Source organism: Pongo pygmaeus, chromosome 2, assembly GCF_028885625.2.
Source record: "Pongo pygmaeus isolate AG05252 chromosome 2, NHGRI_mPonPyg2-v2.0_pri, whole genome shotgun sequence".
Classification (NCBI taxonomy): Eukaryota; Metazoa; Chordata; class Mammalia; order Primates; family Hominidae; genus Pongo; species Pongo pygmaeus.
In genome coordinates this window covers 64,425,232-64,568,312 of record NC_085930.1, presented here as the reverse complement: position 1 = coordinate 64,568,312, position 143,081 = coordinate 64,425,232, and the positions used below count along the sequence as shown (strand labels likewise).

General features: G+C 51.1%; 1 protein-coding gene across 1 annotated transcript; it reads right to left on the bottom strand.

Annotated features, from left to right (window-relative positions):
• Positions 1 to 22,827: 22,827 nt before the first annotated feature.
• On the bottom strand, positions 22,828 to 129,076 carry NUP210 (nucleoporin 210). Its single transcript, XM_054480320.2, has 40 exons — positions 128,826 to 129,076; positions 107,164 to 107,300; positions 104,775 to 104,906; positions 98,643 to 98,739; positions 95,739 to 95,889; positions 93,704 to 93,836; positions 86,894 to 87,052; positions 86,243 to 86,311; positions 84,998 to 85,104; positions 83,835 to 83,975; positions 83,060 to 83,197; positions 81,203 to 81,358; positions 79,321 to 79,519; positions 72,507 to 72,652; positions 66,817 to 67,038; positions 64,773 to 64,946; positions 60,470 to 60,662; positions 60,109 to 60,215; positions 58,639 to 58,743; positions 58,438 to 58,539; positions 49,774 to 49,902; positions 48,596 to 48,723; positions 48,348 to 48,483; positions 46,836 to 46,898; positions 46,454 to 46,633; positions 44,445 to 44,525; positions 43,396 to 43,527; positions 42,063 to 42,221; positions 38,911 to 39,002; positions 37,082 to 37,256; positions 35,395 to 35,570; positions 33,840 to 34,060; positions 32,423 to 32,559; positions 29,949 to 30,072; positions 28,833 to 28,979; positions 28,225 to 28,475; positions 26,363 to 26,579; positions 25,826 to 25,921; positions 25,668 to 25,751; positions 22,828 to 24,377 (listed from the first exon to the last, which is right to left on the bottom strand). The coding sequence occupies exons 1-40, from the start codon at positions 128,987 to 128,989 to the stop codon at positions 24,277 to 24,279; spliced, it is 5,661 nt and encodes a 1,886-aa protein (XP_054336295.1). The 5' UTR covers positions 128,990 to 129,076; the 3' UTR covers positions 22,828 to 24,276.
• Positions 129,077 to 143,081: the final 14,005 nt, after the last annotated feature.

The following is a 143,081-nucleotide window of genomic DNA, read 5'->3' as shown; positions in this document are numbered from 1 at the left end:
GCCAGGCTCTGGGCCCCTGCTCTTTAGGAGTTCTCACATGGAGACAGAGAATGAGCAAGGGGGTTGAGCAGGCACAGGCCAGGGCCATCCCACAGGGCCCCACACACAAACCCTGTGGCCTCGTCCTCCAGCCTCCCTGCTCTGACCCCTGCATGCAGTGAGTTAATCGGCTTCCCACCTGCCTCTGGACTGGACTCCGGGCTCTTGGGCACCGAGGGGTCTCTCCCAGTCTCACCACATGGCCCCGGACATAGGAACACTGATGAGCAGAGGGCAGATGAGACACAGAGGGACAGGGTGGACTGCTTTCACTCGGCTGGCATCACCGAGACGTCAGAGCAATTAAAGGCCGTCCAGTTCAGCTGCAGTCTCTCATCTAAATTCCCACGATATGCAATAAAAGAATCAGAGCCTCTAGAGTCCTTGAAGCACCATGTCATGGATGCTGTGATTGCTGCCCAGATTCCCCCTTCAAGGTGAGGCCCTCGCTTTGCACCAGCTCACAGCAAAGACCGTCTCAGGAAATTGCCCTGTGCTGACGGAATCTTTACATTCCCCTTCCCAGGGCAGCCCCCAACTAGTGACTGGTCCATGCAGAAGGACAACAGCCTGGCCCCCTTGCCTCAATTTGGGCAACTCTGCAGGGTCATCCTAGCTCCAGAGCTCCCGTGGGATTAGCCAAGCCTCTGTAGGATTCACACTGTGGCCTAGCCTCTCTCTCTGCCAATCCTGTCTCTTCTCTCCCTCGCTGGTGCTGGCCCCTGAGCTCTCCCCAGGAAACCTCCTGTGCGCAAACCTCCCTCTCAGAATGTTTCCCTGGGAAGTGACCCAGGACATTCTCCTTCCCCTCCTCTCCCATCTTCATGCCAGTCCTTTGACCTCGTTAAGATTTATAGGATGTGCATGCTAGTCTGTAACTCTAGTTAAGGTCTCCCGGCTTTGTATACAGATACGTTCTGCCACCTGAAAAAAGCTGATAACCGGCATTTCCAATGTGATAAATTCGAGGCCAAGTAATTTAAATTCAGCTGCAGAAAGGAAGATGTAAGTGTGCACTTCAAAAAAATAAAGGTTACAAAAATATGGAGAAGGAAACAGAGAAAGAGGAAGTATACTTTGTAAAATCATTTGTTAATTTTCCTATTATTATTCACATCCAGCTTCTCGGTAAGATCATCAATCTTTTTAATATTGTCCTTTTTATAAGAAATTCATTTTTTTCCTTAAAAACCTTCCCCAGAGCACTCTCTGACTCACTACTATAATTTGGGCTGGCTACTTCCTGGGCCTGCTACACAGCTATTATCAGGGATTTCTTGGCATTACACTTCTGGATTGAGTCCACTCTTTCTTGGATCCTGTGTGTTGTCTTTCTTGGGTTCATTTTCTACTTTGCAGAGTATATCCTCAGGCAATTCTGCCAGACACAGCCTATGGGTAGGTCTCTGAGTCCTTGTGTGTCTGAAAGTATTTTACTTTGCCCTCAGACTTGATTGGTAGTTTGGCTGGGTATAGAATTCCGGGTTACAAATCAGTTTCCTCAGACCATGGAAGGGTTTGCTCCATTTTCCTCCATTACCTTGTGCTGCTGATGTTATTCTGATTCTTGTTCCTTTAGAGAAGAGATTCTCTTAAGAGGGTATTGTCCCTGATCAGAACATTTGAAAATCTGGTGGGGGATGTTTTTGGTCATGAGAATGACTGGCAATGCTCTGATATTCAATGGGCAGGGCCCTGAGATACAGCACACAGGGAGTGTCATCCAATACAAACTATCCCACTCACATCACCAAAAAGCAAAGCAAAGCGGAAGGACTTTCACTACTAGATTTCAACACTTATTATAAAGCAAGAGTAATCAAAACAATGGGTACCAGTGTCAAGAGAGACACATAAATTGACAAACTAGAAGAGAGTCTCAAAGTAGACCCACACACATGTGGTCAATCAATTTTTGACAAAGATGCCAAAGCAACTCAATGGGTGGAAGGATAGTCTTTCAACAAGTGTTGCCTGGGACAACTGCTGGGATAATATGCAAAAGAATGAACCTCTGCCTCCATTTCAGAGTATCTACAAAATTAACTGGGACTAGATCACAGAACCCATGTAAGAGCTAAATAGGTATAACTTCTAGAAAAGCTCTTAATGGCCTTGAATTTGGCAAATATTTCTTAAATGTGACCCCAAAAGCATGAACTCTAAGCGAAGAAAAAATCAGCAAATTGGACTTCACTGCAATAAAAAAAAAAAAAAACTTGGTCTTCAAAAGAAACTGTTAAGAAAATGAAAAGGTAAGTCATGGTCTGGGAGGAAATATCTGCAAACTCAATATCCAGCAGAGGACTTGTGTGTAGAATATATAAAGAACTTTTACAACTCAATAAAAACAAGAAAAAACACCCAATTAAAAATGGGCATACATTTTAAACAGATATTTCACCAAAGATATATAAATGCCAAATAAGCAAATTAAAAGAAGCTCAATATCATCAGTCATTAGAGAAATGCAAATTAAAACCCCAGGGATTTAGAGATGATACCAACAGCAAAGCAACAAAGGAAAAGGAGATAAACTGGGAAACAGCAATGTTGAAAGCTTCTACGCTTTGAAGGACTTCAGTAAAGAAAGTGACAGAAGAGAAAAAACCCACAGAAGAGAAAATGTCGGCTGTTCACATGTCTGATTAAAGACATGTATCTAGCATACATAAATAAATTTTACAACTCAATAATAAAAAAGGCAAATAACTCAATTTAAAAATGGGAAAGGATCTGAATAGACATTACTACAAAGAGGATATCATAAGCACAAGGAAAGATACTCAACATTATTAGCCATCAGAAAAAAATGCAAATCAAAAGTCTGACACACCACTTAACCCCTTATACCCACCAGGTGCAACCCACTAGGTTGGCTGGACTAAAAACTACTAGCACAAGGCCGGGCGCGGTGGCTCACGCCTATAATCCCAGCACTTTGGGAGGCTGAGGCAGGTGGATCACGAGGTCAGGGGTTCAAGACCAGCCTGACCAACATGGTGAAACCCCGTCTCTACTAAAAATACAAAAAAAATTAGCTGGGCATGGTGGCGGGCGCCTGTAATCTCAGCTACTCAGGAGGCTGAGGCAGGAGAATTGCTTGAACCCGGGAGGCGGAGGTTGCAGCGAGCCAAAATCGCACCACTGCACTCCAGCCTGGGCGACAGAGCAAGATTCTGTCTCAAAAAAAAAAAAAACTACTAGCACTAACAGGTGTTGGTGTTGGTGAGGAAGGAGAAAGATTGGAGTCCTCATACACCGCTTTTGGGAATGTAAAATGGTGCAGCTGCTTTGGAAAATTGCCTGGCAGTTCCTCAAACATGTAAACATTTAAACCACACAACCCAGCAATTCCATTCCTAGGTATATGCCCAAGAGAATAGAAAACATTATGACTCTTGGAAACATCATGCTGAGTACAAGAAGCCAGTCACAAAGGACCACACATTGTATGATCCCTTTCCAGTGAAATGTCCAGAACAGGCCAATATATAGAGGCAGAAAGTAGATTAGTGGTTGCCCACAACTTAGGGGCAAGAGTGGAGGGTGAAGATTTCCTTATGGGGTAATGAAAATGGTCTGAAATTGACTGAGGTCATGGTTGCACACATCTATGAATACTCTAAAGGTCATAGAGTTTCACACTTTAAAATGGTGAGTTATTTGGCATATTTACTATATGTCAGTAGAACTGTTAGGAAAAAACCACACTGAGATACGACTGCATACCAACTAGAGTGGCTTAAAGTAAGAATACTGGTCATTCTTTTAGTGTTCCCGTGAGGGCTCAACCTGGAGTAGGGCGATGGGGTGCAGTGAGGGTAGGTAATTGGCTTCCCCACCCTCAGCATGAAGCCCCCCACCACAGGAGCCCTGTACTGGGTCAGAGCCCTAGACGCGCCTGTCCAGGGAAGCCTCGCCGGCCTCTCACCTAGGCTGCAACCTCCAGCCGAGGGCCTAGCCCAGAGAAGCCACAGATCACTGGGTCCTTGTTGAAGGAATAAATGTGTGAATCAGTGCCACAGGCACGGTAGAGACATGGCTCTCAGTCCCGTAACTGAACTTGACCCCAAGGACAAAGCTTGCAAATGGTGCAGCCGGCATCCCAGCCCAAGACAGGCAGCGTTTAACATAATGAGTATCTGCTGCCACCATTTTAAGGGCAGGAGATTTCATACAAACAATCAAGCCTTGAGGTTCTCTGGGACAGGCCTCGCCTGGCTGCAGTTGTCTCCAGGTGAATGGTGGCCACCTTCCCTGAGGCCTTCCCTTCACCAGTCTCACAGGAGCATCGGTTTTCCCACCCCTAGTTCCCACAGGCCTGCCAGCCCTGATGCTGGGGGCTCGGGAACCGTCCTAGGACTCATGCAGTTCACCCTTCCTTGCCGTTGCGAGAGTGGGGGCTGGAGGCTTTCTGAGGCACAGACCCAGCTCAATGACTCTTCTGCCCTGTTCTGCTGGCCACAGCAAGTCGAGAGTCCAGCCAGGCACACGACAGGGGCTCCGTAAGTGACACTGTCACCTCCTGCAGCTGTCCCCCACCCCCTAGCCTGGCTTGAAGCCAGGAAGATGGAGGGAGGGAGGAAGGGGTGCACCCTCAGGATACCCAGCCTGCCTAGCTCCTTGGAGGCAGCAGCAGGAACCCACCTCCCTGCTGTGGCTGTCCCACCTGGCCACCATCAGATGCCCTCTGCTATTAATCATGTTGGGTGCTTACGTGGTCATGTTTACCAACCCCTGGAGGGCACTGGGCCATGGAACATTTACCCTATGTTGACTGAAGAAAAGATGAAGCTTTTAGCAAATTAAAGTCAATTTTTTTTTTTTTTGAGACGAGGTCTCACTCTTGTTGCCCAGGCTGTAGTGCAATGTCATGATCTCGGCTCACTGCAACCTCTGCCTCCCAGGTTCAAGCGATTCTCTTGCCTCAGCCTCCTGAGTAGCTGGGATTACAGGCATGTGCCACCACACCCAGCTAATTTTGTATTTTTAGTAGAGACGAGGTTTCTCCATGTTGGTCAGGTTGGTCTGGAACTACCGACCTCCGGTGATCCGCCTGCCTAGGCCTCCCAAAGTGCTAGGATTACAGGCATGAGCCACCGCACCTGGCCGAAAGTCAGTTTTATGTAGAAGCTTGACTGAGGACTATAGACTGAGGCCTGTAGCCAGGAGCAGCCCTTTAGAGAGGCTCTATCAGGCCGTTCCTGCACAGCATTTCAGTCCATGGCTTATATACAGGTGGTGGAGGATTAATGTGTGCAAATCCACATTAAACTTGTTCAGAAGTTACATTACAGCAGAGTCACACCTAGGTTTGGGTGTGGGAATGCATGTGTTTAGCATAAACACTAAACCCAGCAGACATTATCTTAATGTGTGGGAAAAGGCAAGGACTGGGGTTATTCTACTTCTAAAAAATAGTGACTCGGATCAGAGATGTGGGAGCCTTGTGATCTAGCCTGCTTTGCCTTCAAAATGTCTTTCTGGAGAGCTACACTTTATGCTGATAAGCCAAAATGAGCAAACATGGCTTCTTAGGTTTGTTACTTTGTCTCACAAGTTCCCTCTTTTGCTCATAAATCAACTATTAGTTGCATTTACAAGACAAACACTGATTGTCTTATGTAGCCAGGAAGACTCTTGCCTAGGAAGGCAGGGAAGCTTCAGTGGTAGTTGTATCCCGCTCAGCATACATACTTGGCTATTTTGCAAAAAACACACTTCAGATTGCATCTACTTTTAACTAGCATGATCTGGGTTTTTTTTGTTGTTGTTCTTTGTGACATTGCCTTTTCCTGTACCTAACACAATACCTCAACAGGACTATTACAAGGATATTACAGATTATAGATCGCAATACGTATTTAATAGCATTAAAGTGAATTACAGATTGTAAAACCCACGATAACCATTTAACAAAACTGGAACATACATTTGTATAGTTTTTTTTTAGTCGATTGTAATATTTTTCCCCTTTTGGTACCCATATTTATTATAGTCTTTTTATGAAAAACTGTTTTGGACTAGAGCTGATTGCAAGTGTTTTTGTTTTTGTTTTTGAAACAGGATCTCACTCTGCCACCCAGGCTGGAGTACAGTGGCATCATCATCACAGCTCACTGCAGGCTCAACCTCCTGGGCTCAAGCGATCCTCCCACCTGAGCCCCCTGAGTAGCTGAGACTACAGGCTCACATCATCACACCTGGATAATTTTTTAATTTTTTTTAGACACCAGGTCTCACTATGTTGCCCAGGCTGGTCTCGAATTCCTAGGCTCAAGCAATCCTCTCACCTCAGCCTCCCAAAGTGTTGGGATTATAGGCGTGAGACACTCACTCAGCCTGCAAATGTTTTTACAGAATAATTTATAACAATAACTGTGGATAATGAAACTTAGAATAGCCTCTGTTAAAATCTGATGAAAGTTTTTAATTGATAAGGAAATTTAGTTATTTCTATTTCACACAGCATTTTAAGATAACAATCAGAATTATGACTGATAGTGTCACATCAGGACAATTAGATGTTTATAAATTTTATATAATCTTTGGAATATTTATATTAACAACATATCCACACAAATATAACTTACAAACAATTTAATATAACAAAATTATTACTGATAACATTAGATTTTTATGAATGTATATTATTTTTGGAACATTTATATCAATAACATACCCATAAATGTAACCGAAAAAAGATCTAGTATCATTTATCATTTGACAATGCCTCCCATCCAATTTACCAAACAATTTAAATCATTTCATATCTGCACAGGATGAGAGATATATTTTGGGGGAGTTTCCAGGGACACACTGGAAAATCCCATTTTTGGCCATTTTAATGTTAAATCTCCTTTAGTAAAGTCCTCCTATCCAAGGAGACACTTGCCAGTGTAAGCTCCATGTTTGTTATATACAAAGCCTGCTGGACTGCTGACTGGAGATTGATTGTTCAGTGACCCTGTTGTTTCAGTTTTGGATGATTTATTTTCCATTGTGAGAGCTCAGCAAAGCAGGACTGCTACTGAGAAATGTAGTGGGGAGATGAGCTGCTTTGGCTGGGCACAGTGGCTTACCCCTGTAATCCCAGCACTTTGGGAGGCTGAGGCAGGAAGATCACTTGAGCCCAGGAGTTCAGGACCAGCCTGGGTAATATAGTGAGACCCCGTCTCTACAAAAAAAATAAAAACAAATAATAGCTGAGCATGATGGTGTGCACCTGTAGTCCCAGCTACTCAGGAGGCTGAGGAGAGAGGATTGCTTGAGCCCAGGAGGTGGAGGCTACAGTAAGCTGAGACTGTGCCTCTGCACTCCAGCCTTGGAGATAGAGTGAGACCCCTCTCAAAAGAAAATGTGCTTTCTTGGCTGAGCGTGGTGGCTCATGCCTGTAATCCCAGCACTTTGAGAGGCTGAGGCGGGCAGATCGCTTGAAGTTAGGAGTTCAAGACCAGCCTGGCCAACATGGTGAAACCCCATCTCTACCAAAAATACAAAAAAAAAAAAAAAAAATTAGCGTGGCGTGGTGGTGGGCACCTGTAATCCCAGCTACTCAGGAGGCTGAGGCAAGAGAATTACATGAACCACTGCACACCAGCATGGGCAACAGGGCAAGACTCTGTCTCAAAAAAAAAAAAAAAAGAAAAGAAAAAGAAAAAGAAAAGAAAATGTGCTGTTCTGAGTACGGCCAATGGCTGTCTTACGTGTCTCAGTTTCTCCCTTGGGTTGCCTAAAGCAATCGTGGAAGCTCAGAGTACTGGGTGACTAACCCTCCTGTGCACACCTCCAGATGAGCCACTTGTTAATTACTTGTGACAAGGAATTTCCTGTGGGACTGCTGCACATCATAAGGATTGTACCTCCAACACTTCCACAGATCTCTGGTCACCTGGAGATGCCAAGTCAGAATCTGGCTGAAGGAGCGAGTGTCCCTTGTCTTCAGAGCTGACGCAGGTCAAACCCTCAGAGATTTATAATAGTGTCTGTGATGCTGAAACCTTGTTTACAGAGGCAAACTGAAAGGGAAGCCCTGGCACAACCCAGCCAGTGAGACAGCCTCACCTATCTGTTCCTTCCTAATATCTTTTAACTAGGAGAATTCCCTTTCTGGAGAAATGAAAAGTCTCGAGGAGGAGCTTACCCCACATCAATAATCAAGGACAACAAGTTGGAAAAAAACCTCGGGACAGTCAGCTAAATGGAAGGTCTGAGACTCAGAAGAGACTCATCCAGTTGTCTGCAACCATGGCAGAAGCAGAGACGCTCACAGGGCCTGTGCTGGTACCAGGGTGCTGCATGCCCACAATGTTCCAGATGACCATGGGCAGTTTAGTCTGAGTCCCTTTGTGGTCGCCATAATTATCAACTAAAGAAAGAAAAGATCAGGCTTTCAAAGAATTAAAGTCAGTTTTATGTGGAAGCCTTACTGAGGACTGTAGACTGAGGCCTGTAGCCAGGAACAGCCCTTTAGAGAGGCTGCACCGTCAGGCTGTTTCTGCACGGCATTTTAGCCCATGGCTCATATACAGAAGGTGGAGGGTTAATGTGCGCAAATCCACATTAAACTTGTTCAGAAGTACAGCAGAATCACACCTAGGTTTGGATGTGGAAGTGCATTTAGGGATCACAGAGGCATAAGCACCAACCCCCCATCAGACGTTATCTTATGTGTGGAAAAAGCAAGGACTGGGGTTATTTCACTTCTAAGGAATACAGGGCTCAGGCGAGAGATGTGGGGAGCTGCATGCTCTGTCCTACTTTGTCTTCAAAGCATCTTTCTGGAGAGCTGCACACAGTCACAGGGTGAGAGATTCATGCAGAAATGAGCAAATGTGGTCTCTTAGGTTTGCTACTTTGCCTGACACCCACCAGTGGCAAGTAGGAGGCTGCCTGGCTGAGACAGATGCTGTGTGCTTGGTCAATCGAGTCTCGCTGTAGAACACAGAGCCATGATACTGTGAGGGGCAGGGGCTGAAGGGAAAAGTCCCAAAGGTAAGAGCCAGGGACCCCTCATCCTGGAACAATGATTGCCTGCCAAGTCCCTGGTAGGCGCCAGCCATCTCCCCCAGTCCAGCACAGGGGCCTCTCCCAACAACAGGGGTGCAGGATGGTAGGGCGCACTCTGCAAATGAGGAAGTGGAGCCTGTGAGGGGAGTCATTTGCCCAAGATCACTCAGTGCATTAGGGGCAGGATGGGGTTGTGACCTTGAGTTCTAGGCCCTGAGTGCATGGCTTCCCCAGCACTGCACCCCTTCCAATGGCTTATGGATTATCCCACTGTAATGGGCTGGCTGCTGTCATGCCCATCGTAGAGGACAGCCACAAGAAAGGGGCACGGCCCAGCCAGCAGTGCCCTTCATCACGGGGCATCCACGTTCTGTCCTCTACGCTTCCTGGATTTTTTTGCCTTGGTCACATCGTGTGCTCCCACACCTTTGCATTTTTATACATGCTGTTCCCTCTTTCAGATACCCCTTTCCCACACTCCCCAGATTGGCAAACTCCTAATCATCCTACAAGACCCAGTTCAACTGGCACCTCCCTCCAGCAGCCCTGAGTCCTCCAGCCACTGGGGTTGGGGGATTCCTTTTAGCTCTCAAAGCTCTTCACCCTGCTGGGTTTTGTTTGTTTGTTTGTTCTTGTTTTTGAGACGGAGTTTCGCTCTTGTTGCCCAGGCTGGAGTGCAATGGTGCAATCTTGGCTCACTGCAAACTCTGCCTCCTAGGTTCAAGCAGTTCTCCTGCCTCAGCCTCCCGAGTCGCTGGGATTATGGGCATGTGCCACCACACCTGGCTAATTTTGTATTTTTAGTAGAGACAGGGTTTCTCCATGTTGGTCAGGCTGGTCTCGAACATCCATCCTCAGGTGATCCGCCCATCTTCCAAAGTGCTAGGATTGCAGATGTGAGCCACCGCACCTGGCCCACCCTGCTGTATTTAAAAGATGGTCTTCACCAGTTTGATGGGGATATGGGAAAATAAAAACTAACTCTCAGACACTGCTGGGTGACAAATGGCACAACCTCCTCACAGAGCAACTGGAGAATCTTGAGGTGGATTTCAAATGCACATGCCCTTTGACCCAACAGCTCCAATTTTAAGAACGTATTCCACAATTATGCTCACTCCCATGCTCAATGGAATCCAGGAAAGCCCCTTCTGCAGAGCCTCCGCAGCCTCACATGAGGTTGGGGAGGCTGTCTGTGGACTGATGAAGGCGACCCTCAGGATAAAGTGACAAAAGCCCAGCACAGGACAGTGGCTGTGGGATGTCCCCAGGAGTGCAGAAGTCTGAAGCAATGCGCAGCATCATGAGCCTGAATATGTACAAGGATTTCCAAGACACACCCCAGGTAATGTTAAATGGGTGCCTCTGGGCTTTTTATACCTCCTCATATATATTTCACCTTTTCACAAAATAATGGTAGCCTGAGGTAGGAAGGAGACTGAGTCTATAACCTTTCATAAAGTTCAGGTACTGTTTTCCATGCACAGGTATCACCTTTTCTTTTTCTTTCTTTCTTTTTTTTCTTTTTTTTGAGATGGAGTCTCGCTCTGTCATCCTGGCTGGAGTGCAGTGGCATGATCTCAGCTCACTGAAACCTCTGCCTCCTGGGTTCAAGCGATTCTCCTGCCTCAGCCTCCCAAGTAGCTGGGACTACAGGCACGTGCCACCATGCCCAGCTAATTTTTCTATTTTTAGTAGAGATGGGGTTTCATCGTGTTTGCCAGGATTGTCTCGATCTCTTGATCTCGTGATCCGCCTGCCTCGGCCTCCCAAAGTGCTGGGATTACAGGCGTGAGCCACCGCTCCCATAATGTAACCATAATGATAAACTGAAAGGGAACGATGATCATGGGGTGTGATACTCTGTGTGCTTATCTCCCTCTCATTTCAACCTGGATTCTGAGAGCAGGGACCCTGTCTGATTAATCCCTGCACCCTCAGCTCCCATACCGTGCCACCAAGTAGAGCCCAGGAAACATCTGACAAATGAATGAATGGGGAATGCATGATTGAGAAGCCTGTAATATTACCAGGCTGGGGTGGTCCCTGCCTTCCTCATTCAGAACTGAATCAGTAAAGGTGTTCTTCCCATGAGCCTGAGGCAGGAAGGAAGCCCATGCAGGGCTCCCCAAGGCTCCCAAGCACCCAGAACACACACTGGCAGGAAACAGAGGCCAGATGGCAATGGAGGACTCTCCCCTTCCCCCGCACGCTCTCATCTCCAACTTCCTTTCTTGTCTCCACTCTTTCTGCTTATCTGCCTCTTCATTGAGGAAGTGTTGGGCACAGGAGAGATGGGCTGCTGGAAAGAGCCAGGACTAGGAAAACTGCATGGCCACCACTGTGCTGATAAGCCCTGGGCAGCTCTCCTCAACCATTCGAGCTTCCCAGTCCTCATCTGTGGACAGGCATTTTAACCCCCCCTTGCCAGGTGGCTCTGAGGATGAAATAAGATCACCTGTGGAAACACATGGAAAGTGCCTGGTACATGGCAGGTGCATGTATTGTCACTCCTGCCTGATCCCTGGCTCTGAGATTTATCAGAATCCACAAAGATCAAGTTGGAATGTAGACATGTTAAACAATAAACATGATTAGAAAACTGTACATCTGCATGTTAAAAATGTAAAAGTAACCACTAGAAAAATATAGATAGAAGGTATAATTTCCAAACCATTAGAGGAAAAACAAAATAGAACCAAGACAGTTTGATCAATTTAAGAGTGAAAGAAAACAAAATCATAATTAACTGAAAATATAAAGGAAGATGGCTGAATAAGTCTCAACAGATCAACAACTACAATAAATGTCAATGTTTTCAACTCACCTATTAAGAGGCAGAGTCTCAGATAGGCTTTTGATGAAGCCCAGCTTCTATGTGTTGGTAAGTAAGGTAAAGCATCACAAGAGCTCCCTGGGGTTGAAGTTCCTGCCTGCCACCTTCTCTGCACTCCTCCTTACCTCTCCCATGATGCTTCTAGCCTTAAATCCTCAGAGCTAAAGAGCTGGGCCCATTTCTCTCTGGGTAGCTGAGGAGCACCCTGTGGTCACTCCAGATAGAGTGGACTGGTTGTCGCAGTCACTTGTCCTTCACCTCCTTTCTGCAAATCAGGAAGGATGCCCATTCCTGAATTGAATCACATTGCAGGATGAGGTAACTGGCTACAAGTTGCTGGAGATCCTAGGGCAGCTGCACACAGCCCTCTTGGAGGATTACAGATCCTTCAATGTCTTTTGTCCCCGGGGCCAAGCCCCTGGAGCACATGTACACAGAGCACAGTATCAGGACTCAGCCCTATGTAAGTATCTTTAGCCTACTCTCAGCTGGGCCTTTATGGGAGACTCTGAACCCCCCTTAAAAGAAAGGGAAGAGGCCGGGCGTGGTGGCTCACGCCTGTAATCCCAGCACTTTGGGAGGCCAAGGCAGGTGGATCACAAGGTCAGGAGATCGTGACCATCCTGACTAACACAGTGAAACCCCGTCTCTACTAAAAATACAAAAAAATTAGCTGGGCATGGTGGCGGGCGCCTGTAGTCCCAGCTACTCGGAAGGCTGAGGGGGGAGAATGGTGTGAACCCAGGAGGCGGAGCTTGCAGTGAGCCGAGATTGCGCCACTGCACTCTAGCCTGGGCGACAGAGCGAGACTCTGTCTCAAAAAAAGAAAAAGAAAGGGAAGAGGACCAGAAAAAGGAGTCATCAGAGTTAGATCATTAGCTGAAGCTATCTGGGCTATCCTTTATTACAAATGAGGAAACTGAGGTCCAAAGAGAAAGAATGGTTTGTCTAAAGACACGCAGCCTGTTAATGGTAGACCTCTCCAATACAATCCCAAATTTGGTTATTCAAATACTGATGTCATGAATTCTGCCACAGACAGGGTACAATCTAAACACACGTTTGATTTTTTTCTTTATTTTCTTTTTCTTACAACTTTTTTTTTTTTTTTTTTTTTTTTTAGAGATAGGGTCTTGCTCTGTTAGCCAGGCTGGCAGGATGTGAACTCAAGGGCTCAAATCTATCCTCTCCTCTCAGCCTCCTGAGTAGCTAGGACTGCAGGCACAAAGCACTGTGCCCAGCTGACAACAATATTTTTCATTTTAAAAGTTTCCTTACCAAAATACACTTAGTCTATAAAGCAACTTTATGTCACTTGCCATAAATTGAAGGTAACTCATAAAATGAACGGGGTGAAGACATGTCTTTGGTTAGAAACTGTTGTCATTTCAAACTGTGAGTTCAAAGACTACTCTTTTTCTGTTAAAAAGGGAGATTTGGCCCAGGTGCAGTGGCTTACGCCTGTAATCCCAGCACTTTGGGAGGCCGAGGTGGGCAGGTCACTGGAGGTCAGGAGTTTGAGATCATCCTGGTCAACATGGTGAAACCCCATTTCTACTAAAAATACAAAAATTAGCCAGGCGTGGTGGCACACGCCTGTAATCCCAGCTACTCAGGAGGCTGAGGCAGGAGAATCACTTGAACTAGGGAGGCAGAGGTTGCAGTGAGCCAAGATTGTGCCACTCAACTCCAGCCTGGGCGACAGAGTGAGACTCCATCCCCCCACCCCTCAAAAAAGGGAGATTTGCGAGCACTAGAGAGGTGTTAAACACTTATCAGCACCTACCTGAGACCTTCTACTTTTTTTTTTTAGATGGAGTCTCGCTCTACTTTGTATAATAAGAAGGATTACAAGAGAAATGAAAAAGGATGGACCTTTCTCTCTGTCACACCGTGTTACTTCATGTGTTTCTGTGCACATCTCCTAATCTCAAGGACTTTGTCTCAGGAGTCCTGGGGCCCCAAAGGCTGGCCCTAACCTCCCCACCCCATGTCCCTGCCTATCCATCTGTAAAATGGGGATCATAATCCCTACTGCTGAGGGATGTTGGAGGCTGAGAAACGGAGTAGGGTAACATGGAAATCCCCAGAGCGTGTCCTCCCATGTGGCGTTAGAGGTATTATCACCATCAAACTTTGAAGGAAGGGGCACCTCTGCAGCTTCCCCAGCTCCCACTGGGAGGGTTGCTCCCTCAGCAGCCATCAGGCTCTGGAGTGAAGTCCTCTATGAAATCACTCACATCCCACCATGTGGGCAGGCTGGCAGATGGACTTCCCTGGGTGGGACATCCCCTCCTCTGCCTGGCTCCCAGTTGAGGCCTCTGTCTCTGCAGGAAACCTGGGTGTCTTAGTCCATTCCTGCTGCTATTACAAAGCACCTCAGACTGGGTAATTTACAAAGAACAGAAATTCATTACTCACAGTCCTGGAGGCTGGGAGGTCTTAAGATGAAGGTGCTGGCAGGTTTGGGTGTCTGGTGAGGGCTGCTCCCTGCTTCCAAGATGATGTGTTGTTGCTCTGTCCTCACACAGAAGAAGAGATGAAAGGGCCAGGCAGCTCTCTGTTTTTTGTTGTTAGGGTTTTTTTTGTTGTTTTTTGTTTGTTTGTTTGAGACAGGGTCTCTGTTGCTCAGGCTGGAATGCAGTGGCGTACACACAACTCACTGCAACCTCCACCTCCTGTGCTCCAGTCATCCTCCTACCTCAGCTTCCCAAGTAGCTGGGACTACAGGCACATGTCACCATGTCCAGCTAAGTTTTCTATTTTTTTGAAGAGATGGAGTTTCACCACTTAGCCCAGGCTGGTCTCGAACGCCTGGGTTCAAGTGATCAGCCCGCATCCAAAAGTGCTGGGATTACAGGCCTGAGCCACCGCGCCTGGCCCAGGCAGCTCTCTGAAGCCTCTTTTATATAAGGACATTAATCCCATTCATGAAGCCAGAGCCTGCATGTCCCAATCACCTCCCAAAGACCCAGCCTCTTAATACCATCGCCTCAGGCTTTCAGGTCCAACATGTAAATTTTGGAGGGATACATACATTCAAACTACAGCACTGGGCTTGTCATGATCCCCACCTACCCACCCACTCCCCAGCAGGGTCTGCACTCCCTGGAGCAGCCACTGAAGGTGCCATTTATAAAGCCAGAGCTGGAAGAGCCCTGCAGGGTCACCTCGTGCAACCTGACCCTTTTACAGATGGGAAGACTGAGGACAAAGGCAAGGCCTTCTCCCTTAGACCCTTGGGCACAGTATCTCAGCCAAGAGCTGATCAGAGGTCTGTGAATATATTTGGGTTTGGGAGTGGGGAAGGGAGGGAAAAAAATCACACTGACATGTCAAAATGAATAAATGTTTAATTAAATGCCCACAGAACATAACATTAGTCAACTAGTCAATTGCATCTCAACTCCACTCTCATGTAGTTATACATAAATTTTATTTAATGAGGCATGTGGGTGCCTTGTAATATGTTGATGTGACGGGGTATGGAAATGCCAAACTAGAACCTAGCAGAGGTCTTAAAATAGCTCTGCCCACAAAAGAGAAGGGGTTTGCCAAAGAGCCCTCATTCATTCAACAAGCACTGATGAGACTGTGAAGCCAGCAGAGCCCACATGAAGGGCCTCTGACCCTGCTCAGGGCAGCTCAGTCCTCCTTGCCTCTGGCTGTCGTCTCTGGGTATCCTGTCCTAGACATCTCTCTATCCATCTTCCCTAGAGCAGGGTCCCTGTTTGCACATATGGGGAAACTGAGGCCCAGAGAAGACAGGGCAGACCTGAAGTCACATCAAGATTCATTCAGTGGCAGAGCTGGGATCAGCATCCAGACTCCCCTGCCACGCCCCTCCTGGAAGCAGGCAGGCCAACATCCCCAGGGACCCTTCCCCATCCCTCATGAATATTCCCACGGCTGACCCAGCCCTCCTGCTTCCAGAAGTCTGCAAGGAAACCCATTACAGATTCATGAGGCATCTACTGCATTTCTAATTAAGAGAACACAGTTATTCTAATTTTAACATCCCTCTCTACTACCTCCATCCCCTCCCCTTCCCCTTCATTTATATAAGGGATGTTTCTGCCTCCTGAGAGTGTGATGCAGCCCGGATCTCTCGCCTGTTGCTTGGGATGAATCATCTTTTGGAGGGCTCTTTGTAATGCGGGTGACGCTTGTTCTGAGGTCCCTGACAGACACTTCCCCATTAAGCAAAGAACACCAAGCCGGGGCACTGGACCAGGCTGGAGGCTGGAGGGCTCAGCTCCTGTTGACCAAGACCCTTAAAATAAAATCCAGCCACCACCCCAGGCCTTCAGGGCCCTGCTTGGCCTTGCCCTATAACTGACTCATCTCCCCTAGTCTAGGGTTGCCAGATAAAATACAGGGCGCTTAGTTACACTGGAATTTCAGATAAACAACAAATCATTTTTTTTAGTACAAGTATGTTCCATGCAACTTCAGGACACTTGCACTTAAAAAAAAAAATCAGTCATTGCTTATCTGAAACTTCAGTTTAACTGGCCATTTGGCAACCTACTCCGGCCACACTGGCCCTTTGCTGTCCCATAATCCCGATAACTTTCCCACCACAGGGCCTTTTCATGTGCTGTTCCTTCAGCCTGGAACCCCTACCCCCACCCTAACTCCCTGACACTGAGGTCTCACTTCAGATGTCACTGCTGCAGAGCAGTCTTCCCTGAGCACCAGACAGAAGTGGGGGCCGCCACCATCCTCCCTCCTATGGCCTTGTCTTATCTTTCTCGTGGCACTTGGCACTGCCTTGGAAACAATCTTATTTACTGACTTTTCTGTCTTCCCCACTAGAACATCAGGTCTGTGAGAGAAGCTGAGTCCATCCAGCAGAGGGCAGGGTGCGGTCAGTGCCCAACGCATGTGTGTCCAATGATGTTTAGTATTTCTTTTTGGCCGGGTGTGGTGGCTCACGCCTGTAATCCCGGCATGTTGGGAGGCCAAGGTGGGTGGATCATGAGGTCAGGAGATGGAGACCATCCTGGCTAACATGGTGAAACCCTGTCTCTACTAAAAATACGAAAAAATTAGCCAGGTGTGGTGGCGGGCGCCTATAGTCCCAGCACTTTGGGAGGCTGAGGCAGGCGGATCACAAGGTCAGGAGATCGAGACCATCCTGGCTAACATGGTGAAACCCCGTCTCTACTAAAAAAATACAAAAAAATTAGCCAGGTGTGGTGGTGGGCACCTGTAGTCCCAGCTACTCGGGAGGCTGAGGCAGGATAATGGTGTGAACCCGGGAGGTGGAGCTTGCAGTGAGCTGAGATCACGCCACTGCACTCCAGCCTGGGTGACTGAGCGAGACTCCGTCTCAAATAATAATAATAATAATTATTATATATATATATATATATATATATATTTCTTTTTTTCTTTTTTTGAGATGGAGTCTCACTCTTGTCGCCCAGGCTGGAGTGCAGAGCACGATCTCAGCTCACTGCAACCTCCGCCTCCCGGGTTCAAGTGATTCTCCTGCCTCAGCCTCCCTAGTAGCTGGGACTACAGGCATGCGCCACCGTGCCTGGCTAATTTTTGTATTTTTAGTACAGACCAGGTTTCTCCATGTTGGTCAGCCTGGTCTCGAACTCCCGACCTCAGGTAATCTGCCCACCTCGGCCTCCCAGAGTGTTGGGATTACAAGCATGAGCCACCGTGCCCAGTCTTTCTTTCTTTTTTTTTTTTTTTGAGATGGACTCTCACTCTGTTGCCCAGGCTGGAGTGCAGTGGCATGATCTCAGCTCACTGCAACCTTTGCCTCCAGGGTTCAAGTGATTCTCTTGCCTCAGCCTTCTGAGTAGCTGGGACTGCAGGCATGCGCCGCCATGCCCGGTTAATTTTTGTATTTTTAGTAGAGATGGGGTTTCACCATGTTGGCCAGGCTGGTCTCGATCTCTTGACCTCGTCATCTGCCTGCCTCGGCCTCCCAAGGTGCTGGGATTACAGGTGTGAGCCACCGCCTGGCCACTTTCTTTAATTAACTCATTTGATCCTCAAATCAACCCAAATGATGGAGGCGCCGTTAGTGCCTCCATTTCCCAGGTGTGGAAGCAGAGGCACAGAGAGAGCAGGCAGCTTGCTCATAGTCACGCAGCTGATAAGAAGTGGAGCCAGGATTGGAATGCAGGCCTTCTGGCTCCAGGCCCTGCAGATAAAGCCGTGGCCTCGTCCAGCCCCTCACTATACTAACTTCAGTGTTTACTCAGCTGACCTGCAGAAGGCCCGCCCTGGCCACACAGCCTTAGCCCTCTCTTGACCTCAGCCTTGCCCTTGACGCCACCACCACCACTGCCCAGCACAAAGCACGGCTCCTGACCCTGCTTGTCTTTGCAGTTAAACAATGGGTGATTTTTTTAGTACAAGTACATCCCACGCAGCTCCTTCCCTCTTTTGGGAACCCTTCCCTGTTTTCCTCTTACCACTCCTTCAAGATGCCTGAGGAAGCCTCAGGATGCCACTTCCAGGGAGCCCATCCTGATCATCCCTATCCTCTCCACCGGAGTAAGGCCTTCTCTGAGTTTCCTCAGCACTGGCCCCACCCTGGCCCTTGTCTGAGCCTGCGCTTCACCACACTATGAGCTCAGAAGCATAGGGGTGGGCTGAAGGCCTCCCAGAGTCCCAGCACCATAGAGACGAATGCAGGATTGCAAGGTCCATCCTCCCATCAGCAGGAAACCTCAGCTTCTGTCATCTTTTCTGTCCTCAGAATAACTTTGGTCCGTGTCCCAGCCTGTCCCTGACCAACCACAGTTGACTCCTCTGGTGTGGACTGGAGCAGAGACAGAGAATTGGGGTGGCTGGTTCCCGGAGGGGCTTGCAGGAACAAAATCCATGTAGGAATTTTGGCTCAACACCTCTCAAAACCCACCCAGAAGAAAGCGCATGCCACGTCTAGGAAGTTGTCCAAGGGAAATAACCAGGCAAGGGCAGAGCTGTCTGCACCAGGACGTTCATTTCAGCATTGTTGATGACACTGACACATTGGAAGCAGGCTGGGTGCCCCTTAACTGGGGATGGGTGAGGCCACCAATGCCACATCTATGCCTCTGCTGCAGCCTCCCTCGCTCTCTGCTGATCAGTCATGATAGCCACACGCCCTCAGCCTGGAACCTTTGAATGGTTGTGCCTGTACCTGGAACACTCTCTCCGACCTGCCTGTCCTCACTTGGCTACCACTTACTCCTCAAATGCCAGCCCAGTCATCACTTCCCTGTGAGATCCCTCCCTGACCAGGTCATCTCCCCCAATAACATGTGTCTTCTTCCAGGAACTTGTCACATCGGCCATGGTCTGTGTAGAGTGAAGCTTGGTGTATCTTTTCCCCCTAGTTGGACTGTAAACTCTGTTAAGGTAGAAATGGATCTGCTTTATTTCCCAGTGTAAACTCAGAACCTAGGAAAGTGCCTGGAACACAATAGGCGCTTAATATTTGTTGAATGAATGTCTGATAAATGACTAATGGATAGAGGCCCGTACTTATTGGCAGGGCACACACAGGAAGAGTCCTGGAGGAAAGAGCAGCACACTGAAGTGGACTCACAATCAGCAAAGGGGCTGCAGGTGATGCCTCTGTTCTTCTTGCTTATCTGTATTTTCTACTTCAATTAACTCCCATTACTCTGTGATTAGAAAAGTGCACACCCGGGGGCTTATTGAAATGCAGGTTCTGATTCAGCAGGTCTGGGGCCGGAGAGTCAGCCTTTCTAGTGAGCTCCCCGGGTACCGCTGCTGTGATCTGAGGACCCAGTGTGAGCAGCGAGGTTGAAGAGTGTCACATGGAGAAAGAAGAGAAGGTGGTGAGAGAGCTGGAGAAAAGGGGAAGAGAGGGAAGGGGAAGGGGCAGAAGAGCAGTTGCACAGGTGGCGAGGCCTCTGCTCATCTGTCAGCCCCCAGTGCAGGTGCCAGGCAAGGGAGAGGAGACCGCCCGGACACTGCCCTGAAGCTTCCCAGGGCACATTGGATGAGTGGATGGGAGGAGGTCCTGTGTCGTGGAGGGTGGATGGAGAGATGGTCAGCTCGGGGCAGCACTGCTGGGTGGGGTGGCAGGTGTAGTTCGGGGATTAGGAGCCCCACATTTGACTTTTTCTCGGGCATCTCCTAGTGACTTGCTCTCCACAGGTCTGGCTCCATGCCCCTCTCTCACATGTCCCCAGTCAGGCAGGGAGAAGTGATAAGTTCATAGTATCTTTCAGACCCCAGTGGCAGTATTTGTTGGTTACACTGGGCTGGACTTTGAGGAGGGGATGACCCCTGTCCCACTGGTGCAGCAGTGGCTCTGAGGCCCCACCTCCCTCCTGCAGAGGGGAGAGCAGCCCCTGGAGTTCAGCACATCTGCTCCCTGAGAGCTCTCGGCTGATGGGGAAGGCTGGGGCCTGGGCGTTGGGTCCTCTCCTTGCCGGGACTCTCAGTAGGCAAGGGATGGGAACCAAGCGGACAGAGCCTGGCAGGACAGTCAGAACTAGAGGCAGAAGCCTGGGCCTGTTCCTACTGCTCCTTGGGGTGGCAGGGGGAGCCGGGTTACACGACAAACAGGCAGCGGCAAGGCAAGGATGCACATTTTCCCCAAATACAGGCCTGTCCACGGCCCCGGGCTGCAGTCATCCCCTCAGCTGCCACAGAGGGGAATGCATCCCCCCCACAACACTTACCCCTCAAATAAACTTCCTAGCCCAACTCCAAACACGCCACACCCCTGCTCAGGCACCATCCATGCCTCCCCACTGCCTACAGGAGAGGGCTGACTTCTTTTTCGTTCTCTTAAAGAATTTTAGCAAAACTATACCCCCCAACATTTAAAGTCGACATCTATAACTTCATCCTGTTTAATGTTATACTTTCATTAATAGGAACTAGAAAATATTAAACATTGTGGCTGGGCATGATGGCTCACGCCTGTAATCCCAGCACTTTGGGAGGCTGAGGTGGGCGGATCGCCCGAGGTCAGGAGTTTGCAGCCTGGCTAACATGGTGAAATCCTGTCTCTACTAAAAATACAAAAATTAGCCGGCGTGGTGGCGGGCACCTGCAATCCCAGCTACTCAGGAGGCTGAGGCAGAGAATTGCTTGAAGCTGGGAGGCGGAGGTTGCAGTGAGCCGAGATCTTGCCATTGCACGCTAGCCAGGGTGAAAACAGTGAGACTCCGTCTCAAAAAAAAAAAAAAAAAAAAAAAAAAATACAATAAGGGCTAACTGTAATTGGAAAATGTTATGATACAACTTGATGAAATAGCTCTCAATTATCAAATTAACTCACTCAGAATCTGAAGTTATGTGAACCTTTATTGAGTGAGTTGTATCCATTTTGTATTTCCAAATATGGGAACCCTAACAGAGGCCAGTCACAGAGTTGATATCGCTGGCTTCTGCTCCCCAGCTGTTGTGAATTCAGAGCATCTCAGCCCAGCTGAGCTGCCCCCAGGTGATGCTCCAAGATGAGGAATGACTCAGGTATCCCACAGCAGGACCTCTGGCCTCTCTGGGGGCCCAGGAGCTTTGAATGCCCAGGGCAACAGGGCAATATGCCATAACTCCATTGTAAACGGGTGAGAAGGTGAACCCAGGCTGCTGCCCGGAAATCCTCACCGCTTAAGACTGTCCCTGCAGGAGCCTAGAAGTTTCTGACCTTGCCTCCAATTGCCCCTCCCCCACACCATGAGATGCCCCTTGTTCCAGCCCCATTCCAACTTCACCCCCTCCCAGAGCCTCCTCTACCCCATCAACTGGGCGCAGTCTCTTCTCCAAGGCTCCAGCACCTTCCATTCTGTGAAGGTCCTTTGAGCCTGGGCTGTCTCCCTCGCTGCCCCACACAGAGGAGCCCCACCTGACTCAGAGCTCTGCCCCTTCCCAGCCCACCCCCAGGACGCTGCCAGCACATAACGTGAGCTAATGAATGGCAGTGGAATAAATACATGGGCAGGCAGGCATCAGGAGCAGATGCCAACGTCCCTAGGAGGTGATAATGGCAACTCAACTCTCTGGGCTTGGAGACAAATTTATCCACCAGGCAGCCAACAGTAATCGGCCTCCAGCTCAGATGCCTAAGAAACAGCTCTTAATAATTTTCCTTTAGTTTAGAATTTGAGCCTTAATTCCCCTCCCACATTCTGGCTAGAACTGCCATTTCAGTCGTTCCTTAAAACTTAACAAAGGGATGGCTGGGCGTGGTGGCTCAGGCCCGTAATCCCACCACATTGGGAGGCCGAGGCAGGCAGATCATGAGCTCAGATCGAGACCATCCTGACTAACACGGTGAAACCCTGTCTCTTCTAAAAATACAAAAAATTAGCCGGGCGTGGTGGTGGGCAACTGTAGTCCCAGCTACTCGGGAGGCTGAGGCAGGAGAATGGTGTGAACCCGGGAGGCAGAGCTTGCAGTGAGCTGAGATCACGCCACTGCACTCCAGCCTGGGCGACAGAGGAGACTCCGTCTCAAAAACAAACAAATGAAAAACAAAAACAAAACAAAAAACATTTCCAGGATGCAGGAATGCACATGTGAGCATGCACAAAGACACACAGAGAAACAGAGAACAAGAGTTCACTTTTGGCCAGACTTAAGAATTCTAGAGAAAAAGCAATCTATATGATATACTATATTTTAGTGCTAAATGGTGTTAAAAACCTTTTCTGGCAACCATTAGAGATAGAGAGGCGCTTGGTTAGCTTGGGAGCAGAAAGCTGAACTGTGTGGCATCACCTGGTTTTGTCAACACGCCTTCTTGGGCACAGTCACTTGCCGGCAAGATCTGGCTGCGTCCAGATGCACTTGCATTTGCCAACCTGAATGTGCTTGAAAATGATGCTCACCCTTTGGGGAGAATAAAGCTCAGACCTCCAGCTCTGCCAGGCCCCAGAGTATCATAGATGGGTAAAGGGAAGAAATCATCACCATCAGAGAGAAATCTCAGCAATGATCACACCTTCTTAAAAAATCACATAGAGCTTTATTAAATAAACCAAGTAGAAAGGCTCCTATTTACATCCAGGTTGTCAGTTTGAGCTCAAGTAATATGCAAGGCACAATTCTTCCTTTCTCCAGCTTTAGAAAAATCAACCACATGGCCCAGCCCTGAAGGACTGAAGGGAGCTTGTGCGGGATCCCGTCATCCTGGACTCTCCACACAGGGTCCACGCATGGATGGCCATGGGCATGAGTCTCTGGATCTCCCTGAGGGTGGCCCAGCCTCGGACTGGAGCACAGGGGCCTGTGATCTGAGAATCTCAGATCCAGAATCAGGAGCTGGGAAGAGAGGACTTTTCCAAGGGTCTCCTCCCCCAGCCCCTGGGGAGTCCCTTCTGGATGGGCAGGCCCTGGGCTGGTGGCCGCCCTCCATCATTGGCCCAGGCTGGGCTCTAGGGCTTGCTGGGAAGCTGCCTGGGGCCCTGCGCCTGATGAGCTGCCATGAAAGTGGCCGCCTCTCACACTGGCAGGCGGTGGCTCAGATCTGCTGAGGTTCTGGAGTGGCACAGGAACAGGAGGAGCAAATGACACTGGGTCTTTGTGCTGAGGCAGGACACAGCGGCTTTCCGAAACACACACAGAAAATACGACTCCTGCTGCCATCTCAAGGACATTTTCCTAAGGACAGTCCTGGTGTCCTGATGGAGTGAGAGGGATCACACTTGGGATGTCCCAGCAGGGCCTAAGCCAAGTCCACCAGATGTCTCAACAGCTTATGAAACAAAAACAGAGGACTGAAGTCTGTTCACAGTGGCCCGTGGTCGGGCAGCAGCCCTGGGTGAGCTCCCGTGTTCTCCAGCCTCTCGCTCACCCACGGCTTGACTATCCTGGCCTCCAGGTGCTGGTTCCTGAGGCTTCCCTTGCGGCAGTGGGGCAGATACAGGAACACTCACATCCCATTGCTCCCCAAAAGTCCTAGCAGCAGCCAGACTAGGGGAAAAGTAAGTTTTCACAGGGGGAAAAACCCCACCAAAAAATCCCCTAAAGTAACTGGACAATCCTTTCCCTGAGACCACTACAGTAACATCACCTACAGACAAGTTCTAAAGAGCACTTCTAACTGTTCAAAGTCTTGAGAAGGGAGAGATTTTAGCAACGCTAGGAAAATAAAAATGCAACAGCACATTGTCCAGAAACCCTAGACAACCATGCAAAAAGGAATGAGCCAAAAAGTCTTAGCTTTGTAAGACTTGAAAAAAACACACATTTAAAACTCCTACATAAAAGAATGAGCTAATGGGCAGAGCCGAAACTACAGCTCTGTATGAACAGAGATGGCAGTGAAGCTGGCCTGGGGCCAGGGCACTCGTCTGGAGGGGCTTGTTCCAGTGTGAATGCAGCAGGGATGTTCCATCTTGGGGGGGCACAAAGCTTGGCTGAGACCCATCCTCCGGGAACCTTCACGTGGCCTAGTGGGAGGCATAGGCTGGGCTCCACAGCCCTGAGGGAGGGCTGGCTTTGCGAGCAGGAGGCAGTGCATTGGGAGATGTGGGTGATGAGGCAGCGAAATCTAGGGTGGGAAGAGAGACAATGTGAGCAGCAGAGCCAGGGAGAGCGGCGTGCTCCTCAGTTACACCCAGCATTCAGCAGGCGTCTGCCTCGCCCAGGACACTCTCATAGTGATGCCCCGAGGCCTCCCCGGCCAGCAGAGGGAAGTCCACGGGCACCTGCTGAGCTGGCCTCATTCACACAGAGAGGCCTGGGATGCCACCCTAACACCCAGGAGCGCAGAGCCTTCCGGGGAGAACATGTCTCAAGTTTCAGGACCGCAGCAGCATCTGTCCAGGGGGCATGAGGCAGGGAGGCCCCGTGCATCTGATTGCAACGCAGCCTCGGGCAAGAGGGCCAGAGGAACAAAGACCCCGAGGGGAGCAGCGATTCTGCAGTGGTCCGGAGACCTTGCAGAGATCCAGGTGCGGCTCCCAAAACCCAGGGAGGAGCACGCTGAGAGAGGCAGCTAGAAAGGGCAGGCACCTGCTGCCAGAGCAGCTGCAGAAGGCAGCAGAGCCGCAAGGAGGCCGAGCACCCGTGGCCTCCCCTGGGTACCACTTCGCAGGTGGAGAAGTCGTCAGGCAGAAGGCAAGGGTGTGTGGGCTCTCCTTACCCCGGAAAGTACTTCTACTCACACAACTGGGTCTTCTTTCAAAAAAATTCAGGGACCCCCCTGAAGCCGGTCCATGGGCCCCCATGTCAGCAGACACGAGCTCAAGGACTCTTTGTGTAGGGGAGAGAACCCTCAAATGGGAATCAGGAGACATGAAAGGGCCTTCGCGTACAGCAGTACAGGCTGGGCACTGCATTGTTTGAGAGAGAAACTGCATTCACACAGTGAGGTGCTCCCTGGAGCTATGCAGGGTCACCAGGGCTTCGGGGTGACAAGAGAGACAGTTGGACCATTGAAATAAACGACTCTGCCCATTCTTCTAGGAAATTTCTCATAAGAAGTACCCAGAATCTCCATCTGTGAATCAGCTCGTCCAACCCCAGCTTAGAGCCTTCTGAGGCAGCCTCAGCAAGTGGGCATCTGGTCCTAGCATGCACTCCTGCCTAGACAGAGCTCCTTGCTGCCCATATCTCCACCCAGCATGGCTCTACCTGGGGAAAGCTCTTGCTGAACCAGGACTGGCAGCCCCTCTGCCCTGACCCTCCTGGCTCCCACATCTGTCCTCTGGGCCTCAGGCTCCTTTGGCCCAGGCAAGGGCCTGTTGAGACTTAGGGTTCAGGAGCCTTGACCCCTCCCCCAGGGCTCTTCTCTTTCTCAGCAGCTCTGCCTGGTTGTGCCTGCAGGGGGGCTACTCACAGTGGGGGCTGTGCCCAGGGCTGGCTTGAGGCGTGAGGACTGCAGGCACAGCAAGATCCCGGGGCGTGCAGACAGTGTGGTAGGCTGCAAGAGCACATGGTTGGTTAGAGCAGGTCGGGGCAGGGGAACAGACCCAGAGATACATGCAGCCTCCTCACCTATGATCATGACCGCCGTCCCAGCCAACAGGGCAAAGAGCGTGAAGAACATGACCTGGTAGGAATCCAGAAAGTGCTGAAAGAGGCTGGCTCCATCTGCGATCAATGGGAAGATGAGTTACTAAAACCACCAGGCCCACTGTGGTGTCCCATCATGTTCCTGCATTACTGTACGTCTACAGGGCAGTCCACAGGTCCCTCTTAGATGTAAGGATGGTGGTCTCAGAGGGCCAGGCCAGCTGCTGGAGGCCCGGGCCCACAGCTGTTCTTGGTACCCTGGCACTTCTTCTCCTGGCGCAGGCTGCTGAGCAGACGAGGGGCACAGCCCCTGTGGCTGCCATGTTGAGAACAGATGGGAAAGCTGGGGAACTAAAGCCTGCATCATGGCCCCCAATGAGCAGTGATCACTGTGAGGGACATTCTGCATTTCTGACTCCTCCATTTCTTACACCTCAGGTTTCTACTGATAGCCAGGACCACTCCTGCCTGTCCCTCCCCATCCTGGTCTGTCCCACATGATGTCGTTCCGCGACTCACAAGGACCAGGCCCACGGCGATCCATCACAAAAGCCACTGTCACTGGGATGGCAATGGCTTGGTTGGTCACAGGGCTGGAGAAGGTCAGGGTAGTGGACAGAGGCCCTTGGCTGCCGGCTGCAGGGTCCGAGACGCCAACCGTGTATGTGATGAAGCTGGGCCACCCAAGAGACTTCTCCTTTGTGAATGCCAGCACGGCCGGGGACCCGGATTTCACCTGGAAGAGACATCAGAGCTGGGGGTGCACATTCTGCAGAGTGGAGGGACCACTGAGTGGGGCCTCAGGACCCCGAGGCGGGAGGGCTGCTCTGCATGGCCCATCTCTGGAAGCACCCCCGCTTCAGCCTGACATGCTGGGCTTCCCTCCTGGGTCCCAAGGGTACAGGTGGGGACCCCTGCCCAGGTAACACCTCATGGGCCGGTAATTACACCTGGGCACTGCTCACGGACGGCATGTAGTCTGCAGAGTCCGGAAGCCCTGTCCATACTCAGGGTGTTTTTTGAGAGAAGGACAAATCAATATGAATGTCAGAATCAAATTCAAGCTCATTTAATTCTAATCAACTGCTGCTTACAAAAAGGCTAAACTAGGCCGGGCGCAGTGGCTCACGCCTGTAATCTCAACACTTTGGGAGGCTGAGGCGGACGGATCATGAGGTCAGGAGATTGAGACCTTCCTGGCTAACACGGTGAGATCCTGTCTGTATTAAAAATACAAAAAATTAGCCGGATGTGGTGGCAGGTGCTTGTAGTCCCAGCTACTCAGGACGCTGAGGTGGGAGAACGTCATGAACCTGGGAGGTGGAGACTGCAGTGAGCCAAGATAGTGCCACTGCACTCCAACCTGGGCGACAGAGTGAGACTCCGTCTCAAAAAAAAAAAAAAAAAAAACAACATACTTTGGGAGGCCAAAGCGGGCGGATCACAAGGTCAGGAGATCGAGACCATCCTCACTAACACGGTGAAACCCTGTCTCTACTAAAAATAGAAAAAAAAAAAATTAGCCAGGTGTGGTGGCGGGCACCTATAGTCCCAGCTACTTAGGAGGCTGAGGTAGGAGAATGGTGTGAACCTGGGAGGTGGAGCTTGCAGTGAGCCGAGATTGCGCCACTGCACTCCAGCCTGGGCGACAAAGCGAGACTCTGTCTCAAAAAAAAAAAAAAAAACTAAACCAACACGAAGTATTACCAAGCACCAGCTATCCAAGGCAGCAGCCCGAGCTCTGCTCATGGCTGGTCTCCAGCAACCGCCAGTGGGCCGGCCCTCCTCCCTCATCAGCGATGCTGGGCATTCCCCGCCTCTGCGGGAGAACACGCGTTCACGCTGGCTGCAGCAAAGCAGGAGGAGGAGCAGGCGGAAATGCCGAGGAACTCCTTGGTTCTCTCAACCCAGAACTCTTCCCAGCCTGCCAGGCTCTGGGCCTGAGGGATCATTCACCCCCCAATCCCACCCCGCGACTTAGTCATGGGGGAAGTGAGGCCTGGAGAGAGGGGACTTGTCCCAGCAGGGATTAGGGCTTTTCTCCCTGCTCCGTGGCGGATGCTCCTGCACTGAATTCTGCCATGCCACGCACCACACGTTCACTGGCACCTTTTCTGGGTTCTCAGTGCTGTCCCCACCAGCTTAACTTGTAGCTGGGGAAGACCAGCAGAAGTCAGAACAATTAATACAATCACGCAGCCTGAGAGACAACAATAGTGCTACAGAAGAAGAAAAGAGTACTTCAATTTAAAAATTCTAATTGTAAATATAAATTTTAAAGAGAGCTGGCCCAGGACATCCACACCACATTCCCTCTTCCTCCAGGGCCTTCCTGATGCCCCTGACTCCGGCCTGGCCTGAGGCAAGCAGATGCCACTCACCTCCAAGTTCTCCAGAACCTCCGGGGCACCAAAGACCCTGACCTCGGAGCTGGTGTAGTGGTTGCTCAAAAGGATTTCAGCCTGGTCAGCGAAGAGACCTGGGCTGAAGGGCACCTCGGCTCCCACCTGCTCTGTGGAGAAGTGGCTGCTGGAGAGGGAGGCAGTGACCACCAGAGCTGTCTTCTTCATGCTCAGGTGCTTCCGCTGCTTGTCCGTCAGCCTGTGCATTGTGATCGAGCAGAAGTACTGGCCTGCGGAGACAAGGATGTATTGTCTTGTCCCCTCTCCTGCCCGTGCGCTGATGTCATTTCTTCTCCCTGCTTCTCTAACCAGGGGACTCTTATGCATCCTCCAGAGCCCAGGTGAGAAGTCACCTCCTCCAGGAGTCCTCCTGGGAATCCCCTATAAAGGTCTTGGCCAAGCTAGGATACCCTCTGTGACCAGTAATCCTCCCAAGTCCCCCTGGCGTCAATCCCCAGGCTGGGCTCCTGACAATCTCTGCCCTCCGGACAGACGGCCATGATGAGCTGGGCACGTGGAAGCCGCAAGATGCCCAGAAGACAGAGACTGTCTCCAAGTCCCTTTCACTTTCAAATCCTTGCAGTTACCCAGAGCAGCGTCAAACTGTGGCTCCACGGTGAACACATCTTGAGATGGGAAATCAAAGATGGCCGGCTTGAACTGGGACTGGCAGCTGATGAGGGTCTCTGGGTGCAAGGCCTGGATGACTTCCCTCTGGGTGGGGGTGCACTCGCCTAGAGAGCGGGGAGACAAGAGGGTGTGGGCCAGGCCTGATGGCCACCACACAGAATTCCACCAGGCCTGCACAGGCTGGCTGGGCTGCAAATGCCACCTGCCCCTGCATGTCTTCCAGCAGGGCCCCAGGGCGGCTCAAAGCTTTGAGATGCAGCCAGGATTGGTAAGGCTAAGGACATATCATATGGAAGAGGACGCCATCAGCATCACAGGGAGCTTCAAGTCAGAATTTCAGCATTTGTTCCAGACCTTGCATCCAGGGGCACGGCAGACGGGCCAGGCCCACTAATGCCTGTCTTCTGTCCCTGTCAGCAGGGGAAATGGCAATTTACTTCTGCACATTCAGAGGGCACTAGTTCTCCACTAACATCTGAGCAGCATTTAGGCAATGGCACAGTGCTATCCACTTGCGCTGAGGAAGGAGCAGAGGCTGCCATGATGGAACAGAGCTGCCTCGTTAATCAGGACGAAAAGGGCGGTGCTTCACTCTGCCAGTGAGGTGGTTTAAGAAAACAGCCCTGTTGACTTACTTATTTCTGGCAGCCGCTGTTCAGGGCTGTCATGGGCAGGGGATGGGGTTCAACATTCTATGCATGACCTGGGAGAGGTCATTACAAAAATTAAAACCAGAGACGAGTCCTGCTAATTCATTAGTTTCTGGGATTCGTGGTGGGAAATTGTGGCTTTCTTTGCTAGGGTGCCCTCAGGCTGAAGTCACATTTCCAGTGCAGAACAGGCACCTTCTGGGAGCTGGGCTCCATTATGAAGAGTCCTTTCACTGGCTAAGCTTTTGGAGGACTCCAATTTCAGAAACGCTGGAAGGAGTGGACGAGTGGGGGCTAAATGCCCTCTCTGGAGTTGGTGTGAGTGTGAATAGGAGAAGCAGACAAACTCCATCCAGAGGACACAGGAAGCCACCTCCCTGCTCCCAGGTACTCTGAAGACCGCCCAAGCCCCTCATTAAGTACCTCTCAGGTTAGAGCTTCTGTCTCCCACGGCAACAATCACTTTGGAGGCTGTAGCCTCCTGGAAGCTGGTCTGGATGGGGTGGAGGTGACGGGCCATGATCCTCTGAGGGACGCCAACCACGACCTAGAGAGGGAGCCAAGGAAGCTTCATGGAGCGCAGCCTGTGTCCCAGTCCATGCTGGGCGTTTCCACAACCTCACCCTGCAGTCTGTGACACAGTGTCACCCATTTCACAGGTGGCAACACTGAGGCTCAAAGCCTAAACGCCTTGCTAGAATGTGGCAGAGAGGGGGTTTGAGCCCAGTCTGGTCAGACTTCACAGCCCAGTTCTCCCATTGAACAAGCTGCTTCCCCCAGCAGCCGACTAGACGCTGAGCAGCGGGCCTGAATTCATTAATCGATCTGGGTGGGCTGAGGATTTTGGCTCTTGAGACAGCCATGATCACTTCTCTGTAGTACAGCACCACCCCCACCCAGAATCCAGTCTGCCCAGATTTTCCCAGCTGTTCCCCCTGTGCCCATCCTGTACCTGGCCACATCCAAACAGCCCCAGGCTGGAGACCTCCCTGCACTCCCTTGGCTAGGACACCCTCCCATCTTCTCTGCAGAGCCCAGCCTCATCTACCCTTCAGGCCCAAGGCCACTTCCTGCAGCTGAAGGCCCCCCTCCCTCTCTCAGCAGGCACCAGCGCTCCCTGTCTCCAGGAGGTCTGATTTCTACCAGTAGGTGAACTTCAGAGCAGGGATGCGATCGAAGTCCCTGCAGCTCCCAGGGATGTGGCCCATGCAGAGCTGTAGGTGACCAGGCATCACTGTCAAACTCACGGGGCCTCTGCTCAGGGCTCACCACCATCCACCTCTAGGGACTGACAGAGACTGTGTCCCACTCTCTAGCCTGGGACCCCCCAACCCTGGCTCTCCTCTCCCCTTCCTCCCTGTCCACCCTCAGAGAGTGCCCAAGGCCTCCTGGCCCCTCTCCTGCCTGCACTCCTGGAGTGCCCGTGCACTCCCACCCACTCCCAGGGCTTCAGAGGCCACTTCTGGGCTGAGACCCCCACCCTGTCCAGCCTTCCTCACAGTGCTCCTGCCGCACCCGCCCAGCTGTGCCCCCTGCCTCACCTGGGAGAGCTGTGACATCTCTAGCTCCCCGGCCCAGGCTCCTCACCTCCCTGCAGGCCTACCTACCTCTGTGTGCCCCTCTCAGCAAAGGACCAGTAGCAGCCTGGTCACCCCAAGCCCTTCCTCCCCTCCAGCTCCACTTCTAGATGCACGGAGCTCTAATGTGCCTCCCTCCCTCCCGTCTCTCCCAAACCTGCCTTTAGATTCTGCCCCACCCAGTGATCCCAGCTGAGGGCCTGGCCTCAGTCTCTGGCCAGTTACCCTGTAGTTACTGCTCTCTCGAGCTCCTCCAGGCACCAGGTAACCTCTGCAAACACAGCCTTGGTCTATAGCACTGTTTAAAAAACTCCACTGAGTGTGGCATAAGCTTCTACCCCTTCACCCTGAAACAGCAGCAGCAGCAGCTAATTTCTGCTAAGCACTGGCTATGAGCTGAGCACCACCCTAGGGGCTTCCTACTTGCTAACTCACTGAATCCTCGCAACGCTATCATCCCCATTATACAGGCAAGAAAACCGGGACATAGCGAGACTCAATGATTGCTCAGTCGTAGCCTCGCAGTGGCCAAGCTGGGATTTGACCTAGACCGTCTGGCTCTAGATGCCCCACCCTCAACCTGCACCAAACTGCCTGGAATCCAGTGCATTTTCTGATCTGATCAAAGCCAGACCATGCTTCTCCCACACCCTCTGTTCCAGCCCCCAGGCTCTGCCCTTGAACCCTACACACCTTTGTCCATGCCACCGCATCCCCTGACCAGAGGCTCTTTCCAGCAGAGCACAGCTGTATTGTCACAGGATGCCTCTGTCTGCAACTGGCTCGCCCAAACTGCAGAGCCGCAGCACTAAATATGCAAACTATTAGGTTAAACTGCTAGGTTCCATAAAGCACATGCTGCCTCTAAAAATGAGATGCATTTGGATCTCAGCCAGACTTGGCCCACTGATTCATTCTCAACTGGAGATGAATGGGAGAGCAGGTTTTGTCGCCTCCAGACTCAAAAGGTGACTTGCACTGGGAGTCTTAACCTTGCAGGTGACAGGGAAGCACCGGCTCCCAGGAAGTGCCCACTCCGGGGTTGCCAGACCCAAGCCCATGGGAGCTGGAATCCACCCTACAAGGCTGCCTGTCCTCATCACACCCTCTTGAACATGGGGAGACTGAGGCCTGGAAAAAAAAGGGAGCTTGTCCCCATGTCAGAGTCAGCAAGTGGCCAGTCCCAGACTCATGACTCCCAGACGCCAACCCCTCAGATGGCTTTTCCCCAAAAGGAAAAGTCTTCATAATCCTCCCAGAAGGTCAGGCCCGCCTCACAGGCCACTGAGCCACATGTGCCTCCGGCTGCTTACAGCCCACCTCCTTGTAGGTCCTCAGGTGCCCAGCGACCTCGTAGTAAACTGTCACGGATCCCACGGCCCGGGCCACAGCCACACCCGTCTTGGGGTCGATGTGGAGGATGCTGTTGGCCGAGGAGCTCCAGGTTCCCGAGAGGCCTGGAGAGGAAGCACGGGTGTCAGCCCCCTTCCCATAGCTGGACACTCCAGTCAAAGCCCAGCTCACCTGGATGACAGGCCAGCTTCCTCGCTAGCTGCCGCTACCCCCCATGGGGGCTCACTCAGCAGCCTCAGGAGACAGCCACGCTGCCTGCCCCAGTGCCGGTCACGCTCCTGGCTCCAGCCACCTGGAGCCATCAGCTCTCCTACCCTGCTGCACCCACCCTCTACGGGGCTGTGGCACCTGCTCTCCCTGACCGACAACTCCCTGCCTGGAATCTCCGGACCATCCTGGCATGAAGCTTTAGCTGACTCCTGCCCAGGAATGGTCTGGTGCTGCTGCCAGGCCCTGCCCTCTGTAGCTCCTTCCCCAAAGCACAGCCCCTCCCCATCCCTTCGTTGCCTTATCCATTCCTTTTTACCAAACAGACAGCAGGTGTGAGGCTCAGAGCTTTCACCACATACACATCTGAGTTAAAAGCCAATCACATTATATAATAAATACAATTAAACGACTCAACCATAATCTATTTATGGCAAATTATACTTGTTTTTCCTTAAAGGTAGTATTTCATCTCCTTTTAAAACGAATTTAGTAAGGTTAAAAAAAAAGGTGGAGACAATTTGAAAATAAAAGCTAAGTAAATAATTGTACACGTGTTCCACAGATGTACTACAGGTCACCTGGGCATGGCTGAAATTTGGAAGCCCCTGATTTAGCCCAGTGTCCTTCTTTGCTTAAGTCTCCCAGCCTGTGCTGTCCACTATGGCGGCCACTTCCCACAGAATTCACTAAAATGGTGAATTCAGTTCCTCAGCAGCAGCGGAGATCTGTGTGTCTCCTGGCTAGAGGAACTGCATGAGACTGTGCAGAGGCAGGATGCCCCACAGGAGCAGGGGACCCCCCCACCGACTTGGCAGAGCTGTTCCAGAAAAGGGCTGGCAAATGCTTTCTGTGAAGGTCGGACATAAGCATTTGGGCTACGCAGCCCATACGATCTCTGCTATGGCCACACAATCTGGCAGTGGTAGAGTGACAACAGCCACTGACCATACATAATGCACGGCACAGCTGAGTGCCAACAAAAACTTACTTGCAGAAAACAGGCACAGGCTGGATCTGGTCTCCGGGCAGCAGTTTTGGAGCACTGCTCCTGAGTATCCTGCAGGTCTGCCTGTAGGCTCCCGTGACTGGCGCCGAGCCCCTGCCCAGGTAGCCCCCACCCAGCTTTGCAAGCGTCTGTGACTCCACAGGTTCCCTTGCTCAGGATCTATCTTACCTTCCAGGCTGGTCAGAACAGTGGCCAGACAGAGCACGTCCCCCACCACCACGGCCCCCGACAGCTCTGGGGAGATGGCCTGTAGGACAGGCAGGGGCACGAAGTCCGAGAGGCCCGGGTGCTCTGCATCCCACACACGGAGCAGTGTCAGGCCCACGCTGACTGTGCGGACAATGCAGGTGTTGTTGGTGGGGCCCTTCCCAATCTGCACAAAGTCGTCTCTAGGCACAGGAGAGAAAGGAGGGCTCTCAGTCTTGGGAAAGAAGCTTCCAACTCCCAGAGGGAGAAACGTAGTCCAGGTCCCTCTGCTGAGCAAAGCATTCAACTGACTGAGGTCCCAGGTGTGGTCCCAACTCGAGGTTACCAAGCAGTGGCCCCAGATGAGGGACCACTGTAGGCAGGTGGCACAGGCTTGACCTCCTCACTTGTCATCCCAGAAAGCACACACAGCTCACAGCCAAGCAGTGGCAGCAGCATCATTCCTGCATTCCAGAAAGGAAGCTGAGGCCCCGAGGGGAAAGAGATCCAGAGTGCTTCCTCACACCCTTCCCACCAGGGAACTGGACATGCCAGAAAGGGAAGGCTGCCCTTACTATGCAACCTGACTGCAGAAGCAGCCTCTGCCCCTTTCCTCCTCTGAAAAATGGGGATCATCACGTGACCGTGATGCAGGCCTGACATGAGCACTACATGAGGTCAGCAGTGGGGAGGCACCTGCCACAGGGCAGGTGCTCAGTCAGTGTTGGCAATGGCAGCTTTGGTGCAGAAGTGTGGACTGTGTGGGGTGACAGTTTGGGTTAGGGATCGTGGCTGCATCCTTGCCTCCACCACACCTTCTGACCCTGAGTGCTGACTAGGTCTCTATCAGGTGCTCCTGCCACAAGAAGGCCAGAATGACCTGCAGTGCAGCCAAAGGGCTGGGAGAACTGGGCTCCATTTCCTCCAGGACATGCCCTAAACTGATGCACGGCAATTCTGTGCGCACACACAGAGTGCCATGGTTTGCCAGTGGTCCTCATGACCACTCCCTCAGCGGAAGGAAAGCCCTGGAACCTAGGCCATATTGCCCAACGTGAGAGGTGTGGAAACAGATTTTTGGATGGTGACCTGCTCACAGGGCCCACAAAGGGCAGAGCTGGGGCTAGAACCAGGCCTGACTCTAAACCCCAGTTCTTTCCATAAGGCAACACCCCTGACACCTGTCTTTTAATGCATTCAGCAACAGGGAAACACAACTGTGGAAGGACCTGTGGGCAGCCGAAGCCGAAGGGCCAATTTCCTGTGCCTTGGGGAGCACTCCCTGGAGCTGCCCCACACCCTGTTTCCTCCTTTGGGGGCTGATGCCTGTCTGTCTTCCTCTGAGCTGGTCTGCATCCCCTGAGAGCAGTGGTGCTTCCTCGTGGCCCTGCATGGTGCAGCATGCTCACATCTCTTGGAAACTGAAGTAATACACATCTTCCTTCAACAGCAGCAGCCTTTCTGTGTTATCCCCAGTTGTCTCTACCAGGTACCAGACAGGACTTCATAGGAGAAATGACCCTTGCCCACATCCTACCTGTTAGTGGCAAAGTTGAGGACCGAATTGTGGGCATGGAAGACATCTCCAGAGTTGTCGTGGAAGTGGACAGTGAAGATCACAGTCATTCCCAAAGGCACAGCCACCAGGGCCTCCTTGTTCTGGGTGTGCAGGACAGGGCTCATGGAAACCCTCAGGTAGGAAACAGGGGATACCTAAGGGACAACATACAGTTATGATGAGGATTCAGTGACAGGGACTGGCCTCCAGGAAAACCCACCTCCCAAGGAGGGGACGCCTGCCCCCAGCAAGATCCACCTCAGGAACAATGCAGGGCTGGACTTAGGGGTCCTGAGAGGAGTAAAGGCCACACTCCCCAGAGTGTCCCAACCTAGTGACAAGGTTCTTACTTCCCAACACAGCAGACTGGCCTCTCTATGAGAAAACCCACCCAGGAGTGTCCCAATCCATGACTCGGATAAATGAGATCACTATTTACATTGCAAGAGGGTCCCCTGGGCTGCAAATGTCCAGTTTCTTCAGAGAACCTGGCTCTTGAGGCATTTAAAGAAACGATGTCCTCCTCGATCGCAGGGGCAGCGCTAAGCAGGCCACAGCGTGCCCTGCAGGCCACCAGGGGAATGAGAGAAATGGGGATTTCTGGAGCCCAAGAATCAGAGCTCCATAAACAGCAGCCCTTGTTTCTCTGAGTCCAGGTGAAAATCTACCCTGGCTCAAAAGCTAGTGCTCCACAGGTCTGAATTTCTTTGACAAAGTTCAGTGGTGCAGTGTCTGGTATACATCTAGTGCTCAGTACATATTTGTTGAAATAGGATGAGCAGTCAGTCACTTTCACTCACCAAAAACTAGAGCGGGGGATTTGCTGCCAGGCACCCACTTTGAAACAAAAAGATGTGCATTAATGAAAGAGGTCTGTGACCCAGGCAGAGTCTAAAGATTTAAGTGAGTGTGTGTCTTCTGTCATCCAGGGTTCAGCAAGTGGTGATGATGAGACATGGAAAGAAAATTCCATTCAGCAAAACCCCAGGACCTGACCCAGGGATGCTGATGGAGAAGGTCCCACCCCTAAGGAACAAAGAATGGCAGAGGGCAGTGCCATGATATGGCAGAAGGACACAGCCCAAACCAGACAGATCCCATCTCTCAATTCCCATGCAAGCTTGAGCAAGTCACTCTCACTCTGAGCCTCAGTCTCGTCTGGAAAATGGGCCACCTCATTCTCAAAACCACAGTGGATGTCATGCACTGGATGTCACGACTTGTATGGCAGGTACCGAGCACAACATTCAATGCTCTTAAGAACAGACCATGTTCCAGACACTGGGCTGGCCCAGAACAGGAGCTCCACCATGGGTGGTGATAACGTCAGTGGCCAGGCACGGTGGGTGGAGCACCGGCACTCCAGTCAGGAAGCTGTGGTGCCAGTCCCAGCTCTGTAACCTTACGCCAATCATGGACCTCGCTGGGCCTCATCTATGAAATGAAGTTCTTGGAATCAATGATCTCCCAAGGATCTTCGGCTCTGATGACCAGAAGATGCTGCAGCTTTTTATCTGCCTAGGACCTTTGCCCCTGAGTTACTCTTAAATGCTTGTCTACAGTTTCTCAGCTGGAAGGTGAATATATTCACTTTTACGCCTGAGAGGCATATTACCTCAGTGCTATTGCTTTCATTACTCCAAAAAGGAGAAGAATGCAATCCTACCTTTACAGCAACAATGATGGTTTGGTTGGCCCCAAAGGGCTCTTGTGCAATCACTTCAATGGTGGATGTCCCGATCATAGACCCTGATGCTAGAAAGCCTTTCTCATCAACATGCACAACTGGAACCTTTTCGGGTCCATCCAGGACGCGGTAGCTCAGAGAGGCTGCACCATCCCTTTGGAAAACAAAACAGAGCTGTTTTTGTAGATGGCAGCAGTGGGAGTGGGCCTGGATACAATGCCAGGAGATCTAAGAGTCTGAGGCTCCTCATGGTCCTGGAAGGAAAAAAAGGCCCAATCTTGGCCTCACGGACCTCAGGACCACGTGCCATCAGTTGTCTGAGGCTTCATCAGTCACCCACGGAAAAGTAATTCAGAAATCCAATGGTTCCGAGCAAAGTGTGGCTTCTCACTCTTCCCAGAGCAGTGCCTGCCGTGGGTCGGCCAGCAGGGAGGGAGAGACTGTGAGGGCAGTTTCTTTCATCAGCTCCATGGGACATTTACTGTAAAATATCATCTCTGCAGCAAATTGTTCTCAATTTACTGAAGCAAGGCAGCCTGGCATAGTGGAGGATGGGGCTTTGAGTCGGACAGAATCCAAAGCCGGTCCCAACATGTCCTGCCACCAGCTGTGTGCACATTATGTCCCCTCTTCTCTCAGCGTTGACTTCTTACATGGTAAAAGGTGCGTAATGGTCCTGCCTTGTCCTATTTCTAAGGACTGTCAACAGGATAAAAACAGGCTACCCGCCAAGAAAACTGTTAGCAAACTACTGATACTATGCACTGGGTAGGAAGCAAATTATGCCGTATCTTTTACCCTTTTACATATTTATTAATATAATAAACCCAGGAAACAAAGGCCTCCAGCTCCCAGGGCTAGTTTCCATCATCTCTGTCTCTTCCACAGCCCTATAGATGACTAGGAGCAAATGTTATTGCCTCTGCCTAAACATTCTTCCCCCACCAACCCCTTCCTCTTAACCTGGGGAACTCTTATTCATCCTTCAAGAACTCCAGCCCGAGAATCTCCATCTGGGACATGCCTCCCCTAAATCCCCATGGACAGCACCCTTCTTTGGGCTCTGGTTTGAATATTACACCTTGCTTTTTAATAGCCTTCTCCTGCTACCCTCCTCCGGGGCACCCTATGTCACCCATATCTGTGTTCCTGGAGCCCAGCACGGAGCCTGGCACTTTGTTACTTTTGGCTGAATGAAAACATGTATGTGTTTCATGCAACATGTAAGTGTCCTGTGGCCCGTGGAGTCTCCCGCTTGGCAACTGCCATTCAAATGCAAGCCACTCTTACGAAAGGCATCCCCTTGGAATCAAAGGTAGGAATTATGTTTGCAGAAGAGCTTTAAACAGCTTTTCCCAAGCGTTACTGTGTGGCCCCCTCGCCTGGGGATCTCCCTAGGGTGCAGCTTCTCCCTGGGCAGGTCTGGGGTGGGGCTTGAGAGCTGCATCTCCTCTTCCCAGTGATGCTGATGCTTCTGGCTCATGGGCTACACTCTGAGTGGCAAGTCTTGAAACACAACACTTCTAAGCTGGGTTTTTTTTCCCTTTTAAAGACTGAATTTTAGTACCTCACATAAAAATGTTTCTAGGCTACAAGGAGGAAAAAGAGACCCCAGTGAGAAGTGATTTCAAGAAGCAGAGGAGCACCACAGAAAAGAGAAGGAGCAGGCAGAGGCCTCACCCATTCCAAGCACAGCAGGAGAAAACCTCCCTGAAAGCACCAATGGCTCCTGACAGTGTTGACACATGAGCTGTTGGATGCAAGCACAGCCGCACAACTTTGCTGGAAACAAGAGCTGACTCACGTACCTGTTTGTCTGCAGCTTTATATATGAGTTGGGCGACATTAATATTTGTTCTGCTTCTATTTCAGGGTTGAGCAGCTGCAGCTTCTCAAACACCTGCAAGAGAGGGCAAGTTTCACTTCCGATGGGGCACTGGAGTCACATCCAAGCCAGATGTTGGCTTCTCTTCTAGCAGCAAGAGCCGAGGAGGGGCCAGAGAGGAGAAAAGCGGCTTTCTCTGTCAGGTCACTGGTGACATGATGTGAAGGGCTGACCTTTAAGAGGCCAAAGGTGTGGCCGGGTGCAGTAGTTCAGCCAAGGCAACACAGCAAACCCCCAGTCTCTACAAAATAATTTTAAAAATTAGCCAGGCATGGAGTGTGCAACTGTAGTCCCAGCTACTTGGGAGGCTGAGGCTTGCACTCAGTCTGAGCAACAGAGCAAGACCCTATCTCACACACACACACACGGCCAAAGATATGATGAGAAAAGGTAGGCAGGCTCACATTTGTGTAGCCTAATGGGAGCTCCTTCAAGGAGCCTGGAAACACAGGCCTCTCCCTTCGTGCCCAGTGAGGGAGAACTTTAGCTGCCAGGATGTGAGCACGGAGGGCAGCACACACAACTCCAGCACCAGGGTCTGCTCAGGATAACTGTGCCAGGACTGAGCCTGGACAAGACGCCACTGAACTGCTCCTTTCTCTCACAAAGACATCCTGCTCCTCACTGCCACTGTTTCAGAACAACCCCGTTCCACCTCCCAGGCCCCTCTGGCTGGCTCTGGCCATGTTCTTGCAGGATCCACATAGACACACACAGGGGCCTGGTGAGGAGCTCAGTTCGGCAAATGATCAGCCTCATGAGGTTGGCTCAGATCTGATCCTGGGACGCCCAGGTGCTCCAAGGCCCTGGTGGCTCCCCGAGCCTGTGGTGACAGCACTTACCTGGGAACTCCAGGCCCCTTCTCTGCAAGACTTCAGATGTGTCCACCACCTGTGTAAGTCCCCTCTCTCAGGCCCCTCAGGGCTGCTGCCTCCTTGGCCTCCCAGCCTGGCTCAGGGGCAGTCACTCGCTGGCAGGTAAAGCTGTGCCCTGAGCTCCCCACTGGCCTCTGATCAGACCAGGTGGACACCCCTCGGGCCTGAGCCCTGGGCCATGGCCAATATCATCGGATCTGACGAGTGATTCTCCAAGAGGAAGATGGCCTGATTCCATCCCTCCCAGCTCCTCTGTGCTCTGTCCACGTAAGCCTAGATTTCCTTGTGTGTAACATGGTCCACAACTAACGTCCTCTCCATGCCTGTCTTGAGAGTTGTGGGCTCCATATGAGGTGACAGGAGAAGCAACACTTCCCAAATGGTGAGAAACAGCCTTTGGGAGCTGGGTGGTGTTTTGGTGTCAGGTGAGATGAGGCTGACTCGGATGCCCCCTTCCGGCATCCACACGGAAGCCACCTCACTGAGTCTGACTTGGACACACTTACTGCCCGGTAAATACATTCATAAATAGGATTCCTCCTATTTTTTTTTAAACCATGCATTCCTATTTTCTCTCTTTAGATGGAGGGGGAGTTGTAAGAGATTTCCCACTTTCCTGTTAACTATAAGAAAAGCAACAGCACAAGCACCAAGGTAAATGGCAACTGATACTTGATCTCATTGTCAGGGAGACAACAGGGAGTGGCGGGACCTGTGGCAAACTGGAGAGTGCAGCTCTAATGGAGTCAAGGTTGCTTCTCATCGCCTGCTGATTTTGCTGTGGCAGACACCATATCTTTAGGACATGCTGCATCTTAGATTTTTACATAGAATCTTCCTATCTTTACATGACAACAAGCTGTCTCAAAGGCCTGAGTGAGCCAAATAAAACACGTTTGTAGGCTGGATCCAGATTCTCTAGTTTCTGATTTACTCAAACTCCACCTGCTGTCAGATAGGGAAACAGAGGCACAGAGCTGCCAAGTGACCCAACTGAGGTTACAGAATTTGGAAGCTGCAAAACCCTGCCTTTAATTCCATGATAGACTCCAGGACTTACTTCCTTTTAACAAAGAACATGCATTTGGTGAGTGTGGGGACGTGCATGTGTACCTCTGTGTTGTATGTATGTGTCTCTATGTATGTGTGTCGTGTGTGCATGTGTGTTGTGTGTGTGTGCATGTGCAGGCAGGGGTGAGGGGTTGGCAAATCGGTGGGGGTTTTTTTGTGGGTGTTTCTTTCTTGAAAAGTTTGCTTCTTTGCCCCTGATCAGGGAGGTGCTTGGGTTAGATATAGTTTATTTCTTCTTGAGGCGGGGACTAGAAACTGTTTCTTTTCTTGGGACATATAGGGAACATTTTTTGTTTTTCTTTACAGCTTAGGAGCACCCAAGGGTTACCGAGGCCCAGAGGAGCAGAACAAGGCCCTTGAAGACAAAAATGCTCTTCAGAGCCAACTTGCTAACTACCCACCTTGCAGAGGGGCCCAGAGGGGCAGGAACTCGCCCAGAGCCCATCCTATAAGTAGCAGGGACAGGCTGGATACAGACCCAGGGCTGCACCCCAGGCAGGAGAACCGCTAGACGCAGTCCTGACCCCCTGGCTCTGAACAAAGCGCCTCCCTCTCTCAGGCTGTTTTCCAAATGCAGACAGGGCACAGTCCTCAGGCCTCTTGAGGCCACCCCCAACTTACCCTGTGACCTTGACCCTCCCCGCCTCAGGGGCATCAGCAGTTGGCAGCCCCTGCAGCCACTGCCCCGCAGGCTTCACCTGAGGACTGGAGGCAGCAATACTGAAAAACGTGCAAGGGTGCCCCAGCCTCTGTTGGGTGCTCTATGTGTGTTAAATAAACACAAATGATTAAATTATCGGCCACTCAGACACAGTGAGCCCCAAGCTCAGAATTCTTTGCTCTTTTGGCCACACATCAAGTGAGTTCCCACCTCCAGGCCTTTGCCAGTCCCTCCCATCCTGAAACATTACTCCTCTGTGAAGCCTTTGCTTGGCCCCACCTCTGGGCTCCCATAGCACCAGTCACACCCGGATGCTTACCCCACTGCGATGGACCACTGTCATCCCCACGGACTGAGAGCTTCTCAGGTCTCTCAGCCCCTGCCCATGCAACATGTGGCCCCGAAGGAGGATTGGGCAGCTGGCACTTCCTCTCCCACTTCCCTGTGGCCTGTCCACCTGCCTCCTACCTGGACTTGGATCTCATCCGAGAGTTCTCTGGCCAGGCCATACAGCTGCCCCGACGTGGGGTCCACAGCCTTGACAACCACCCTCAGCCCGGTCCGGCCTTTCACCCGGCCGAGCACGTTCATGGCAAAGTTGTACTGTGATGGGAGTCGGATCGACGCCTGGGAAGACATCAAACACGTTTTCAGGGGTAAGGCCCAAGTCCCTGTGTCCTCAAAAAGGCAGAGCCAGACAGTAGCCCCAGACCCCCCAGCCCTCCGGTCCTGGTAGCTGTTGGCCTGTTTTCAAGGGCCCTGCCTTCCTGCCTGGGTTGGGTCTGCTAACCCCAGAGCTGTGCAGACCCGGCTTCCCCAGCATGGGTGCCCGGGTCCTGCCCTGCCTGCATCGCACAACATGCACAGATGCATTTGGAAAATACTGGGCCCACCCACATAAGCCAGGGGCCTTCACGACAGGATGTCCCTCAGACTTCAGTGCTTCTAGGTCACCCAGAGCGATGCTGGGTTTTGCAGTGTGTCCCTGCAGACTGTTCTGTTTTGGTATATCTGTTAATAAGTCTCACTGCTTGTGTTCCATGGGAGCAACCTGGGGGAGCCCCCAGGCACCAGAGACAGGACCCTGTTCCCACTGGGTGAAGTGGGGGGGCATTCGTCCTACACTAGACAAGCTTCAGGCAGCCTTTAGGAAATCCCATCCCTGGGCCTGGGTCTCTTTCCAGGCCTCCATCCCCACTGTCCCTGAATCAGGCATGGAGCGACCTTTCAAGCCACCCTCCACTTGGGTCCTATGTGTCCAAGGCCCACCTGGGCTTGAGCCTAGAGTCACAGGGGCTGGTGCCCAGTACCATTTCCCCACTGGCTTGCTGGGCAACCCTGGGCAAGTCCCTTCCCGTTTCTGGCCTCAGTTAACACAGAGAGACTTAGTAGTCTCCCTGGCATCTTCCAGCTCTGACATCTCAGGAGAAGCCAGGGCCCCTCGCTGGGCTAAGGGAAGGGGAGTTTGGCCTCTGGGATGAACCAGGAGAAACCGAGGGCTGCTAGGCATCATCTCAGAAAATGGTAAGAAGCTGCAGACTCTGACCTCCCAGGACTTTTGTGACTTCCTCACACAGCCACTTCTGTTAGGAGAGGCACCTACTTACCCCGTCTGTGTGTTTAGCATTTGGGAGAAGGGAGTCCCGATGAGCCTCGGGAGAGGGAAGAAAGTGGGAGGGCCTCTCTAGGTGTGAGGGTGGGGACTTCCTCTGAGACAATGTGGTGGGAACCCTCCCTGCCCGTCAGGGTGCTGGCCTGGGACAGGGGTGGGAGGTGAGCTCTGGGTGGGGTGGTTACCTACCTCGTGGTGCCGCCCTCGGAGGTCCAGGACGTCCCGCTTGGTGACAGACCAGTGGAAGGTCAGGCCTGGCACGGCATTGCCAAAGGAGAAAGGGTTCTGGTGGTTGGTGATGCCGGTGACATAGATGGGCATCTGCAGGGGAGAAGTCAGGCCCAGTGAGCAGTAGCTCCCAGCACTGGGAATGCCCCCAGAAGCTTTGCTGCCTCCTTCAAGCAGTGGGAGATGAACCCAATTCCTCCCCAACTAGAGAAGAGCACAGCACAGGTTTGGGAATTTTGATGAAATATCAAACGAGCAAACCAGAGGTGGGACTGTTTTCCCCACACTGTCCCTCCCCTGCAGCAGGTTGCGCCTCTCCATGGCCAAGAGACTCATTTCCGGAAGGAGTCCCTGGAGCTCTAGGAGGCCATGGGTCCCCCAGCAGCACAGCTCGTGCTGCCCCACAGTGCTGGTTCCTCCGGGCCCCTCTCTCCTAATCTAGCTGGGGTCCCTGCTCACAGGGCATGCGTGGGTGGGGTCACCGGCTCCTTTAGTCTCTATTTGCTGAGTCGGCTTGAGGGCACAGGTGGAGGCAAGACGGCAAAAGGCCACAGCAGGTGTCGTGCCAGGCTGCCCAGTCCACTCCCAGTGCTGCCACTTCCTAGCTGTGTGGCCCTGGGCACGGGTCTTAAGCTTTCTGTGTGTTCATTTGCTCATCTGCGACATGAAGATGGTTCTGACACCAGCCTCCCAGGGCTGCTATGAACACCAAATGGATTAATGTCCAAGACAGCACGGAGTGGAGTAAGTGCTATGGTCACTGTGCTCCTGTTAGGCACCTGGTGCTATTCCAGATGTGGGAAGGTGACAGGCCAGCAGGAAGCAGGCCTTCGTCAGTGGCTACCAGAGAGCAATGGAGGGTGTCTCCCTGGGTGGGGACAGGTGGGAAGCGGGCCCTAGATACCCGGGCCAGGCAGATGGAGGAGGTGGAGAAGCACTCTAACTCGAGGACAGGGTTCCAGCAGTGGCTCTTCGGGAACCAGGATTCAGAGCCCAGGAGGTCCCCTCACCTGGGTGCCCGTCCTCATCCGCATGATGGGGGCGCGGATCCTCACGGCCCGTAGCAGCAGCACCTCCACCTGCACGAGGTCCTAGGGAAAGAGGGTGGCACTTAGGTGTGGGGATGCAGTGCTGGCCAGGGATGTTTCAGGAAGGGACCTCTCAAGGGAAGGAGGCTGCGGCTCAGAGTCTGTGGCGAGAAGGCCCCTCAGGATGACCAGCACGGTGCTCCTCTGCCGAGGGAGGCCTGGCTTTGTGGGCGGCTCGTCCCTCATGGGCCAGCCACTGCCTCTCCCAAGGTCCCACAGGTCCCAGCCCAGTCCCCTGAGGCTGCTGCCCTGTCTGATCCAGCTGTTCCAGGTCAGCACTGCAGACCTGGGGCCGGGGACTGGTGCCTGATCTTCCTTAGGCCTGGCTGCCCTCAAGCAACAGGTCTCCAGGCCCTCCCAACCCCAAATCCAGCCTGTCTCTGACTGAGCAGGGTACAGGGACAAATGCAGGAGCCCTGTAGAGTCTGATCAGAACTTATAACCTCCTTCATTCTGAACTCCACACTCCTATTAATCTGGCCAAAGACTAACTCTCCTGGCTTCTTCCAGGCTTCTTCTCAGTGCTGCTGAGTCATGCTGAACTGAGACTATTAAAACCCTTAGACTCTTTGACGTGCTCATGCTGAGCCCATCTTCTGAGGCTCATGACTTGGGCTAATGCCTGGCACACAGTAAGTGCTTGATAAGCACCCATACCCCTCCTTTCACTCATCTTTCTGCTCAGTCTCCTCCTACTAGTCCTGGCCTACCCCACAGCCTTGGAGTGCTGGTTGTGTGATCTGGATTGGACAGACGGAACTGGAAGCATCTGACCAGAATCACATTCCAGGCATGAACAAGGGGCCGCAGGTGAAGCCCCTGCCTGCCTGGGCTCAGAACATGCCTTTCAGATAGGGCTCGTGGTGCACCCCTCCACCTGCCAAGGACCACCAGGGCCTTTCCCCAGCACCTTCCCAACCCGCCAGATGGGGGACCTAGAAGGGAGGGTGCCCAGCAAGGTTAGACCACAAAGAAAAGGAATATGCAGGGCCCTGTGCCCCTCTTGCTGAATTTCTAGCCAGCTGCCCTTTACCTACGCCCTCAGGAGAAAAATCAGCCAGCTCCTGAGGCTGCACTCCTTTTTAGAGAAAAAAAAAAACAGGGTCTCCTGTGGTCCTGAATGTCACGCTCCAGGAAGCCCATCTGAACCCTATCCCATCCCCAGGACAAGTTTTTACATCCCCAAGGCTTTCTCTTTGTCTTCATAATTGACACACACTGGGAAAAGGAGTAAATCAATGAACTCAATGACAGATCAAAGTCAGCCTCCGAGAACAAGCACTTCCCTGCACCCCCTCTAGGGCGGTGCACTTGCCAGCTTCCGGGGTGCTGTGTTTACAGGCTCTGAACTCAAGACTGCACAGACTGCTTCCAGGGGACCTAGTTCTCATGAGGAATGATATGACTGACTCTGAAACAGGTTTCTGTCCACAGTTGCATTACACATCACAGAAGGCTCTTCTTACAGACCAGGTTTCTGGTGCAGCTGTGAGTGGAACCCCAAAGCAGCCTTCCGAGATGCTTCTGCAAGTCACTGCTGGCAAAGGAGGTCAGGGAGAATGCAAAGACCCTGATTTTAGCCCCGAGCCTTGAGAGGACTCAAGGAGATGAAGGCAAAGTGCTCAGAGCAGCGCCTGCCCTCACCTCCACTGGAAGGGCCCTTTGGGGCCGGGGGTTGCTGAACACCCTGTCCCATAAGGAGCAGCTGGAAGGACTGGGAGACTCAGCCTGGAGAAGAACAACCTCTGGGGGTCTGGGTGCTTCCATATTGGCAGGGCTGTCCTGCACCAGGGTCCCTGCAGGGACTGCAGACCCAGGGGGCAGAAGCAGCACCCTTGGAGAGGGGTGGTCCTCAGAGGTAGAACTCAAACACAGTAAAGAGGCTTATGTCCCAGGCACAGCTGCCCAGTCTCCAATAGCACGCCTGTTACCTGAGAGATGATGACCACCTTGCCGGTCTCTGCATCCACTGCCTGCACGAGCCCAGACACAGTGCCGTTCCCGATGGCGAGGCCTTGTACCAGCCCGGCAGCGCTCACCAGCGCAACGCTCTCATTGCTGATGGAGAAAAGGATGTTGGACTGAGGCTGGGGGCCGCCCTCGGAGGTGACCTGAGCGGGGAGGAAACAGCGGTGTGTCAGTGCCCGTCATGCCAGGCAGCCCGCACCTCCCACTCAGAGAGCCAGGGCCCCAGTGCAGGCAGCTTCTGCCTTCTTCTCCCAGTCACTGCATGCAGGGCCAGAGGCGGCGTGCCCGGAACCGGGTGGTGGCCTGCACTGGGGCTGGAGCAGGACGTGGCCTCTTGGCTCTCACCTGCATCGTGGCCCCGATAAGCAGTGTCACCTTCCTGGGCATCAGCCGGAATGGGGGAAAGACCTGTTGGGAGACACAGGAGAGAAAGGACTACTGTGCCCCAAGCCCATGGCACCAAGCATAACTCACACACTACGTTTCATGAGAGGAAAACGTGGGGCATGGACATCGCCCCTCTCTGAGCAGTGACCAGAGGGCCCAGGGTCCTGGGCCAATGCTGGGGGCTGTCTCCCAGCCATTGGCCGAGGCTCCCTGGTTCTCTGGGGTGTGTTCTTCTGTTTGTGACTGTTTCACTTTCCCTAGATGTTAAAACCCAAAAGCTGGGCCGTCCTCTTGGAGGGATGGCTTTTATGCAGTTGAGCCATCCCCTTAGAGCAGCGGTTCTCAGTGTGTGGTCACTAAGCAGCAATGTCAGCAGCGCTTGGGGACACATTAGCAATGTACAGCCCCAGCCACCTGGCCTGTGGAGCCAGAGGTGGCCCCACAGAACAGCCCTGCCGATATGGGAACACCCAGACCCCCAGAGGTTGCTATTCTAGCACGCCCTCCGGATTAGCCTGGGAGGAGACCAGGGATGTCGGTGCCACTCTGTGCAGCAGGTGAAGCCCCCACCTGCTCCTCCTGCGACCCCTACAAGTGCCTGCCTGGCAAGAGTAGGTGAGTGAACGCAGGAGGTGGCCAGGGTGCTACATGTGTGGGAGTATCAGTCTCTGCAGCTGTGCTATTGATGGGCAGAAACAAATTTCTCATCACCAGAAGAAGAAAGGTGCACCTCCATCTAGAGACACAGATGGCACCCACCTGCTTCGGATCACAGATTAATGATGCTCACCAGCCCCTGCGTGGCTCAGACGCAGGGTGGATGCTGGCAGGGTTGGTTTAATGCTGCTGCTGTGAATAGACTTAAAATGATGCCTGGGCCACAACTGCCATGGCCTGTGGCTGCAGTGGGGCTCCTGTCATAACCTAATGCCCCGAGACAGCCCCATACCACACACTGAGCCGGTGTGGGGACCTCAAAGCTCCCCTCATCCAGGAATCACCTACTTCAGGAGTTCCCTTTATGACACCTCTGCTCACGCAGCCCCTGTGACAGGTGCCCACTGCCCTTGAAGTGCCTGTTCTAAAGGCTCAGGACTAATGGTTAAGGAGTTCTTCTACACATGAGTCAGCATCTGTCTAAACTTCCACCCAGTCAGTGCTTTCTGGGAATGGTCCTGGTGTGTCCCCTTGCCATGTGACCAGGTACACCCCTTCTCTGAGCCATACAATCCCCCATGTCACAGAGGAAAAGTCAAGTCACTTGGCCCCCTCCCTTCGGTTCTGCCAGTCTAACTTTGCTGCCTCCCAGATCCCTAGAGCTAGTAACAGCTGCCTTTTGATGAGAGGACATTGTAGGACACAGATTTTTATATGGCTTCTCTACAGTAGCTTCCTGGACTGTACTATAAAGATACTCCCAACCCCCAGCACTGGGCTGATCCCACATGGTGTGGGAAGAACCTGTCTTACTTCAATCTGTTGTGGGGCTGAGTTGATTCTCTGTCCAGCTTTATTGGTCACACTTGCAGTTAGACTGGTCTGGCCAATGGCCACGCCGCGGATGAGGAATGTGATAGTGTAGTTGTCAAGGGCTTCATCGAGGGCCCTGAAACAGAGGGAAGGGCTGGGACTTCTCCAAGACCACCCCGTGGGAAAGGCTGCAGCCGGGGTCAGCACTGTCTCTGAGGTGCCCTCCTCTGACCCCTAGGAGAACTCACACCAATGTAATGATCGGGGAGGCTGCTCGGAGCTTCAGGTCCATGAAGGGGAAGTATTTGGCCAGGAATGGCTTCTTGTGCAAGTCCAGCACGCGGACATATGCCTTCACTGTCTTCCCAATCTCCACCTGCATCATGGGGACAGAGGTTCAGGGGCGGCCTCCAAAAGACCAATCCTACCATCTATGGTGCCCCATGACTTTCTGAGATAGCATCACCAACCTCAACCCACAGACCTGGGAATCAGGAGAATCACCCAGGTTGACTTCTGGACTATCAGCCAGTCAGCAAATGAAAATCGATGAGGGGGAGCTTGGGGATACTTAGAGGCATAAATTCCACATTCTACTCTTAAGTAACTAATACACTAATTGGGGAGATGAGACACCACTTAGAACAGCAGCATCCAGTAGGAGCTCAATAAATGCTCACTGACTGAACAGCTCACACCTGGCAGTGTATAATACAGTAAGAACTTTAGGAAATGAGAATCAGAAATACACAGTGAAGAAACAGATGATTAGCAAACAGCAGTGGAAATGAGATTATAGGAGGAGTATGTGAGGCTGGGTAGAGCATATTAGCTTCTTAAGGAGCCTAAGCCGCATGAACACTCCCCTTTTAATTACCAGCCCTTCTATCCACTGAGTAACCTGACCGCAACCCTCTGAAGCCCAGCTTTAGTCACCTCAGATATCTGGAGTAATAAAAATTCCGTATCAGTGTGAAAGATAAACTGAGATCTATTCCTTGTCTCTTTTTGCAATGGCGCTTGGCATGGGTGAGTTGTACTCATTTGCCACTGAAACCCCAGAGAACCCAAAACCTATATTCTGGGAAGAAAATACATGCTCAGCAGGGCATGTGCCTGGTTGATTAATAACCTACACCAGCCAGAAGACATGAATTCCCAGGTCATGGCTAATTTAGAGACAGCAGGATTTACTGCCAAGCCTCATGGGGATGTCACCTGGGATGAAGAAGTCCTTTACTGAAGGGACTCTGAATCCTCCACATGTAGTGAAGGAGATGGGAGACAGCTCTGCAAGCTCACAGGGGAAGGGATGCAGACCCCAGGAGCAAAAGCAAAGGCCATGCGGAACATTCCTCCCACAGTTCCCTCCCTCCCAGTTCTTGCAGGTCAGCCGAGGGTGCCCTGTCATGAAGCTTCCACTGACCTTGTCAACCACACGGATGTACAGCTCCTGAATGTCCGATACGTAAACGACAGCCTTGGCTGGGGCCGGGAAGACGAGGCACAAGTCATGGATCATGATGGTGGATGAGCCCGGGAGCAAAGGGTGCACCTGCAAGGTTGGGGCAGAGGTGGAGGGGTGGGTGGTGGGTTATGCAGCTGCAGGGCCCCCCTCTGCTCAGGTCCATGAGGAGTGCCTTGCCCTCAGCACCAGCCTATCACCTCATGGGATGCCAGTGGCAGAGCCCGCCAGGCCAGCACTGGGAAGCAGTGGACAAGGGAAATCCTACCCCAAGTAGTGCCCTGCCCACCTCTCGTCATGAGCCCCACTGCTGGCCAGGAGATTGGCTTGGGATATAACACATTAGTGCCAGGCTGGATCTCACAGAGCATTGATCTCCACTTGCACATTTTACAAAGAGAAGAAAATGGAAGTTGCTCCAAGGAGGCCAGTCAGCAGCCTTGGGACATGCACCAACTTGAGGGCAGAGTGAGGATGCAGTCCCAGGATGCCACATCCTGAGCTGGCCACCTACTGCTGCAGCCCTGGTGCTAGAGAAGCACCCCGTGGGGTCTTCTGTGAAACCGCAAGTCAGGGGCTGGCAGAAAACGAGGCAGATGCTTTCCAACGGCAGCTTGCACAGGAAGTCCCAATCAGACTGACGGAACCACAGAGCCTGGGAGTGGCCTGCAAGGCCACTCCAGTGTGAGCTATGTGCATCTCGCTCATCTTTGTGTCTCATCACATCCCCAGCTCTGTGTGAAGCAGTGACTGCCAAGGTGTTGTGAGTGAATGAACAAATCAGAGCTAGTTTTTTTCCAGCCTTTTCACTGCCAAAGACCCTTTTAACATTTATTTATTTTATTTATTATTTTTAGAGACAGAGTCTCACTCTGTCCCCAAGACTGGAGTGCAGTGATGGGATCACAGCTCACTACAACCTCAAACTCCTGGGCTCAAGGCAAGAGCCCACCTTTTAATCCTTTTCTCTCTACCCACTTTTAGGGATTCTACCTTTAAGACTCTCTCCCCTAAGAAAGTGCATCACAATCACCCTCTCATGCTGCAGAAGATGGGCATTCACACAAGTAACATATCTGTTTATGATGGAATTCACACAGCTTGTCTTACTGCTTAGGTGCATATTTCACTCAGGTGGTCTTGGAGCTGGGCAAGCAGGGACAGGCCATGAGGCGAGTCCAGCCGGCTGCCCCACTCCTCTATCTGGGCCTGGCTTTGTTACTTGCTCTTTGTGGTCTCATATTCTTGGGGCGGGGAGCAAGGGGTTTTAAAGTAAGCACTTCAGGGTTTGCAAAGCTAGAGTTTCAATATCAAGAAGCTACAAACAAAATTTAAAAAATTTAAAAAAAAACAAAATTTCTGACCCAAAGGTGACAACCAAATAGGATCACATCACAGCCAACATCAACCCTTCAACAGCTGCCCAGCGCTCTGAGAATGAGCTCAAAGCCTTAGCACGCCCTGTAAAACCTGGTGTGGCCTGGCCCCTGCCTCCACTCCAGATTCCACGCACATCACACTCCCCCACTACACTTATGCTCCAGCCACGCAGGCCTTCTCTCCCACTCATACAGACAGCTTGCTGCTGCCTGCCTGCCTCCGGGCCTCGCAGCCCACCTTAAAGACCTGGACTCTTTCCCCAGCCTCCACCTGCTGGCTCCAAGTCATCCTTCAGGCCCAGGTCCAGCGTCCTTCCTCAGAACAGTCTTCCCTCATCCACGTCAGCTCCTCCAGCACCTCTTCTCCCTCTTCTGGGGGCTGGGCCTGCCGGGTGCCATCAATGTTGATGGGACCCACAGTGCACTTGGCCTTCCCCTCCAGGCTGTCCCTAGCACTCACATGCCCTCAGGACTCAGCCCAGCATCTGGTACAGCCTAGCCTCCTATGAGCACATCTTGATTGGATGAAGATCCAGGGCCACTGCTCTGAGTAATTCTGGATAAGGTCATGGAACCTGGTGCTCCAGCCTGCTCAGCTTTACAGAGTAAAACCAGCTTTGTTAAGACTTGGAAATTCTGAAAATCACCTGCAACCCTCATGGACCTTCACTTATTTGGAAAGTGCTGATTCTGGTCCAACCAATTCAATGTGCAAATGAGTTAACTGAGGCCCAGATGATGGGACAGGGATATGACTTTGAAAAGGCAGAGCTGGGGATAGAACCAAATACCCTAACCCCCAATTTAGGCTCCTCCCCCGACTCTCCACTTCCCAGGGGAATGGGGCTGGAGGCCTCCTGTAGCCAGAACGGAACTGCAGGGCTGGGGAGGAGGGAGAGTGGACAAAAGCAAAGGCCTAGCTGAGAAGGGCCCAAGCCCACAGCTGGCTGGGAGCACAGAGGATCAACGAGCTACCCAAGCTGCACACACCACCCGTGTAATGATGGGTACATCAATACAGACAAAGCATGCCTGGGTTATTCCACACAATGACTTACGGTAGATGAATAAAGATCCCGGAGTGGACGTCATGCTTATACTACAAAACAATAGCTTTGTGACTGGAGCCATCGCCACATGAGCCTGGTGTCAAGTATTGGCTGAGGAGCAGGGTCCAGGAGCCACCAGGTTTCTGCTTTTGCTGGGGCTGATTGATTCCAGGTTATTACATTTCTCTCAAAGAAAACTCATTGAAAAATTACAGAGAGTAATGACAGCTTTCTTTGAGAACCCAATTTAAGGCTCCAACCTGAAACTCCTACTATAGTTACTGCTGTCAGGAGTGGGCAGGTCCTTCACAATATGAAGAAATTCCATAGTGCACCGACTGCGGAGCCCACGCAGGGCAATGCAGGGAAGGGCTTTTTCTCTCTTTTTTTCTCCTTTAAAAGAACCATCTTGCACATTTTAAACAAAGACATAAAATGGCAGTGGGGAAATCAATTGCTCTTCCACTCGATTTCCCAGGGGATGGGCATCCAGCTACCATCTCTGGAGTCCTCGAAGCGTGGCCTGCCCCTCAGGCTGGTGCACAGCAGCTAAATGCACCCCACAGCAATGCTGTAAGGGGGTGCCCACCAGGCCACTCTGGAGGCTTGGGTAATGGAGGGCGCTTGGCTGCTAGCTGGTGGCAGAGTGAGACCCTGCACTCACTCCTAACTACACCGTGCATGCGGCTCACACCACACAGCTTCTCCGTGTGTTCTGGACACACCTGCTTCCTGATTGACACACGGGAGAACGTTTGCGAGGGGAAAGAGGTAGTGGTGACCCATGCCCAGAATGAATTTTAATTTCTGAGTGTTGAAGGTGTCACCTGAGAACACTGGGAAACACCGAGCCAAGAGGAAAGTTCTGTCAAGTCAGAGATGACAAATGTGTCATTGCTCATTAAGATGCTGAGTGCAGCCAGAGGCAGCTCTGCGCATGTGGGGGCTGAAACTGTCAAATACCTCGGAGCTTGCCAGGCCCCAAGGCTCTGCCCACATCATCTTGGTCCCCACTTCCTGGAGCTCTGATCACATTTCAGATTTGTTCCCTGACAGGTGGCGACTGCAGGGGATAAGGGACCTTGCAGCTATTTTTGAATGTCACTGGAGCCATCGGCTTCCATTTCCTGCAGGCTGCTTGTCAACGTCACGTGATGGGCCGGAAAGTGTCAAGCGAGTGTGCCCCTGATTACCTGCCCTCAAGGCCAGCAAGGAAGGACCTAAGCTCACACGAAAATCACAGGCACTGAGTGGGGCCCTGACCTGGGCGCTGGATGAAACTTCACACAGGGACCCGGCCAGCCCTGTGACCTTCCCATGGGCGAGGACTGGGGATGTGCACCACTGTCCACAGATCAGTCTCAGGGAGAAAGAGGATGCACTTGACTTCAGGCCCTGCAGTTGCCACCCACTCCCCAGTCATCCTGGACACGCATCCTCACCTGAACAATGGCCCCATGACTGGCTGCGCCTCACAGGACCCAGGAGATGGAGAGATGCAGCCGCAGCTCATAGGACCCAGGAGATGGAGAGACACAGCCGCAGCTCACAGGAGCTGGGCCCCCCGGCTTCATTCCCTCCTGAATCCGCAGTGCTTAGCACAGCACCTGGCACACGATAAGCACTCTAGCGTCTCTGAGTGCACGAGTTAATGGGAAATGTAAAGTGCCCAGCAGGCTCCTTCCCCTGCTTTGGTCATCTCATGGGTTCCACCTGGAGGACTTGATTGAAATGTAAAGAATCGTTGAAAAGAAGGAAACCCTAGGCTTAAATCGGATAAACACTCCTATGTGCAAATCAGCCGAAAACAAAATAAAGGCCCTTACAGAGCGTTCTGGGGCTGTGTGAGCAAAATTCATCACAGCCCTGCACAGTCCATGCCCATCGTGTGGGGATAAAAACCTCCACAGGACCCCTGCTGCGTGAGCCCCAGAGAGCCCCCCAGAGACACTCCAAAGCCACAGATGCCCGCAAGCCATCCTTGTGTGCTGAATATGTATCAACAGGAAGGAAATAAACCCTTTCTGTGAGCTAACTGGGGAGCACCGGGGGCTTGTCTATCTGTGCTGCTGCTCAGCAGCTGGAAAAAGCCACAGCCACGTGTAGACATCCCTCGGAAACAGCCGCCTGCAAGTGTTTCTGAAGCAACCAGGACCTGCTGCTGACGTCAATACTCCCTGGAAAATTCCTCCTGCAGGCTTCAGAAGAGACCAGAGGAACCAGGGCCTGATTGGAGCTGCGAGGGTCTTTGGCACAAGCCTGAAATGAAGGGAGGTGGAGACCCCAGTAGGCAGGGCGCCTCCATGGAAGGAAACTTCTGGAGCAGAGCAGTTCACAGGGCCTGTGGCACGGGCTGCTGCTTGCCATAGTGGAGACTTGTCCCAGGTCCTGCCTGCAATGGGCACTCTGTGCCACTCAACCAGGCCAGCGGCCACTCCACAATCCAGAAAGAGAGTGCCAGAGCTCCCCTGTAGCCACCTGTAAAACAGAACTGCAGAGGCACCCCTAGAATCGCAGCATTTTAGGATTCAAGAGGAGTTTAAAGGTCTCCTGGAGAGACTTGACTCCCATGCTGGAATCCCACCTTGAGTCTTTCAGACAAGTGTCGCAGCTTCTGCTCAAATGCCTCCAGAGACAGGGAGCTCACTACCTACAGCGGCAGCCTAGTCCATCACCAACCTCTAGGAACTCTTGTTCTTGGAGAAAAGGTCTCCCTCTGGTCACAAGTCCACCCTCAGAGCTTGCACAAAACGACAGGTGCAAGGTAAATGTGAATGAGAGGGTGCCCCGGTTTCACTGGCACTGTACACATTTTTCCCTAACTTGGAACTCCCCTCTTCTTGGTAATGGGGAAGTTTTTATTAATTTCTAAAAGTAAACAAAACAAGGCATATGTCAAGCAGTCAGAATTAAGATGTAAGGTTCTCCTCACTCGCATGGCTGAAGGAAGAGCTGGGGAATTGTTCTTTCTTCTATGAGGGGATAAGAATGCTTAGGGGACACTGCCTGTGGTCTCAGGCTCCTCGCCTCCTCCAATGTCCTCCAACCACAAGCGTGTTCCCAGGTGCTGAGGGCGTCCTGCCATCCAAGAGTCTGCCTCTGAGAAGAACAGGAACAGCGGGACTCCCTCCCCCTCCCCAAGACACAGCACTGAGAAAACATCCTCTCTGCAAGACAGCTGGAGACCAACATCAAACATTGAAGGAAGGTTTTCGAAAATACCCCAAACACCAAACAAAAAAACTGAATTAAAAAAATTATTAAACAGGGGGTGTTTCACACAAAAATAGAGATCTCTATTTTCTCTTGAAAATCAGAAGCTCTTGCCTCACAGGCCCACACCCCCACACATCAAAAACCAGCCGGAGGTGCCAGTTCTGCAGGACAGTGTAAGGAGGCCACAGACTTCCCCAGGAAACACACACACAGCCGTTTAATATCTCTGGGATGATTCCAAGGGCACACAGCAAATGATGAAGTGTTTATTGGAGAAAACTGCTAACATCTGGGAAGAACAAGGGCCTGTGGTGTGTGAAATAAGATGCCCGTCCTGCCTGACCTCCCACCCCAGTGAGCGGGGCTCCGCTCCAGACTGGTTCCTCCAAGATCACAGGACCCCCTTACCCCCAGCTCTCGTTCAGGGGATTCGTTTCCTAGGAGGGGCAGGATGTCAGCTTTTCTTTTCTTATCATGCCCCCAGCTACAGCTTGCTGAGACTGAGTCCCAGGAAAGTGGGCTCAGAGGTGGGGGCTCTCATCTTCCACCCAGACCCCATTTGTGGGATGGAGGCTCTGCCTTGGGCGCAGCACCCGTGAGAATACTGGGGCCCGGCTGCCCTTCCCTGGCTCATGGGGTGGGGTTCCCTGCTAAGAGAGGCCAGCCAAGGAACACTGGAGCTGCTGCCCCACTCACCAAGGGACCAGCTCCTAACGTGCAGGTATCACCAGAGAGAGATGCACCACTGTGCCCAGCACCATAGCTCTGGCTCAGAGAGTTTGCCTGGGAAAGCAGCTGGTGCACAGCAACTAAATGCACCCAGAAAACAGGTGTGAGTTGCTCCTGAAGGGACTGACTTCATGTGCAACAGAGCTCGGAGGAGTCCAAGCCTAAGCACACTCTCCAAAACAGTGGAGGTTGTGCTGAAAGGCAACTGGGAGGCGACAGAGAGCCTGGGAGGTGTGGGCTACACTGGAGGCTGGCAAGTTTGCCAGAGAGAAATGGAAAAAGAGAGAGCTAGGAAGAGCTTTCCTGGGGTCAGAACAAACCTTAAACATCTTCTAGGGAAAGGGTCCCTTCAAAGGATCCTGAATAGGATTGGACTGAGTTGTGTAGGAATGTGTGCCCCAGGGAATTACTGAAGACAGTGGAGCAATCAGCCTCAATTAGTGGAGCTCAACAGTTGAGTGGTCAGTGAAAGACAGCCAAAAAAAGCCCTGCAAAGGCCACAGTCATCCCAGAGTGACAAAGGACATACCAAGGTGTTATCCCCTAAGAACAATATCAGAGACTTCTCACTAGGGAAAAGTGTGTGTGGGTGGGTATGTTTTCAGCAAAACAGCACAGCCTGTGTGTGTGTGTGTTCAGCAACATAACACAGCTTGTGTGTTTGTGTGTGTGTGCGCGTGTGTCTTTGTGTCTTCAGCAAAATAACAAGGCCAGTCACTAAAGAAGTAAACAGGCAAATAATAATAACAAGCTCCAGCGTGGGGATGGGGAATCAGTACGCAGAGTTTCTACAATACATTACCTAAAATGTCCAGTTTCCAACAATTATAGGACATGAAAAAACAAAACAAAACAAGAAAACATGACCTGTATTCCAGAAAAAAGCCAGATGACAGAAACTGTCTGTGAGGGCTACCAGAGATCAGATTCACCAGGCAAAGCCTTCCAACCAAACAACGATGAAGGGAGTAAAGGAAGATTTGATAACAATCTCATATCAAACAGAGAATATCAAGAAAGAAGTAAAAGTTAGAGGAAAAAAAATAGAAATTCTTTTTTTTTTTTTTTTTGAGACGCAGTCTCGCCCCTTCGCCCAGGCTGGAGTGCAGTGGCACGATCTCGGCTCACTGCAAGCTCCGCCCGCTGGGTTCACGCCATTCTCCTGCCTCAGCCTCCCGAGTAGCTGGGAATACAGGTGCCCGCCACTACGCCTGGCTAATTTTTTTTTTTGTATATTTAGTAGAGACGGGGTTTCACCGTGTTAGCCAGGATGGTCTCGATCTCCTGACCTCGTGATCCACCCGCCTCGGCCTCCCAAAGTGCTGGCATTACAGGTGTGAGCCACCGTACCCGGCCAGAAATTCTTAAGTTGAAAAGTATAATAGCTGAAATGAAAAATTCACTAGAAGGGCACAAGAGTAGATTTAAACTGGCAAAAGAAAGCATTAGCAAACTTGAAGATGGACTGCCAGCTTACATTAGCAACATGAAAAAACATAAAAACTTAAAATAACATAATAAAAGCAGAACATTAAATTCTTCCATGCCATGAGCACAGCTAAAGCCAATGCTTGCAAGAGTAGGGAAAGGGTCAAGAGAGAAACACAGGAAAAACAGAGAAAGGTGAGACATCTTTTAAAAGCAATTCTCTTTATGGCTGTTACAGTGCTCCTTATGGAATAATATTTTAATCTTAAAGGATTGATTGAAAGGAAACCATTAGGTAACTAACAGTTTGTGGACAGGGAATACAAATCACAAAGGTTTCATGAGAATGATTAAAGTTGTAGAATGAATCAGAGAATCTAAAGACCTTGCTAATTATAGCTGACGTGATTAAGTGCTAGCTTTTTTGTTTTTTTTTTTTGGAGACAGGGTCTGGGTTTCTCACCCAGGTCTGTTGCCCAGGCTGGAGCATGACCACTGCTCAATGCACCCCTCAATCTCCTGGGCTCAAGCAATCCTCCTGCCTCAGGTTCTTGTGTAGCTGGGACCACAGGCCTGTGCTACCATGCCCAGCTAATTTTTTGATTTTTCTTTTATTTTTTTTGTGGAGATGGGGGGTCTCACTATATTGTCCAGGCTGGTCTTGAACTCCTGGGCTCAAGTGATCTTCCTGCCTCGACCTCCCAAAGTTCTAGGATTCTGAGTGTAAGCCAAGTACTAGCTTTCAAAATAATCAATCAGTTAACCACACAACAGCCCAGATAAGGAATGAAAACCAACAGTGGGGACCGATGGCCCAAGCTTACCATGGCGACACCCCTGGCCTCCTGGTAGGCCACCTTGACAACATCTGCGGTGCTGGTGTTGAGGAAGAAGTAACCTGAGCCTTCCCTGATGCGGAGCTCCGCCTGCAGGAGGCAGATGCAGGGAGGGTTGGGCCGCATGTCAGAGGGCGAGGAGTCCCCCCGTGGGTCTTGCCCAGGAAGGTGGCAGGGCAAGGACTGTACCTGGATGCCAGGGTGGTTGTAGATGGTCACCTCTTCTGGGCTCACCCTCACGTCCTCCACCAGGATGAGCTCTATGGAGGCCGACAGAGGCACCAGAGGGTCATGCTGAAGGGCAAGGGCAAGGCCATCAGATCCAGGAGGACATGATTAGGCTGCCCCTCAGGAAGAACAGGCTCAAAGGCCCTAGGGCCTGGCCTTGCTCCTGGCCACAAGCCCCTGGTGCTCCTGAGCTCAGCAGAATGGCCACAGACCCTTTGAGGCCTCCCTTCAGCCTCCTGGGGTGGAATGAGTTGCTGGCTCCTCCACTCCAGACTGAGGAGGGGGTTAGCAGCAATCCAGCTTAGAAGACGCCACCCCAACCCACCAGGCCCCAGTGGTGGGCAACTCACACACACACCCTGCCTTGTAGGACCTCACAGCAAAGGGTCAGCTTCAGAGTGTGTGGCCGCCGGCCAGGCCAGGCATCGGGAGAGGGTCCCCTGGAAGAGTGGCCAAGGCTGGCTCAGGAGAGGACAATGACAGCCCTCATCCCCCAGGGTGGCACATGACCCACTGAGCTCTGCTTCCTGCCATGTGTCACACAAGGAAGCCACCCAGATCTGAGGCCCCCAGGAGGTCACGTGTTTGAGCACCTCCTCAGGGCCACAGGTGTGCCAGGCACTCAGGGTGCAGCAACTGCCCGCAGGGAGAGGCGACTCCAATGCACAGATGGAAGAGCAAGAGTGAGTCAATGACAGGAAGGTGTGCAGTGTGGGTGACAAGGACAACGAAGGTGTCTGCGAGGGAGAGCAGCTCTCAGGGGAACAGAGACTGCAAGGTGAGGAAGCCTGAGTGACTCAGCAATGGGGGGTGGGGGGACATCGGGGCAGAGAGAGGAAGTGCAAAGTCCTGAGGGGAACATGTCAGGGTGCTCAGGCATCAGGCAGGAGGCCATGACGCTCCCCACTCCCAATCAAGGGACTCCTGGTGCCAGTGAGGACTGAGCCATCAGGGACAGGCACAGGTGTGCCCCTTCAGTGACCACCTCCCTCCAGGCCAGCCTCCCCAGTGCTGCTCTCATGGGGCCCCAGCCTCTTTCAAAGTTTGCTCCCAGGAGGACAATAGAAGTGCCTCATCCTGGCATTTAGGGACCCTGGGAATACAGTCCCACCTTCTTCTTCCAGCCTGTACTTGCTGTCTCCACCTTATTCAAGACCTAAGTTTCCTTGTGGCTGTACCCCCCATGAGGTGGCTGTCATCCAGGAAGGGCTATTCTTGAGAAGCCCTTCCCATTCCCACCTCCGATGTACCTATTGGTCCCCTACTATTAATAGCAGTGCCTCTCCTGGGGCCTCCAAGAGGCTGGGGTGGGGGAGTGGTGGTCAAGCAGACAGTGACTCAGGACACTGTGATACCCAGTGGAATTTAAGCAGAAGTAGGAGGCTTGCCCCGCTACCCATAGCCCACCCACCACTGGGCCCTGGGAGATACCGGCTGCTTTGTTCTGGCAGAGCTGAGGTGGGACTCCTGGTAGCCAGTGGCAGTGGCAGTGATGGCTGTGGTTCCTGATGCCTCATGAACCAAAATGGCCTGCAAACCTGAGACCAGGAAGAGGGAAGCCACTGCTGGATGTCTGCCCATCACCACCCCTGAAGCAGCCCCTCCCTCCTTCTGATTTGCGGTTTCGAATCTGAAAACAGACAACTGTGTGTGTTGAAACTATGTGGATTGTAAGAGTTAACAGGACCTAAGCACAGATAACTAAGCTCCCACAGGCACTGGCCCACCTTGGCAGGCTTCCTGTCTGGTCTCTGTTCTCCTGCCTGGGCCATCGGGCTTGCGCCCAGCTCACCATGCAGCTTCTTTTGGCCACTCTCATCGTCCTGGGACACCAGCTGCATGGGCAGCTCAGGCTCGATGCTGGCCAACAGTGGCCTGGTGGACTCCCACTGGATGCTCAGAGAGCTGAAGTTGTCGAACCGGCGGCCCTCCTGGTCGTAAGCAGCCAGGTCCAGCAGGGGGTTGCGGTGGCTGGACACTGGGACCTGCAGGGAACACAGGTCAGACGCTGTGGTCACCCCCAGGACTGGACCTGGACACTGACCACGCAGTGCACTCTGAGGCCAGCAGCTGCCCTGTGGGCTCTTGGGGGTGCTGGTGAGAGAATGGGATGTGCCAGAAAGCAATCCTCACTATTGCCACCCACTAGGTCCCCCCATGGCCCTGTCCAAGCTGGCCTCTGGCTCCAGACCACAGCTCTCAATGGAATGAGAACCACTAGGGGGCCTTCAGCAACACTGGAGGCATTTCTGGCTGTCCCTACTGATGAGTCAGGGGGTTGCCACTGGCATCTAGTCGGGAGAGGTCCATGATGCTGCTAAACACCCTATGATACACAGGACAGCCCCCCATAGGAACTATCTGGCCCCAAATGTCAACAGTGCTGAAGCTGGGAACCCCCACCCTGACCTACTACTGTGGGCAGGCTGCTCTCCTTCCCCTCTGCCCTCACCTTCCCAAATGATTGCCATCCGCCACCCAGGCACATGTCAGTGCCTCTAGGATGGCCCCACTAGTGGTTTCACAGGAATGCAGATTTCAATGCCTAAGATGTCCCAGAGCCACTGGGTTTGTACAGCTCTTTTCAAAGTGGAATACTCGCCTAATCCTTAAATGTCCCAGGAAGGTGGAAGGGGTCATCCCCATGTGAAGGAAGCACAGACCCAGGCAGGGAAAGGAGCTCATCCAAGGAGGTTCGGGATGGGAGCTCCAGGCTGCAGGTCCAAATCCTGGATTCCCACCACTCTGGCGTGATCTCTAGCTCCCTGAGCAGACTCTCCCCTTAGAAACCAGCTGAATCAAGCCTCTTTCCTGTGGGCTATCCCTTCCTTCTCTGGCCTCATAGCATGGGGGTAATGCGGGCAGGGCCACAAAGCAGAGGCCAAGTGTCTCTGACCCCACAACTTGGACTGAGCCCCAGCTCCACCTCCCAGTGCCCAGGCAAGTTATGAACTCCCTGAGCCTCAGTTTCTCCAGCTATGACACACAAAACACAACTGAGGGATTTAAATATGGGGACTGCAAGGTCATTTTAGAGCCTTCCTACATTCAGGTAGGAAAGGGGGCAGCCATGAGCATCATTCACAAACAGGGGTAGTTTTTCATTCGGGGAGAGGGGGGTCCTACAGGAAGAACTACCCTTCTCTCACTCTCTGGTTAGAAGTGACTGAGGCACTTGCTCTGGCCAGTGAAATGGGACTAGGGGGAAGCTTCACTGCCAGATCCCGACCTGCCACATTCCCTTTCTCTCCACAGTGGCACCTGCCATGATCAACATGGTGGCTGCTCCACAGCCCATGTCTTGGAATGAAGATCATAATGATACAAAGCAGGTCTCCCAGCCAACTAGAGAGGCTCACGTAGCATGGGCAAGAGGTGAGCTTGTGCCATGTGAAGCTACGGGATGTGGGCTTGTTTGCCGTGGCAGCCTGGCCAGGCCCCGCCTGCCTGACCGATACAGTCACAAAACACCCCACCTGCACCATGAGGCTCCTCCCAACTCCTTCTAGCTCTCTTGCCCCAAGAGAACACTTGATTCAAGCAGGCTACAAATTCTTAATCCACGCCCTGCTCCGAGTAGGCCAGCACCATCAGCAGGCATGCAAAGGTCTCATCATTATTCATAATATAGAAGCCAGGACTTTGGGCAGGGGCTGTAGGGACCTATCCTAGGTGCTCCATGGCTCCCCCAGATGCAATCCTGGCTGGAAAACCAATGCTCCTCCAGGGAAGGAAATTGACACTGGCCAAGCACATGGGCAAGCTAACTGGCCCATTTGAGGCAACAACATAAGCCCCATATTACAAACAGGGAGGCTGAGGTCCAGGGACGTTAAATGTTAAATGACTTGTCCAAGGTCACACAGGTTTAGGGGTGGAACTCAGCTGGCCTGATTGTAGAGCCCAAGGACCTCCCCTGACTCAGTGTGTCCAATCTCTGGTGTCTCATCTGGGGGCAGCCCCATTCAAGCCCTTAATTAGTCCCATGCAACTGGTGACCACCCACAGTGAGCGAGCCACACGCTAGAGGACCTGCTCAGAGGGCCAGGGTCAGGCTGAGCCTGGCTCTACCTTGTCATTGTGATCAGTCAATTCCATTCTGGTGTCTCGCCTCACCAATAATTTAATCTGCAAACACATCTTGGGTAGCCTCTGAAGTTGGAGAGTACAAAATTACCTTGATCCTGCACCCAGGCTCCACTGCAGGGATATATCTTTTTCAAAGTTCCCTAATGACTGGCCAGGCATGGTGGCTCACGCCTGTAATCCCAGCACTTTGGGAGGCCAAGGTGGGCAGATCACGAAGTCAGGAGTTCGAGACCAGCCTGACCAATATGGTGAAACCCTGTCTCTACTAAAAATATAAAAATTAGCTGGGCGTGGTGGCGCATGCCTGTAATCCCAGCTACTCAGGAGGCTGAGGCAGGAGAATCACTTGAACCTGGGAGGTGGAGGTTGCAGTGAGCCGAGATTGCGCCACTGCACTCCAGCCTGGGCGACAGAGCGAGACTCTGTCTCAAAAAAAAGAAAAACAAAAGTTCCCTAATGAAGCTCTAAATTGCCAGGGTCACGCCTGAATGGCTGGCTGGTGGCTCAGGAACCTGAGCACTGATGGATCACACAGCTACTCCATGTTTGAGGTCCATTATTTTCTGGAGACATCTATGATGTGCAAAGCCAAATCAGAGTCAAGCTCTGCAGCCATCATATTTAAGTCCAGAGAGACAACCCTGGGCTAAAGCAGAGGCCCTGGCCAACAGACAGACCAGGCACAATCTAGCCCCAACGTGGCCCGCTCAGCTCACAGCCAGCGCTAAGGACAGAGAAGATGCACATAGGTATGATTTGTTTTTCTTTGAAAATGAGAAAGCTGGGCCAGCCTGGGGTTGAATTGACTGTCCCTGAGCTGAGCAGGCTGCCTGTCCAGAGAGGACCTGCTCTCCAGTTCAGCTACTCCCTGGCCAGTTCACCAGCAGTGTGGCTTCTCCACCCATGAGTCTGCAAGAGTCAAGGGTGAAGACAGGAGTGGCACATGCACAGTGCATTCGCTGGTTCACTCATCCTTCGCTCCTAGTTACTGAGTTCCTCCTATGAGCCAGGGTCTGCTCTAGGACTCGCAAAGAATAAATGGAGTGAGTTCCACAGCGTTAGATCGCAGTGATCTCGCACATGCCCTCCTCAGAGCCCCACTCCGCTCCTCCTGAGCAGCCTCCTCCCCACTCTGCTGCATGCCCTATTTCACTTCCCTTGCAGCGCTTGCCACCTCTGATCCATCTTATTTGTGCATCTCCTGGTCTCCCTGTCATCTCTGGGAGGCAGGTTCCTTGCCTGTCCTGATTAGCTGCAATCCAAAACTCAGACCTGTATCTGGCACAGAGGACATGCTCCATAAGTACATGCTCAAGGAGTGAGGAGCCGCCCACCCCCCCTCCTCTGAAAAAGGGCTGGGGGCTGGTGCTGGCCAGAGGATGTCCCATGTCCCTTACCCTGGACACACTCAGCACCTTGGGCTCTGAATACCCTAGGGACTAAGGCATGGATGTGTCTCAAGTCCAAGGGGAGCAGACCTGTGGCTTCCCCTACCATCCCTGCTGTTAGACAGACTCCCAAGGGACTTTCTTCCTCTCCCAACACTTCCTTCTGAAACACAGCCCCACGTCGCCCACATCATGGGGATGCTGTAGCTGGTCACCTCTCCTCAGCAGCCCCCACGCCTGTTCTGACCCTACATACTCTGTCCATAGACAGCAAGCCCCATTTTAACACCCTCAAGGCACAGAAGACAACAAGTTGTTTTTAAACTACCAAGTGCCAAACAAAGGCAGGCAGCAAATGTGGAAGAGGACTCTATCTTCACCTGGCACTGCCACTAGTAGCTGTGACTTTGGTATGTCCCTCACCTCTCCAAGCTGTGTGTCCTCTGCATATAAAACACAAATGAAACCAGTGCCCTCACAGGGCCAGCTGTTGAGACGAAGAAGTGCAGCGTGGAGCTATGTCCGTTACAATGCTTGGGACTATGGGCGAGGCCACCAATGTCCTCCTGCCCAAGCGGGTGGCACCCTCACCTCCTCCCGAGCATAGCCCACACTCACCACCTGCTTGTTCTGCTGCAGCAGCGGACAGGACACATCCAGCTGGGGGCTGGTGTAGACAGGCGCGAGGGTGAGCCTGGACGGTGGGGCGCAGATGAACTTCACCACAGCAGGCTCCACCGCAGGGAAGGGGTTGGTGAGGCTGGGCTTGTTCCCCACCGACAGGGCGATGACCTGGTAGGGCACAGTGAACAGTCAGACCCCCAAGCTTGAGTTCTCACTCCTCTCTGAGCTGTGCCACACCCCACCCCAGCTCCCTCTGACTCAGTTTTCTCTTCTATAGGATGGGAGTGATGATGATACCCATGCCACAGGGTCTTCACAAAGGCCCAGTGGCACACAGGTGGGAAAGCACTTTCTCAACACCTAAGAGACTCTCAGATGGGAGCCCACGTGCCCTATGGGCTGCTCCTATCCCAGGGAAGAGGTAGACCCGGTGAGGCTTCATGGTTTCCCAGGACCCTAGGAAAACCCCATGGTTGCATTAGCAAATTCACAAGTTCAAGGATGCTTCAATGAGGAGTCCATATGGAGGTGAAAATACCCATGGAACGAGGAACAGACATGGGAAGTGCATGCTGCAGAATGATGACAGGGCAAGCAAATCAGATAGGAGCTCTGCAGGACAACGCCCAGGAGGAGCTGCAGCCTGGAGGCAGGGCCTGCCCTCCGCCTGCTCATGCTCTGCAGCTCCAGGGGCTGCTGCAGAGAGGGAAATCCATGGTACAAGAAAAGAGGGAAACCTGTCTGCCTGGAGAGCTGGGACCTCAGAAATCATATCTGGCCTCCTCTTTTTTGGAGCACCATGGCTCAGGGCCCATCTTGAGGTAGCACCCTCAGGCTCCTCAGATGACATGCACTTGATGGAGGACACGAGCCCCCACCCCTCCTGACCATGAGGCAGGACCAAGGACAGTGTCCTCCCTGACTCCACGCACGCTTTGTCTGCACCCGGTGCCCCATGTGAGGGAGCCACAGAGCAATGGATTGGGAGGGCCCTAGAGGTAACCCCAATTGGAGGTCAAATTCCTACAGCCCTGAGAGGGGACAGGGATGGTGGGGTCATGCTAGGGATAAGAAATATATCCAACTTAATTCATGAGGAATTTTATTCTTCTTATTGTATTATTTATTATGATGCTGTTATTGTTCTTGTTGTTTTATTGTTTTTCTAAAACCACCCCACTGGTGAGTGGAACCTATCACCAGGCACCTTTTCTGGCCATACCAGGGCAGCTGTGGCATGGCTGATACCATAAGGGCACCATGGGAGGCATGCATGTGCGTTTTATTGCCAATTGACATTCTTTGCCCTGCTACACATGCAGGAAATATCCTTCACTTCCCAAGGAATCGGGCTTCCTCCCATCTTCCTGATTCCCGCCAAATACCCCTTTTGCTCTGGGCTTCCTGCCTTGGAAACAGAGCAGTAGATGCCCACCAGAAGCCCCACAAGCTCTCAGCTCACCCTCCCCGGGGAAGGAGTGCCAGGCCCCAAGGCACCTGAATAGCAAGATGCCCTCCAGCCAGCATGTGGGGATTCAGGTCACACATGTGTTTTGTCTGGTCCCCTCAGCCTCCTCAGCTTTTGGTTTCCAGCATTAAAAAACTTAAGAGATTATCTATGCAAAAAAAAAAATTCTGATTTCCATGTTATCCTCAAGAACCAACAAGATGTGTCAAACCTGGGTCTATAGCCTCATTCATTTACGACCCTGGAGACACTGGACTGTGACCCCCGAACTCAAAGCTTCCAGCTCTGGTTTGGTTAGTGGGGGATGCTGAAGCCCATGGAGGTGGCAAGCCACCCAAGTGGCCTACTCTATGAAAGCTGGCATAGCGGGAGGTCCCCATTGCCACACCTGCCTGGCGTTCATTGAGTCATTCCACCTCAACACGCCTCAGTTTGCCTGTCTGTAAAATGGGTACAATAGGAGTGGTTGTCTATCAGCGTTACTCCAAGGAGTAAATAAAACAATACTGAGAGAGTCATTTTCCACCCCTGCCTTAGGGCAAGGAGGGTCTGGAGCAGCTGCCCACTCACCTGCTCACCCAAGGCCTGACAGGTCACAAGGATCCAGTGTTGCTGATAATTCCGGGAGGAATGGGGGGCAAAGAGAGCCAGGCCGATGCTGTCAGTGTCCTCAGCGGTGATGTTCTGGAAGAATTTGGAAGGCTCGAGGATCCAAGGTCTGGGACCTCCTTCAAACAGCATCTCCTTTGAGGAGCCCAGGGTTACCAAGGCAACAGAGGAGGGATCCACAGCCTGGGGACAGAAGAGGCAGAAGACTTGGCATTCTTCTAAGGCAGCATGGGCAGGAGCCGGGCATCCCAGCCCCGCATCCTCATCCTGCTTGTGGGGGCTGGTGGTCAGGCAAGCACCCTCTCCTGTTTGAAACTCATTCTCCTCATCTGCAGCACTCATGGGGATCGTTGCAAAGATCCAGAGGAATGGGGTGTAGATAGAATTAAGCCCTCACTCTGACAGACTGCTGGAGGGTGTACATGGATTTGCCTTTTTTTGTCAAACAATCTGGTAAAAGCCTTGAAAATACCCACAGCCCTGGAACCCAGGAATTCCCCATCTGGAACCTAACTTAACAACACAATGGAGAGAAACATGTCAATGCACAGACAGATCTTCATCACACTATTATTTCCCACAGCAAATAACCAACAATAATCTACAATCCAGCACAAGGGGCTCAGTACACATGGTGTTTCCCAGTGACGGAACCTTATGCGGGCCCCCAAAGCAGTCTTCACAAAGATCTACAAGCGCAGGATACAAATCTGATGGTGAAGTTTGATCACAATCATGTTGCTGTAAAAAGCATAAAACCATCCTAAAGAGATATCCACCAGGTGACCAAGGGAGATGCAGCCTGTGGTGTCCTTGCTGGCATCATTGCCAGTGGTCCATTCCCTTCCTTCTGAGCCGCTGGGCTTCCCACACTTTGCACCACGTATGCACGAGCTTCGAGGGTGAGTCTTGTGGTACTTAGAACCATGCCTGGCACATAGCGGGTGCTCAACAATTCTTTGTTGAATGAAAGTGAGTTGGCAAGTAAAACTATGGAGTCCTTAAAGTACCCAGTAAACAAAGGAAGAATTAAAGTAGTATTTCACACAAAGCTCTCATTTCCTCCATGGCCTAGGGCAACCAATGGTGCCCAGGGCCCCATGGCCTTCTGGTGTGGGCAATGGCACTGCTTAGATTCTATGTAACAGGGTGTCATTCTCAGCCAACCTCCAGGAAGATGTGGATACTCCACAGGAGGACTTCTCCCTCCAGTGACACAGCAGGGGTGTGGAGAGGAGGGATTCACTCTGAGGGGTCCCACAGTCCTGCTCCTTGACTCCCTGCCCAGCTGGGCTAACCTCCCACTGCAGAGGGTCCCACTGCAGTGACTGCCAAGTCCTCACTTGTCAGTCTGCTCCCCGCTAGACCCATCTACTCTCCCTTCAAACAGCTGCCCATGTGTCCCTCACTAAGACACAGACCTGACCCTGTCCCTTGTGCATTAAACTATCCCACAGCACCTGCGGCCCTTGGAATACGGGCTCAGCTTCTGTCCTGGGACTTGGGCTCTTCCAACCTGGCCCCAGTCCCAGCTTCAGACTAGTGGCATCCTTCTAGAGAACCATGCTCAGGTGTCCCCAGGCCTTCGCAGAGGCTACCCTCCTGCCCTTGTCTCACTTAGGCGACCCCTCCTCACACTGCAGGGCTCAGCACACTGGCCTCCAGAAAGCCCTGCTTCCTCCCCCACCCAGCCCCGACCTGCGGCCCAGGCGACTCTTCTCTGGCCCCCACTTCACCTGGTGCTCCTCACCCTGAAGGAGCTTCATGGCTTGGGGGTCTCCTTGATCAGGCTACAGGCTCGTGGTGGGTAGGGTGTGTCTGTTTCCTTCTGAGTCTGTGGCATGATCTTAACCACATGAGGAAGGAGAAACCTTATAAGAAAAATATTCCCTCCCCACCCACAAAAAAACCTCTTCCACCCTTGCACATGGTGGAAGGGTCATGCTAGCTCTCTGGGTTCTTTTATAAGGGCACTAATCCCAGCTGTGAAGCTTCTGCCCTCATGATCTAATCACCCCTCAAAGGCCTCAGCTCCATTGCTGTGGGGGTCAGCATTTCAACGTATGTATTTTGTGGGGACACGAACATCCAAATTATGGCTATCTGTGAGGAAGGAAGCCCTCACCAGTCACCAAAATCTGCTGGTGCCTTGACCTTGCACTTCCCAGCTCCTAAACTGCAAGAAAGAAATTTCTGTTGTTTATAAGCTACCCAGTCCAAGGTGTTTCGTTAAGGCAACCTGAACAGACTATGACTTTTCAAATGAGAATTCTGTCCTTTTGACTTTGTTTTTGAATATGAACATTTTTTGAATCTGATATAGGTTATCGACTGTCTCTGGGCATCCCTCCCTGCACATGTGTGCTTGCACACAAACAATTCCAAGGAGCCCGCGGTGCCCCTGCCATAACCCATCCCCGGACTTGACCTTCAACAGAGCCAGGCGTGGCTCCTGTTTTCTGCAGGAGAAGCACTAAGTATGCTCAGGGCCTTCATCTCTGCTCCTCTCGGAACTCCCCGCTGGAGAGAACAGCACAACCCAGTTCTGCACGCCACTCAGGCCTCTGCCTGAGTGTCACCTCCTCAGGCAGGCCTCTGCTGAGCCTGTCTGAAGCAGGGTCTCCCTTCCCCTGTCACCTCCTTTCCAGCTCAACTCTTCATCTCTGCCCCTCAGACATCACTGGATATACCATCATTTGCTTCTTTGTCCCCACTGGAGTGAAGCTAGTGTGGGACCTTAAACAAGTTAATGTCTACAAGGCTGTTTCCCCATCCTGTGAAATGGGTACAATGATAATGCCTACCTCGCGGGGCTACTGTTGCGATTCAGGGGCTGGAATGAAAGACCTGAGTATGTGACTAGCACACGCTCAATCAATGGCCCCTGCTATTAGAACCTGTCTGTTTCTAACTGCTGTTATTAACTGTCATCCCCACTTTATAGACAGAAAGGATAAATCCCAGCAGATGAAGACACTAAACCAAGCTAACCCAGGTGGTGGGCCCGGGTCTGTTCTGATTCTTGATCCCATGCTCTTACCCACATCTCATGGCCACAACCAGTAAAACCCCACTATGGGCAAAGCAGGCCACTGTGTATCTTGCCAAAGACATTTTCATGACCAGCCCAAAGTGAAAGAACTGTGCGAAGGCGCTATGTGTTCTACAATTAACAACAGGAGGATGAGGAATTATCACCTTCCTGTTTAATTCCCTCCCTTAGGCATGAAAGTATCATGGAACCCTGTGCCAAGGAGACAGGTTAACAATGCAGCTGATAAAGGATGCTCATGAATTGTGCAGGCTCCTCAGCGGGTGTCAAAGCCCAAATATTCCAAATATTCCTCATGTGCGACGGAGACATCAATTCCTCTATTGGTTAAGTTCCTGTCACTTGGCTTTTGTTCCTTGTAAATAAACCTGATCTTACCTTCCTTAACTAGGAAGGAGACAGATGAAAGGAGAAGAGACCCATATCCACTTTTCTCTATAATCTGTCCAATCAGGAAGCCACCTCCCTGATCTTCATCCTTACATTCCAGCTCAGGGCTGTGAGTTCAGCTTCTGGCTTCTGCTGCTCCAGCCAAACACCCTGATAATCCAAAGCCAGGAGAGGCCCTGAAGAACCCCTCTCCAGGTGCCTGGTGAAATGCTCTAGCTCCCAGAAGGTGCGCAGGGCAACCCCAGAATGCCTGCTGTGCTCAGGGATTTCAACTCTCTCCACTCTGCTCTCTGACACTCTTACCTGCTGCAGTGCTATGCTTGAGTTGGGATGTGAGGGCAGGTCTTGATCTCCTCATTTTAAACTTCCACCCCCATCACCCCTTCATGCTCTACTTTTTTCATGGCAAGCAGAGGCAAAATACATTCTTTGCTTTGTTTACGGTCATCTCTACCTCTCTTTGACAGAATGTCACTTCATGGGGAGAAAGGTTCTGTGTTTTCTGCCCTGGTGCATCTCTAGGGCCTGCAGAAGGGATTGCACAAGTAGGTATTCATGCCTGTGTGCTGAAGGAACAAATGGGTGGAGGATGAGGAGCAGGGCTAGGCCTCTGATCACTAACGGACATCTGAGAGGTGTCTGTTATGTTTGCTCTGGAGGTCAGGACGCCTTGGCTTCTGCCCTGGCTGGGGGACCTTGGACACATTTCCTCACACGTTCATTCTAAACAAAACCACCCTTGGTTGATGTCTGCTCTGTGCCAGGCACTGAACCCAGGGCTAGGGGTTCAGAGATAAAAGATCCTAACATTGCCGGGCGCGGTGGCTCACGCCTGTAATCCCAGCACTTTGGGAGGCTGAGGTGGGAGGATCATCTGAGGTCGGGAGTTCGGGACCAGCCTCACCAACATGGAGAAACCCTGTCTCTACTAAAAATACAGAATTAGCTGTGGATGGTGGTACACGCCTGTAATCCCAGCTACTCAGGAGGCCGAGGCAGGAGAATCGCTTAACCCCGGGAGGCAGTGGTTGCGGTAAGCAGAGATGGTTCCATTGCACTTTAGCCTGGGCAACAAGAGTGAAACTCTGTCTCAAAAAAAAAAAAAAGAAAAGAAAAAGAAAAAGAAATCCTAACATCACCAGGCTTGCTTCCAATGAATGGGTGAGAGGAAGAAAAAAAATGGGACAAACCATGAGGACCAGAGCTGTCTTCAACGCTGACAATGGGAGCACAAAAATGCAAGGACTGCCTGACCGAGCCAGGGAGTCTGGGGCTCCGCCAGGACTGCTCTCCAGCCCTCCCTGGAAGGAGCAGCAGGAACTCCCCATCAATGAACCCTCTCTGCGCCTCCTGCAAGCTAGGCAGGGTTCAAAGAAAGGAATGATTACAGTCAGCAGCCTCCTGCATGGCAGCCCTCGCACGGAGCCTTCACACCCACCCCAGAGGAAGGCCCAGTTCTTTTTTATCCATGTATAATAACTAACCCTTCCTGAGCCTGCACTACCCCCTAGACTGTGTTCTGAGCTCATTCCATTTATGAGCTCAGCAAATCCTTATCACGACCCCATGAGGCAAGAGCTGTCTCAGTCCCATTTTACAGGCAGGGAATGTAAGGCCCAAGAGTGGGTGGGGGTCAGGCTGGACTCGGCTCAGGAAAGTGGTATGGACACAGAGGCTATGTGCTCTGCTCCGCACAGGCAGTGGCCACCACTGTCCTCAGATGGGAAGCAGGATGGACGGACACCAGGCCAGGGCAGATCCTCTCTGACCCCAGTCTTGGAGGCCTCAGCATCTGCCATGCCACATGGCCGCTGTCCTAATTCTAGGGCTCTGTGGGGACCCTGAAGGTTAGCTCTGGAGTGGAGCGGAAGCACTCCCCTGTTCTGACCCTTGCTGAACACACTTCTGAAGCCCTTGCAGCCCACACTCCTACCTTTGTTGGGAGAGGCTGGCAGGTCAGTGTCCTGCCAAGCCTGCCAAGCGCTGTCTCGCGTAACTACAGAGATGCCCACAACCACTGCCCCATCAGGGAGGCTCTGCTCCTTCCACATGGATCCTGCTTTCAGCCAGAAATCATAGGAGAGGAAGCTGTGCCAAAAGCTATTTTGAAGGAATAGGGTTTATCATGCAAATTCGTCAGAGCAAATGGGTAATTTGCATCTGGGAAGGAGTGGGCAGGGGGTGGTAAAGGGCAGGGCCCCTGGCTCACCTTGAGGGGCAGGTAGGCAGCAATGGTGATCTTGGCACTCAGGTGGACGTGGCCGTGTCTGTAGCTCACAAGAAGCGTGGTAGAGCCCTGGGCCTCGGCCTTTACCCGGACGCCGCTGCAGTGCTCAGAGCCTGGCAGCAGCCTCCCTATAGAAAGGAGAGAACTAGATGGTCACCCTGAAATCACTTTTTTTTTTTTTTTATGAGATGGAGTCTCGCTTTGTTGCCCAGGCTGGAGTACAGTGGCATGATCTTGGCTCACTGCGACCTCCGCCTCCGGGGTTCAAGTGATTCTCCTGCCTCAGCCTCCCAGGTAGCTGGGACTACAGGCAGGGACCACTACACCCGGCTAATTTTTGTATTTTTTTAATAGAGATGGGGACCCACCATGTTGGCTAGGCTGGTCTCGAACTCCTGACCTCAAGTGATCAATCTGCCTCAGCCTCCCAAAGTGCTGGGATCACAGGTGTGAGCCACTGTGCCCAGCCCTGAAATCACCTTTGGTGGGGAAGGCACAACAGGCTGGGGGCCCCCTCTTTCATCCCAGGCTTGATCCTTGATCTGATTTCTTTTTTTTTTTTTGAGACGGAGTCTCCGTCTGTCTCCCAGGCTGGAGTGCAGTGGCGCGATCTCAGCTCACTGCAAGCTCCGCCTCCTGGGTTCAAGCGATTCTCCCGCCTCAGCCTCCCGAGTAGCTGGGATTAGAGGCATGCGCCACCACGCCCGGCTAATTCTTTGTATTTTTAGTAGAGACGGGGTTTCACCGTGTTAGCCAGGATGATCTCGATCTCCTGACCTCATTATCCACCCCCCTCAGCCTCCCAAAGTGCTGGGATTACAGGCATGAGCCACCGCACCCGGTCCTGATTTTTAAAAAAATATTTAATTCAGCCGGGCACGGTGGCTCACGCCTGTAATCCCAGCACTTTGGGAGGCTGAGATGGGTGGATCACCTGAGGTCAGGAGTTTTGAGACCAGCCTGACCAACATGGAGAAACATGTCTCTACTAAAAATACAAAAAATTAGCCAGGCGTGGTGGCGCATGCCTGTAATTCCAGCTACTCAGGAGGCTGAGACAGGAGAATCACTTGAACCCAGGAAGCAGAGCTTGCAGTGAGCCGAGATCGCACCATTGCACTCCAGCCTGGGCAATAAGAGTGAAACTCTGTATCAAAAGAAAAATAAAAATGTTTAATTCACGGCCGGGTGCGGTGGCTCATACCTGCAATCCCAGCACTTTGGGAGGGTGAAGTGGGCGGATCACCTGAGGTCGGGAGTTTGAGACTGGCCTGACCAACATGGAGAAATCCCGTCTCTATTAAAAACACAGAATTAGCCAGGCGTGGTGGCGCATGTCTGTAATCCCAGCTACTTGGGAGGCTGAGGCAGGAGAATTGCTGGAATCCGGGAGGTGGAGGTTGCAGTGAGCCGAGATCGCACCATTGCACTCCCGCGTGGGCAATGAGGGAACAAAACTCAGTTTAAAAAAAATGAATAAATAATGTTTAATTCACATGAGTATATAATTCACAATGATTTTTCCACATACTGGACCCACCCTATATGCAGCACCCAGATCAACAAACAGAATATTATCTGTACCCCCAGAATCTCCTAGAAACCCTCCTGGTATTTGGCCTCTCCCTAAAGGAAAACCACCTCCCTGGCACCTAGCAGCACAACTGAATCTTGCTTGGTATTTTTCCCATAAACGGAACCATGGGCATAACTCTGTTGTGCCTGGCTTCCTCAACTCAGCAGTGTTCATGGGATTTCTCATTGGTCACACCTTGAAGATCCTTTGTCCACATTCTCCATATGATTCTGTTGTATGAATATAGAGCAATAGACTGACCCATGCTATGGTGCACATCTGGGTTTCTTCCAGTTTTGGGCTGTGCTACACGGTATTGCTGTAAACATCTGGGTGCTTTCCTCTTGAGGGACACACCTGGGCATTTCTGTTGCGTGCGTCCCTAAGAGAGGAAGTGCCAGGCTGCAGGGCGTGCATGTGTTTAGCTGTAGTCATTGTTGGTTGCTGTTGTCAAATATCTTCCCAAAGTGGTTGTGTCAATTTATACTGCTGCCAATGGCTGCCCTACATCCCTGCCACTATTAAGTTTTAAAATTTTTATTTTTTTGAGACAGGGTCTTGCTCTGTCGCCTAGGGTGGAGTGCAGTGGCACAATCTTGGCTCACTGCAACCTCCACCTCCCAGGCTCAAGTGAGTCTCCTACCTCAGCCTCCTGATTAGCTGGGACTACAGGAGTGAGCCACCACACCAGGATAGTTTTTTCATTTTTTTGTAGAGGCAAGGTCCCAGTATGCTGCCCAGGCTGGTCTCAAACTCCTGGGCTCAAGCAATCCTCCCATCTTGGACTCCCAAAATGCTGGGATTACAGGCATGGGCCACTGTGCCCAGCCTAAAATTTTATCTTAAAAAAATTGTTTAAAAAAAATTCTGATGAAATACCGTGGGGAAAAGCAAGAGAGATCAGATTGTTATTATGTCTGTATAGAAAGAAGTAGACATAAGAGACTCCATTTTGTTCTGTATTAAGAAAAATTCTTCCGCCTTGAGATGCTGTTAATCTGTGACCTTACCCCCAACCCCATGCTCTCTAAAACATGTGCTGTGTCAAACTCAGGGTTAAATGGATTAAGGGTTGTGCAAGATGTGCTTTGTTAAACAAATGCTTGAAGGCAGCATGCTCCTTAAGACTCATCACCACTCCCTAATCTCAAGTACACAGGGACACAAAAACTGCGGAAGGCCGCAGGGACCTCTGCCTAGGAAAGCCAGGTATTGTCCAAGGTTTCTCCCCATGTGATAGTCTGAAATATGGCCTCGTGGGAAGGGAAAGACCTGACCGTCCCCCAGCCCGACACCCGTAAAGGGTCTGTGCTGAGGAGGATTAGTATAAGAGGAAGGCATGCCTCTTGCAGTTGAGACAAGACGAAGGCATCTGTCTCCTGCCCGTCCCTGGGCAATGGAATGTCGGGGAAAAACCGCCTTAGGGCTGGAGGTGAGACATGCGGGCAGCAATACTGCTTAACAAAGCATTGAGATGTTTATATCTATGCATATCTAAAGCACAGCACTTGACTCTTTACCTTGTCTATGATGCAAAGAACTTTGTTCACGTGTTTGTCTGCTGACCCTCTCCCCACTATTGTCTTGTGACCATGACACATCCCCCTCTCTGAAAAACACTGACAAATAATCAATAAATACTAAGGGAACTCAGAAGCCAGTGGGATCCTCCATATGCTGAACGCTGGTCCCCTGGGTCCTCTTATTTCTTTCTCTATACTTTGTCTCTGTGTCTTTTTCTTTTCCAAGTCTCTCGTTCCACCCAACGAGAAACACCCACAGCTGTGAAGGGGCGACCCACCCCCTTCAAATACAGGTAAGATAAAATTTCCCACCATAACACCTTTTGTGTGTATAGTTCAGCGGCATTAAGTACATTTATGTGGCCTGTGAATGGATGTCGCCACCATCCATCCACACAACTCTTCAACTTACAAAACTGAAACTCTGCACCCAATATACAGTAACTTCCCAATTCCCCTCACTCCAGTCCCTGGCCACTACCATTATACTTCCTATCTTCATGAATTTGATTACTCTAGGTATCTCATATAAGTGGGATCATAGAGTATTTGTCCTTTTGTGACTGGCTTACTTCACTAAACATGATGTTTTCAAGGTTCTTCCATGTTGCAGCATGGGTCGGAATTTCCTTCCTTCTTAAGGCTGAATAATATTCCACTGTATGGATAGACCTCATTGTGTTCATCCATTCTTCCAACGGTGGACACCTGGGTTACTTCCACCTTTTGGCTATTGTGAATAACACTGTCATGAACATGGGTGCACAAATACCTCTTTCGGATCGTACTTTCAACACCTTTGGATGTGCACCCAGATGCAGGATTGCCTGCTGGATCATATGGTAACTCCATGTTTACTTTCTTGAGGAACCACCATACTGCTTTCCACAGTAGCAGCACCTTTCACGTACACACCAGCAGCGCATAAGAGTTCCAATGTCTTCACATCCTTCTCAACATTTGCTGTTTTCCGTTGTTTTGATCGCAGCCACCCTAAGGAGTGTAGTGCTTTTCATCGTGGGTTTGATTTGCACCACTCTGATGATGAGTGATGTTAAGCATCTTCCCGTGTGCTTATTGTCCGTGTATCAGCTTTGGACAAATATCTATTCAAGTCCTCTGCCTACTGTTTGATTGGGTTTTTGGTGTTACAGCTGCTGACACGTAGGAGTTCTTTACATATCCTAGATATTAACCCCTTATACAATTTGCAGATGTTTTCTCCCATTCTGTAGGTTGCCTTTGTACTCTGTGGTGTCCTTTGATATATAGAACTTTTTTATTTTGTTGTAGTCCAGTTTGTCTATTTTTAATTTGTAGCCTGTGCATCTGGTGTTATAGCCAAAAAATCAATGCCAATTCCAATGTCCTGAAGCTTTCCTCCAGTTTTCTTTTAGAAGTTTTATAGTTTTCAATTTTATATTAGGTCTTTGATCCACTGTGACTTAATTTTTGTGTTTGGAGTTATGGAAGGGTCTAACTTCATTCTTATGCATGTGGATACCTGGTTGTTACAGCACCATTTGGTAAATAGACTGTCCTTTCCCCATTGGACAGTCTTGGCACCCTTGCCAAAAATCATTTCACCATGTATGAGCAGGTTTTTATCTGGGCTCAGTATTCTATTCTGTAAGTCTCTCTATGCCAGCACCATGTTGACAGAGTCACAGTAGTACCCACAGCCCAGGGGCTTTCAAGAAGATGCCACCCAAGAGGGCAAGGCAGAAATGGGACCGCCAAGTCCAACTGCAGTAAGCAGAGGGAGCCACAGAGGGGAGGCGAGCCTGGGCCAGGGCTACCAGGGCTCTTCCTCAGAGCCATGATCAGAGTCTGGCTACCTGTGCTCTGAGCCTGGGAGGTGGCAGAGGGAGTTTACCTAACATGGGACCAAATTTGTTTCTTTAGCTGAGTAAGCTCCAGGGTGGGTATTATAGGGACAGGTCAACCTGCTGATCTGACCTGCTCTTGAGCCCCATGGGTTTCTGTGGGGTGAGCATCTCTGTTCTGACAGAGCCCAGGTTTCTAAGATACATATTTTCATACAGCCTGGGCCCTACACACCTCCCTACACATTACCATGCACACTCCACACCAGGGGCGGTGCAAGGCACTTCCTAAGAGAAATTTGACACCACAGGATTCCCATCTTGACTGCTGTTTTCAGAAGTCAAACTCCTGGAGAAACGCCCTGCATTGTGTTGAGGGATATTCACTTGTATACATCACAATAAGCAAGAGCTGTCATCCCATGTTATAGTTAAAGAACCCAAGGCTCAGAGAGGCTGGGCAGCACACCGGCATCATACAGCCAGCAAGGGAGTGGAGTGGCTCAGACCCAGGCCTGTGGAACTCCAAGCCCTGAACTTTCCTTCCTGGGACCTGAGCCCATGCCTGAGCAGCACCCTGCAGACTCCCTCCAGGACGGTTGTGGCAGGCAGTGCATGGGAGTAGTTCATGTCCTGCTGTCAGCGGGCCTCTCCCATGTGCAAGGCTTTTCCTCCATCCTAAATGATTACCTGGCAATGACACTGTAGACTTCATGAGCTTAGTTTCTCCTGGATGCAGTATGCTCAGGGATTTTTCAGAGATACTGGCCTCCTTCTGTGCAGCTTCAAACTGCAAAAGCTCTGCACGTAATTACAGCTACAGTTGCATGCACAGCCACTTGGCACCACAGGCGATCCTACAAACACCTCTGCCAATAAAGCTTCCTAAACACTGCCAGGATCACATCACTCTTCTGTTCAAAAACCTTCAGTGGCTCCCCACTGCCTGGACACTAGGTACAAGCCCTCCAAAGCACGCTGTGATTCAACGGGTCCTCTGTTCCCAGTCCTCCACGTGCACAGGCACCAAGACTGCCCACATCTGGGCCCTGGTACAGGCGCCCCTGCTCACCAAATGGTGTCCCTGTTAACTTCCAATGCTCTGCCCAAATCTTACTCCTATTCAATAGTTCGCCTGTCCTTTGGTCTTCTTATTCTGCAAATCCGAGAGGAAGCCCTTCCTTTCCTTATCTTTAGGGCCCATTTCACAGGTGAGTAAAGCCCCAGGGTCAGTGTCAGCCACGCCCAGATCTGCACCCCATCCCTGTTCCAGGCCATGTGTGACCTTAGGCAGCTACAGCTACACAGCCTGTTTCTTCATCTGTCACATGGGCCAATAACAGATCCTTCTCCTAGGGTGGTTGTAAAGTCCTAATGAGGTCAGGCATGCAAAGTGCCTGTCCTGTCCTGACAGGGCTGACACTCGATAAACTATCACAGTCAGACTCCACCCATGTCACCATCAAAATCCCACAGCAGATGCGGCAGAGAACAGATGGGTGGGCCTTGCCTGTCACAGGTGAGAGGACCCCAGAACTAACCAAACCCCTATTGACAATGCATTCTGAATACCAACTGCATTCCAGGAAGTAAAATAGGCACTTTGATGTGATTCTATGTAGATGACACACAGCTTAGAGATGTGAAAACTGAGGCTGAGTGAGGCCACTGATTTGCCAAAGTCACACAGTGGGCAAGATCCAGGCCAGACAGGAACTGACTGTGGGTCAGGAGACAACTGCCATTCCTTATGTTGCAGCCCCTCTGCTGCCTCAAGCCCTCTCTTTGGGAATCTGGCGGTCCATGCTGAGAACCCAGACAATCTGGCCCCAATCCCAGTATCTGGCACCTGCTCAGCAGCGCTGGTTTACCTGGGAGTGGCTGGAACACACCCTGGTTCTCCACCTCGACAGCCAAGTCAAAGTGGGAGCAGTCGCTCAAGGTGACCACCTCGCTGGCCCCGCCGGGCATGAGGCCACTGATCCTCAGGGGCAGCTCCACGGCCTGGCCCACACGTGCCTCCACCTGGCATGGGGCAAACTCCATGCTGTGGGGCTCGATCACATATACCTGGAAGACAGGGGCATGGCCTGGGCTCAGCTGACTCCACGGGAGAGGCAGGGCCTGTTGCTCGGATTTCCTAAGTGCTGCTGTGTGCTGAGCTCTGAGGATACATCTGTGAGAAGCCTGTCGCGGGCAGTGGGGTGATTCAGGGACAGAGAGCAGGAGAGGCCTCTCCGAGGAGTGGCCTAGGAGCTCAGACCTGAGAGCCACAGCAAAGGCAGCCAGGCAAAGCCTGGGCGAAGAACACTCTGGGTGAAGGGATGGTGCGTGCAAAGGCCCTGCAGCATCTACCAGGCCAGCACCTTGGAGGAACATGGAGTCCAGTGTGCTGAAGAGCACTGTGCAGGGGCAGTGGAAAGAGACGGGGCTGGCAGCCATGGTGAGGAATCAGTGTTTACTGTGGCTGAGCTGGGGGACCTCAGAGGTCCCCATCACCCTGGCTTCTGTGTACCGATCAGCAGCCAGGTGAGCAGTGTGGTGAGGAGGCTGTTGGAAAGCCCCAGAGAGAGATGCGACAGCTTGAGCCAGGGCAGGCGTGTTAGGACCAGTGAGATGTGGGATGTGTTCTGAATGTCTGGCTCATCAGATGGACTGGCAGAGCGGCTGGAGCCAGGAGAGAGGTAAGCACAGCCATGATTGTATAAAACTAGAATCCCACCTCCTGGTTAAGGAGGGGCTCTCCTCAACCCCACTCACCTGGCGAAGCACTGGCCTGAAGGGAAAGGGCCAGCTCCCTTACAGTGTGCTGGGTCTGAGTACAAGCCCCGCCGGCTGGCCCCGGAAGCCAGATTCTACCCGGGACGCACGCTGCCTCCTGAGGAACTGTCCTCAGGATCTGGCTGGGCTGCTGGGCGAACAGTGGCACAAGGGGAAACTGGGGTGAGAGGACAGGGGTCCCAGTTTATCCCAACGCTGGATCATGCTCCATCTCAAGGGCCTGTGTGAAGCCCCCTCTCCATGAGAATCAGGCCTCACTTTAGACAGAGGCGGCTCTGGGTCTCAAGCGGAAGACTGGCCAGCTTATCCATCTCTGTCCCCAATACTGTAAGAGTAGGCTGCAGCCGGACTCCATGGGGCATCCCTTCCTGCCCCAAATGAAGGAATAAAGGGGCTGAGGTCAGAGCACCAGGCAAGTATGGCCTGGGGTCAGTGGCCACAGGTGGGGCTGGCAGAGGCTCAGCTGTGACCACCGCCACCTGCCACCATTGTGAAGTGAGATGACCCCATGTCACTCAGGGCCAAAAGCCAGGTGTGGGGACCTGTGCAGGGAACACCTGCCTTTGTACCCAAAGGTGAGTGAAGGGAGAGGAGTCTGGCCTGGTCTCTCAGAGCCTGGTGGTGCCCTTTCACTGTGAGTTTACAACCCAGTGCTTGGTGAACCTTCCAAATGGAGATTACTATCTTTCAGGTCTAGGGAATTTTCTAGAATAGCTCTTAGATTATCTCCCCTCCAGAAACCCAGCCCTGTGGACACTGGCCTTTCTGGGCCCATTGTTGGCTGGTGTGAGACATCCTGTCCATCTTCCTGACATGGCCATGAGCTCCTAAGGGAAGGGCTGGGGCTTGAGCACCTAAGTACAGGACCCAAGGTTGGGGGTGTTTCTGAGTGAAGTCGAGGCTTGCTCAGAGGGGGCGGCTGGAGACCACCATCCGAGCCTCCCAGGGGGTGTCTCGGCCCTGAGCTCTCACCTTCATCTCACCGAAATGGAGTGGGTTCTGCACATCATGTGCCTGGATCACACTGAGCCCGATGTCACTGCCTGTGGTCATCACGCCCTTGACAGTAACTGTGGCAACCAGGTAGCTTGACGAAGACCAGCTGAAGTTCCCACTGCCACCGTGGGCCTGCGGAGGAAAAGCCATCACAGGACTGGCCACCCACCCTCAGCCTGCTGGGGAAGCCAGAGGGTCAGAGACACGTGCGTGTGCATGCACGTACTCACACTCATACACATTTATTCTCATACTCATGGGTTCACCCATGCACACACTCACCATTCACACTCACAATTCACACTTACATGTACAGCTACTTGCCCATTCACTCACACACTCACCCTCACACTCATGCTCACTTACCACTCACACCTACAGTGCACACCACGTACACCTACTCACCTGCTCACACATTCATTTACTCTCATGCTCACATGCTCACCACTCACACCCACAGTGCACACTCATACACCTACTCATTCATACACATGCTCACTTACATTTACCTTCACACTCACACTTTCACCCACTCACCATTCGCACCCACAGTACACTCACATACATTCACCTACTCCCACCAGCTTATCCTCACACGCACACAAACTTTCTCACACATACATATATTCACACATACACACTCGCACCAATACACTCAAACACATACACACTCTCACAGGCTCTAAAACACCTGTGGCCACTTCCTCACTGACACACAAGGTCGATGCCCACAGCAGGGAAAAATGTGGTATCAGCTAGGGTCTGGCTGGAGGCTCCCCCTGCCCTCCTCACTCTCTCTGTCCTGTCTCGTTTCTGTCCTCATATTCTGGGGACCTCGAGACTGATGCACACAAACACACACGCCCATGACAGAGGCCCCAGAACCTGGTGGCACCTCCCAGAGCTCAGGCTGGAGTGGGACGAACCCTTGGTCACCGAGCCAATTGCAGGATGCTGCCCCCCTGACCAGACACAAGCTCCCAGCACACACCCCTGCCCACTCCTCATTGTCTGCTGGGAGGTCAGCGACTGCACCTCTGCTCCCAGACCAGAGGAAACAACCCCAAAACCCAAGGGGCCAGGACGGTGACGCACCTGAGCAGAGAGTCGGTGCCAGTGCACAGACAGGACACCTGTCACCACTCCATGGGACAGCAGGACTGATGTGCCCTGCACTGACCACGAGGACTCGAGCTCTGTCTAATGCGAGTCCTGCCGGCTAACACCAGGTGGAAGCATTAAGGTCAGAGCAGTGATACATCCCACGTGATGAGGTTGGAGATACTTATCCCTTAAATTTTAATGTTTTCTCTAAGGGTGTGTATATATATATATTGCTTTCAAAAATTTTTTTTAGAAAAATAAACGTTAATGAAATTCAAAACTGTATTCCAGGTTTTCTTTATTGTATTTTTTCTCTCTCTTTTTTTTTTTTTTTTTTTTTTTGGCAGGGGTAGAGATGGAGGTCTCCCTATGTTGCTCAGCCTGGTATCAAACTCCTGGGTTTAAGCGATCCTCTCACTTCAGCCTCCGAAAGTGCTGGGACTGCAGGTGTTAGCCACTGCACCCTGCCTTATTCTCAATTTTTTCATTGTTGGTTTTTGTTGTTGTTTTTTTTCCTAATTAGAATGCATTGCTATGAATGCAATGCATTCCTAATAGAATGCATTGCTATGAGGGAAACCTCAGGAAACAGCAGAAATCATAAAGACTGTGATTTAAAATTCTCCACGACCACTAGAGAGTAATACTAAAAGTAACAGAATGGACAAAAAGCCACAATCCCATGAAAACACCAAAGGAATGCACGCAGAGGTGAGGGGTCTTACATACCTTTATTGTGTACTGATAGGCGCCCGTCTTTGGTTGCCACGGAAATGTCAAGATGCTGGGATACAGGGTGATGGGGATGTGAATTTCCACCTCCTGCCGGTTCCACACAGGCACCTGTAGTACGTGGACCCCTCCATCCTACAAGGGGTGAGGGTGCCACACGTAACCATGACAACCATGTCATCATCAGTCTTTCCCAGTCACCGGACCCCCACCCCTCCCTGGGGATCAGACCACAAAGGTGGATTTGGGGGAAGAGTGGAGAGGAAGGTGCCAGACACCCTGCTACCCTCTCGTTCTCCACGGGGATGGCTTTCTGAAAATGCTGCCTGACTGAATCCTCAGGGCACTCCGGCAGGATGGATGTGGTGTCCCCCCCAACTTTACAGATGGGGAAACTGAGGCTTGAGAGCTAAAGCAGCCCACCCAGCCCCCAGAGCTGAGGAGGCTGACTCTGGCAGGAGTCACCGTCAGTGCATGGGCATTTCTTCCTGTTACAGCCTGCTGCCCCTTCCAGGCCAGGAGGCCTTCTGTGTGGGGTAGGAAAATGGGAACACCCAGGCCGATTTTCCAATCAGCAAAGCTCTGCTCCCTAAGGCTGATGGGCTCCTTAAAGACAAAGGAAAAAAGAACCCAGGATGCAAGTAGCCCAAACAGGCAAAGGGATGCAGGTGGCCCAACTCCCTGGGACCCATGGCCCTCCTGGGCTGACATTTCTGCCTACAGAGGGTGGCTTCATAGGACAAGGCATGATGCAGGGGAGACACCAACTTGCCTGGTCCACCACAGAGGTGAGGGCCGCATCAATGGCTGTCTGTCCCCTCTTTAGTGCCTTGACGCGATGGTACGATCCATTCTGGGAGGACGAGAGCACCTCGAAGAACTCAGCAGGAAGCACAGTTTCAATTCGGATGTTCTGGAAGGCGAGGCAGGACAGGAGAGAGGTGCTTCTGGGGTGACTCCAGAGAGTCAGAATTTGGGCACGAAGCTACAGGACTGAAACCAGCAGCCAGGCCAGGCCAAGGGGCCCCCTGGGGCTCAGCAGCCTCCACTAGCAGCAGACGGGTGGGCTGGGCCCTGGAACAGAGGTCTGATCACTATGGCCTTTGTCCCCACCAAGGCCACCCTCCCTGCACGGCCTGATGACCTGCGCTTCTATTCCATCCCCCTGCGTGGCACCTGGGGCAGCTTGGAGCCTACCGAGGTCTCAACAAGGAACTAGTAAATACAAAAAAAGGACATCACGTCCCCTACAGCTAACTGCAAATGGTGACCATCCCAGCCCTTGTTTGATAACATAAGCAAAGCAGTGACTTCTTCAAGGACACCGAGAGGAACCTCGCCTCCTTCTTCTAAAACCTCCAACGCCACCTGAAGGGCCTGGGGGTGCTCACTGACAAGCCTGGAATTTCTCACAGGGGACAGAGAGGCAGCCAAGACTCCTGCACATTTCCCCATCTGTCTGACACCCCTTTCCAGAACCAGAAAGTGTGCTGAGCTCGGCCTCTGTCACGCAGGGTTCCAGGTATTTCTGGGACCCAGTACGGAGAAAGCCAGGACGTGCTCCCTGACTCTCTGCAGGGCAGGAGGAGAATGGATTCTCTGAGGTCCCCAGCTTGGGGAAAAGGGGGCGGGAGAGTGGCGGGCAGAGACCTCCTCCTTATCCTCCTATCCTGGAGCCCTGCCACTGTGGCAACCTCTGCCCTCCAGCCCAACAGGGGCTCTGCGGCGGGGCCGGTGTGCAGGCTCACAGGCTCTGGAGATGCCCCGGGATGCCTCAGCAGTGTTTCCCACAGACCTGGGAGCACCACTAGAAACAGGACCCCTCCTCGGTCAGCCTGCATGTGGCCTCCTGTTGCTTTGGGGGCTGCTCTTCAGCAGCTGCGTCAGACAACGACCCCACCTCATCCCCCAGCCAGGACCTGAACAGGCACTCACGTCAGATACATAGACCTTGTTGCTGAACTTGTCAAAAACTTCTATGGTGATTTCATACAGGCGGCCGGTCTCCAGCACCCACCTGTCACCAGGGTGAACGGTGAACCCTAAAACAGGCAGGGGGAGCCTGAGCACTCAGGCCTCAGGGGCAGCAGGGTGGAGGAGGATGGGACCACCACCCTCAGCACAGGGGCCCTCAGCATCCACACGGGAAGCCCCACTCCACCCCCCTGCAGGCCCCACACCACCCACCCGGAGGCCCCACAACTATGGCCCTGGCCTCCTCCACAGAGAGGGACCTGCTGCTGAGGAGAAGTCTAATGCCACCTTCAGCCCTAAGTCCTGAGCTGACCTCGCCAGGACCAACCCTGGACTCATCCCACTCTGTCTGATCAAGGCTCTTTCAAACTCATTCCCGTCCTCAGTGGGTCTACACTCAGAATCCAGCAGCTCTGTCCTCAACACACAGCAGCCCTATGCTCTGAACCCTCAGCAGGCCTACGCTCTGAACCCTCGGCAAGTCTACACTCTGAATCCACAACAGTTCTCTGCTTTGAACTCTCAGTCCTGAGCTGACCTCGCCAGGACCAACCCTGGACTCATCTCAGCAGGTCTACACTCTGAAGCCTGTCACTGAGCACTCTTGCCATATGAGTCATCCCTGCCCTCCCAGGTTCTCAGTCCCCTCCAACACAGGATACCACAGCACTCTTGCTGTCCCCTGGGATGCCCAATGTACTTTCTCACCTCCACACCACTGCCTAAGCAATTCCCTCTGCCAGGACACCTTCCCGCAAAGGAAGCTCTGTCTGAGAAAATGCCTGCCTTCAATATCATCATCATGTTCCTCCCCTCCCTGCTAAGGTACCCTAAGGTCATGTCACCTTAGGGTCCCTCTATAATTGAGCTGACACTGGGCCCCAACCTCTAAATGTCCATAGCAATGGTCAGGTCTGGGTAAAGCCGTGGTAGGAAAACCTGGAGGGTGCAAGCCCCTCACCACTCTACCCGGTTCTGTTTCTCTCCTTGCTGAGCCTGCCGCCTGCCTGGCTTGGCTCATTCTACCTATTTCTACACCAAACAGGGAAGGGCTGGTGAGTGCCCTGGGCAATGGTGGTCATAGCAAGTGGCAGAGCTAGCCAGAGGGAAGCATTTTCTGTGGAGCTATTGCTTCTTTTCTATTTTTTAAACTCATATAGTCACAACTGAGCAGCATCCATGAGGGCCCAGGAGGCCCACACTCACCCAGGTATCCAGGTTCAACCACGTAGATGGTGCTGTTGGGTAACCTAGAAGCACCTTGCATGCGAATACCTGAATTTTTAATTAAGGGGCAAGACATATGACAGCAAATAAACCAGCTGGCTAGCCAGTTTCAGCTTGGCTCAGAATCCTGATCAAGACATCACATGGAGAGAAGAAGAGGGGATGAAAACTCCCCTGGCTTAGGCCACGTACAGCAAAGGCACTTTTCAGAATCAAAGGCCACACTGCGCCTGCCACACTAGCAAAGGGGAATCTCTGCGAGGGACACTGGAGACCACACGGGACTCATCAACAAGTCTGGGGCATCAACACTCCATTATGCTAGTATGGAAACAGCCCCCGCCAGGCCCCCTCTGAGAAGGCTGCAGGTACTGGAGAAGTTTCCGGAGAGGAGGAACGACACTCAGCTCCTGCCATCACCTCCCACCGCTGGGAGCCTCTGGGGTGAGTCACCCACAGCCGTGAGCAATTCCGCTCAGCAGTGCTATTTCAGTTCTTTCTGATTTTCAGACCGTTGAGGGGAAACGGCTATTTTTAGCCCTGCCGAGCTTTCAGGGAAAAAAACGACTTGACTTCCAAACAGCAGCTCCGCCATGCCTATGCACACACACAAGCCCAAGAAAAGGATATTCCTGTGGCCAAGGACGAGGCTGCTCTGTCCCAGCTGCAGTGCAGTGACCATCGACGTGTCCTGGGCCAAGACAGCCACCGGCTGGGCTGGGTCTCCTTCGGGGCCCGGGATGCTGTTCTGAAGCTGCAACTCGTACTGATCAGAAGGCATGGAGAGTTCTAGCCACCAAGAAACAAAAAATAACAGGGAAAGAGAGAGCAAAGACAGGAAATGTTAGAAGCGAATACACTCCCACTGCCACCCCTAATCTCTGCACCCTGCTCTCAGTACAGCTGACGCATTTTCTTAATTGTTTTTGGTGCTTTAAATTTCAATATTGTTCTGCATGCTGGTGGACAAAACTGACACTCCATGAATTTTCAGAGGCAATCACTTTTTCTGTGACTGCTGTAAGCTGTTAAAAAAAAAAAATTAACCACAATCTATTTGCCAACTGCTTGGAGAATACTAACATTATGCCATTTCTGAACATTGCAAAGTGAACTCTTTGCTTCTACGTAGAGGGGGCTGTTTGGGGGCACTGGGGTTCATGCTGGTTCTGTCCAGCCTCTAGGGGTTTCCCGAGAAGCTTTGGTCACTGGTCTCCCATGGGATCTATAATTGTACACAATGAACCCTGCTGCCATCCTCACCAGCTTCAGTGTTCCCCTGCCCTTCACACCCACTTGGCAGAAAAATAACTTGCCCAATGTGGGCTAGGATGGAGAAGAGTTTCCCTGAGAAGTAACAGTTCTATAAAGTGAGCAACATCTATGTCCATCTTCCTTGCCCTGTGGGCAGAGACCACAAGCACTTTTGACAGCAATGGTGATGGCTGAGCAGGGCAACATCTATGTCCATCTTCCTTGCCCTGTGGGCAGAGACCACAAGCACTTTTGACAGCAATGGTGATGGCTGAGCAGGGATCAAGATGCCTCAGAACAATGAGGTGTCTCGTGATCACATTCCCTCATATCCCTCAATAGCCCTGGGAACACACACTACTGAGAGCCACATTTTGGGGATAGGGGACTGAGGACATCAAGATGAGCAGCCTGTTCACCATCGCGTAGCTAGTGGAAAACAGAGCTGGCATTCTGATCCAGAGAGCCTGACCACTTTCACATTCACTCTCCTAAGTCCGTGCAGCTTCCTAACCAGTCACCCATTCACTGTCCCCACAGGTGGGACATTCTAGCCCTCCAGCAAGAGAAGAGAGAAGAGGACACAGGAAACAGCAGACAACATCTCTGCTTGGCCCTCCTCTCAGGCCAGCTCAGGGCTTCAATACCCCATAGAGGGTGCCAGGTCAGGACTCCCAGAGGAATTTCAGCTAAAGCATGTTTCAGAATCTCCAGGGATTCTGATGGGAATTCTAAAAGAGAGGCAACTTGCCTAGCCCTTGTCCTGGGTTATTTTTCATGTGATCTAATAAGTATCAAATAATTTTCACTAGAACATTGGGTCCTCAAAGTGTGGTCCCTGAACCATCAACATCACCTGGAACTGCAAATGATGGGCCCCATCCCAGACCTGCTGAATCAAACTCCAGGGCTGGGCTCCAGCAAGCTCTGTTTTCACAAGCCCTGTAGGTGATTCTGATGCAGGCTAGAATTGAGATTCCCACAGGGAATGCACAGCCCATGTCCTCATCCCTAATCAAGTGATTCTTGCAGATTATGTGTCTAGTGTTCAGAATATGGAGCAGTGCATCAAAGATAAATGTCAGAATAAAATAACACAGTTGCTCAATGAAGCAACATTACTTTATACTGATTAATGAAGCACTAGCTTCCTCCCTTGTTTACTTTAAAGTTTTCTAAATGAGTAAGGCCCTTTTGGGAAATGAAAATGCTTACACTGAAGGGGACTTACATAGCACAGATGTAACCCTCCTTGCAAATCCTAAGACTGAAAATAAGGAGGATTTTGTGACAGACTCCTTAGATACCTCTTTTTCTTTCTTTTCTCTTCTCTTTTTTTTTTTTTTTTTTAAGAGATAGGTTCTTACTATGCTGCCCTGGCTGGAGTGCAGTGGCTTTCATAGGTGCAATCACAGCTCACTGCAGCCTGGAACTCCTGGGCTCAAGTGATCCTCCTGCCTCAGCCTCCTAAGTAGTTGGGACTACCAATGCAAGCCACCATACCCGGCCTTAGATACCCCCTGTATCCTGGAACTCACTCCTCATAAGAGACACTGAATGTGGAAGTCTTCGCAGATATTAAGGGCACTGCCCAGTTCCTGTCTTTGAATTATTGGGCCAACAATAGAAAGGTGTTCCTGAGGCCCCAGATCATCCCTGCAATCATCTGCAGGGGGTGAACAGCTGCCCTTCTATAGGTCAGGAGGCCCACATTCTTCTAAAAGACATGATCTCTGTCCCCTGCTGACCCTGGCTGATCCCCCCAGATTTGTTTCTGTCAGCGCCCCCACTCCTGGACGTTGCACTCCACATGAGCTCCAGGGATGACCACGGAGCTCCTGAGGAGCTGGGTCTGAGTCAGGGATGATGGAGAGCTCACTCCCTGCCTCTGACCTCAGCCCCTGCTCAAGCAGCCCCAGATACATTAGTTCTGAGCAGCCACAGTTAAGTGCCTGCCAGATTCAAAGTTCCTTCTACAACTGAGTCTCTGACACATGAACCTCAGCCCAACACATGTGCATGCTATTGGTTTTGCAAACCTAGTACATTTTATTTCAGTAATTTCCAGCATTCTATCCACTCAAGTTCTCTTCAGATACTGATTTCATCAGCCAGCACGTCCTTCCCACATTTTTATTACATCTAACAACTTGATCACAGTGGCAGTCACGTCTGCAACCAATCCAAACACCAACAGGACTTAGGACTAAGGACTGGAGACGGAGACCACGGCTCCCACTGGAAGCCCACCCTATAAACAATACAGATGCCCTGCTATAAGCCCCAGGAGCCTGTCTCCTCCACTCACAGGCCTCACTTGCAGACATGATGTGACTGACTGTGCTCCGCCTCCACTAGGCTGTGAGCTCCAGGAGGGCAGGAACCAGGCAGCCCTGCTGACCACTGTGCACCCAGCACTTAGCAAAGGGCTGGCACAGAGCAGATGCCCAGGAAATGTATTTGCAAGAAAGGGAGCAGCCAGATAAAAGAGAGGCAGACATTACGGAAATAAAAATACCAAAGAAGAAAAAATTACTGTAAGGAAGGAAACCCAACAGAAAAGAAAATATAAAGAGTTAATCTGCAGTTATAATTATCACATGTTAATAAGCCTATGTAACTGTCATCCAACGCAGAATGCTCTGAGGCTTCCACAGGATGCTGGGAAAGACAGGGATTTGCTCAAATTCAGGTCTCCTATGAAGACACCATTCCTTGACTTTTCTGTCTAGCAAACCTGCAAAAACCAATATAGTCACGTGAATTATACCTCAGTGAAAAAACAATCCAGCTAGGCTGAGCATGGCAACTCACGCCTATTATCCCAGCACTTTGGGAAGCTGAGGTAGGAGGGATAACTTGAGCTCAGGAGTCTGAGACCAGCCTGGGCAACATAGAGAGACCCCATCACTATTAAAAAAAAAAAAAAAAAAAATTAGCCAGGCATGGTGGTGTGTGCCTGTGGTCCCAGCTACTCAGGGGTCTGAGGTGAGAGGATCACTTGAGCCTGGGAGGTCAAAGCTGCAGTGAGCCATGATCATGATACTACACTCCAACATGGGTGACAAAGCAAGACTCTCTCTCAAAAAAACCCCAAAATCAATTCATTTAAAAGACTCAGGAGTTTCCGTTGGGGTGCCTTGTTCACAGTGAAGTTTTGCTAGCTCGGCCCCTCTCGGTTTTGCCAAAACATCCATCTGGAATCTACTGCAGTAGCATCCAGTGCCATCAATTGCACAGGAGTGTGTATTTTTGGAGGACTTTCACATCTCATGACATGACGAAAGGGAGGTGGGCCCTGCCTCTTTCCTTTCCTGTCCCAGGGCATCTTTCGTGTGCTCCAATTCCTTGATGTCTGTGGCAGGAAAGTCAGTGACCAAGCTCGTAAGTTTTCTAGGTACCTTGGGAGGTGCAGTTCCTCTGGGCTGTGATACCTGAGCTAATTTAGAGTGAGCTCTTTTTTTTTTGAGACAGAGTCTCACTCTGTCGCCCAGGCTGGAGTGCAGTGGTGTGATCTCAGCTACTGCAACCTCCTCTGCCTCCCGGGTTCAAGCAATTCTCCTGCCTCAGCCTCCTGAGTAGCTGGGACTACAGGTGTGTGCCACCACGCCCAGCTAATTTTTTTCTGTATTTTTACTAGAGACAGGGTTCCACCGTGTTAGCCAGGATGGTCTCGATCTCCTGACCTCAAGATCCGCCTGACTCGGCCTCCCAAAGTGCTGGGATTACAGGCGTGAGCCACCATGCCTGGCCGAGTGAGCTCTTTCTAAAGCCAGCCCATTCCCTCTTAACTACACGGGCTCTGCTTGCCCAGCTGGGGCAGTTTCATGCCCCATGAGTCCCATGCAAATGGACCACCTCACCGCTACCCTGGGAGACTGTAAGGCCCTGTTTTTGTTTGTTTGTTTGTTTGTTTTGAGACAGCCTCGCTCTGTCACCCAGGTTGGAGTGCAATGGCGCGATCTTGGCTCACTGCAACCTCCACCTCCTGGGTTCAAGTGATTCTCCTGCCTCAGCCTCTGAGTAGCTGGGATTACAGGCATGTGCCACCACACCTGGCCAATTTTTGTATTTTCAGTAGAGGCGGGGTGTCACCATGTTGGTCAGGCTGGTCTCGAACTCCTGACCTCGTGATCCGCCTGCCTCAGTCTCCCAAAGTGCTGGGATTACAGGCGTGAGCCACCACGCCTGGCCGGCCCTGTTGTTGTAATCAGCTTTTTTCTGGGTTTCCTTTCGGGAGAAGGGGCAGAGGGAAATTCCAATCGATCCTACAGGGGTGAGTAAGGCCAAGGAGCCCAACAGTTTTGTGAGCTTCAGGTCTTCTATGCCTCAGTTTTCCTCATGTATGAAACAGCGTATTAATGAAATCTACCTCACAGAGCTGTTGGGTTATATCCAGGTATACACCTGTAGTCCCAGCTACTCAGAAGAACTGAGGCAAGAGGATGGCTTGAGGCCAGCAGTTTGAGATTAGACTGGGCAACATAGCAAGGCCAAGTCTCTAAAAAATAAAATAAAGTAATTTTAAAAAGAAAAGCACTTACAACTGCCCAACACCGAGGAAATGATCAGTCATGGTTAGGTGCTGTCAGCAGTGGCTGGGCTCTCTAAGTGTCTTCCTCCAGGCCGCAGTGCCATTTCTTGATCAGGGTTCATGGATAATTTTATATTTCTGAGACCTCCTGTTTGTGCCCTCTCGCCTTTCAACATGCTTCCCCTTTGTATTCGCTGTCCCCAGAACTCTACCTTGGAGCCTCCTCCCCTTTCAGAGTCTCAGAAAGCCACATCTTGGACTGTCCCTGTCCTAGAATCTGCTTCCCTGAAGTCAGGTAAACATCGGGCTCTGACCAGGACACCCACGCTTGGCTTCCTGCAAATCCTACTGCAGGCCATCCTCCTGTTGACTTGACATCCTGCTGAAGGGCAGATGCTGCTTGCCCAGAATCAAGAAACATGAGTTTGCTTCTCTTTAACTAGGACCACCTTGCCAGAAATAACTGGGCCCAAAGGCAGGAGCACCTGTCTTCAGTTTCTTTGTCCTCCTGAGAGAAAGTGTTCTGCCACACAGGAATGACTAACCAGATGACTGCTCTCAGTTGAGCAGGACTTTAAACAATGCAGCACCTCCCATCAACTGGAGACACCACTCAAGTTGCTCTTATGCTGAAGTGTATATCTACCTGCCTCTTAAATGACACCCTGTATCACAGGTGGAACCGACCTACCAACCTGGCAAAGTCACCTGCCTGAGGCCCTCGGATGGACTGGACCTGAGAGCTCTTATGCCCACGACCCTTCAGATCCTATGCTCTGGATGTTAAACATACACAGCTTTGAACAAAATGATAATGACCCTTAGGAGGACTGGCACTCCATTAAGAACCCTCACTATCTGAACACAAGTACACAGTACAACTACACTCCTATTGATTCATTTTGTCCTCACAGGCCAGGCAGAAAGGCCTCAAAGGCTCCAATGAGAAACAGCCCTGGAGAAGGGCAGTGGCTTGCCCAAGTTTGTTGAGTTGTCAGTTGCAGACCGGGGCAAAGCCCAGTTAAACACAAAGCCCACAGCTCTGGACTTGCTGCCACTGAAGGGGCATATACCCCAAAGAATTTGGAAGCAGGGACTCAGATATCTGCTCACTGTGTTCACAGCAGCATTACTCACAATGGCCAAAAAGTGGAAGCAACCCAAGTGTCTGTTGACGGATGAATGGGCAGACAGAATGTGGTCTATCCATCCACACAATGGAGCACTATTCAGCCTTAAAAGGGAAGGGAATTCCAACCCTTGCTACAACATGGATGAAACTTGAAGACTTCAAGCTAAGAAAAAAGTGATAGAAGCCAGTCACAAAAAAACACATACTACATGATTCCATGTACATGAGGTACCCAGAGTTAGTCACATTCACGGAGACAGGAAATAGAATGGTGGGTGCCAAGGGCTGGGAGAGGGTGAAGGGGAGTTGGTGTTTAACAATGCAGAGCTTCAGTTTGGGAAGATGAACGAGTTCTGTGGATGGATGGTGGTGATGGCTGCAAAAGAGTGTGAATGTACTTGATGCTACCTGACAGAGCACTTAAAAATGGTTAAGATGGTAAATTTTGTTACATGTATGTAACCACAATAAAAAAAGGAGGAAGGAAGCATCTGTCGTGATGGCAGAGCCAATGACACACCTGTAATTTTCCCTTGCCTGATCTTCTGCACCTTGTAGTGAATGGAGGTTCCCACCATCAGGTAGATGTCATAGGCCGGGTTCAGAAGGATGTTCTCCAAAATCAGCAGCCTGACTTCTGCAGGGCGTACATTCTTGGCATAAAGAAAAGGCAGACAAAGTGAGGTGCGGACAGGGAATGGGGAAGTGGCAGTGTGAGCAAGAGAAATAGATGTTTTAAACATGGGAATAGGGAAGTTAAGAGGAAAGAAACAAGATATCATTCCCAAATCCTCACTTTCAGATCCCAGAGGTCCCAGGGGAGCTCCATAAGTACAGCAGACACCCAGAGAAAGGGCATTACCCAGACTGAGCCTTCACACTGACTGCCCATTGTGCATGGTTTATCTCTATGTGAAACAATGATTAAACTGGAGTAAAAGAGGAAAGCCAGGGTGAACTCTAGGGATACTATGGCCACCGGGAGCTCAAGTTCTCTCCGCACAAAAGCCCAAGGTACAGGGAACTTGAGAAGCCCCAGGCCAACGTAAAAAGCAGGAGAGGCATGTGCTGTGATGAGCCCTTGGCTGCTATTCCTTGGCCCCTTCCCCTGCCCACCTCTCACCCCCGACCTGTGACCTCCTGCCTCCTCAGGAAAACCTGTGGGCAACTTCGCAATGGGAGAAAGATCACTAGGTGCCCTGTCTAGTGCACCTTTAGGTACTGGATTCTCCAGAGGCCTGCGCCTTTCATTGTCTTTGGCCTGTTTTGATGGCACTGTACATTGTAGAAAAGCAACAACAAAGCAAACAATTCTTGTCCACAGAAACGCAAAAAACATTTCCTCTGGTGGAGGCGCAGCTGACTGCCCTCCTGTGGGTGTGGGCATTCTGCATTTTTCTGAGTTCAGTTCAGCATGCCTGGTGTCCTGTGGCAACTCTTTGGATTCTCCTTTAAGCCTGCTGTCACAACTGACAGGTTTCCTCACTTAACAACTAGTTAATATCTTCAGTGCGTTCAAAACAGACAAGTGTATTGGGCACCACCATGGGCAGGGCTCTGTGGCAGATGCTTTCCAGCACGCAGGCAGGGAGGGCCACTGAATGTCTGTGGGCAGGACAGCAAGTCTGCCTTTCCAGCTTAGCAGTGTGGCTGTACCCCATCCCAGCCTGGGCCCTACATAAGAGCAAACTGTCTCCAAGTACTACCTGCAGAGTCCTACGGGATTAGCCCCTATAACAGGGCATGTTCCCATGTTTCTAAAACCTTCCAGGACTCCCAGATGCAGCAAACCCACTACAGAGAGTGAATCAGAAGAGGATTTCTCCGTCTGCCACTTTACAAAATTAAATGGCAGGCCAAGTACCACAGTGTTCCTGCCTGTGCTCCAGACACTAGGCAAACAAAAATATCTCAGGGTTGCAGCTCAAAACGAGGCACTGGTTGGGTGGACATTAGTCCACAGGGACAGGGAAGGAACCAGGACATTGGACAGACCCACTCCTCACTCTCCTTTCCTCTGGCATACCCCTACTACGCCGAGAATGGGATGCTGGTGAGGCCAGGAAGACATGGGATCGGCTGGGGCAGGGGCTTGAGGAGATCTACACATGGGATCCCTGGGCCACCAGTCTCAGGACTCCAATGGGGGCCCAAGGAGAGACAGCATAGAAGACACCCAGGAGCCCCAGGTTTTGTCAAAGCCCCAAGTGCTTGGGAGCGTCCCTATACCAGCATGGTGGGGGTGCCAGTTGGAAACAGGCAAGTTACTGGGAACCTCCTGCTCTTGGACCTCCCTAGAAACTAAGAATGAGCAAATGCTATGCACCCCTAGAGATGCTTTCTGGGGCCTCAACCACCTTTCTTTGTAAGCCGAGGCTCAAACAAACCAAACCAAACACATAAAAATATGAACCCACATCCTGAAATCATGGGACAGCATCTCACTTCCACTATTCAACGTGTCTATAGGTGTGACGGTACCCATAGGCAGGTACCGTCAAGCCTGATTCCACCCCAGGAAGCCCACTGCCCCCCCGCCAGCACCCCAGGCCCACCTTGTAGACAGCCTCCTGGATGCGAGCCTTGAGCTTGGAGCTCCCAGTCTTCATCCCAGACACCAGGATGGTGTCCCCTTGCTTGGCAGCCTTCTCCATCTCTGAGATGTAAGAAGGAGGGATGTACGTAGACTCCAAGAAAGTGAGGATTCTGGAAAAGGAGCACGTTGTCAAAGTTCGTTGATCAAACCCCAACACAAGATTTGTCAGAATCTACCACAGCATTCCCTATCAGTACCTCCCACTGGGGCTGACGCTGAAATACGGGGTGTCCCCCTAGTCAGGGCTGGGGCTGCCTAGAGACACGGCTCTGCAGCTTTCTACATCAGAACTGCCAAAGTCCTTGTGAAAAATGCAGATTCTTGGCCCCTGGCCCAGGCTTTGTCTCCAAGATGCCTGGGAATCTGCATTTTATCCACATGCACACGTGACGTAAATACTGACATGCGAGACCAGCTGCTGAGTCCACATGGGAACAGTGAGGCCCGGGAGATGAGGCAGCAGGCCCAAGAGCACAGCCCAGTCACAGCAGGGCCAGCAGCACCCTCACCTCCTCGAGGCTGCCTGCTCCTGTCCAACCTCCCCGGCCTAGCGCCCAGCTCTGGGGAACGATTCTCCATGACTGGTCCCCTAGCTCTGGGGACCGGACGGCACCACGTCTCACTCTCCCTGGATCCCAGCTTGGGGAGATGTCGGGGACGTGGTGTAGCCTGGAGTGTGGGCTGCTGGGCAGGCTGACTTCAGGGACCCTTCCCACGCAGGCTCCCACTTCAGCCTGCATTTACAAACGAGCCCACCGTTCCCCTACACAAGAGCAATCTGCCGATGCTGGGCCGCACTGTGATTTATTTCCTCGCCTGGTTACTCTAGGTGTCACATGTCAAGTTACAAATCCAGGACAATCCAGCTCCAACCCGCCTTGGCATCTGGGATTTCTGTTAGCATTTGGCTCAGGTGCAGAGCTAGCTGCCTGGAAGCTCAAGTGGCGGGGAATGGGGCATTGTCAGAAGGGGACAGGGAATCAGCATCCCCTCAACATCCAGCGTGTGCCAGGCCCAGAGAGGGGCCCTGAGCGGATCAACCTACTGAGCTGTACAGCGGCCCTCAGAGGCAAGCACCGGATCCCCTCCAGCTCTGTTTCCCAGGGCAGGAGGCTGAGGCTCAGGTGGGTAATGTTCCCTGGCTAAGGCCACAGGCAGGAAGTGACAAAGCCAGGACTGGAATCCAGGTCTCTGACTCTCTGGCCCATGGTCATGGTTTTACAAAACACCAGAAACCGCAGAGCTGGTCCAGCAGGCTCTGTCTCCACAAGGGCAACTCGGCTCACAAAGGCATCAGGACATGAGGACATCGGCCTGGAGTTGCTGTGAGCTGAGCCCTGGAGAAGGTTGTGACAGAGGAACCACCATGTCCCCAACACCCCTACAGCCCAGAGCAGGACTTTAATGGCATAATGAAAGGCCAAACAGTAACCGACAAAGGACTTAAAATTATATAGGGGTGAGAAAGCGCAGAGGCAAGTGGAAGAACGGAGTCTCGCTTCTGTGATATTCCTGCCAAAGACACAACGTTAGGACCCTGGCCGTGAGGGAACAGCAGACAAACCCAAAACAAGGGCCACTCTACAGATAACTAGACTGTCCTCTTCACAAGTGTTGCGGTATCCAAAGTCAAAGCCCGGGAGACAGTCCCAGGCTGACATAGAGTAAGAGAAACAGGACACATGCAGCAGGTGACTTGGGGCTGGGATCCTTCTTTTTGCTGAAAAGGATAAAGCTGGGACAAATGACCAAACTTGAGTAAGGTCTGAAGACGGCCGGCATCAGTGTTCGTTTCCTAGTGCCATGACTGCATGGTGGCCGTGCAGGACAATGTCCCTGATGGTCATAAAGCACATGAAAATCATCAGAGTGACAGGACATGAGGCTGGCAGCCGGCTCTCAGGTGAATGAGGGAAACCACTTTTTGGACTACACTGGCAGATTTTCTACAGACCTAAAATTGCTGCAAAAGGAGACTCACAAGATTCAAAAACAACTTTAAAAAAGGGACCATGCTTTTTAAAAATCACACAGCAAATCATGAGGAAGGCGGCACAGTCGGGAATACAAGCTCAGACCTGGGACCTGCACCAGCGCCGGCAGAGGACCCGCGTGGCTCTGCTCCTGCCCTGTCCAACATGTGGCAGCGCAGTGAGCCATTGACAGGAGGCTTGTGCATCTTAGGAACTGAACTGCTCATTTTCTAACTGCAAGTAAATAGCCCTGGGGCCCGTGGCTCCCACGAGACAGTGCAGATCCACGGATCTGAGTTCAGACTCCAGCTCTGCCTTCCCCGAGCTCAGACAAGCGGCTCGGCCTCTCCAAGTCTCAGCCTCTACAACTACTCGATGGAGAGCACAGTGGTGTGCAAGCTCGCGTGGCTGCCAGGAGGATGACACAGGTCAAGACGCTTAAGGTGTCCACCTCACAATGGGTCTTACTATACCACCGTATGGGCGACTCAGCCTGTTCCACCTGAGACCAGCCGGCACAGCTGGCCTGTGCCCCAGTCAAAACCTGGCTGCCCTTTAACTGGCCCCCCAGAAGTGCAGCCTGGGGCCACCCACACTTTCCCTGTGCCCCGAGACAGCTGTGCATGTCTCATTTCTCCAGCTGGACATCCCAAGCCTCTGACAGCTTCTCACAGGACACTCTCTATGGGCTGCAGAAGCAGCAGGCTCCCGCACAATGGTGTGAGTGGATCCCATTCCTATATTGGACACTCGGAATGTTGCGGGCATCCTAGGAGTCTCCCAGTCTCCTCAATGACCCAGATGAAAGCGCCCCGCTGGTGAGGAGCTCACAGATGTCCCCCTTTCCCCTTCCCTTCAAAGAGGCCAGGCCCGGCAGAGGTGCCCCTTACCGCAGCGCATTGTGGGAATCTGAGAACCTGTCCGCCTCGGAGTCCTTCACAATCGTCCACTCGAAGACCAGTCCAGCCAGAGTGCTGAAGGTGTTCCCTGTAAAAGCAGATGGGAGAGGCAGACAGATATGGAGTTAATTTCCCAGGGCGGAGGGAGGCATGATGGGAGCTTCTGCCCCATCCAGGAACCACACTCCACATCACCACCCACCAGGCAGGTGTCATAACCTGTATGTCAGGAGAGGAAACTGAGGCTGAAAGGAATGAAGACACTTACTCATGGTCATGTGACCACCAGGGGGTGAGGCCAGGATTTGAACCTAGGGCTGTCTGATGAAAGCTTGTGCTCTTCCTGCTGTGACTCCCTGCCCTTGACTGCAGGACCAGCTCAGTGCAGTGCCTAACACTGCCACCCCACACATCTGTGAGCGGTTTACAATTTAGGAGGCTGCTCAGAAACCTGGGCCATTCATTCCTGCTCACCACTTCCTGGGAGTAAACTCCTCTCCCTCCCCGTGCAGGGGAGGGGACCCAGGGTGGAGGGGCATTACCCAAACTGTCTAGTGTCACATGACTTTTCTCTTCACCTTGACTGTGAGACTCCTGAGGTCCTGGGGTAGGTAGGGGGCAAGGAGAGCCAGGCCCAGCCAGCCTTGGCTCTTACGTCCTGGCTTGCTGCCTGGGAGCCTTCTGATCTGTCCTTTCCAATCAAGAAACAGATGCCACATCCAAGTCTAGTTCTCACCTTCTCTTGAAAGGATGAAGACCCACCCACCTGGGCCTCATTCCCTCTGAGGGCCAGAAGCTGCTCACCCTCTCTAGAAGGGGCCATGCCACACTCCCCACCAGCCCCTGATGCTCTATGCCTGTTCCACATCCCTTATCCACACTCCTTTCCTGACCAGCTACCAATACAAGGGATCTGGGGGCCAAGAAAAGCTGTTTTCTACAGTGCAAAGGGCAAGGTATTTAGAGTCGAACTGGCCTGGGGTCCTGCTTCTCTTCATCCCGATCCCTGGCCCCGCAAGGTCTCAAAGACCGCATGAAATAGTGCTTAGCAGAAGCTCCAGAAAACTTTGCTGCCTTCGCCTTACTTCTCAGGGCTTCTTTTATGAAGAGAGGCATCTTGTTACAGTTCCCTGGGTGTCTTTCCATCAATGTGAGCAACTGATCAGAGGAAGACAATCCCCATCTATGATGTACATACATGCAGGAAGATTTTTTCTTAGAGGTCCAAGCAGGATTTTGAGCAAATGAAAAGTCTATGGTTTCCCGAAAATTAATCTGTCTTCCTAACATCCAGGGCATTAGGTGAGGATGGTGGATATGAAAATCCACATCAGCGAAGCACATCGGCTGCAAGACATGAGTCCTCTAGTCCGACCCCTGGATGCTGCGTCCCCATCAGATGGGGGCTTGAGACCCTTCCCACATACCCCAGGGATGAGGAGCTCATCGCCCAGCACAGCCCATTCCTCTGTTCAACAGCTCTGACTGTGAGAACCTTCTTCTGCACACTAAGCTGAAACGGGGTGCATATGGAGTACTGCTGGCCCCAATTCTGCTGTCCGGGAGCAGAGCCCAGCAGGTTGGCTTAGCAGTGTGCTCAGTGAGGGGAGCCTGGGTTCCAATTCCACCTTCTCGGGGAAGAGCCCAGCAGGCCGGCTTTGCAGTATGCTCGTTGAGGGGAGCCTGGGCCCAAATTCCCGCCTTCCGGAGTCAGAGCCCAGCAGGCCAGCTTTACAGTGTGCTCAGTGAGGGGAGCATGGAGTCCCTACAATAGTGTGACCCAGTAACCAGAAATGCAAGACTGCAGACCACTAGGCAGGCCACTCCCTTAACACAAATACATGCCAACACCACAAGAGTCCTGAACAGCTACCCTGGGACTTCCACCCAGCTCAGCTCCAAGCACGGCTTTTCTCTTCTGTAAAATGGGGATGAAAATACCAACGCATGGGGTTGGAGGGAAGATCAAATTGAGAAAGCATCCCCGTGACATGTCCAGTGTTCACAACGGCCCGCTTATGGACAAGGGGATGGAGGTGGGGGAGGCCCTGCTAAGGGGCTCTTAGCAAGGAAAACGGTGGGAGAGAATCATGCCTGCAGACACTTCAGGGGCTGCATGTGGAGTTCTGTTTTTCATCATCTTTGCTCCCCACAGTCTCTCCTGCAAGTCCACCACATTCAAATGTGGAAGAAGAGTTGAATGTGTGGTAATTTCAAGGGCAGAAAGTGTTCTTAGGCTTCTGTAAGTTACCTGCTCGGGCAGGTGCACACACAGGACCAAGTGCAGGATTTGCAGGGCTCCATGCAGATGAGAACACAGGGACCCTCGTTCATGCAAGGGCCTGCCAGCTGCTGGCCACTGGCTTTCTCTCCCGCCAGCTGCTGGCAACATGGCCAGACCCAGCTGCATGGGCTCTGGGGATTTAGGCAGGCATCTGCCTTTCCAGGGCCTGCTGCAGGTGGGCACCCCTAAGGGTGGCAAGGGGGGAAGGGAAAGCTCTCAATAAATCCGTGCCCAAAGTTTTCCTTTATCCACTCTAAAAAAGAAGCTATCAGTACCTACTATGTGCAACAGAGCCCTTGACCTTGAAGCCTCACAGCCAAGTTTAGATATTCACCAGGAAAGCCAGGGGTCCAGTCTCCAGAGGATCCACCTCCCCTGTCCTGCAGGAGGGCTGAAGGAAAATGTTAGGCAATTCAACCTAGCAAACATTTACCCAATGCTGGCTGGGCCCAAAGTCCAGTGTCAGGCACAGAAGAGTCCAGAAGAATGAACTGATTTCAGTTATGTCTTCCTAGTACTGACCTTGACAAGCCACAGTAGAAAATGCCTTGTATCCCAGGGCAGGGGGCACTGCAGAGCTGAGGGACATCGAAGGGAAGAACAAGTCCCACCTTGGGCAGCCAAGGAGGGCTCCCTGGAGGAGGGGACACCTGAGAGGCAATGCCAGAGGAAGTGTAGCTTCTGAAAGCAGAGTTCAGGAAAGGAAGGTGCTCCAAGCAGAAGAGACGGGATAAGGAAATGTGAGGAGGGGGCATCTTTGGAGACCCTGAGCTAGTCCAGTTCTGCTGACGCAAGAGGCACGGGTGGGCCAGGAAATAGCTGTGAAAACCTCTGCTCAAAGTTTTGCTTTTTCCACTCAAAAAGAAGCTATTAGTACCTACTACGTGCAACAGACAAAGCCCTGTCTGGAGGCGGGCACTCTGCAGGTGGCTTCTGGCCAAAAAGGCAGATCCCAGCCATGTTGGGAGGGCCCTCAATGCCCAGGAAAACGCAGCAGTAGGAGACAGGCAGTGCGTCCAGCGGAAAACAGCTCAGGCAACAGAATCAGACAGCCTGGATCCCAGCCCCTGCTCAGCCGCCCATGAGCTGTGTGACCGTGGGCAAGTTACTGAAGCTCTCCGAGCCTCAGCTTCCTCAACTATATAGTGGGCATCAGACCATTTATAAGCACAATAAGACATTGTACTTACTAAGGGGACAACATACTGCCTGGCACCCATGGGCAGCCAGGGTGCCACTGTTCGTTGAGCAATTCTTTCTTGACATTCATCAATATAGACAAGGAACATCATTTCTGGGACTGCCAGACCCTCAAAGGTTCTATGGGTCAAGTTCATCTTCACAGAGGAGACTGATCAGAAAGGAGGTCACGGGCTCAGAAAAAAAGGCAAAAGAAATGTTGAAGGTACTCCTCAAAGTATTTTGGGGTGAGGAGGACCCTCACAGTGGGCGAGGAGGGAAGTTATCCATTTCCTTGCTGCAAAGGTGGGGCCTTGACATGGGCTATTGGTGAATGACCCAGTCTGTGGAGATCAGATGACGTCCTACTCTGGAACTGGCTGCAGGGGCCATCAACCCTTCAGGAGAGGGGGGGAGTGTGAGAGGAAACCATCCAGGGCCGCTGGGCACCATCCTGGCATAACAGTGGCCTGGGGAGGCCGAGGAAGCCACCTCCCCAATCCCGACATCCCCACCACCTGCCTGGGGAGAATGGATACACATTCAAGAAAAAGTGACTCAAAGGGGGTTTAACTAGAACCACAAGGATGAGCAATAGCAAGTGCTGGCCAGGACGTGGAGATCATGGCACCTTCACACACTGCCCCCAGGAATCTGAAACAGGCTGGAGTGCAGTGGTGCCATCTCGGCTCACTGCAGCCTCCACCTCCTGGGCTCAAGCGATGCTCTTGCCTCAGCCTCCTGAGTAACTGGGACTACAGGTGTGTGCCACCACGCCTGGTTTATTTTTCTATTTTTAGTAGAGACAGGGTTTCACCATGTTGGCCAGGCTGGTCTTGAATTCCTGACCTCACGTGATCTGCCCGCCTCGGCCTCCCAAAGTGCTGGAATTACAGGCATGAGCCACTGCGCCCAGCCTGAATTTCCTTCTTTTTGTGGCTAAATAACATTCCATTTCAGGGGTCGACCACGTTTTGTTTTTCCACTCATCCGTTGATGGACTCTTGGGTTGTTTTCACACTTGGCGGTTATGAATAATGCTGTTATGAGCATTCACATGTGGACATGTGTTTTCTGGTCTCTTGGGTAGGAGTGGAATTGCCGGGGCACAGGATAACTGTGTTTAACTGTTTGGGAGCTGCCAGGTACTTCTTTCCCTATAGCAACCCTGGTGCCTGGACAATGCCCAGTTTGTACAAAGTGCTCAGAGAAACACCTCCTGGCTTACTGAGTACTCACACAAGACTGAACACTGTACATATTTCTCACTAAATCCTTATGGTCCCCAGGACAAGCATCACTATCTCAATCTCACAGGTCAGAAGGCAGTGTCAGAGGTTAAGGGCCTCATCTGATGAATGGGTAAGTGGGGAAGAAAGGGTCTGCTAGTGCTCTAAACAGTGGTTTGGCCCCCCAGGGACATTTGGCCATGTCTGGGCCATTTTTGATTGTCATGGCTTGGGAGACACTACTAACATCTAGTAGGTACAGGCCTGGGATGCTGCTGAACATCCTATAATACACTGACAGCCTGCATCACAAAGAATTATTCAACCCCAAATGTCAATCAATACTATCTAGGCTAAGAAATCCTGATCCAGAAATTTTTTTTCAAAAACAGGAGCTAGAGTTGTCAGAAAAGGTTTCAAAGACAAGGTGAGCCTTGGTTTGGACTTGGTTTTGGGGCAGATCATCTGAAAGGCATCTTTTGCCTGATTTTTATTTTCTCTGACAAGAATTTTAACCTACAAAGTTTCCCTTACTGGCCAGGTGTGGTGGCTCATGCGTGTAATCCCAGCACTTTGGGAGGCTGAGGCGGGTGGATCACCTGAGGTCAGGAGTCCGAGACCAGCCTGGCCAACTTGGTGAAAACCCGTTTTCACTAAAAATACAAAAAAAAAAAAAAAAAAAAATTAGCTGGGAGTGGTGGCAGGCACCTCTAATCCCAGCTACTCAGGAGGCTGAGGTAGGAGAATCACTTGAACTCGGGAGGCAGAGGTTGCAGTAAGCCGAGATCGCGCCACTGCACTCCAGCCCGAGCAACAAGAGCAAGACTCTGTCTCAAAAAAAAAAAAAAAAAAAAAAGTTTCCCTTATTTCCTTAAGAGATCACCTAGAAGAATTCCAGCCCGGAAACAAGCCCATATTTGACTCTGGCAAGGTGAAGATGTGAGGGCAGTGCCCTGGGCTGGCAGCATAAATGTGACCTGACCCACACACATGCTCTGAGATCTGGAACAGGAAGCCACCACTGGCCCTAAGATCCAGAGCAGGGAGCCTCTCCCTGCCTCCCATCGCTGCCAAGAATGCTAGCTTCCCCAAGATGTGCTGCACCAAGGACCAACACTATGACAGGCAGGGTCTGGCTCCAGGGTCACAGAGCCACAGCTCTGAGCACACAGGCCCCACTGCAGGGGTTCCTGAGGGCCAGGGGTGACCATGATTCGACACCACCAAGGGCTTGAGGCCCACCTCAGAGGTGGTTTCTGCCTCTTCAGCATCTCCCCCAGCACCAACTTCACCTGCCTGACCAGAGCTGCCCTCTAGGGACCTACAGGGTTGGATGCCAGAGGAGTGGGGAATGCAGAGAGGCCAGGGTCATGGTGGGGGGATGATCTAGCATGCGCTGCAGAGGACAAACAGGCAGGGGGACGTCCTCACCTTCGGAGTCCAGGGCCTGGATCTTCAGCTCCAGGGGGGAGTCCTCCAGGTAGAGCTCGCGGGTGGTAGAGACGATCTGGATGTCATGGATGAGGTCCACGATGGCATCACAGCGCAGGACCTGGCCTGTGGCTGAAGGAACCCCAGGGAGGGGTCAGCACCAAAGATATTCCCCACCCCTGGCCCCACTTCCAAGCCTTGCAGGCTTACACTCTGGCAAAGACCACAGCAACCACCAGCTTCACCCTCAGAAGCCAAGCAGCTGCCTCGCACATGGCCCCACTGACAGTTAACAGGGACTACCAGAAAGGAAGGGCTGTGGGGGCCTTGTCACCACCCATTCTGGCTTTTCCAGCGGGGCACCAGCATTTAAAGCTGTGGGCAAAGAAAACTCCAGGAAAACTTAGTTTCGTTCAGGGTGTAACCATTCAGTGAAGTGACAAGGGTTATAGTATGATGAGTTCCCATCCCAAAGACAAGAGCCCTGTCCCTTCACTGAGATTAGGGATTATGCTGGTGGTTTTTCGTTTTCACATATGCTGGTGTTTTTATAAAAGACTATCAACTATAGTACAGAAGGGGCCGGTGGGCACACCCAGAGATTTTTTTACTTGCTCCATAAATAAGGTATGTAAATGGCATTACCTGGGGAACCCTCAAGTGTAAGGATAGCAGCAAGAGATACAAAATTGTTCTGACCATTCTCCAGGTACCATATAAAAATACTTGTGCACTTCAGTGTGCTTTTCTGGCACAGCAATACAGTCCCATGTATCAAAAGCCTTAAAAGTATTCAAGGTTGGCCAGGCGTGGTGGCTCACATCTGTAATCCCAGCACTTTGGGAGGCCAAGGCAGGTGGATCACTTGAGGTCAGGAGTTCAAGACCAGCCTGGCCAACATGATGAAACCCCATCTTTATTAAAAATACAAGAAAAAGTAGTCAGGCATGGTGGCACATGCCTATAATCCCAGCTACTTGGGAGGCTGAGGCAGAAGAATTGCTTGAACCCGGGAGGCAGAGGTTGCAGCGAGCCAAGATCACACCACTGCACTCCGGCCTGGGTAACAGAGCGAGACTCCATCTCAAAAAATAAAAATAAAAATATTCAAGGCTGTGGCCCAGAAAAACTGGGAATTTATCTTAAGAAATAACGTAAAAGAACTCTAATTTGTTCTCTATATAAAAACATTTATTTTTATATGTAACACTGAAACAAACATCTGAAAACACTCTAAATGCCCAATTCAAGGGAATGCTTATAGGACAACCTCCTGTTAAGAATATTATTTGGGCCAGGTGTGGTAGCTCACACATGTAATCCCGCCACTGTGGGAGAGGCCAAGGCAGAAGGGTTGCTTGAGCCCAGGAGTTTGAAACCAGCCTGGACAACATAGGGAGACCCCCAACTCGCCACAAAAAATTTTACTAATTAGCTGGGCACAGTGGCATGCACCTGTGGTCCCAGCTATTAAATACTTGAAAGGCTGAGGCAGGAGGATTGCTTGAGTCCAGGAGGTTGAGGCTGCAGTGAGCAGTGTTGGAGCCACTGCACTTCAGCCTGGGTGACAGAGTAAGACACTCTCAAAACAGCAACATAAAAAAGAGAATATTATTCAGCATTAAAAATCATTGTATGGGCCAGGCGCAGTGGCTCGCGCCTGTAATCCCAACACTTTGTGAGGCCGAGGTGGGCGGATCATGAGGTCAGGAGTTCGAGACCAGCCTGGCCAACTTGGTGAAACCCGTCGCTATTGAAAATACAAAAATTAGGCGGGTGTGGTGGCACATGCCCGTAGTCCCAACTACTCGGGAGGCTGGGGCAGGAGAATCACTTGAACCCGGGAGGCAGAGGTTGCAGCGAGCCGAGATCGTGCCACTGCACTCCAGCCTGGGCGACAGAGCAAGACTCTGTCTCAAAAAAAAAAAAAATAATAATAATAATAATAATAATAATTGTATGGTAAAATGGAACATGTCCTATAATCTAAGTAGGGAAAAAGCATGATAGAAAATTATATTGTTGTTGTCAAACTATTTTACAACTAATATAATAAATTAGATATGGGGAAGGAAAAGGAGTGATTTCATAGATTAGGACAACTGTCATAGTGATGAGTTGATACCCATTAACAGTTATTTAGGTAACAAATAATAATTTAGAAATTTAGCAAGCCAGCCTCCACAAATGGGAACATGGTACAAAGTGCTGGCACAAGGCCTGGGATGGGTGTTGCCTGCTGGGTGCCTGTCTCCTGCCTGGGTGTCCTGCCACCCAACAAGAGAAAGCCCTGCCATGGGCTCAGGTAGCCTCTAGGACCCTGGGTCTCAGTGGGCATTTCCCTGTCTCTGGCCCCCACCGGGGATCACACACAGCACTCAGCCCTTACTGATGTCCTCTGCGAAGATGATGCTGGTGAGGCGGGCAGGCTGGGTCAGGCGGGCCTGCACCACCGCCTTCTGGGAGCACTGCTGCTCGTCCAGGCCCAGCGGCTCGATGCTGGCCACCTCCGGCCGGGTGGACAACCTGCAGTGGAAGAAGACAGCATTTACTCTCTGGAGCTGTGCTGCAAGGCACAGTGGGATCCAGACACCAGGCTGTGGCTCCCATCTAGGGCACAGTCCTGGACCCAAAGACAGACGTGAGATGGGCCGCCTAACACCAGCTCCAAACCCAGAGGAGACGTGGGGCCCTGCCAAGGCCTCTCCAGTTAAAACCTCCACAAGCTGAGGGCTCCGGGCCTGTGCACACAGTCCCCATGGAGCAAATCAAACAGGACACCTCACACCTGGAAATGACCTCAAGGTTCAACAGATGGCCACCGTCCAAGACTCCTGCAGATGTGGGAGTCGTTCAGTACCAGCAGGAAAGATGCTCAAGGGATCCCATGACGGACACGTTGCACAGGGAGGGGGCACAGGCATCTCGACCAACCTCTAGCCCAGGCCTGGCACACAGCAGGCTCCGGGCATCAGCTTCCAACCCCAACGGGTTCTACTAACCCTGGGGATCACTACTTGTAATGATAACCATGACCATGAGCTCCCAGTGCCTGTGGAGCGGATATTATAGCCACAGTGGGGAGACAGACAGATAAACACATCCACAATGAGCCCAGACGTCTGTGAGCCAATTTCCCCAGGGAGGATAACAGGAAGAAGGATAACAGAATGTGTGAGGAAAGCTATCTGCTGTCAGTGCCTCAGTTTCTCATCCATGGCCCAGGATAACTGCCCCAGGCCTAAGTGAGAAGGGGACGAGAGGCAGAGGACAGCAGACTCCACACTGAGTGTGCCCAGCTAGCACGTGCTGTCTACAGACAGGCACTCAGGCCTAGCGTACAGGGCCTCCAAAAGAATGCCACGCAGGACCTGGGGTGAAGCAGGGCCATGGGAAGCGGCCGGCCATGCTGTCCTCAGAGAGCTTATAGTGTGACCAAGGCCCCAGGAGGGGCCACTAAGCCGTGCCTGGCGCTTGTCTCTCGGGGCCACACCTGGCACAGCACCCGACACAGAGCAGACACTCCGGGGTCTCTGCATCCTCCCTAACTTTGCCTAAACTCACTGGAACTTGTCAGAGTATTCTAAAGGAGACTTGTCAGAAACTGCCTGGTGTCAAAAAGCAATGGTGCGTGGCCAGGGGCAGTGGCTCATGCCTGTAATCCCAGCATTTTGGGAGGCCGAGGTGGGCAGATCACCAGAGGTCAGGAGTTCGAGACCAGCCTGGCCAAGTTGGTGAAACCCCATATCTACTAAAAATACAAAAACTTAACCAGGCTTGGTGGCAGATGCCTGTAATCCCAGCTACTCGGGAGGCTGAGGCAGGAGAATCGCTTGAACCTGGGAGGAGGAGGCTGCAGTGAGCCAAGATGGAGCCATTGCATTCCAGCCTGGGCAACAGAGTGAGACTCCGCCTCAAAAAAAAAAAAAAAAAAAAAGAGGCAATGGTGCAGAACACACCCAAGCAGATGTCCCGCCTTCTGGCTGGATGCCAAGTGTCTTCCCTGGGCCAAGCCGGTACAAGGCCTCTTCCAACACACCTGAGCACGCCGACCACTCCGACACCACCTGGCCACAGTGGGCTGCGGCAGGAGGCCTGCAGATGGACCTTGGAGGTTCACGGAAAATGAGCCGCATCCATCAGTGAAGGAAAGCAGTCTACACCCTGGAGGAAGTGTGTCTGTGGCCCCTTGTGGATTTCTTCCAGGAAAACAGCACGGCACAGAGTCGAGGAACACAGCAAAGCAGGCACAAGCACACACAGGAGACAAGAAGCAGGTGCCTATGAACCTGGCCCACGCCCACTGGAAACACTCCGTCCAACCATCCAACTGCTGACAGCAGTAGTGCCCTACGGTGTTTTTCGAGGGGCTTTAAACTTCCCACACACAAGTACACAAAAGAGAGTGTGGAAACAAGGACAAATTAGAAGGTTCACACAGGGCAGCAGAGGCTAAGGAAACTCAACAAATCCTGGGTCCTAGATTTGGTCTGGGGGCAGAAAAAGGAGCCTGTACTTTCTACTGAATTTTGCTGTAAACCTAAAACTGCTTTAAAAAAAAAAAAAAGTCTATACTCTGCCAGGTGCAGTGGCTCATGCCTCTAATCCTAACACTTTGGGAGGCTGAGGTGGGAGGATCATTTGAGCCCAAAAGTTCGAGACCAGGCTGGGCAACAAAGTGAAACGCCATCTCTACAAAAAAAATTTTTTTTAATTAGCCAGTTATGGTGGTGTGCACCTGTGGTCCCAGCTACATGGGAGGCTGAGGTGGGAGGATCCCTTGAGCCCAGGAGTTCAAGGCTGCAGTGACTTATGATTGTGTCATTGCACTCTGCCTGAGTGACAGAATGAGGACCTGTCTCAAGCAAACAAACAAGTAGAATAAATGAATAAATATAAAGAATAAAGAAAATGAAGTCTATGGGGGGAAAGAGAATTCATCATTTCCCACTCCTGCCTTTAAAAACACTGTGGTATATCATTCAATGGCCCCTGGGCACTGGGATCTGGGGTCCTCGTCTGGCCTGTAAATCCCACACCCTCTCCTAGCCTATGTCTCTTTAACAAAATAGAGACAACCACTCTTTTCTTGCTTCATAACAGCAGTGTATTAATCTCAGACACAGGCCCAATAAATGCAAACAGAGCTCTTCCTATCCAAGTAAAAGAAGCCTGAAATTCTTCTTGTAAAACTCCCCAAGCTCTTCCCTGGGCTGCCACTGAGATGCCTGGACAGCCTGCAGAGCCCGGCTGCAGTGACCACACCTTTCATGTCCATGTAGCAGTGCGTCCGGAATTGGTGGGTTCTTGGTCTCACTGACTTCAAGAATGAAGCCGCGGACCCTCGCAGTGAGTGTTACAGCTCTTAAGGTGGCGCATCTGGAGTTTGTTCCTTCTGATGTTCGGATGTGTTTGGAGTTTCTTCCTTCTGGTGGGTTCGTAGTCTCGCTGGCTCAGGAGTGAAGCTGCAGACCTTCACGGTGAGTGTTACAGCTCTTAAGGCAGTGCGTCTGGAGTTGTTCGTTCCTCCCGGTGAGCTCGTGGTCTCGCTGGGTTCAGGAGTGAAGCTGCAGATCTTCACAGTGAGTGTTACAGCTCATAAAAGCAGCGTGGACCCAAAGAGTGAGCAGTAGCAAGATTTATTGCCAAGAGCGAAAGAACAAAGCTCCCACAGTGTGGAAGGGGACCCGAGCGGGTTGCCAATGCTGGCTCGGGTAGCCTGCTTTTATTCTCTTATCTGGCCCCACCCACATCCTGCTGATTGGTAGAGCCAAGTGGCCTGTTTTGACAGGGCGCTGATTGGTGCGTTTACAATCCCTGAGCTAGATACAAAGGCTCTCTACGTCCCCATCAGATTAGTTAGATACAGAGTTTCGACACACAGGTTCTCCAAGGCCCCACCAGAGCAGCTAGATACAAAGTGTCGATTGGTGAATTCACAAACCTTGAGCTAAACACAGGGTGCTGATTGGTGTGTTTACAATCCTTGAGCTAGATACAGAGTCCGATTGGTGTGTTTACAATCCCTGAGCTAGACATAAAGGTTCTCCAAGGCCCCACCAGAGCAGCTAGATACAGTGTCTAGTGGTGCATTCACAAACCTTGAGCTAAACAGAGGGTGCTGATTGGTGTTTACAAACCTTGAGCTAGATACAGAGTGCCGATTGGTGTGTTTACAATCCTTGAGGTAGATACAGAGTGCCGACTGGTGTATTTACAATCCCTGAGCTAGACATAAAGGTTCTCCACGTCCTCACCAGACTCAGGAGCCCAGCTGGCTTCACCTAGTGGATCCCGCACCGGGGCTGCAGGTGGAGCTGCCTGCCAGTCCCACACCGGGCGCTCGCACTCCTCAGCCCTTTGGGTGGTCGATGGGACTGGAGGCCATGGAGCAGGGGGTGGCGCTCGTCGGGGAGGCTCGGGCTGCACAGGAGCCCACGGAGGCAGGGGAAGGCTCAGGCATGGCAGGCTGCAGTCCCGAGGCCTGCCCCGTGGGAAGGCAGCTAAGGCCCAGCGAGAAATAGAATGCAGTGCCGGTGGGCTGGCACTGCTGGGGGAACCAATACACCCTCCGCAGCCGCTGGCCCGGGTGCTAAGTCCCTCATTGCCCGGGGCCGGCAGGGCCGGCCGGGCCGGCCGGCTGCTCCGAGTGCGGGGCCCGTCAAGCCCACACCCACCCGGAACTCCAGCTGGCCCGCAAGCGCCCCACACAACCCCGGTTCCCGCTCGCGCCTCTCCCTCTACACCTCCCTGCAAGCTGAGGGAGTGGGCTCCGGCCTTGGCCAGCCCAGAAAGGGGCTCCCACAGTGCAGCAGTGGGCTGAAGGGCTCCTCAAGTGCTACCAAAGTGGGAGCCCAGGCAGAGGAGGCGCCGAGAGCGAGCCAGGGCTGTGAGGACTGCCAGCACGCTGTCACCTCTCAGCAGGGCTACATTAAGGACCCATACAAGCCTGAGATAGCCCTGCACAACAGACGTGTAACACAGGCCACGTTTTCATTTTCCGTCAAAAAAAGTAACAGGTGAGATTAATTTTTAATAAACCTTGTTTTTTAAAGCAGTTTGAGATGCACAGCAAAACTCAATAGAAAGTATAGATTTCCCATACATGCCCTGCCCCATGCATACACAACACTTCCCTCAACATCCCCACCAGAGTGATGCATTGGTTACAATGGAGGAGCCTGTGGTGACCTCACAATCACTCAGAACACCCGCAGCTGACATGAGGGTGCACACTCGGCATCCCATGTCCTGTAAGTTTGGACAGATGGATAACAGCCCACACCTGCCATGGCAGTATCCTTTGGAACAGCACCGCTTCCCTAGAAGTCCTCTGCACTCTGCCTATTCCTCCCTGTTTTTAAATCCCTACTAAAAAGTCATATTTTTAAGAAAATATGTGATTTACCCCAACACATCCTAAATATCATGCTTCTGACATGTAGTACTGGCTGCATTTTCAGAGCTCACAGTCACACGTCTTAGTCTGTTGGGGCTGCCATTACAAAACATCACAAACAGGGTTTTTCCAACAACAGAAATGTATTGCTCACAGTTCTGGAGGCTGGCAGTCCAAGATCAGCTGGCACACTGGGTGTCTGGTGAGGGCCCACTTTCTGGGTCATGCCTGCTGTCTTCCCACTGTTGTCACATGGCAGAAGGGGCGAGGGAGCTCTCTGGGGCCTTTTGTATAAGGGCACTAATCCCAACCATAAGGGCCCCACCCTCATGACCCCATCACCTCCCAAAGGTGCTACCTCAAATGCCATCGCCTTGGGGATGAGGTGTCAACACATGAGTCTGGGGGGGACACAGAATTCGTTCACGTGGTGAGTGGTTCCAATGCTGGCCTGGCTCTGAGGCCTGGCCTCCTGGTGGAGGGCCGTGCAGGCGCAGGGCTCTCATGTCCTGGGGTCTCTGTGGACACCTCTGACCCCTGCCCAGGCTCTACTTGGGAGGCAGCAGGTGCTGAGTGCTCTTGTGACCTTCTTAACAAAGTCCCTCCTCTCAGCACTCAGGGCTGACGACAGAGCCTGGGGGAGAGAGAAAGCAGCCTGGCCTGGGAAGGCTTGCCTAAGCCATCTAAGGTGGCTCCCACCCCTCAGGCCCCAGGGCCTGAGGCTTGATCCCTGTATCCCCTCTTCAGCTGGCTGAGCTCTGTGCAGCAGGAGTAAGATTCCATCCTCCCAGGGCTTCCTCACAAGCAGACCAGGCCACGTCTGACCTCTGCAGATCCCTGCTCCCCTGGGGCCTGCTCTCTCTTGGTCAGGACCCGCATCGGAAGCAGGGACAGCCCATCCCAACACCTCCCAGAGGCTGCAGGCAGCTCAGGCTGGTTTTCCTGTGATCAGTGTGAGTGTTCCTTTCAGTTATCTGACTTCCTTCCCAGGCATTCTGAGCCCACCCATAGCTTTGGGCATGTCTTTAAGCGACACAAAAGAACCACAACAGCCACCAATTCCGTCCTCATCTGTAAGGCAGGGCCCTCACCCACCCTGCCTTCCTCACAGGGGTGTGTAATGCTGGATGAAAAAGCACAACAGAAAGTGTCTGCCAGAGAATTACAGAGGGAAAGGTTTGCACCAAACTCAAAATAGAGAAGGTGGAAGTGGAAATGGTGGGGGCAGTAAGGAGGAATTCACTTCTATCCAGAAGGTTTTATTTCTTTAAAAAAAGATTGGAAACCAATATAGGTTGTTACACAATGGCTAATTCTGATGGTAGGAATATGGGTATTCATTACATTATTATTTCTTTTCTGTGTTATTCTAACTTCTAAATGAAAATATCTTCCCCCTAATGTTAGTTGTAACTTAGAGAACTACTGCTACGTCCTCATCTTACAGATCAGTAAACTGAGGCTTAGGAAAACGGGACTGGTTTAAGGCCACAGAGGCCAGGCTAGGACACAGGGGTTCCAAGCCCAAAAGCAGGATGCTTTCTGCTATCAGGGCCACGCAGAAGTGCCCTCCCTCCTAACGGCTGTCTCTGCACCTCACAGCTTTCCAGGATGGGCCTTAGAAAAACCCTATAGGCGTCCCTGGAGATTCAGGCTGGCTCTTTCCCAGGCCGGGAATGAAAGAGCTGGCCAGTCATGTGCAAGTCGGGAATGTTTCTGTTTCCAGGATCTGGGGAGAGAAGAATTACATCTACATGGAGGGAGGGTGGGTAATTCTTCACAGACATGGTAGTTGATCAAACCAACTCAGGCAAAGAGAGACAGGGAGTGCAGGAGGAGATAAGAGAGGTGAGGGCAGGCAGGAACAGCTCGTTTCTGGAGAGCACTGAGATATCCAAGGACTGTTTTTTATTAAAATAAAAGTGTGCTGGTGGAGTGTGAGGATTAACTTTACATGTTAACTTGACTGAGCCACAGTGACCAGATATTTGGTCAAACATTAATCTGGCCATTTCTCTGAGGGTGTTTTTGGATGAGATTAGCATTTGAATCTGTGGCCTGGGTAAAGTAGATGCCCCCTAATGTGGGTGGGCCTCATCCAATCAGGTAATGGCCTGACCAGAACAAAAGCCTGAGCAAGGAGAATTCCCGCTCTGGGCCTCGCAGTCATCGAGTGGGGATGTCAGCATCCCTGCCTTCAGACTCAAGCTGAAACACAGGCTCCTCTGGGTCTTGAGCCTGCTGGCCTTCAGACTAAAAGTAAACCATCAGCTCTCCTGAGATTCCAGCTGAATGCAGCTCTTAGGACTTGTCAGCCTCCATAATCATGTAAGCCAATCCCTTATACTAAACCTCTCATATACATATGAGGGGTGTGTGTGTGTATAAGATATATATATATAGGCTATATATACAGCCTATTGAATATATGCATATGAGCTATATATATATGATATATATGTCCTATTGGTTCTGTTTCTTCAGAAAACCCTGACTAATCAGGGAGGGTATAAGAAATGAGAAGGGCAACTGAGGAAAGGAAAGGGCACCATGTATCAGGCCCAGAGCTAAACACTTCTATTTATCACTGAATCCTCCACCAGCCCAATATGGGAAAACCAAACTGAGGCTCAGAGAGGTTAAGTAATTTGCCCAAAGCCACACAGCTGTCAGCAGCAGGGCCAACTATCGCAGCTAGGCCTGGGTGACTCCAGATCAGATACCTCTCCCATTCCAGGAGCATTTTCCTCAGGATATGACACACCCACCACCAGTTTAGATGATGCACAGATGAGCTATTTTTTAACAGACTCATTATGCATTTTAACTATTACATATTCATTTAAGTGTTTCAGGAAAAACAAATGTACCAAACTCATGAGCTCATAAATGTTAATACGAAAGATAATGTCAATGTTTTTTAAAAAGTGAGTCATTTTGAAGGAAATGTTCAGTAAATTCTAGTATAGGTAGTACATAAAAGCAGCAGCATTTTAATGGTGGCAATGAAGTGACTGCAGTCCCCACCACCCACTACTGAGGCACACCTTGGGGAAGCGTGGGTCCAGGGAAGAGGGGAACCGAGCCCTGCAATGCCAGCCATGCCTTCCCTCTGGTACAGAGTCTGATATAAGCTGCCATTCTCCAATTTCTGGGAGCACAGGGGCACGGCAATGTCCTACACTGATATCAGGAACTCTAAACACCAGACAGGCCTCTCCCTGGTTGGCTGGGACCCACCATGAGGAACAGAGGAACCGCTGGAAGAGGCACGTGGCTACAACAGCTCACACAGTCCCTGACCAGTACAGGCTCTGGGCCATAGGTGGCCCATGCAGCCACTCAGCCCATACTCAAAACCGGGTCTGGAGACACACCACTAAAGGACACACAGGGCCTCACTAAGCAGAAAAGGCAGGGTCTGCACATAGGGCTCACTGGCTGAGATGCCAACACTTTCATCTGCCACCCACCGAAGCCAGGTCAGCCCGCTCATAGCCCAGTTCACTTGGATACCACATCAGGTTTGGCCAAAGAAACAGAGTCTGGCAACTTTTCTGAGGAAAAGCCCTCCCCTGCCCATCCAGTCTAAATGAATAGCCACTCCTCTAAAAGGACACTTGATCCTCTTGCCTGCACACCTGTCGTTCTTCCCTGTACCTCAGCAGGTGGGCGGCATGTCTACGCCACCCTCCCACTCACCAACACCTCTGCCCCACCCCTCCCCACCCCCCACACAGCACACATGGCAGGCTTCATAGTCGGGAGTGGTGTGTGTGGCTTTCCCAGGGACCCCTCGTGTAGTGCAGCAAGTAGCCCTCGGGGATGGGGACATGGCTCACTCAATTATCTCATCTGTTGGTATCTGTGGAATGGGAGGTCGTAAGACAGATGGTTGCTGCCACTCACCAGCTGCGTGACCTTGACCAAATGAGCTAACCTCCCTGGGCTGCCACATCCTCATCTGCACAATGGGAATGAAAATAGCACCTATACAAAGCACAGGGCTGGGATAATATATATCAAGCTCTTGTCACAGCTCTCAGATCTAGGAAAAAGGAGGTGGCTCCCAAATGAAGGAGTTGTGGTCCTGCAATGTTTGGGATGATTCTGACCACAAGGACTTTGCTTTTTAAAGAAAGGAGAAAAGCTGGGCGCAGTGGGTTGTGCCTATAGTTCCAATTATGCAGGAGGATGGCTTGAGCCCAGGAGTTCAAGGCATTGTGATTATTCCTGCTTGAACCTGTCCTTCCTCTTCCCTGAAGCCTGACCCTAAAGCCCTAGGGTCAGGGCCCTCCTCACAGGCCTCCCAATGATACCACCAAGGCATCCTTAAAGCCTGAATCAAAGATTCAGTCCCAAAACAGAGTTATTGGCCCAAGGTGGCACTGCTGGAAAGAGCCTGAACCACCTGCCATCAAATCCAACCTCTGTTCCGAAGCCGCTGCCTCCCACTCCTCCCTCCCTCCCAGCTTCCCCACCTCTGTTCCTCTGCTGATGCTGGTCCCTCCACCTCACATGACCTCTTGACCCACAGGTATGCTGTCCAACCTTCTTAGCTCACCAAACACGGCATCTCTTCCATGGACTGTCCCTATCTGCAACACCCATGCCCCTCCTATCAGCTCCCATGGCACCGCTGGTCCTCCTTGGGGTCTTTAAGGCATTCATACACTTATTGAAACCATAAATACTGGGCTACTAGTGATATTTAAGGTAGTGTTCTAGGTGCCAAGGACACAACTAGGTACAGACTACACATTAACCTCTGCCTTCACGGAGCTTTCGCTTTAGTGGAAGGAGAACAAGAACAGACAAAATGAGTGAGTGAAGATGGGATCTTAGTAATGGCTAAAGACAGATAAAATGCTGGGAGGGCCAGGGCTGCCATCTTCCATGGACACTCAGAGGAGGCATCACTGAGGGGGCACTGTGCAAGCAGAGACTTTAAGGACAGGCAGGCATGGACTCTATCAGGTGTGGGTGGTGAATGTTCATCCATGGAGACAAATACATGGCTTTTCTTCTTTATTCTGTTAATATGGTCATTACACTGATTTTTTTAAAATGTTGAGCCAACCTTGCCTTCCTGGGATATGCCCTACCAGGTCATGATATATTAGTCTTGTTTATTTTTCTGGATTTGATTAGCTAGTATTTAAAAAAATTGTGCTTTTGGTCTGTGGGATTTTTTTTTCTTATAATGCTTTTATCTGGTTTGCAATGAGTGTAATGTTGGCCTCATAAAAGTGAATTAGGAAACAATTGCTCCTTCTGTCTCTCCTGAGAGTCTGTAAAGAACCTGTATCATTTCTTCCTTAAATCTTTCACAGAATTTATAGACAAGGCCATCTGGGCTTAGAGTTTTCTTTATAAAAAGGTTTTTAGGCCAGGCACCGTGGCTCATGCCTGTAATCCCAGCACTTTGGGATGCCAAGGCATGTGGATCATGAAATCAGGAGTTCAAGACTAGCCCGACCAACATGGTGAAGCCCTGTCTCTACTAAAAACACAAAAATTAGCCAGGCATCATGGCGTGCACCTGTAATTCCAGCTACTAAGGAGGCTGAGGCAGGAGAATTGCTTGAACCCAGGAGGCAGAGGTTGCTGTGAGCTGAGGTCGCACCACAGCACTCCAGCCTGGGTGACAGGGAGAGACTCTGTCTCAAAAAAAAAAGTTTTTAATTACAAACTTAATTTTATCAAATGTACCAAGTGGAACAGAAGGCATCTAGGGCTGCATACTCTGCAAGTGTTTTCAGAGTATCCCAAAAGCTCCGTGCAGCAGCAGGTCTCATGTGCCCACCTGACGGCTGTTGAGACGGAGCTCTGGTGCTGTCACATGGCCAGGCTGCCTCCTCAAAGGCACCTGACTCTGTCCTGCTCAATGTTCTCCCTCATCACACCAGCTCCCCTGTAAGTCCGGGGTCTGTAGGCCTCCTCTGCCCTTCCCACAAACAGCTGTCAACAGGCAAGCAGCCGACCTGTGAGTGTCATTTCTGTGGGGGACACGTGCTGGGTTTGGGCTGCTCAGCCTCCACATACCTTCCAGTAACAGCACTCAATTTTTCTGTAGGTGCCTGTCTGCTATGGTCTGAATGTCTGTATCCCCCCAAAATCCAGATGTTGAAATCCTCGCTTCTGAGGTGATGACACGTGCTAACAGGTGGGGCTTTTGGTGCATGATTAGGTCATGAAGTCTGAGCCCTCATGGATGGACTAAGCGCCTTTATAAAAGAGGTCCCACAGAACTGCTCATCCCTTCCCACCATGCGAGGATGTCGCAAAGCGTGGGCAGTCTAAAACCTGGAAAACAGCCTTCACCAGAACCTGACTATGCTGGTACCACCTTGAAACTTTCATTTATTCTATGCTTTCTTATGTGTCAATCACAGAGTGAAACATATCATAAACATTTCATTTGCTTCCAAACAATCCTATTAAAACCCCCATTTGATACATGAGGAATCCTTTGCATGGATGTTAAGTGACCTTCATGAAGCCAAGTCCCTAGACATGGGCCTTAGTGTAGTCTAGCTCAGAACCCCTGGTCTGGACACTCTCCTGCTCCCTTGTGCTAGGGTACACGGAGTTCAAAACAAGACCACAGGCCTCCCACTTTTACCTGGTGCTGCCTCCAGACCCAAGCAGAAGATGGTTTTAACATCCACCTGAATCAGCCCCCACCTCCAAATGTATCCTGAATACTAATTTTTTTTTTTTTTTTTTTTTTTTGGAGATGGAGTCTTGTTCTGTCACCCAGGCTGGAGTGCAGTGGTACGATCTAGGCTCACTGCAACCTCTGCCTCTCGGGTTCAAGCAGTTCTCCTGCCTCAGCCTCCTGAGTAGCTGGGACTACAGGTGCACACCACCTGTAATTTTTAGCACGCCACCCAGCTTTTTTTTTTTTTTTTTGTATTTTAGTAGAAACGGTTTCACCGTGTTGCCCAGGCTGGTCTCTAACTCCTGAGCTCAGGCATTATGCCTGCCTTGGCCTCCCAAACTGCTAGGATTACAGGTGTGAGCCACTGCGCCCAGCTATTACTGATTTTTTTTTCCTTTTTTTCTTTTTTTTTTTTTTTTGAGACAGAGTTTCACTCTTGTTGCCCAGGCTGGAGTGCAATGAGACAATCTCAGCTCACTGCAGACTCCACCTCCCAGGTTCAAGTGATTCTCCTGCCTCAGCCTCCCGAGTAGCTAGGAAAAGGCATGCAGCACCATGCCCAGCTAATTTTGTATTTTTAGTAGAAATGAGGTTTCTCCATATTGGTCAGGCTGGTCTCAAACTCCTGACCTCAGGTGATCCGCCCACCTTGGCCTCCCAAAGTGCTGGGATTACAGGCGTGAGCCACCATGCCTGGCCAATACTGATTTTTAAAAGCACCATTGGGCCAGGCATGGTGGCTTATGCCTGTAACCCTAACACTTTGGGAGGCCAAGGTAGGAGGATCACTTGTTTGAGACCAGACTAGGCAACAGTGAGACCCCATTTCTAAAAAAAAAAAGGCCAGCCACGATGGCTCATACCTGTAATCCCAGCACTTTGGGAGGCCGAGGTGGGCAGATCACGAGGTCAGGAGATCGAGACCATCCTGGCTAACATGGTGAAACCCTGTCGCTACTAAAAAATACAAAAAATTAGCCAGGCATGGTGGCGGGCGCCTGTAGTCCCAGCTACTCGGGAGGCTGAGGCAGGAGAATGGTGGGAACCCATGAGGCGGAGCTGGCAGTGAGCCGAGATGGCGCCACTGCACTCCAGCCTAGGTGACAAAGCAAGACTCCGTTTCAAGAAAAAAAAAAAAAAATTAGCCAGGTGTGGTGGCTGCACCTTTAGTCCCAGGACTTTGGGAGGCCAAGGTAGGAGGATTGCTTGAGGTCAGGAGTTTGAAACTAGCCTGTGCAATAGCGAGTCTCTAAAAAATATAATAACAAATAAAAATTTTAAAAATTAGCTGGGCGTGGTGGCTCACACCTATAATCCCAACTACTCTAAAGGCTGAGGTGGGAGGATCACTTGAGCCCAGGAGTTTGAGGTTATAGTGAGCTATAATTGCGCCACTGCACTGCAGCCTGGGTGACACAGCAAGAACCTGTCTTGGAAAAATAAAGTACTACTGAAGTTTTAAAACCCAGCTGAAGGAAACTGGGTAAACCAACAATCATCTGAGAAGGGTGGTGCATTTCCCCAGGCATCTGAGAGTGAGTGTGGCTCTGAATCTGAGGCTGGTTTTGAACACAGCTCTGCCACTAACCAGCTGTGAGGCTCTTGAACCCAGGCTCCTCATTTGTAGAGTGCAGTCATTCTTACCAAAGGAGTTTTTTTTATTGTTCATTTTTAGGATTAAGTGGGGGCATAGTATGCAAAGGGATTAACAGAAAAATTAGTTCTTTCATTTTGGCTCCCTCTGTCCCTCCCCCCGTCACCACCCCCACATCTCCTCTGCAACACTGGAAGCCCCTGCCTCTGGACCTGCAGGCTCTGGCCAGGAGGGGCAGCTGCCTAGACACCTGCACCTGCCAACAGCCCCTCCCCATCATCAGGCTCCTCTTGGTTGGACACCCGCCCTAGCGCAGTCACATACAGGTACCACTCGTATTCATTTATTTACTTATTTATTTATTTGAGACAGTTTCACTCTTGTCACCCAGGCTGGAGTGCAGTAGTGCAATCTCAGCTCACTGCAACCTCCGCGTCCCGGGTTCAAGCGATTCTCCTGCCTCAGCCTCCCAAGTAGCTGGCATTACAAGCGCTCACCACCACGCCCAGCTATTTTTTTTTTTTTTTTGTATTTTTAGTAGAGATGGGGTTTCGCCATGTTGGCCAGGCTGGTCTCGAACTCCTGACCTCAGGTGATCCGCCCTCCTCAGCCTCCCAAAGTGCTGGGATTACAGGCATGAGCCACTGCATCTGGCCAGCCACTGCACCCGGCCTAATTTTTTTAATAGACACGATCTCACTCTGTTGCCCAGGCTGGAGTAGAGTGGTACAATCATGGATCACTGCAGTCTTGACCTTCTGGGTTCAAGCAATCCTCCTGCCTCAGCCTCAGGAGTAGCTGGGACCACAGGTGCCTGTACCACACCCAGCTTTTTTTTTTTTTTCAGTAGAGACAGGATTTCGCTATGTTGCCCAGGCTGGTCTTAAACTCCTGGGCTTAAGCGATCATCCTGCCTCAACCTCCCAAAGTGCTGGGATTATAGGCATGAGCCACCGCGCTCAGCCCTTTTCTTATTATTGTTTTAAATGGATTGTTCTTTACTAAAAAATTACTTTAAAAGGAAACCTTGGCCAGGTGTGGTGGCTCACATCTGTAATCCCAGCACTTTGGGAGGCAGAGGAGGGCTGAGCACCTGAGGTCGGGAGTTCGAGACCAGCCTGGCCAACATGGCGAAATCCCGTTTCTACTAAAAACATAAAAATTAGCCGGGCATGGTGGCGGGTGCCTGTAATCTCAGCTACTCAGGAGGCTGAGGCAGGAGAATCACTTGAACCCGGGCAGCAGAGGTTGCTGTGAGCCAAGATCTTGCCACTGTACTCCAGCCCAGGCAATACAGCAAGACTCCATCTCAATTAAAAAAAAAAAGGGAGGCTGAGGCAGGTGGATCATGAGGTCAGGAGATCAAGACCATCCTGGCTAACACGGTGAAACCCCGTCTCTACTAAAAATACAAAAAATTAGCTGGGCGTGGTGGTGGGCACCTGTAGTCCCAGCTACTTGGGAGGCTGAGGCAGGAGAATGGCATGAACCCGGGAGGCAGAGCTTGCAGTGAGCCGAGATCAGGCCACTGCACTCCAACATGGGTGACAAAGCGAGACTCCGTCTCAAAAAAAGAAAAAAAGCCAGGTGCAGTAGCTCACGCCTGTAATCCCAGCACTTTGGGAGGCCGAGGCAGGCAGATCATGAGGTCAGGAGTTCGAGACTAGCCTGGCCAATATGGCAAAACCCCGTCTCTACTAAAAATACAAAAATCAGCCAGGCATATTGGCGCACGCCGGTAGTCCCAGCTACTCAGGAGGATGAGGCAGAAGAATCGCTTGAACCCCGGAGGTGGAAGCTGCAGTGAGCCAAGATTGTGCCACTGCACTCCAGCCTGGGCGATAGAGCAAGACTCCGTCTCAAAAAAAAAAAAAAAAAAAGGAAACCTTACACACTAGTGTAAATAAAAATCTCATAGCGTTTGCCATCCATCCAGATGACTCAAAGCAGCGTCAGTAGGTCCTGGGGGGAAGTTGCTACCTACAAAGACTCTAGGCGTCTGCCTGTTCTCTTGGGAGACAGGCAAACATCAAAGAGTACAATGAAAAGACGGTGTTGGCCAAGGCCCGAGCAGGAGAAAATAGGGAGTTACTATTTAATGGGTACGGAGTGTCCATTTGGGAAGATGAAAGAGTTCTGAAGGTGGATGGTGAAGATGGCTGCACAACAATTGTGAATGTACTTCACGCCACAGAACTCTACACCTAAAAATGGTTAAGGAGGTCGATTATATGTTATATATATTTTACCACAATTTAAAATAAAAAAACATGTAAACCACATATGGACACCAGAAGAAAGCTTTTATTTTGAGGAAAATTAAAGGACTGACGGTGAGTTTTGAAAGAGTGAATTTTTCTCATTCCCACTGTCGCATGAGGCCCCACTGGCACACAGAATGTGCTGGCGTCTGGCAGGCACTGCTTTTGAGGGGGTGCTCCCCACTCTTCACAACACAGGAACAGGAGGCGGGCAGGCCATAGGGGAACTCAGGGACCTGGGTCAGGCCAGAAAGCAACAGTGAAAAGAAAAGAGAAGTGAGAGTTGCCCAAAGAACACGGATGGGTGAGAGTGGTGGATGACACAGGCCACCTCCCATCCACCCGCAGGGTCCAGCCCCTAACAGTACCCAAAGGCAGGGTCTACAGAGCGGAAGCTACCTCATGGGGCTGACAGAGCTCAGGCAGAGTAGGGGACCCACAAAGGAAGCAGGAAAAAAATCACCCAAGGCCCAGGTCAACCCAGGTCCACAGACACTTCGTGGCACTTCCCTGCTTCTGGCCTGGTGAAGGGAGTTGAGCAAGGCCTGGTCCAGCCCTGCAGGGGCCACAGATACAGACAGCCCTCAGGGGCTGGGGAGAACAAGGCCCAAAAACCAGGCCCAGTCTAACCCTGCCCAACATCTGACCCGGCATTCTCCTTCCTGTCTCCTAACCACAGCCCACAAGGTCCCACATGGCCCCGCCCTGCCAACCTCTCCACCCTCCCTCCCAGCCCTGCTGCCCTGACCAAATGTGCTGCCTTTGCGCACTTCTGACAAGCTCCATCTCTCCTCCGGGACTTTGCACTTGCTGTCCCCTGCAACTCAACCCCACTCCACTCCTAGTTCGACTCCCAGGAGGCTTATGCTGAGCGCCCTCCCCAAAACGCATTCCATGCCTTGCAGTTCTGTTTCCTTCAGGACTTACTCCTGCCTCACATGCATCCACAGATCTCATCTTAATTAACCGTTTAACTCTGGCAATCAACTGTGAGTCCTCGAGAGCAGGGCATCTCCTGCTGCTTCACTGTCACATCCCAGGACCTCAAGTAGTGCCTGGCTCATAGTAAGAGTCACAGACAGCTGGGTGTGGTGGCTCACGCCTGTAATCCCAGCACTTTGGGAGGCTGAGGCGGGTAGATCACAAGGTCAAGAGATCTAGACCATCCTGGCCAACATGGTGAAACCCTGTCTCTACTAAAAACACAAAAATTAGCTGGGCATGTGCGTGTAGTCCCAGCTACTCGAGAGGCTGAGGCAGGAGAATAGCTTGAACCTGGGAGGTGGAGGTTGCAGTGTGCCGAGATCGTGCCACTGCACTCTAGCCTGGCAACAGAGCGAGACTCCATCTCAAAAAATAAAAAAATAAAAAGAGTCACAGACATTTGTCACCTCTTATTCAGTGACTCTCCAACCCTCCTCGGTGAAACATGTGTTGTCCATCAGTGCTTGTCCCCTGGTGCTCGGGCAGGACGGGTCTTCACCGTGTGCCCTCTCCCAGGCCCTGCGGGAGCTCTGGTATCTCCACCCCACCTTCTAACTGCCAGAAATGCCATCAAATAGGCCCAGATGATAACACAATCGACCAAAGCCTGCGACTCTAAGGCCGGGCATAAGAAAGGAGACAGAGATTTGGCCTAGGCGTGTGGGGATGCAGCACGCACACAAATCAAGTGGTACAGGGGAAAACACTCTCAACGGAGAGAGCAGAAATACAGGTGTGGGCTCAGGGAAGGTCAAGTGAAGGACGCACAGAAGAGCAAACTGGGGGCCTCCCGTTGAATTCAACTCCTTCTTTTGGGTTGTTTCCAGTTTGTGAATTTTTTATTTTGACTATGGGGCAACTTCTTACAGGCCCTGTTGCCTCACCTGTGCAGTTTCCAGCATGTGACCTGCTGACCTGCCCCTGTCCCAGAGGCTCAGGGTCCCTGAGCCCAGCAGAAGCCAGCTAGGCCGGATGACACTCTGACTTGGCTCAGTGTGCATCCCTCACCCTTCCTGCCCAACTTCACCCATGAAGGCCTGTGAGGGGACTTGCTGCAGCTTCCCCTGCTGGGGCAGGGAAAGGGACCCAGGACATCCATACGCAAGGGTAGTGCTGGCCTCTGGCCTCCCACAGTCACCCCTCAGCAAAGAGGGACTCCCCAGGGGTCATCTGGGCTGCCTGGGGTACAGCATGCCCCAAGGCCAAGCTCCATGGCATAGGGACCAGTGCCTTCCCTGGCCCTGAAAAGACTCCCATCTGCCTGTTTGAGAATCCTTACACCTGTGACTGAGAAGTGCCCCAGACCACATAAGAGAGGGTGTACCCTGGTGCAGGACCAGGCCTGGCACACACGTTAGATGGCTCCAAGGTGCCCAGGAGAGACTGTCAGGGGCAGGAAAGGAGAAGTTTGTGCACAGCTTGGTATGGCAGTCACTGTGTGTGCTGTGTCTGGATGTTGTTCACTAGGCAGGTCCACATCCCCTCCCCACCTCAGCCAGGGGAGCTGCAGGTCGTAATTCAAAACAGAGTGTCTCCGCAAGAGGCCTGGGAGGTCGCACAACATCCCCTTCCCCAGGGGAACCAATGGCTGCCTGACAGTGAGTACAAAAGCTCAAAGCTTGGTCTCTTCGCCTGAAGGCAGGACAACCTGCAGGCAGCCTCCCTTCCCTATCCAGCTGCCCAACAGAGCACTTTCTCTGTAAACTAGGGCAGCAGAATCCTGCCTCAGGCTCCACCCCTGGGAAACCAATCTGAGCCACTCACTTTCTCCAAGACAGGGCCCCCCTGCTGGAGCACCCAGAAAACCCTGGGACTCCATGGGAGGGAAAGAATCAATGAGGAGGCAACTTCAACCCAGCAGAAAGGTGCTCAGACACGGAGCCCTCAGAAAGAAGCAACAGAGCAGTGCTTGGGCTTCAGTGCTAGCCAGTGTTGGCAGGGGAGGAGGTTCCCGAGGTGCCCAAATAACCAGGTTCAAGGCAATGTAAGAAAGGAGCTAGGAGGGGAAACATAAGTGACCGAAAAGAAACCAAAATGCTGCCTGTGATTGTATTACAGCTGAAAGATTATGGCATGATTTCTTTTTTCGTCTGTTCTCCCAGTTTTTGATATGAGGTCGTTTTGTATATAAAAGGATACCTTTAAAAGGAGCAAATGAAATATACTTTATGGAACACTTTCAATTATGCAAAATATCTAGAAGGAATCAGGAACTTGTCACAAAACCAGTGCTGTCTGGGTGCAGTTGGAGAGACTCAATTAGAGCCTGGCAAACTAGCCAGAGGCTGCAAGTCCCCAGGTCTAATGGCGTGGGACAGGGAGGGGTCCCAGCAGCTCCTGCTCCAACTCAGTGTCCATCGCTACAAGACTTCCCAGAGATCACTTCCCCTTCTGGAGTTCAGGTTTTCCTATATGAAACACAAGCTGTTTAAACTAGGTGACCTCTAAGGTTCCCCTGGCCCTAAAATTGTCCAATTTTGATGCTATAAAATAAAAAAATAGGAAAAGTAAACATGAAGCTGTTGGCTCAGGTACACACAGTGATTTCTGTAAACTTAGAGCTCAGCTGCAAATTCAAAGGATGTGCAAATGTTCCCACAGGGTCTGGCAGAATTCTCATTTTCTTTTTCGTCTGAGAGACTTAACAATGAACTTTCTGGATGAAGAGGTAATGTTCCTCCCAGGTTTAGAGGACTGTGGATACATGTCTATAGGCCAGCTCTTAAAATCTCCAGAGGAGATTCTTCAAAACTGCAGCAATAGATGACTACACTAGGAATAGCAATACTAAAAATAAAGAAAATATTCTCAATGCTTGATTGACAGAATGTCTTCCTGTCAAGTTAAGGGGGAATCACAATTACCAAACACCTCTGAGAAGACACTTTGGATAGCAGTCACACATCTGCAATACAAACTACAGATCAATGCCAAACACGTTATAAGGTACTTAGCACTTCTCTGATGCATCAGAGATTAAGAATGTTTTTTCCTACCAAGTAAATTAAAATCCACCAACACCCTTCAGCTCTTCTCAGAAAAGAAAATGATGTTGGGGGGAAAAAAGTGTTGTTAGTTTAGAAAAAGAAAAAAGTACAGCTATAGACTCTCAGAGAAAGTAACACACAAATATATCCAAAGGGATTCACTTGAAGCCAGCTGTTTTTAATAACCAGTTTCCTCTTTCTTGCTCACATACTGAGAGGACAGACAGCTTCAACAAGAGAATGAGCATGTATCCCCACCACAGTATTGACTAACAGCTGATTTTCCCACACAAGACAAGGCCTTAGACTGGGATACAGAAAACCTAACGCCCAAGTTCAGCCTCTGACATCAGGCCAGAAATAGGAGCCTCCAGGTGCATAAAGCACTAAAACCAAAATGCAATGGGCTGACCTAGTACGTCTTGATTTCAGGAAGGAGACCTTCAAAAAAGAAATAGGGCAGGCCGGGTGCGGTGGCTCACGCCTGTAATCCCAGCACTTTGGGAGGCAGAGGTGGGGGGATCACTTGAAGTCAGGAGTTCGAGACCAGCCTGACCAACATGGTGAAACCCCGTCTCTACTAAAAATACAAAAATTGGCCAGACAAGCCAGGCATGGTGGCTCACGCCTGTAATCTCAGCATTTTGGGAAGCTGAGGCAGGTGGATCGCCTGAGGTCAGGAGTTCAAGACCAGCCTGGCCAACATAGTGAATCCAGAGTTTGAGACCAGCCTGGCCAACATAGTGAAACCTCGTCTCTACTAAAAATGCAAAAAACTAGCTAGGTGTTGTGGCGGGCGCCTGTAATCCCAGCTACTCGGGAGGCTGAGGCAGGAGAATCCCTTGAACCGGGGAGGCGGAAGTTGCAGTGAGCCGAGATCGCGCCATTGCACTCCAGCCTCGGCAACAAGGGCTGGAGGGCACTCTAAAAAAAAAAAAAAAAAAAATTAGCCAGGTGGCCTGCACCTGTAATCCCAGCTACTCGGGAGGCTGAGGCGGGAGAATCGCTTGAACCCGGGAGGCGGAGGTTGCAGTGAGCCGAAATCGCACCACTGCACTTCAGCATGGACGACAAAGCAAAACTCCGTCTCAAAAAAAAAAAAAAAAAAAAAAAAAAAGAAATAGGGTAAATAGTGCAAGCAACAGAGAAAGCTGGCTGGTCTGAGCTTCGGGCATCACACTTACACACACGCACAGACTAATACTCAAACAGGCTTAACACACACATGCCTCTGTCATGTGTCACACCCCGTTCTGCCTCAACCTTGACCCAGTCTTGAAACAGAAATAAAGGGAGCAACTAATGAGTATCCTGGGGGTGGGAAGGGCGGAAGCCCATCTTTTCACCCCTAGTAGGGCTGGGCTGTGAAGCTGAGGGCGCTCAGTCGTGCCCACTCAGCCTTGCCAGGGGCAGGAGCTCCATTTCCCCTGGTCTGCAAAACGGAAGGGCTGGACTGCACCGCCCTGTCAGTGTCGGTCTCTGGTTTCATGGGTCCCTGTGGTTCCACAGGGTCACACTCCGCAACCGACCCCTTGGAGAACTCCCAACCCGAGAAGGAGGGTGATGGAAATGCCCTGAGCATCAGGACCGCGCCGAGGCAGCCTGAGGGGAAGCGCCGGCCTGCCTCGTCTCACTTCGCCTCTGTAAAGCGGCCCCTGGGCTTCGCTCCAAAACTGCTTTCCTCCAGGGTCTCCGTTTCTCCCCGCGACGCTAGGCGCTGCGCTTCGTCTCACAGACTCACTACCCACGCCAGGGCGAGGGCGGTCACAGACAAACCCGAGCTGGGGACCCAGATGCAAGGGAAGTGCGGCCCAGCTGCCCCGGCGCGCCCTCCCGGGTCAGGCCGGCTGGGGCCCTGCGGTCCCAGACGCCGCTCCCCAGGCCACCCCTCCTCCCGCACAACCCAGAACACGCGGGTCACGGCCACCAGGCTGCGCCCGCTCTGCTCGCGCCTCAGCGGCGCGGAGGCCCGGATGGCGCCATGACATGAGCAGTGGTGGCGACCCGCGCGCACCCGCCGCTCCGACTGCTGCAGCCTAGCGCCCAGCGAGAGCGCGCCGCGCACCTGCCGGCTCTGCCGGCCTCCCGGCGCCCGCCCAGCCTCTCAGCGCGAAGGCCCAGCCCGGCCCACGGCGCCCGCCCGGCCCGGCCGCGCGCCTCACCAGCGGTAGCAGCCCTCCGAGGCCTCCAGCGTGAAGTTAACGCGCGTGGCCCGCGTGAAAGGCAGCAGCACTTTGGGGATGTTGAGCTTGGCCGCAGCTGCGGAGGGGCCCACCGCCAGCAGCACTGACAGCGTCAGCAGCAGCCCCCGGCCCCGCGCCGCCATCCTCGCCGCGCGTCACCTCCCGCGACCCTGCGCCCGGCCGCCCGCGCCGCCCCGTTGCACTTCGCTCCCGCCCGCGCGCGCGCCAGGCCAGCAGGTGATGAGCGCGGGGGCGGGGCGAGGGCCGCCGGCGGCGGCCGCTTCCTGGGCCTGAGCGCGGGAACTCTGGGGGCCGAGCTCGCGGCGACCCCACCCCCAGCCCGGCCCTAGCGCAGGGACGCGGGGCTGGGGGATGGGCGCGCGCCCGGGCCCCCGGAGCCGAGGGAGAGGGCTTGGGGCGCGCCCGCGGGGACCCCTGGACCCTAGAAGGCCCAAGGGGGAGCCCCCAGGCGCCCCGCAGCACGCATCCCGCCCTGGTCTGTGCCCCTGGCGGTGGAGCCAAGCCGCCGGCTCTGGACCTTGCGCTCAGGCCCGGGCCCACGGTCAGCAAGGAAGGGACACATGCCCCAGGACATTTGGGATGCAGAAAACCGGCGCCTGCCTTGTCCTAGACCATGCTTCCCAGAAGAGGGACCCCGGGCTTGCAAAGGGAAGCCACCTGCTGAAGCGCTGAAGGCCCGGGGCCCTCTCCCCCTCGACCCCCTCACACCCTTTCCAGAGAGGCCTTAAGATCCCCATTTCTCCAGGAAAAAACCGGTTGAATGGCCCCCAGATCACTCAGCCAGAGAGCCCCAGGCTCTTGTCCTCCGCACTGCTCCCCCTGCAGAAACCACTAGAGGTTACCTATAGGTCATTTAGGGCGCCAACGCTGCCAGAGCACAACCCCCTCCACGGCCCCCACACCCACAAAAGAAAGTTCAGCACCGCGGAATCCACCCGCACACCAATGGAAGGCCTTAGATTCCGCGCTGTGCTCTGTGGCTTTTAGCTGTCTGTCGTGAATTGCATGAAGGCATGCGTCAGCAGGCACCTGACTGCTTGGTGCCGCTAAAATATGAATCTAGCCTTGCAGAGAAGGCCCAGCCTAGCGGGAGGTCAGGAAAGGGTGGGGTGAGGGTGCACCGGCCGGCTGTCTAAGGAGTGCAGGAAGTGGATGCTGACTGTAACCAGGAAGACACACAACGATGCCACTGGGTGACCAGGAAGGAGAGGATAAATGTCAGTAAGGCTAGGAAGGCTTTTTGGAGGCGGCGGCCCCTGAGTTGGGCATAGACACCGCACTGGGCTTCAGCGAGGCCCGCATAGGCTGAGCCTGCCGCTCAGGGATCATGGGGCTTTTGGATGCTGATGCGGGGTGTTTGGGGTCACCCTCAAAGCCTGAGGGCCCTAGACCAGGGAAGGTGTGTGTTGGGGGAAATCTCTGGAGATACCAGAACTAAGGGGGTGAGGGTCGGCCCTGTGTGGAACCAGGTGCTCTGGGAGGGGAATTCCAACGGGCTCCCTTTGAAGAAACAAAAAACAGACTTTTGCGGAAAAGGCAGCCTCAGAGTGGGTATTTGTGAGGAAGTCTGTGGGTGTCTTCTGGGTTGCACAAGATTGATTTGTTTTCCAACAGGTAATCCAGACAGATGGTTGAAACTTAGGCTCAAAAGGGTTCCAAGTGAAAGTGATTCCTCTCGCTCCCCATCACCTAATACTCTTCCCTATAGGCAATGAGTGTTTCCCACTTCAGTATACATCCAGAGAAATTTTATGCATAAACAAGCATATATATATAAAAAATATGGCACACATGCACACACATATACGTGCACACACATATGTATATATGAAATATGGCACATATACACACATATACATATGTCTTGCCAGGCAGGTAAATCTCACTCTTGGACATTTATCCTAGAGAAATGAAAAGTGATGTTCCCACAAACACCTGTACATAAAATATTCATAGCAGCTTTATCAAATAGGCCCAAACTGGAAACAGCACAGAGGTCCTTCATGGGTGATGATTAAACACTGTGGCACATCTATGCCATGGAATATTATTCAGCAACAAAAAGAAATGAACTGCTAATACATCCATCTTGGATGAAACTCCAGGGAATTATACTGACTGGAAAACAAACACCACAAAAGCACAAAAGGTTACATACTGTATACTTGCTTTTATACAAGATTCTTGAGATGGCAAAATTATAGAAGTATAGAGCAGGTGAGTGAGTGTGGGGTCGGGGCAGCACGGGGTAGGAAGTGATATGGCTATAAAAGGTCAACATGAGGAGTCTCTGGGATGGAAGTGCTTGGTGGCTTGACTGTATCAATGTCCGTTTCCTGGTTGCGATATTATCCCATAGTTTTGCAAGATGTCTACTAGTGGAAACGGGGTAAAGGGCATGTATTATAGCATCTCTCTTATTATTTGTTACAACTGCATGTAATCTACAGTTATCTCAAAAAAAAGTTTAATTACAGAGACAAAAAAAGAAACATACAAACAGGCCCAGCAAAACACATCTGAGTGGACACACCTTGCTAAACAACTACGTTTCAGGTGATTTAAGGCAATCAGGAAATTTTCCCAGCAGAAAACAATCCATGGAAGACAACAAAATGGGCCAGGTGCGGTGGCTCTCGCCTGTAATCCCAGCACTTTGGGAGGCCAAGGTGGGCAGATCACCTGAGGTCAGGAGTCCGAGACCAGCCTGGCCAACATGGCAAAACCCCATCTCTACTAAAAATACAAAAATTCGCCAGACAAGGTGGCATGCATCTGTAATCCCAGCTACTGGGGAGGCTGAGGCAGGAGAATCACTTGAACCTGGGAGGTGGAGGTTGCAGTGAGCTGAGATCACGCCACTGCACTACAGCATGTGGGACGAGAGAAACTCCATCTCAAAAAAAAAAAAAAAGGCAACAAAATGATGGGTAAAACATATTCCATCTGAGATTTTATCCCTTTATGTTGTCCTTAAACTTGCCCCCAGACCCCATTTCACTTGCCTACAAACCTGGTATGGGATGGTATCTGGGGCCAAGCCAGGGGTCCATGTGTAGGGGCCACCCCCACCTTCTCTGTGGGCTGTTTCCACTCCCTGGCATTGGGCCCCTTCTCTGGGTGTCAGTGTTTATCTGAGATGCAAGGAGCCAGCCATGGACAATGGCCTGAGCAGAGCCTTCTGTCCTGGGCACAGAGACCCTCTGGGCTGGAAGACACCACAGATTTGAGCGAGCTGGTTACCCACCTGATAACTAAAACCAGATAGGAAAATGTCTCCTGACCCACATCAGGGCCTCCCAAACTTCTGTTACTTTCTACCACCCTAAAACATTAAAAAAAAAAAAATCTGAATACCACTTGTACTTTTATTTCCTATCTGTCTTATTTCCTATATGTCAAAGTGTTTACATATATTTACTTAAGAAGCCAACTTTGTCTCTCCTGTAAATAAAAAGCCATTATCAGTTTGCAAAATATAATAGAAGTAGCCATAAAATAAATACAGCAAAACAAAAGAATGACTTCAAATTACTGGAGGATACTATCTCCTGCTAAAGGCTGAGAGCCCAAGGCCTGCTCTCAGGGCCTTCAGTGGGAAGATAACCAAACACAAGACAAACCACACTAATCTTGACCTTTCTTCTTGAGCATACAAGTATGGAGAGGTTTTTCAAGGCAATTAACTTTTCCCTAGGGGTACGTTGTCCTATTAGAGCCTACTCACCATCTTTTTGTGACAAGAGTAATTTTTATTTGTATTTTATTTATTTATTTATTTTTGAGACAGGGTCTCACTCTGTCGCCCAGGCTGGAGTGCAGTGGCGCAATCTCGGCTCACTACATCTTCTACCTCCTGGGCTCCAGCCATCCTCCCATCTCAGCCTCCTGAATAACTGGGATTATAGGTGTGCCACCACACCTGGCTAATTTTTGCTTTTTGTTTTGTTTGTAGAGACAGGGTTTCGCTATGTTGCCCTGGCTGGTCTCGAACTCCTGGACTCAAAGGATCTGTGCCCCTTGGCCTCCCAAAGTGCTGGGATTACAGACATGAGCCACTGCACCTGGCCCAAACAGTAATTTTAAAGAATCATTCTACAATGGGGAAACTTAAAGAGTCATAGAGTAGACAGAGTGGTATAATGAAGCCCCATGACTGTCCAGTTCTGTGGCCACAATCCAAAGCCAATTCTGCTGCTTCTGCAGTCACCCCAGGCCCCACCCTATCTCATTTTGAAACAAATCCAAGATACCCTGTCATTTCATCTGTATTTCAGTGTGTATTGCTAAGAGATAAGGACCCTTAATATAATCACAATACTATTATCACACATAAAAAAGTTAACAGTAATCTTATGGTCATAAAATATTGTTAGAGTTCAAATTTCCAACTGTCTCATACATGTCATAATACCTTTTTACAGTTTATACTTTGAGAATCAGGATATAAGTAAAGTTCACACATTGCAATTGATTGAAATGTCTTTTAAGTCTCTTTCAATCTATAGGCTTCCTTCCCCATCTCTCTTTTTCTCCCTGAATTTAAATGTTGCCCTTTTACCTCTGGAGTAGACATTTGTGTTTTCAGACACCCCCAAGCTGAGTCCCCCCTCGCCTGGGCCCTACTGCAGCAGCAATGGGGGTTTCCGCCTTTCACAAGTCTGCCCCCAGGCTTTGGTCATGGACTCTGGAAATGGAGGAAAGGGAAACCCACTGTGGACCTTCAGCACCACCTCTGAGCTGGAAACCTTGGCTTTGGGAAAAACAAAAAAGAAGTAAAACACCAGGAGCACTGGAATGGCTTCCACCTTTGCAAAGTGCTTTCCAAAACCCCATCATACTTAAGAGAATGGCAACATTTAATTATAGAAATTGCTGCTTAAGTCAATGCCCAGACATGCCTCCTGCTCATGGGGCCCATTTTCTGGATGTGTTTACTCTTCCTCAGAATGTGTTCCTCACGCTTGCCACCTTCAGCCTCTGCCAGGATTGGCAATTGTTTGCTTCCTGTGGGCCCTTGGGTCCTCCCCCACAGGCATCACTAGAGGATGATGGCTGCAGAATAAGCGATGGCAGCCAGCTTGTCACACCTTCAGCCTTCCTTGGAAGTCCAGGCACACGTGTGTTATCCTAGCCACCTCAATCTGATTCCAGCAAACCTAGCTGGATACACAAGGGAGTCCTCAGACATCACCAGGCCACCAACTCTGGAAGAGTACAGGCTCTCTACTCCTTGCTTTCTAGAACTACTAGCAGCATGATCCCTTTTCGTGATGGTTAATTTGTGTGTTAACTTGACTGGGCTAAGGGATGCCCAGATAGCTGGTAACACATGGTTTCCGGGTGTGTCTGTGAGGGTGTTTCTGGATGAGATTAGCATTTGAATCAGACTGAGTAAAGATCTGCCCTCACCCATGTGAGTGGACACATCCAATCCCTCAAGGGCCCTACTAGAACACAAAAGTGGAGGAAAGGCAAATTCACTGTCCACTTGAGCTGGGACATCTGTCTTCTCCTGCCATTAGACATTGGAGCTCCTGATTCTCAGGGCTTTGGATTATGGAACTTACATCAGCACCCCCCACCCCGACCCTGGGCTTTCAGGACTGTGGACTGCATCATCTCTTGAGGCTCAAAGGCCTTCAGGCTTGGACCAAATTATATCACCAGCTTCCTTGGGCCTCCAACTTGTAGACAGAAGGCTCTGGGACTTCTCAGCCTTCATAATCATGTGAATCAATTCCCATAATCTCTCCCTCTCTACAACCCCCACCCCACCCCCGCACGCATACACATACACACCCACACCCAAACACCCAAACTTGTATTCTGTTTCTCTGGTGAGCCTAATACACTCTTCCTGCTTCTGAGCTCCCCTCAGTGCCAGAGTGGTCAACACAGATCACGGGACACTTCTCAGGGGGCCAGCCAGCCCTCCAGAGCCTCCCAGGTGCCTTGACGGAGAATTCAAACCCCTGCTTGTGGTCCCCAGGCCCTCCGAGGCATCCTCTCTGACCTTTGGCCTCTCAGACTCACTCCTCTGGCCTGGCCCCACCTGGGTAGTTCAGACCTCCTTAGCACACCTAGCAAATTGGACCCCCTAGGGAGGATCCTTTTTGAACCACTCCTCCTTTATAAGACAAAATTATTTTCAGTAATAAACATGAAATGAAATATAATAATTTCTAGGAAAAAACATTTTATTAAACTTTCTATATATAAGCAAGCCAGCAAAATTTTTAAATAAAAATAAAATAAATATTACAACCAAAAAAGGAAAAGGTAGTGGCTTAATATTTTGAAAATTACATTAATGTATTTTTAGTTACATTCAGCATAGAATAGCTGAATAGCAGTAACTCAAATTTGTCTTTATAATCACTATGCCATCACTGGTTATCTCAAATCTACAGTTTAAACACAACAATGTATAGCACCATAAGGGTTGGATAAAACAACTGTCCTCGAAACAATCTCAAAGGATTCCAAAAAGTTATAAGCTTACTCTGGGAACAAACACATGAGCCGAATCGATGTATGGGGGGGGCAGATGTTCTAGGAGTTCTGTAAATTAACATCCATGTAGAATGCATTGCTAATAAAGGATCAATTTCAAAAAATGTTTTATTTTAGGCCAGGTGCAGTGACTTATGCCTGTAATCCCAGTGATTTTGGAGGCCAAGGCAGGAGGATTGCTTGAGGCCAGGAGGGTGAGAATAGCCTGGACAACATAGTGAGACTCTACCTCTACCAAAAAAACTTCAAAATTTAGCTGGGCATGGTGGCACACACCTGTAGTCCTAGCTGCTTAGGAGGCTGAGGTGGGAGAATCACTTGACCTTAGGAGTTCTAGGCTGCAGGGAGCTATGATCTCGCCAGTGCACTCCAGCCTGGGCAACAGAGACCCTGTCTCAAAAAAAAAAAAAAAAAGTTTTATTTTAAAGTTTTTATGTTATTAAAATTCAACAATGCAACAAAAGTAAAAAATAAATAAATTGAACTACATAAAGACTAAAAACAGGCTGGGCATGGTGGCTCATGCCTGTAATCCTAGCACTTTGGGAGGCCGAGGTGGGTGGCTCACCTGAGGTCGGCAGTTCGAGACCAGCCTGACCAACATGGAGAAACCCTGTCTCTACTAAAAATATAAAATTAGCCGATTAGCTGGGTGTAGTGGTGCATACCTGTAATCTCAGCTACTCAGGAGACTGAGGCAGGAGAATCACTCAGCTGCTCAGGAGGGAGGTGGAGGTTGCAGTGAGCCGAGATCGTGCCATTGCACTTCAGCCTGGGCAACAAGAGCAAAACTCCGTATCAAAAAAAAAAAAAAAAAAAAAAAATGCAGCTACAATAAAAAACAGTATATTTCCTCACAAAATTAAATGTAGAATTGCCATATGATTCCGCAATCCCACTTCTGGGTATACCCAACATAATTGAAAGCCCATAATCTTATACCCATGTTCATAGCAGCATTATTCACAACAGCCAAAAGGTGAAAGCCATGCAATTCGTCCATTGATGGATAAATAAACAAAATGTGACCTATCCATTCAATGGAATAATATTTAGTCTTAAAAAGGAAGGGGGCTGGGCGTGGTGGCTCATGCCTGTAATCCCAGCACTTTGAGAAGCCGAGGCAGGCGGATCACGAGGTCAGGAGATCGAGACCATCCTGACCAACATGGTGAAACCCTGTCTCTACTAAAAATACAAAAATTAGCCAGCTGTGGTGGCAGGCACCTGTAGTCCCAGCTACTTGGGAAGCTGAGGCAAGAGATCGCTTGAACCCAGGAGGTGGAGGCTGTAGTGAGCCAAGATCACACCACTGAACTCCAGCCTGTGCGACAGAGCAAGACTCCCATCTTTAAATAAATAAATAAATAAATGATATAGTTAATATAAAAAACAGTTGTTAACAGTAAAGGATTCTTCTAATATAAATAATCACTTATTCTGATTAAGATGAGACTAGAATATTCTACTCATTTCATTCTTCTGAGTGTAGTCCTTTCATCCCGAATGAGTATGTATACAAGAGTGTATATGACACACAAATAAAAATTCATGCCCAGACAACAAAAGACATGTTAGGAAACTTTCATGTCACCCACAGCCTCGCCAACACAATGATCAAATGGGAATTTAGGTTTTCCATAATTTTCCATTATATTCACCCAGGAGGAAGCAACAATTTTTCTTTTGTTGATCTTGCAGCTTTCAGATTGTTTGCCCTGTACCTAAGACTTCTTGTTAGTGGGCAGGTGTCTTCCTGTCTTGTCAGAGGGAGGGTGACTTCCTGTAAGATGCCCCAGTCTTTCTCTCAGCTCAAGGAACACGCTTACTTTAAGTAGGCTTACTTAAGTAGGCTTAAGTTAATCATTTGAGTGATTAGCCAGGGAAATTCAGCTAAATGGTTGACAATATCTCAATGCTTACACATTAGACTGTGTTAAACTGTAATGTGTTTTCTTTTGTTTTTGTTTTTTTTTTTGAGACAGAGTCTCGCTGTGTCACCCAGGCTGGAGTGCAGTGGTGCCATTTCGGCTCACTGCAACCTCTGCCTCCCGGGTTCAAGCGATTCTCCAGCCTCAGCCTCCCGAGTAGCTGCCTACTCGCACCTGCCACATGCCCGGCTAATTTTTTGTATTTTAGTAGAGACAGGGTTTCACCATGTTGGTCAGGCTAGTCCCGAACTCTGATCCACCTGCCTCGGCCACCCAAAGTCCTGAGACTACAGCCGTGAGCCACTGCACCTGGTCTGTAATATCTTTTAAGTCATAACCTGGCTTGGCTGAATAATTTAGGTTTGGGGGTTTTGCATTCTTTAGAAATTGTATGAGCTTAACTTTTTTTTTTTTTTTTTTTTTTTTTGAGACAGGATCTCACTCTGTCGCCCAGGCTGGAGTGTAGTGGTGAAATCTCAGCTCACTGCAACCTCCACCTCCCAGGTTGAAGCAATTCTCCTGCCTCAGCCTCCTAAGTAACTGGGATTACAGGCGTGCACCACCATGTCCAGCTAATTTTTATATTTTAGCAGAGACGGGGTTTTACCATGTTGGCCAGGCTGGTCTCAAACTCCTGACCTCAGGGGATCCATCCATCTCGGCCTCCCAAAGTGCTGGGATTACAGGCATGAGCCACGGCACACAGCCATGAGCTTAAATTTTAATTAGTTGGGGAGACAAGGTGAGAAACCTTTTCTTGCCATTTTTACACTTTAGGCCCTAAATACTTCTCCGTGTATTGAGAAAGGGAGAAATAAGAATGAAAAGATGGGTAGACATACATACAGACAATTCCGAGAAGACATTCAGATGGTCAACACACATGTGAAAATCTGCTCATCCTTCTCAGTAACCAGGGAAATGCAAATTAAAACAGCAACAAGCTGTCTTTTCTCACTGATCAGATTGGCAAAACTTTTCTTTCAAGTCTTACAATATCAAGTCTGGGTAAAGATGGAGGAAAATAACTCTCTCATGTCCCTGGTAGAAGCGTAAATTAGTCCAGCCAATTTGTTCGTGTGTGTGTGGTTTTTTTGTTGTTGTTGTTTTGTTTTGGAAACAGAGTTTTACTCTTTGTCACCCAGGCTGGACTACAATGGCAGGATCTCGGCTCCCTGCAACCTCTGCCTCCTGGGTTCAAGTGATTCTCCTGTCTCAGCCTCTGGAGTAGCTGGGATTACAGGCACCTGCCACCACAGCCAGCTAATTTTTGTATTTTTAGTAGAGATAGTGTTTTACCATGTTGGCCTGGCTGGTCTTGAACTCCTGACCTCAGGTGATCCACCCATCTCAGCCTCCCAAAATGCTGAGATTACAGGCATGAGCCACCACACCCGGCTGAGTCCAGCCAATCTGGACAGCCTTTTGGTACATACGTCTGCAAGCCTTGATTGAAAATCTTTGAGAGCAGATATTTGTTGGGACTCAGCAACCGATACCCCAAAATATGGAGCTTTGACCTACTGAACTGAAGAAGCAGCCTCCAGGTCTCTCTGACCTTTCTCCCACTCCTGTCCGTCCCAAAGCACGGGATGAAGTTGTTCTCTGAAGTTCCCTTATCTGCCTAAAGTCTGGACCTGCCAAAGAAGAAAACAATTACCTCCAGTCCCTTGCCTATTTTTTCATTAACTGAACCCATATTGCAGGAAGAAAAACCAAAGTCTGTCAACATGTTACAGGAAAGGGGTCCCGATCCAGACCCCAAGATAGGGTTACTGGATCTAACGCAAGAAAGAATTCAGGGCAAGTCCATAAAGTGAAAGCAAGTTTATTAGGAAAGTAAAGAAATAAAAGAATGGCTACTCCATGGACAGAGCAGCCCTGAGGGCTGCTGGTTGCCCATTTTTATGATTATTTCTTGATGACAGGCTAAAAACAATGGCTGGATTACTCATGTCTCCCCTTCTTAGACCATATAGGGTAAATTCCTGACATTGCCTGGCATTTGTAAACTGTCATGGTGCTGATGGGAGTGTAGCAGTGAGGATGACCAGAGTTCACTCTCATCACCATCTTGGTTTGGGTGGATTTTAGCCGGTTTCTTTACTGCAAACTGTTTCATCAGCAAGGTCTTTATGACCTGTGTCTTGTGCCAACCTCCTATCTCATCCTGTGATTTAGAATGCCTTAACTATTTGGGAATGCAACCCAGTAAGTCTCAGCCTCATTTTACCCAGGTCCTATTCAAGATGGAGTTGCTCTGGTTCACATGCCTCTGACAAACATACCTGTTATGGAAAGGAGTCTGGATCCAGACCCCAAGAGAGGGTTCTTGGATTTCACACAAGAAAAGAATTCGGGGCAAGTCCATAAAGTGAAAGCAAGTTTATTAAGAAAGTAAAGGAGGCCAGGAGTGGTGGCTCATGCCTGTAATCCCAGCATTTTGGAAGGCTGAGGCGGGTGGATCATGAGGTCAGGAGTTCAAGACCAGCCTGACCAACATGGTGAAACTCTGTCTCTGCTAAAAATACAAAAATTAACCAGGCGTGGTGGTGCATGCCTGTAATCCCAGTTACTCAGGAAGCTGAGGCTGGAGAATCACTTGAACCTGGGAGGCGGAGGTTGCAGTGAGCCAAGACCACACCACTACACTCCAGCCTGGGCAACAGAGTGAGATTTCGTCTCAAAAAAAAAAAAAAAAGAAAGAAAGAATGTAAGGGAATAAAGAACAGCTATTGCATAGGCAGAGCAGCCCAGAGGGCTATGGTTGCCCTTTTTTTTTTTTTTTTTTGGAGACGGAGTCTTGCTCTGTCACCCAGGCCGGAGTGGTGCAGTGGTGCAATCTTGGCTCACTTCAACCTCCGCCTCCCGGGTTCCAGCAATTCTCCTGCCTCAGGCTGCCGAGTAGCTAGGATTACAGGCACCTGCCACCACATCTGGCTAATTTTTGTATTTTTAGTAGAGACGGGGTTTCACCATGTTGGCCAGGCTAGTCTCCAACTCCTGACCTCGTGATCCACCCGCCTTGGCCTCCCAAAGTGCTGGGATTATAGTTTTCTGGGAAAGGGATGGGCAATTCCCAGACCTGAGGATTCCTCCCCTTTTTGGACCATATAGGGTAATTTCCTGATGTGCCATGGCATCTGTAAACTGTCATGGTGGTAGTGGGAGTGCAGCAGGGCGTAGCGGCACTGTAATGCCAGCTACTCAGGATGCTGAAGCAGGAGAATCGCTTGAACCTGGGAGGCAGAGGTTGCAGTGAGCCGAGATTGCACCACTGCATTCTGGCCTGGGGGAAACAGCAAGACTGTGTCTCAAAAAAAAAATATATATATATATGTATATATATATGTGTATGTGTGTATATATATGTATGTATATATGTATATATATGTATGTGTATATATGTATATATGTATGTGTATATATGTGTATATGTATATATATGTGTATATATATACATGTATGTATATATATATATACTACTGTGAACAAAATTTGGAGCATACTTATTCCTCTCTACCTGATTTCTTCAGAATTTGGGAACTATTTGTGAATATGCTCAATTTATGGCAGTATAGTTAATTGCACAAGTGCAATAAGAATTTGTTTTCTTTTGTAACAGGACACAGTTGGAGAAATTGGTTATTTTACCAAGGCTTTGAATGGAATGGCATACTTCCTTTAAAGAATCAAAGTTGACTTATAAAGCCAGTTGGGGAATCTGGCCTCATACCTTGTCCACACAGAGTCCCTGTACAAAGTTCCTGACCTGTGGTAAATAAACAATGTCACTTTCTAACAGACCCAGGAATCCCAAGTTATCTTGGGACCTCAAGAGGAGAGGAGTTTGCCCAACTCATAGGTATTTGAGGGTACAAACCCATGGCTGGGCTCGGCTTTTAAAAGTCTTATTTGAGATTCTTCATGGAACAGAGTTCTATCAAAGCCAATTAAAAAATCCTAAGTGAAAAATAATTATTCTTGCTGTACTTTATGCAAATAATCAGGCCAAGTACAGTAAGACTAAAGTTTATTTTATAAACAAATCAGTTCTATCATGATTTGTTTTTAATAAAAATGGGGACTGGAGAGAGAAAAATTATGCTTCGAAAGAAAACTAGGTCAGGCACAGTGGCTCACGCCTGCAATCCCAGCACTCTGGGAGGGTGAGGCAGGCAAATCATCTGAGGTCAGGAGTTTGAGACCAGCCCGGCCAACATGGCCAAACCCCATCTCTACTAAAAATACAAAAATTAGCCAGGCGTAGTGGCATGCACCTGTAATCCCAGCTACTTGGGAGGCTGAGGCAAGAAAATTGCTTGAATCTGGATGTGGAGTTTGCAGTGAGCCAAGATCGTGCCACTGCACTCCAGCCTGGGCAACAGAGTGAGACTCTGTCTCAAAACAAACAAAAAACAAACAAACAAACAAAAAACAAACAAACAAACAAAAAAGAAAAACTGTAGTATACTGTTGTTAGCTGTTCTTGAGTTTTTTTTTCCACAGTTTAGACTAAATTCTAAATTCCTTGTGGGTTAGAAGTCCCCAAACTAATGCTTTCAAATCTTTGCTTTTAAAATTGGGAATTGTACTCATCCTAGGACTCACTATTTTACCTTATAGTAGGCTGTTCACTTAAACACTGTAGTAAAACTATAGCTGAGAGTACTAATGTTTTTGCCACGCGAGCCTCAGAAGCCCAGCCAGGCCTGCCTGAGTACACTCAAGACAGTTGCAAAGCGGTTCCATTCTTCTCACCTTGGGGTTCCATTCTTCTCACCTTGGAGTTCACTCCCATTCCCACTACGTCCCGTCAGCAAGAAGAAGCCAGAGCAATCGACGGTCTTTTCCCATCTTCATAGCCTACACCTTAAGATTAAGGTGCTATAAAACCCAAAGGGAGGGATTGAAACTGCCTTTGCAAAATTATGACTGAGACAGTGAAAGAGATCCAACTTAATTGACTCCATCTTGCTTCTAACTTCCAAGCTGTCCTTGTTCATTCCTGGGCGTAGGCTGAACTAACTTTGGGAGAAACTTAGTTTATAGTTTAAACAAAGATATTAACAGCCCTTTCCCAAAGCAGACCTCCTTGCTTGGGGACTAGATTGCCTTTGTAGGACTAACATTAGCCACAAGATTAGAAATTATGGTTTAGGAGTCATGCAGCTGGAGGCTACAAGATTCTGACCCTTCCTAAACTGCTCCTAAGGTCAGTGCTTGATATGTTTTGCAGACCCTGCACTTAATGGATCAGCTGGCCCCACCCAGATCAATAAACTGGCTCATCTGATCTTGTGGCCCCCACCCAGGAACTGACTGAGCGCAAGAAGACAGCTTGGACTCCCTATGATTTCATTTCTGACCGATCAGCACTCCTGGCTCACTGGCTTCCCCCCACCCACCAAGTTCTCCTTAAAAACTCTGCTCCCCAAATGCTCAGGGAGACTGATTTGAGTAATAATAAAACTCCGGTCTCCCGCACAGCCAGCTCTGCGTGAATTACCCTTTCTCAATTGCAATTCCCCTGTCTTGATAAATCGGCTCTGTCTAGGCTAGGCAGCAGGCAAGATGAACCCCTTGGGCCATTACATTTATGACCTGTATCTTGTGCTGACCTCCTATCTCAACCTGTGACGGAGAATGCCTAATCGTCTGGGAGTGCAGCCTAGTGGGTCTCAGCCTCATTTTACCCAGCCCCTATTCAAGATGGAGTTGCTGTGTTTCAAACACCTCTGACACAGCTGGACAGACTTTTGTCACA

What these genes read in the sequence shown, in the direction of transcription:
- NUP210 (XM_054480320.2), bottom strand. Translation starts at nt 128,989, where the DNA reads ATGGCGGCGCGGGGCCGGGGGCTGCTGCTGACGCTGTCAGTGCTGCTG. An exon ending in TGTGTTCCAGCCACTCCCAG is followed by an intron (nt 72,653 to 79,320) that starts GTAAACCAGCGC and finishes TCCTTTCTATAG; the next exon opens with GGAGGCTGCTGCCAGGCTCT. An exon ending in AGGTGGTCATCATCTCTCAG is followed by an intron (nt 44,526 to 46,453) that starts GTAACAGGCGTG and finishes CTCTTTCCCTAG; the next exon opens with GACCTCGTGCAGGTGGAGGT.